The sequence below is a fragment of the Lynx canadensis genome, chromosome B1 (assembly GCF_007474595.2).
Source record: "Lynx canadensis isolate LIC74 chromosome B1, mLynCan4.pri.v2, whole genome shotgun sequence".
Lineage (NCBI taxonomy): Eukaryota > Metazoa > Chordata > Mammalia > Carnivora > Felidae > Lynx > Lynx canadensis.
Window position 1 is genome coordinate 25,611,499 of NC_044306.2, and position 144,179 is coordinate 25,755,677.

The 144,179-nt window shown below is 45.4% G+C and overlaps 1 protein-coding gene and 1 pseudogene across 3 annotated transcripts; both read right to left on the bottom strand.

Moving 5' to 3' along the window:
- Positions 1 to 29,894: 29,894 nt before the first annotated feature.
- Positions 29,895 to 81,539, bottom strand: PRAG1 (PEAK1 related, kinase-activating pseudokinase 1). Of its 3 annotated transcripts, XM_030312255.1 has the most exons (7): positions 81,347 to 81,538; positions 76,023 to 76,507; positions 73,880 to 74,032; positions 72,213 to 73,768; positions 50,790 to 50,947; positions 38,263 to 39,011; positions 29,895 to 31,212 (listed from the first exon to the last, which is right to left on the bottom strand). In XM_030312255.1, the coding sequence occupies exons 2-7, from the start codon at positions 76,350 to 76,352 to the stop codon at positions 30,076 to 30,078; spliced, it is 4,083 nt and encodes a 1,360-aa protein (XP_030168115.1). In that variant the 5' UTR covers positions 76,353 to 76,507; positions 81,347 to 81,538; the 3' UTR covers positions 29,895 to 30,075. The 3 variants fall into 3 exon arrangements, with proteins under 3 accessions (XP_030168115.1, XP_030168114.1, XP_030168117.1); XM_030312254.1 differs by having other exon boundaries at positions 72,213 to 74,032; positions 81,347 to 81,539; XM_030312257.1 differs by lacking the exon at positions 73,880 to 74,032 and having other exon boundaries at positions 81,347 to 81,537.
- Positions 81,540 to 113,985: 32,446 nt separating this feature from the next.
- Positions 113,986 to 114,847, bottom strand: LOC115512923 (annotated as a pseudogene).
- Between the last annotated feature and the right edge of the window lie 29,332 nt (positions 114,848 to 144,179).

A 144,179-nucleotide genomic window follows, 5' to 3' on the forward strand; every position in this document is an offset into this window, starting at 1 on the left:
CATTTCTGAGAGTCTGCTGAGAATGTTTCCCAGCCATCAGCAAACATTTTCTGTAAAAGGCCAGGTAGTGAATATATTAGGTTTCACAGGCCATACAGTCATGGCTACTCGATTCTGCCATGGAGAATATGTCAAAGAAAGTGTCTGGCTGTGTCCTAGTAAATATGTATTTCCGGAAACAGGCAGCCAGCCTTCTGGCCGTAGTTTGCCGGGCGCGGTCTCTCCAGCCTTGGGCAACTTCCATGTAGGGTCCCCTCACCCTGGGCAAATGGAATTTATTTTGTGGTTGCTCACTCCCTTCTCGAGCCTGTGGAAAGAGGAGAGCGCCTCTGCATCTCCTCTCCTGAAGGCTGGTGCTTTCCTAGGGGCCCCTTGAATAGGCTCAAAGACAAGCGTTCATTCCTTCTCTTCATTGGGGGTTCACCAGATGAGGTCAATGGGAAACGCTCAGGAATGCTTTGCCTACCCAAAAGGCTGAGCCGCCAGGCCCCAACCTGACAATCTCCTTCACTCTGCCATCAGAACAGATAGCCAGGTACTTCTGGACCTCACGTTCCTCAGCCATGGGTCAAATCCAAGTCCGCTCTGTCTAAGGCTGGGACACAAGTTTGCTAAGTGGGCTTTAGAGGCCCCCCTGCTGCTAGAGACAAGAGGCATGGGTAGAATTTGTAACACACCAGCAGCAATCTCCAAATAAATAATCTCCACCAATCCCTTCAATCTCCAACCACACAACCCTTTTGACCCTTAGCGTAGGTGAAATGTCTGACATGGTTTAAAATTTCCATGGGCTCGTACATCTCCCAGCTCACCTGGCACATAGCAGCTACTGCCTTCGTGCGTCAGACAAACCAAGAGAGGAAGTGCCCATTTTCACACCGTGTGAATAAAGCACCCATCCCAGGCCCGCCCTCGGTGATTGCCGGCTCCTGTGTTTCTCTTCCTTCCATCTGAATTCCACCTCCCCCAGCACGTCCCACCCTGGGGTCGTCTCTTTCCCTAACAAAAATTTTTATTTTTACTGTAATGAGGACCTAAAAGATGTGATGAACGCACACAAATTAACGCATGTGTGTTCACAATCTCCCGCTTTCCTCCGCTGCACATGTTCAGTGGCAGGGAGGGGTGGGCAGGAGGGAAGAGCACCGATTTGTGGGGCAAGAGGAGAAAGAGACAGTGAACAGCTGTGAGACGATTGTATGGAGGAGGGAGGAAGGACATGGTGGGGGTGACTGGGAGGCGGCCACCGTGCAGACTTTGGGGAGACTGAGGTGGGAGGAAGAATTTTTGGATGCTTCGCTATGTGTATAATCCACTCCTTGGAAGCACTGAACCCCCCTTTCAAGAATATCTGTAAGAAATATCTGTATTATTCTTTGAGGTTTCTGGAAGAGTCTGCATCCCCCACCCCTGCGTTATTGGTGGTGGTGGGGAGGGTTGGTGTCAGCGGGCAGAAGTAGGCTTCAAGATGGCTGAGCTCTCTTTAGGCTGCGTTCCAGGCTGTTTGAGAAATACGGGTACCGCCACTTGATTTTAGTGCCTGCGTATGTCTTACCAATCACCTTTAGGTAGGGTATCCTTGTGGCCCAATTTATCCAAACGGTCCCTGTTATCATTTCTTGTCCCAGCATAATGACTAACGACACCATCTTTCACTCTCAAGAGCGTCCTGGTTTAGGCGATACATTACACGGTCGCTCTTCCTTTCAGTGACAGCTTTTAACCTTACTCCACGGCTTCTCACTGCCCATCCTGCCGAAGATTCAAATGTGCTTTTTATTGTGAGAAAAATAGCAGTCATTAATTATTTCTATTGACCACAGCCATTTGTGACTTAACGCAACTGTTCGGAGAGTCAGTAACACGTGTGATCCTCACAGGCTGGGGAAACGAGGAGGAATGAAATTAGCCCCTGTTGCATAGGAAGGAGCTGTGGCTGCGCATAAATGTGGCCCAAATGTTGCTGTGGATGTCGCCAGCCTGGATACACTTCGGCGTCAGCAACGCAGGCAACCTGTTCTGCCCACACTTCTGCACCACAGGCTTCCTTCCTGCTTCCTCCCAACCAAAATACTTCTGGGACTTTCCCAATAACCAGCTTGTCCACAGCATACCCCCAGAGACATCTGCTACGTTCTTCTCTGTCTACTCTGCCTCGCCCTTTTCCACATGAGCTGCCTCCACGGGTACTTGCAGGAGCCACACGCTTGCTACAGCTGACTGAGTCGCATACGAGGCTCGATGTCTATGCGAAGGTGCCTCCCCCCTCCCCACCACTGCTCCCCAGGCTGTCCGTCCTTGGGGGGTGGGGGGGTTGCAGCAGAGCTGGGCTCCACGGAGAAGCGCAGTTGGTCGCTGGGTTCCACAGTAGCGTGCTTGTGCATGGAGCCCTTCTTCATTTTCTGGCCCTTACTCTTTATTCTTATTGGAGCGCCAACCAGGCCAAAGGGCTAGGTAGGAAACTCTGTGTAGTCTTTAGTTTCTTCTCTCCCCTATCCATCCCTCTTTTTGGTCAAAACAAAGCTCCCAAACCTATCGCTTCGTGCACATGGGTACTTGGTGAGAGACACGGAAACTTTCAAAAGTATCTAATCCCTAGCCAATCCTATCCCACAAGAGCTTTTCTAATAATCAGAACTATTCGAAAATAGAATGGCGTGCTAGGGGCGCCTGGGTGGCGCAGTCGGTTAAGCGTCCGACTTCAGCCAGGTCACGATCTCGCGGTCCGTGAGTTCGAGCCCCGCGTCAGGCTCTGGGCTGATGGCTCAGAGCCTGGAGCCTGTTTCCGATTCTGTGTCTCCCTCTCTCTCTGCCCCTCCCCAATTCATGCTCTGTCTCTCTCTGTCCCAAAAATAAATAAAAACATTGAAAAAAAAATTAAAAAAAAAAAAGAATGGCGTGCCTGGTTAGGTCATGATTTGTCCATAACCCTGGCAATTTTCAAGGACTAACTGGATCTGAGTCATTCCGCACAGTATTATAGAAGGAGTCCCTTCATTGGGTGAGAACTTCAATATCAAGGCCACCAGGTACCCGCAATTCTGGGTCTGCTATTCTAAACCTAAGTTACTTACTATCCATTGACATACTCAAAAATGTGAAAAAAAAATCTGTTTCAATCACAACACACTGATGAAATCATGTTATTTATAAACTGAAAAAAGAGAATAGACAAAAGGTGTATTTTCTAGGCAAAGCTACCATTTTGCTTGCACGATTATGCTTCTCCCCTCACTTTTAATTAATATTTTGGTTTGGGACAAGACATTCATTTTGGACTCTTTATACTCTTGACTTATCGACTGAGACACAAATGTCAAATCCTTTTATACCTATACTTTATAACAGAGCAAGGGCTGTCCACAGCGGTATGGGTGATGGATGAACCCAGCCCCCATGCTGTGGGATGTGGGGCAAGGTGCCTGGTATGCAATCACTCAGTGCTACACCTTCCTTTCAAGGAGATGGGGTTGAGAGGTCTTTTATCACTTCCTCGTTTCCCGTCACAGACTATTCACCAGGGCAGAATAATTGACAGGATGTATACTGAGTTATGAGTAATATTCTTTCCCTAGCAGCACCTAATCTTTTATTTGGTTGCTGTGGCCATATCATTAGCATTTCTTACCAGGCAGGGCAAGAGGTCTGCCCCGCAGAAGAGAGGACACATTTGTGAGGAAATTAAGTTGGAACAAAGATTACTCCTTCAATTCCCTTTGCAGAAAACTTAAGACTTTGGGGAATCAAAGAGCTCCAAGGCAGTCTAAATAGTTTTTAATGCTTAGTCACACCCTCACATTTAAAAATACAACTTGACGTAAGTTGTGCACATGCAAGCCATATGGGATAGCCATGCCAACTCACTCCTCTGTGCATGAGGAGCTGCAGCCCACCCCTGTGCTCTCCTCCCTCCACCCAGCAATCTGATATGCACTCAAGCGTTATGAATGCGGAAATAATTAATTCTAGAAAATGGAACCACATCAATCGCCATCATTTAAATGTGTTTGTGTATACAAATATTTGCACTTACCCTGCAGAGACAATACAGTCAAATATTAAAATAGATATCTCATCTGCAAATAGTCTAGGAGAGTGACTCTGCTGGAGCACGGTGACGTGAAAACATTTTTAACTGAGCCAGGTCTGGCCAAGTGGCGTGCTGCTGAGAGGTGCTCCCCTGCCTTCCTGAACCTTCCCTGTTACATTCTCCATTCCCAACCTCATTTCCAAAGCTCTTCTCCAGTCTGTAACTTCCTAGTGATACATTTTGGAAGTTTGCAGCTCCTTATGTGGTGCTATAATGTCTTTGGAGAAAAGCTGTTCCAAAGAGAGAGAGAGAGAGAGGGAGAGAAAAAGAGAGAGAAAAGAGGGACGGAGATTCCTTTTCATTCCTTTTATCTTTATTACCATCTTCTGCCTTCCCTGTTTCTCTCTCCTTGTTGTCTCTTTAAAACTATTCAAAGAATCTTAAGTCTAAATACATGAGAAAAGTGCATATTATGATTCACTACTTATGCAAAAACATTTATTTATTAGCCAGCTGGTGGGACTGACAGCTCCTATCTGCTCTGGCCGGCAAATTTCTATCACCATTTGGGTTACGGCGTAGGGTAGTGCAGGGGACCCCGGAACCAGCCTTAGAAGACCAAAGTCTGAATTCCTGTTGAGCTATTACCTCTCCATTTCATTTCTGCCTCGCTGATTTAAGCTGCATGCAAATACACACATATATGCACACATATGTAGATACACGCACATTTTCATGTGATTATATAGTCAGGATAAGCTTCATTCTCTTCTTCTGCTTTATTCAGTATAAAACGACAGATTCGTTTTGCCCCAAATTTCCCACAACGAATAGGGTGGATTTTTTGAGGGTATAGTAATACTCTTCTTCATTTGGTTTTCAAAGAAACAACCAACATTAGGAAATTGAGGTGTATCGTATGTGGAAGGCTGTGCTCTCAGAGCAGAAAGTGTCAGCTGCATGCTAACTGTTGTGTAAAGAGATCATCTAAATCCCTTGAGTGGCTGTTCAGCTAAAATTTAGAGTCTCTTAATCTTATATTTGATGCTAAACCAAATAGGCCCTCAGGGAAGAATTAAGAACAAGCCAGACAGTATAAAATTCTTATGTTGTTAAGGTTGAATAGTATTTGTTGCATTAGGTATAACCGGAGTGATCATTCTGGGGGTTAGTTGTGTATACTATCTACCCTTGAAAATAAAGTGCTCTAGGATCCAGACGGACTAAAGAGATTCAATACTTTCATCTTACTATTTGCCATTCAGAGTACTGCCCTTTCAGAAACCAGAATGTCATTCAGATGATAGATAAGGTCATGCCTCCAGGACCACAATGAATCAAAATTGGGGGGCGTGCGGGGGCAGGGAAGGGAGAGGGGAGTAGCAAATCTTGACCTAAATGCCGCGAACCTTCTTTTTGTACTCGAGTCTTGGATTTTGTCCACGGAAACACGAACATTAACCAAACAACAGAAAATGGAAAAGATTCATTGGTAATTAGCAAAGCTTTAAGGACACAAAAATGAACATGAATTTCTAAGAAACCATTTTTTTAAACACTAAGTCTCCTTTGAATAAATACTGTAATAACTTAAGATCTGTTTTCTGATCTCAGGAAAATTATTATTTGCGAGCATGTTTTTCTTTTTAGATGCAGACTTTGCCTAAGGTCTAAGTTGAAATGAAAGCAACCCAAATACTTCTCCATAAGGCTAGCTGAATTTTGCTTTTTTTGATTGGAGGTCACATGTATAGTTATCATTTGTATTTATCACTCTTGCCACAATTTCGCCCCCTGCGCCCCCCCCCCCCCCCGCCAGGGATTCTTTGGGGTTTGTTCCTACATTTATTTGGAAGATTCCTTCTCTTGTTTACATGTCTTCTGTTTGGACATAGCTCTGCCAGATGCTTCAGTAACTACCAGGTGACATCACTGCTTCCAGACAGCACAGCAGCTCTTACTGGGTACCAGAGTCCCGGTGGGGACTTGCCAACTTCATCCAGATACCACGCTGTGTGCACCCAGTGCTGGGTCACACCCCTGCTGGGAACTGCCAGGCTGTTGGTCGCTACAGTCTCTGCCCCCGTCCGCAGGCACCATTGCCCCCCCTGTTCACTTTCACCCAGACACCCTGGAGCCCACACAGAAGGAACTGAGATATGGAAACCTCAGGGCTCGGGGTTGGGGTGGGGGGGTGGGTTTGCACGGAGGTTGATTTCTGAGTTGTAGAACGTTCCTTCCTGGATCACTCCATCTCTAGTCTTATAAGAAGGAAGTCGGCCTGCCCCTCTCTCCTCTAGGACCCGTTTTGTGTGTGTGTAGGTTTTTTCTTTCCCAGGACTCACTTTGGCTTTCACGTCAAAAGACTGCTACTGACCCAGGCCATGTCTGAGTCCCAAACTCGGACTTGAGCAAGGTGGCATGCCAGTCCATCTAATGCAACCCTCTCCAGGGAGAACACGAAGAGCACAAGGCGAGAATTCTCGCAAACCCCTCAAATAAACTTATTCTTTGTGAACTTCTGTCGTGTGCACACTACTAATTCTTTTCCATTGCATACAGCCATTCTTTACTTCCCTTACTTCTCTGTGCCTCAGTCTCCCTGTCTATAAAGTGGGGATAATGGTTTTCAACTCACAGGGTTTCCGTGAGGTTCAAATGAGTTAATATGTGTTTTATGCTTAGAAAAGGGCTTACACAGGGACTGCGATTTAAGTGTTCGCTATGATTACTTCCCTAGCTTTTTCTAATTTACTTTGTCACATCCTGTATTTCATTAGCTAACTTAGTGGTTTTTCACAGGTGACCTAAGTTTGTTTGCTTTTCCCTTTCTCTTTTTTATTTTTGTCTCCCTACTTCCCTATGTGAAGATTTTCTTTTAACACAACCTTCCTGCTTTTGTCTAACATGTTTGCCAGGATTCCTGATGTGGTTGCTTTCTCCTTCATTTAGTTGCTGACCTCACTCAGCTTTTCCTCCCCACCCCAGGCAAAATGGGAAGGCCGGCAGCGCTTAAAAGTCAAAGCAAGGACAAGCCGGAAAGGGGACCTGCGGAGCCGGATCCAGGAGAGAGGGACGGGGATTAGTTAATTATCTCAGAGGAGGCAGTGGGGAGGTGGCTGAGGGGAAAGTGTGCTATGCTCCCCTAAACTCAGGGACTGGATGAGCCTTTCATGACCCGATGGAGGCCCCTCAGCTGTGCTCTTTCTCCAGATCAGCGTGCTTCTCAAAGCTCGGGCCTCCATGAGTTTTTCCCTTCTTCCCGGAATGAGTGCCACCTGTCTTTGGGGGAAACCACGGGCTACCTTTCAGGTCCCAACTCCTGGCCGAGAAGCCTCCCCGGCCCATCTCCCTTGGCAGTCTGCTGTTTCTTCTGCTGTCCTTTCCTCTTGCCACTATCACAAAATTGATCAGGGGTCCTCATGCTGCCGTGGGCTTATTTCCCTAATGCCAGTGCGAGCCCTTGGCAGGCTGGGACTTTGTGTCCCCAGGCCTGCTAAAGGGTCTGGCACGCAGTACCCGCCCAGTCTGGTGGCGATGTAGCACACTGAATAATGGAAGAGAGATAAGTTGGTAAGAGTGGAGATTGTCCACAAGGAAAGGACGCATGGCAATTGGAAGCAAAGCTCTCAGTCAACCCAGGATAGTAGGACATCTCCCCGTTGTAAGAAGCAAGTGAGAACAGTGGGCAGAGAACATCATCAGGAAGAAGTCAGGGCCCTCCCTCCTAGGAGCGAGGCCATTTGGTGGATCCCCCCCAAGAACCTACATCTACCTGACTGGTGCAGCTGGGGTTCCTCCACCTAACCCCCGTGGTTCGCTGGGGCTGAGGTCAAGTTCAGGCTCTCCATTCCCCCCTTCCAGACTAAGCAATCAGCGGCTCCCAGCAGGGGGAAGGACTCTGAGAACAGAGCAGGGCCCAGCCCATAAAGCATGTTCTGGGAGCCTCAAGGGCCAGCAAAACCAGCTGACGTCCCCACCTGCTGGGGGAGGTTTGCCATCTCTGGGCACCATCCTTCAGGCCCGTCCTGCTCCCAGCAGTGGCTTGTAGGGCCTCTCAGAACCTGAGGCACCACGCCCTTGAGCCCCAAGCAGCCTAATTACCCCAGCCCCAGGTTTGGAGTCCCTCAGCCTCACTCTGCCCCGGGGGCCTCAAGCCCAGGCGCTTGTCCCAACTCAGCAAGGCCTGTAGCAGCTCTGTGGAAACTGCTGTGAAAGAACAAAAATTCAGCCGGGTAAATCCGAAGATCTACTTTGCCTTATTTAAGAACCGACGCATCAACAGGCAGCATCCCACCTTGCAAGTCGAGGGGAGCCCTGAGGAGTTTTTTATAGGAAGGAGGTGGAGGAAGGACGTTATCAGCTTAAGAAAATAAAGGATTATGCCAGGCAAGGTCTCCTTTCCTTAGCGGGAAGGGCAGAGGGTCCTCTTAAATGGCTTACCTCATCTTCCTTTGGGAGATGGCGAGGGCCCGTGTGACAGATCACCTCCCTGGCGACCAGACATTTCCTGACCTTTCTGCGGGATGTTGAAATAGCAGTTTGGTTAGGTGATCCGCCCTGATTTGGCGGCTTGGCCTAAGTGATGCCATTTGGGGCCTGTGGTTTTCTTTTTAACACACCTTTTTTTTTTTTTTTTTTTTTTTTTGGCCACTGTAGGGGGCCCCCAGCTGCCGGATGTCATCTGTGAAAGTGCTGAGCCCCTCACTGCCATTTCTGGGCCCATGAGCTGTTCTGAGTTCCGGTCCATGCTGTTGAGAAAATGTGAGAGTTGAGGGGGAGTTCTATGGGAAGGGGTGCCAGTGCAGACACCCCATTTCTCAGCTCAGTGAGTCAGTATTTGCTGACTGCTTACCGGGTGCCAGGAGCGAGGCACCCCTGACCCCGTCCTACAGACTCTGCCTTCCTCACGGAGGATCGCTGGTGAAGGCGAGTGGCTTCCTCCTACTGGCTGGCAAGGAGTTCAGCGGCTTCTTCCTACTGGCTTGCAACCCTGAAGACCAAACCCACCCCGGGGGGCAAACGCAAGTCTCCCTGGAAACAGAGCCACGCAGACTCACCGGATGTGGGTGGAACCAGGGCAGAGCCCCGCCCGGGGCCCTAGAGCAGGGGACGGAGATTCACCCCCTGCCCCTGTCGTGGGGGAGGGGCCAGCCTGGCTGTCCCTCTCTTCTTGCTCTTGGGGCGCAGTTTGGCTCACAGCGAGGCTGGGCCGAGCTCTCAGCCTCTGACTCACTCTACCTACACGAGGGAGGGCGTGTCACCTAGAAGCAGTCCGTCCGCCTGACTTCGGTGGTCAGACCTGATCTCACCCCAGTCTGCAAGGGCGCTCGGGCCGCTAGTTCAGGACCACTGCCGCTTCCTGCCTCCCCTCACACCCACTCTCCGAGAGTAGGCAACCTTCCTGTGAATTTGGCAAGTGGCACCTTCTCAGACTTTAGCATGGAGGGAGACCCGGTGCAGAGCCGACCAGGAAGGGGGGCTCACCAGAGCAGCGCTTGGTGGGGGTGGGTTCTGTTCCACAGTTGGGGGTCACGTGTGGAACGAACCATAGGACATGTTCGTGGCCATAGGCACCTACCTGTGTGGGGAATGTGGCTGCTGAGGGACCGTCCCTTTCAACACCAGGAAGGCAAAATGGGGCGGGGCGGGGGGGGGGGTAAGACCTGGGGGAGGGGAATTCTTTCCCAACTCCGTGAGTCCATGTGGAGAATCTGGGCATAGGAACGAAAACAGAGCCCTGTGAGGGGCAATGGGAAAGGTTAGATTGGTTCAAATGACACAATAAGGTCTACTGACTCAGATGAAAAGTGTTGAAATAAAACTGACAAATTTAGGCCTCAGGTGGCCCCCGAGTCAGATGATGTGGTGACTTCGATGTCCTCCTGTTTCCTTCTTTATTTAAATGGAGTTAATGTCATCTCTTGCCATCATCCAAAAGGACACAGAAGGAACATAAACACTTAGACGGTGGTGGCATTATAGTAGAAAACCACTAGTGTTCAGTTATGCCAAAGGGGGACCTGCATTGACCTGGTAAGTGACCAGGAAAGAACAGGTGTGGTGCAGAAATGCCTCGGTGGGTTTTAGCTGCTGGGTTAGGATTTCAGGTCTGAAGCTCTGCCTAGAAAGATGGGCAGATTCAGAAAACAATGCACAGTGTCCCCTGAGGTCTGGCTATCTACACAGGGCAGATGGGTCAGCTGGAAAATTCCTATGGGTAGGGGAACGCTCAGGGCAGTATTTTCACAGGTAGAAATGTTTCCCCACTAATGGAAGGTGGAAATCAAGAGAAAGCCAAAGAGGGTGAGAGAGAAAGATAATGTAAGAAGAGGGAAAAAGAACAAAAGCAATGTCTGGTGTAGGGGGACCCACTGTCAGGAGAAAACTGATGTTAAAATTCCAGGCAGTCTCTCCTACGGTAAGCCATTCGGCCATCTTGAGAGGAAAGGTAGTGAGGAAGAAGAGGAGAGAAGCTCTTATCTTTAGGGGCCTTAATTGCTAACAGTGCCTATAGAGGATCTTAATCATCCAGACATTTAAATAACTTTAACCATAAGTTAAAAGAATGGTTGCATCCAGCTATTAACAGTTTGTCTTGTACCAGCCCCTATGCCCCAGGACAAGGCCCTCAGAACACCTATGACTGACTCTCAGGCCACCTGGGACCACCGGCCACATGGAGGGCTCCAGCCACAACAAAGGGGCAGATTCTAATTCTCATCAGTGTCCCTCTGATCGAGGTCCCCCTGTGGGCCAGGAAGGGCTCGCCCCTTGCACACGGCCCTCACGTGAGTCTGCTAGTGTTCAAAACGAACTGTCGTGTCTACTCCCTTTTTAGGTTGGAATGAGCCATTTGTCTAAGGAGACAAACCTCAAAATACTGCCAGGCTGTCCCTATGAAGAATCATAGTGGGTGAAAACTGGACAGGAAAGATAAATCCCTGAATTCTCAAACTAAATGTCAAGGCAAGGTGCGGGGGCTGCGTTAATGATAAAGTTCCCTAACATCTGTGAAAGGCAGACTTTGCTGAATGGACAGAAGCAATAGTCATTTGGTTTTGTTAAGGGGAAATAGCATCCAGAGAGCCACAGCACCGGAAAAGACATTACAGATTATCTTCTAATATTAACCCCAGGCTAAATATTTCCCCGAAATATTTTAGATGGACTGATCATAAAAAAATAAACATTGGAGCCCTGGATGGCTCAGTCAGTGAAGCATCCGGCTTTGGATTTCAGCTCGGGTTATGATTGCCCAGTTCCTGGGATTGAGCCCCGCGTCGGGCTCTGCGCTAACAGCACAGAGCCTGCTTGGGATTCTCTGTCTCTTTCTCTCTCTGTTCCTCCCCTGCTCACTCTCTCTCTCTCAAAATAAGTAAACATTAAAAAAAATAAATAAACACATTCATAAGTGATTACCAATAATGAGGTAGTGCTTGAGAGACAGAAAAATAAAAGCTGTAGTTGTAATCGGCTTTAAGGAACGCCAAGTGTTATAAATGGGCAAAAGATCATGGTACGGAAGTCAGCCCTGGAGGCCCATAACTATGCTTTCCTTTTCCCCCCATGATCTGTGTTTCTGGCTCTCTACCCCACCACATTCCTACTACCTGGTGTAGGAGAGTCCTTACCCATGTAGAGATTCCTGGAAAAGCAGGGCCACAGTGGAGGCCCTCGAAGACCCTTTACACATATTGGCCCCGTGGAAGGATAGTACGTGGGGCCTTTCAGTACAGGAATTCTCAAGGAGATGAAGGAGGGTTTTACAATGTGAAGGCCAATGAGATGAAGTCTTTGTTAGGAGGGTAAATGAATGAAGAATTTTATGGAAAACAATTTGCCATATGAAGCAAGAGATTTAAAAATTTTTTTTTTTTCAACGTTTATTTATTTTTGGGACAGAGAGAGACAGAGCATGAACGGGGGAGGGGCAGAGAGAGAGGGAGATACAGAATCGGAAACAGGCTCCAGGCTCCGAGCCATCAGCCCAGAGCCTGACGCGGGGCTCGAACTCACGGACCGCGAGATCGTGACCTGGCTGAAGTCGGACGCTTAACCGACTGCGCCACCCAGGCGCCCCTGAAGCAAGAGATTTAAAATCTTCGTATCGCCTCAGTGATTCTCTCCCAAGGGAGTCATCAGACATGCCCTCTCCCACCACATGTACAATTAAAGTGAAAAAGACCGGCCAGCCCACATCATGTGGAGGAACCAGACCTCTCATACGCTGCAGGTGAGTATGTAGGACGGTGTACCTACTTTGGAAAACTATCTGGCAGGGTCTCAAATGTTAAACTAACATCGACCCTATGACCCAGTCGTTCCACAACCAGGTATTTACCCAAGAGAAAAGAAAGGAACACTTGTACATGTGTGTTCTCAGCAGCAATGTGATAAAAGAAACAAACTCAAAATCCACCAAAAGTTGATGAATACCATGCGGTAAATCCTTACAATGGAAAGCTGCTCAACAATGAAGAGGAAGAAACTATGGATATACGTGACAACATAGGTGAATCTCAAAACGACGACCCCTGAATGAAAAGGGTACATGTTCTATGATTGCACGAACATACAATTCTAGAAAAACGTCAGTTAATTTTTCTAGAGGGAGAGAAAGCCTATCAGTGGCTACCTGGGGATGGGATGAGTGTGAGATGAGTGGAGCCAGGCAGGAGGGAGGGATTACATGGGCCACAAGGAACCTTTGGGGAGAGATGATTATGTTCAATATCTTGACTGTGGCAGGATTTCATGGGTGCATATACATGTCAAAACTTACCAAATCTGCAATATAAATATGTGTAGTTTAATTTGTATCAAATAAATACACCAAATAGCTGTTAAAAAAATCAGATGTCCTTTTCACCCTCTGTCTCACATTGTTTTAATTCTCCTTCAAAACTCACCTCCGTATGTCTTCCTCTGGGATCTTTCCCAGTTCCTTCCCTTCCCCACTCCAGAAGGCAAAATTAGCTTTTCCTCCCCTGTACTCTGCTTGTACCTTGGCTCACATCTCCGTGATAGTTCATATTTGTGTTTGTAGTTCACATGTATGTCACTCTAACAGTTTCTTTGTTGCGTCTTCTCTTTAGTTATACTGGGAACTATCCCTGTTGGCTGTCTAGTCAACGTAAGGATGCTTAGACGTGTTTATGATAAAAATAACATCCTGAAGATTACATGACCAGTGTCATGAGCTCTTAAGTGGAAAGTTACTACAGAAACCTAACAAATAAATCATAAATAAACGCATCAAGCTGTTGTTTAACTAAAGACAAGCAACGCCTCATTGACACAAAGTCATAATGCCTGTCAGAAGCAGAGGGCACAGTGCAATGTACTTAATGTAAAGGAAAGGAAAGGCTGGGGACAGAGAGCTTGTCTTGGGCATGCCTTCTGCATAATTAACTTTAAAAATGGCTCCCCTTCAGACTGCCTTTAATTGCTAATTCAACGTTTTCATTCACCGATTAGAAATTAAAAGTTATGAAAACACTTTATTTTGTAAATTTGAGCACAGTCTAAAAGCTAGAGACACAAGCTTTTCGCTAGGCTCCTAGTCGCTCCTTAGGACTGGGAGGAGTAAAATTGTAAATTCAAGATCACAGTTTTCTTTATTAAACTAAATCTTTTGAGGGCGCCTGGGTAGCTCATTTGGTTAGGCATCTGACTCTTAGTTTCGGCTCAGGTCACATCTTGCAGGTCTTGAACTGGAGCCCCATGTCAGTCTCTGTGCTGACATTGCAGAGCCTGCTTAGGATTCTCTCTCTCTCCTTCTCTCTCTGCTCCTCCCCTGCTCTCTCGCCCCCTCTCTCTCTCAAATTAAATAAACTTAAAAAAAAAAACTACATAAAACAAACAAAAAAACTAAATCTTTTGGGTGAACTTGGAAAAACCAAATAACCTACTCTTTTTTAATTATACCGTTTACCAACCTTCTGACCTCAAAGTCACAAGACAGAACTAGACAACTTTCCCCTTCCACAAGCAAGTCAACCTCTTGGACTTGTTTCCTCATCTTTTAAAGGAGAACAGCAGCTCGTGCACTCTCTGAATCACAACACGAAGACACTTTAATAACATGAGGTATGACCCGGCGATTCTACCCCTAGGTATATACTCCACACAAACACTTGTACGTGATGTTCACGGAAGTTTCTTCGTGATGGCCAAAGAGTGGAAACAATCCAAACGTCCATGCATAATGTCCATGAACAAATCCAATGTGGTATAGCCACACCACGGAATATTATTTACAAATAAAAAGAAATGAAGTGCTGATACGTGTTATGACATTGATGAACCCCGAAAATATGCTGAGTGCAAGAAGACAGTCACAAAAGAGCTCATATTGCATGGCTTCATTTGTGGGAAATCCAGAATAGGCAAAACTATCAAGACAGAAAGTAGATTAGGAGTTGGCCAGGCCTGGGGGAGATGGGAACTTGGGAGGCGGTGGCTAGCATGTGGGGGATATTTTGGAGAGTAACAGAAATGTTTTAAAATCAGGGTGATGGATGCAAAACTCTGAATTTACTAAAAGCCATTGAATTGTAAACTCTCAATGGGTGATTGTTTGGCATGTGAATAATATCTCAGTAAAGTTTTTTAAAAGGAAAGCATTTAGGGCACCTGGGTAGTTCAGTCGGTTAGGCAGCTGACTCTTAATTTCAGCTCAGGACATGATCTCATGGTTCATGAGTTCGAGCCCTGAGTCGGACCCTGTGCTGTCAGTGCAGAGCCTGCTTGGGATCCTCTGTCTCCCTCTCTCTGCCCCTCCTCAACTTGTGCTTGCTAGCTCTCTCTCAAAAATAAGTAAATGTTAAAAAAAATTTTTTTAAAGGAAAGCATTTATATGATATTTATCAGGCTTGAAGATTAGCGATCTAGAGTTATAAAAGGCACAGTAGTACTTCCCATATTTAATGTGCACACACATCACCTGGGGATCTTGTTAAAATGCAGATTCTGGTACAGTAGGTCCAGGGTGGGGCCTGAGATTTTGCATTTTTAGCAAGTTCCCAGGGAAGCAGAGGCCACTGCCTCATGGATCACATTTTAAATGACGTAAAAGAGTGGAGAATGGTTGTTGGTTTTTTTAAAAGACTTCGAACAAGAATCGGTGAAACAAGGCACACAGCAAATATTGATTAAAAAAGAGGCATTTGAAAGGTGTTTGTGTGCAAACTTTAAATGCTGTACAATTTTACAAGACTTGACCAAGTTCCGGTGGTTAGAACTCTCTAAGAAAGTGAACATCACTTTTTTTTTTTTTTTTTTTTTTTTTTTTTTTTTTTCAACGTTTATTTATTTTTGGGACAGAGAGAGACAGAGCACGAACGGGGGAGGGGCAGAGAGAGAGGGAGACACAGAATCGGAAACAGGCTCCAGGCTCTGAGCCATCAGCCCAGAGCCCGACGCGGGGCTCGAACTCACGGACCGCGAGATCGTGACCTGGCTGAAGTCGGACGCTTAACCGACTGCGCCACCCAGGCGCCCCGAACATCACTTTTTTCAAGCCCTGACTTAGTACTGACTAATTTTGGTCATTGTTTCCTGACTATCCCTATCTTAAGCCAATAATCTTTTCCTTGCTTCTATCAATCTCATGTATAAAAGTCACAGTAGGGGCACCTGGGTGGCTCAGTCAGCTGAGCATCTGACTTTGGCTCAGGTCATGATCACACGGTTCAAGAGTTTGGGCCCCGCATCGGGCTTTGTGCTGACAGCTCAGAGCCCAGGGCCTGCTTCAGATTCTGTGTCTCCCTCTCTCTGCCCCTTCCCCACTCACACTCTGTTTCTCTTTGCCTCTAAAAAATAAAGAAACGTAATAAAAAAATAAAAGTCACAGGACATGGTCATGCCTTTGATCTCCAGGTTTTCCCATAGGGCCATCCTGTTCCTTACTAAGGACGCTGGACAGGCAGTTGATCCTGTGTGTAAAAATGACTTAGGGAAACTTTTATCATAGCTCTTAGTCAGTAACATTGCTATACATTTCTATCAATCAACCAGTCAATGACTGAGGGAATTGCTTAGGGCCCAGGACATCAAACAGTGATCACATTACAGCTCAGTGATTGACAGAGAGAAACTTCTCACCCCGGGATCGTGGCATGTCACATGTTTCATTGGCTTTTGAGTACAAACAAATTTCTTGAGGATGTCTATGGATGCAAGAAGGAGTTCAATAGGAAGATTTACATATTTCTACCTCTTGCGTATTTTTTAAAAATCTAATTTTAGCATCTCAAGATCCCAGATTTTACCAAGAACTGAATATTACCAACTCAGAGCTTTAAAAGAGGATTTATGGCCTCTGTGGCACCCCCAGCAGCCTCTGCACACTGTGAAGATCTTCAGTCCTTGTCAGGACCCTCGTATTGTCTTAACTTCCTCTGACCTTTCTGGATGATGGGAACTGGGAGAAAGGCAAGGCACCTGCAAATCCACCCGGCTGCAGCCAGAAAGCGCCCACTGCAGTCAGCCCCTGGCTCCAGATGCAGAGAATATAGTTGTTCTCAGCCAAAGTAAACACTTCCCCATCTGGGAGGCCCACTGAGTGACAAGCAGCTTTGATGTAGACATCACTCCCCCAGAGAGCTATTTGTTGGGAGGCTGGGGCGGGAGAAGGAAGATGCCTGTCTGCTAAGATGTCCTGCTATCGTGTGTTTGCTTCCTGCAATGCAATCCTCATGAGTTTGGGTAGAAGCGATTACCCTGGCACTTTAAAAGGGAAGTTGCTTCTAAAACCAGATTCTTCTTGGCAGCGTCCTGACATGCCTTTATTGGGGCTGATGAAATAATCTGCTGAGGATTTAGCTCACTTTCACAGACCTTCCTGACCAGAAATGGAGAGAAACCAGACAGAGGTCTGAACTCCACCCGATGCAGCTGTCAGGGACACTGGCATAGGTTCATGAGGTTTGTGGGTCCCTTCATCCCAGGGTAAAGGACATTACTTTGGAAAATTGAATTCCTGCTGTGAAAACATAACGCTGAGAAGCAGCTCAAAAGCAAGGCACCCGTGGGCCATTGTCAAGAAATAAGAGTGTCTCTTAAAGCTCATCCAAATTTGGGGAAACCCAGAGTGCAAAACCCTGAATCATGGAATTTTTTGTTCCACAGCATTCCTTTAAAATCGCTGACAAACGTTTCAAATGATTTGTAAACTTGCGTGTGCTTATGGATTTAAGTGGTTCTCATAAAACTTCATCCTAAGTTTTGCCAAAGCATTGAAGACAAATGTGCTTCCTGTAGAGGGAGTCCCATGCATAGGGACTTCCTGGAGAGCGAGTTCCTACTGTAAGCAACTTAGTAAATGTGCTTCCTGTAGAGCTAAGATCACACTGCGTTCACCATGCCGTTCAGCACGGCGCCCTGCTATCCGGAGCCTCACTGAAGAGGTTCAGTTGCTGGGAACGTTGGGATAGCCTCATCATAAACCAGAGATGTCCCACCCAGCCCGGTATGTTACCAACACTCAGCCTTAAGAAAAAAAATCTCACAATACAGAGTGAAAAATCAGCAGGTTGGGAAATTTGAAGATTCTTGCTCCTTTTCTGCCCAGGTAGCCTCAGTGTGACGCAGAAAACGGAATTGGTGTTTTATAGCAGTCTGGCAAGAACCAAAAAACCAACAAACAAACCAACTGTGATGCTTCCCATGTCCAGCTGTCCTGCTTGAGGTTGGGCACCAGGCTGACAAGCCCAAGGGACAGAGACGCCTCAGAGGGTGACCATGGAGTCACAGCTATTTCAATGCAGGCACGCTGCCTCCAGGGCCAGAAGCAGAGTCTGGTGCAGGGCTCGGCAGGGGCTGAACTGGGCAGACACCTTGGACATCCCCATGTGTCCATCTGATAGGCCCCAGGAAGCCTCAGTGAGGTGGTGGCTGGCAATATGGCAGAGCTAATGGCCTGGGTAAGAGCGGATGACTGAAGAGAGAATGTGCTCCCTCAGGGGGTACTGCAGGGAGCACTGATACTTTGGGAGTGCATTCTAGGGTAATTCAATTGAAACTGGTTCTAATAAAACTTGTGCACATCTATTACTACCCACCTCAACACTACACATTTCAGAGAGATGGATAGTGTTTGCATGACATGCCTAAAAAATAAATAAATAAACAAAATGTTCCTTTGAATTTAACTTTTGAAATTAATAATGGAGAACTATGCAGTCACTGTTGCAGTGGAAGCTGCTCAATGTAGCAAAAACAGAGCAGCTTTGGTGTAAAAGACGGAGACCATGGGGGTCCCAGTGTGAAGGCAAGGGCACCATACTTCAGAAACAATGGGGTGGCTGTGTTGTGGGGGAAAGAATGCTGAATTTGAAAACAGATGATCTGGTTCCAGCCTGAGTCCCATTACTTGCCAGTCATCAGGACTCTCCGGCGAGTCACTTTAGTCTCTCTGAGGCTCTTTGTCATGCTCTGTGCTTGGGGACATTGTATGACTCTGGAGAGGTGGTGTGAGGTAAGCTGTGCGAAAGTGCTTTTTCAACCATAAAGCCCTGTGTGATTTGTGAGGCGTCATCTTTCCTCAGCAGTGGGCATAGTCATCAACTGTAAACCATGTCTAATCATAAATGGCATTGACATGTTATTAAGCATCTAATGTACAACAGAAAGAGACAGGGAACGGTGCAACAGAGTGGTTTCAGATACAGTCACCGCCCTCAAGGAGCTCATGGTCTACTTAGTGAGAAAGAATATACTACATTGCCACTCTCATTTTAATGATAAAACAACAACAACATTTCCCCGTCTCCTGAAAAGTGGTCAGTAGTGGGTCAAGAGTACTGGGTCATGAACGACCCAGGAGTGAGTGAATGCAGAGGAGAAAGGGACACTAGCTTTCATGGGCAGGGTAAGACTTGGGCTCAATACTGATGGACAGCCAGGATGTTGATGGCTGCCCAGTGGACACTGGACTGCAGACATGATACATGGTACTTGGAGGAGAATGGAAGGCATGCAACCTAGACACTAGTTCTGGGTGAACACTTCATTTATTAATTCCATCTTTCCAGACCTCAATTGTCTCTTTAAATGTAGGTCATCTATCTGGATTCCCACATATATCAGAGAAATATTGTAAGAAGGTAAAGTAATATTTCAAATAACAGGACTTTAAGTCTTTTGGAACAGAGAAGTCAGGCAAACAAAAAGACTATTCTTATGTCATTCATAGTTTTCTAATGTTTTCATTAGATGCCAAACCAGTAACTTCTGTTTGTGCAATCCGAGGGGTCTATGAATGAAAGGTTGCCCATTATGTCAAAAGAAATCCAGAGTAGCAATACTTATATCAGACAAGCTAACTTTGAAACCAAAGATGTGACAAGAGATGAAGAAGGGCGCTATATCACAATAAGGGGAACAATGCAACAAGATCTAACAATTGTAAACATTTATGCCCCCAACTTGAGACACCCAACTATATAAAACAATTAACAACAAACAAAAAGGAACACATTCATAATAAAACAATAATAGTAGGGGATTTTAGCAACCCACTTGCATCAATGGACAGATCATCTAAGAAGAAAATCAACAAGGAAACAATGACTTTGAATGACATGTTGGACCAGATGGACTTAACTGATATATTTGAAACATTCCTTCCTAAAGCAGCAGAGTACACATTTTTTTTCAAGTGCACATAAGATCACACACTAGGTCACAAACCAGGCCTCAACAAGTACAAAAAGACTGAGATCATACCATGCATCTTTTCTGACCACATGCTATAAAACTTGAAGTCAACCACAAGAAAAAATTTGGAAAGACCCCAAATAAATGGTGGCTAGAGAACATGCATGATACTAAAGAATGAATGAGTCAACCGGGAAATTAAAGAAGAAATTTAAAAAAATACATGGAAACAAATGAAAACTAAAATACGGCGATCTAAAATCTTTGGGATGCAGCAAAAGCAGTCCTAAGAGGGAAGTTTATAGCAATACAGGTCTACCTCATGAAGCCAGAAAAATCTCAAATAAGCCACCTAACCTTACACCTAAAGGAGCTAGAAAAAGAACACATGAAGCCTAAAGGCATCAGAAGAAGGGAAATATTAAAGATTAGAGCACAAGTAAATGATATAGAAACTAAAAAAAACAAAAACAAAACAGTAGAACAGATCAATGTAACCAGGAGCTGGTTCTTTGAAAAAAATTAATGAAATTGATAAACAAAGAAAAGAGGAAGGATCCAAATAAATAAAATCACAAATGAGAGAAGAGAAATAATAGTGAACACCACAGAAATACAAACAATTAGAATATTATGAAAAATTATATGCCAACAAATCTGACATTCTGGAAGAAATGGATAAATTTCTTCCTAGAAACATATAAGCTACCAAAACTAAAACAGGAAGAAATAGAAAATTTGAACAGACTGATAACCAGCAAAGAAATTGAATCAGTAATCAAAAATCTCCAATAAACAAAAGACAGATGGCTTCCCAGGGGTATTCTACCAAACATTTAAAGAAATGTTAATATGTATTCTTCTCAAACTATTCCAAAAAATAAAAATGGAAGGAAAACTTCCAAACTCATTCTATGAGGCCAGCATTACCCTGATTCCAAAACCAGATAAAGACTCCACTAAAAAAAAGAACTACAGACCAATATCCCTGATGAACATAGATGCAAGAATTCTCAACAAAGTACTAGCAAACTGAATCTAATAGCACATTAAAATAATCATTCATCACGATCAAGTGGGATTATTCCTGGGCTGCAAGAGTGGTTCAATATTCACAAATAAATCAGCATGATACACTACATTAATAAGAGAAAGGATAATAACCATATGATCTTCTTAATAGATGCATAAAAATCATCCAACAAAGTACAATATCCATTCATGACAAAAACCCTCAACAAAGTAGGGATAGAGGGAACATACCTCAACATTGTAAAGGCCATATGCAAAAGACCAACAGCTAATATAATCTTCAACAGGGAAATACTGAGAGCTTTTCCTCTGTGGTCAGGAACAAGACAGGGATGTCCACTCTCACCACGGGAAGTCCTAGCCTCAGCAATCAGACAATAAGAAGAAACAAATGGAATCCAAATCAGCAAGAAAAAAGGCAAACTTTCACTATTTGCAGATGACATGATAGTCTATATAGAAAACCCAAAAGACTCCACCAAAAAATTGCTAGAACTGGTACACCGAATAAAGTCACAGGATACAAAATCAACACACAGAAATCTGTTGCATTTCTATAACTCAAGAATGAAGCAGCAGAAAGAGAAACCAAGGAATTGATCCTATTTACAACTGCACCAAAAACTATAAGATAGCTAGGAATAAACCAAAGAGGTAAAAGAGTTGTATGCTGAAAACTATAAAACATTAATGAAAGAAATCAAAGATGACACAAAGAAATGGAAAAACATTCCATGTCCATGGATTGGAAGAACAAATATGGTTAGAATGTCGATACTACCCAAAGCAATCTACACATTTAATGCAATCCCTATCAAAATACCACCAGTATTTTTCACAGAACTAGAATAAACAATCCTAAAATTTGTATGGAACCACAAAGGGCTCCAAATAGCCGAAGCAATCTGGGGGCAGGGGTGGGAAGCAAAGCTGGAGGCATCACAATTCTGGACTTCAAGATATATTACAAAGCTGTAGTGATCCAGACAGTATGGTACTGGCAGAAAAACAGACACCTATGTGTCAATTTCCTGATCAATGGAACAGAATAGAAAATCCAGAAACGAATCCAGAACTATATGGTCAACTAATCTTCAACAAAGAAGGAAAGAACATATTTCCAATGGGGGAAAAAAAAGTCTTTTCAACAAATGGTGTTGGAAACATTGGACAGCTACTTGCAAAAGTATGAAACTGGACCACCTTTCTTATACCATCCACAAAAATAAATTCAAAATGGATGAAAGACCTAAATGTGAGAAAGGAAACCATCAAAATCTTAGAGGAGAACACAGGCGCTAACCTCTGACATCAGCCACAGCAACTTCTTTCTAGGTATGTCTCCCGAGGCAAGGGAAACAAAAGCAAAAATGAACTACTGGGCGGAAGACATGAATAGACATTTTTCCAAAGAAAACATCCAGATGCCTAACAGATACACGAAAAGATGCTCAATATCACTCATCATCAGGGAAATACAAATCAAAACCAGAATGAGATACCACCTCACACCTGTCCGAACAGTTCACATGAACAACTCAGGCAACAACAGATGTTGGCAATGATGCAGAGAAAAAGGATTTCTTTTGCGATGCTAGTGGGAACACAAACCAGTGCAGCCACTCTGGAAAACGGTATGGATGTTCCTCAAAAACCTGAAAATAGAACTACCCTATGATCCAGCAAATGCACTACTAGGTATTTACCCAAAGGATACAGGAGTGCTGATTTAAAGGGGCACATGCACCCCAATGTTTATAGCAGCTTTATCAACAAGAGGCAAATTATGGAAAGAGCCCAAGTGTCTATCAACTGATGAATGGATAGCAAAGATGTGGTTTATATATTTATATATTGGACTGTTACTCAGCCATAAAAAAGAATGAAATCTTGCCATTTGCAATGACGTGGATGGAGCTACACAGTATCATGCTAAGCGAAATCAGTCAGAGAAAGACAAATACCATTTGATTTCACTCATACATAGAATTTAAGAAACAAAACAGGTGAACACAGGGAAAAAAGAGGCAAGCCAGAAAACAGACTCTTACCTATAGAGAACAAACTGAGGGTTACCGGAAGGGAGGTAGGCAGGGGGATGGGCTAGATGGCTGATGGACACCAAGGAGGGAACTTGCTGTGATGAGCCCCGGGTGTCGTAGGTAAGTGATGAATCACTAAATTCTACTCCTGAAAGTAAAAAGAAAGAAAGAAAGAAAGAAAGAAAGAAAGAAAGAAAGAGAGTTTCCCATTAAGGCATTCCTTTCTTGGTGCTCAGAGCTCAGGGGTATGGGAGTCCAACTAGACAAAGGATGTGGATCACGTGGCCAGTTTCTGTCTGCTAAACATTGTGGTGTCCATTTACAGACACACAGCAAAGCCAAGCTGTGGTCATTCTTGGGGCCTGTGGTGTGCTCTTAATAACATCACCCCAGGAATATTAAGTGTCTCTCTCCTACCTCCTTTCTTTCCCTTCAGGGTAACTTTAGAGGTGCCACAAAGGAGAAACTCCAGACTTTTTTACAGGGCCTGCCCCTTGGAAGGTGATAATCCCAGCCCTCTGGCAAACTGACTGCTCCAGGAGAGCAGCTCCCAGACACCCTCGTGCACCCTCGTGAAAATCCTTTTCAGGAGCCTTCGTGGGGCTGGGCGCTGCTTAGAAATGGTTATCCTACCAGAACGGAAATCCCCAATGCCCTTGGTTTTCTTCGTTCCGGTGCTTTCTCCAGTGGGCCGTTGCCTTTCAGAGTTGAAATGAAGGGGGCTGTCCAGCGATGAGCCAGGGCCGGGCAGCTGACACAGGCCAGGGTTGTCTGCAGGAGGAGGGCAGCTGTCAAATGTGTGATTCATGGCTGGAGGAAGCTGCCAAGCCCAGCAACAGGGGTACAGCGAGCACTCGCCAAGAAGGCGCTCCCTGCCCGGCGCCCCTGGGTGCCTTCTGCACCAGAAGCACAGCTCCTACCCCCCCCCCCCCCCCACCAATGACCCTCCCCCAACCCCTGCCTTCCCAAGAAACCGGTCCATGGGACAAAATGCCCAGCAAGTTCCTTCATTCTATCCATCGTTAATCAGGTACTTGAAACAGCGCATGACTCATGTTGGGCTCTGCTAAGACCAACATCATCAGGCCTCTTTTGTGTAAGAGTTAAGTCTCAGTTCCACAAAGGACTTCAATGAGCGGAACCTCGTTGCTTCCATTGCAGCGCTCAGGACTCAGGGAAAGAGGTGAGCACCACACTGGAGCCACAGAAAAGCTGAGCCACAGAGAGTTGCACAATCTCTTTCTTCCCTAGACACTCTTTCTGGGAAGGATTTTCCTCGAAGACCTGGTCATAGTCTTCAGGTGGGGTTTGCTGCAAGGGATCAATAAGAAGTTTATCAAAGAAGTGTTAGGTTCCAAGGGCAAGGAAGAGCAGAGTCACTCCAGAGAGGAGGAAGCACCTGAGAACAAATCTCACCATTTAACTCGGGCATCTGCTGTCGACGCTGACTGCGGTTGGGGGTGAGTCTCACGGTTTCTGTGTAAGAGGAAAAGCAGTCCATAGTCCCCAGAGAAAATAATATGGGTTGTCCTAAGAACCAAGGGGCAATACCAGAGAGGGATCATTCAAAGTTTGGTGAATTAATGCTCCCCAAGCAGTGCAAATGACTCTTTCACCACCTCGGTGGAGGATGATGGACTGGGTTAATTCTCTGGATCAAGGGAGAGGTCCAGTCGCCTCCTTGCTTTAGAAAAGTTTTTGCTGACACACTGATAAGAGAGGAAAGCAAAGTGCTCTGGCAGTTCTGATATACTAACACGCGTGTAAAAGAGAAGAGTCTTATATCGGCTCATTTGGGCAAAAAAACCCACAAAGAAGATAAGAAATTAGCGAGCTTGGTTACTACGGTGGATTGGTGGAGAGAATGGAAAGACGGGGACAGGGTTGGGGGAGGGACACTTCTCTGAACAGATCTTGTCAAATAGTTTTAGCTTTCAGTGCCATGTCAAGTTTTGCATACTCAAAATAAATAAAGCCAGTAAGATTGAGGGGTAGGGGGAGAGGGAATTGGTTACTCCCTTAGGAAAATGGAAAATTGTCTCCATCATCATGGTTATGGGAATGGTCAGTAAAGAAAGGGCATATATAAAAGGCACAATTATTAAAGTCTTTCTGACTTGTTATGGAATCTGTTACAAACTCTGAAATTGAACTCTATACCACCTAGAATTCTATAAAAGTTCCACATCCCTGGAGATCTGTAAGAATAGAATAGACATACAAATGTCTGTATGATTCCAGGAAAGGGCTGGTAAGAGGGATACCTAGACTGAATGAGTTTGTTCCCCCCAAATTCATACATTGATGTCTAATTCTCAAGGTGATGGATTAGGTGGTGGGGTCTTTGGGAGGTGCTTATGTCATTAGTGTGGAAGCCTCACACAGTTGGACTAGTGCCCTTAATAAAGGGATCCCAAGAAGCTCCTTTGCCCTTTCCACCATGTGAGGACACAAGAACATGGCCATCTATGACTAGGAAGTGGATCCTCATCAGAATCAAATCCATTGGCACCTTGATCTCGTTCTTCCTAGCTTCCAGAACTATGAGAAATAAATTTCCATTATTTACAAGCTACCCAGTCTATGCCTTTTTTTTTTTTTTTTGTAGCAGCCTGAGCAGACTAAGATTCATGAATGCCCTTCTGGGGTTGTGGGAAGTTATTGGGGCTGGTTCCAGGCAGGTAGTAAAGCAGGTGATTTGTCTCTGAATCTTGCTTTCTCATTTCCTCTCTTCTCTGCCCTCCTTAGATCTCCATGCTTGGTTCTCTCAATCTATCTCCATGCCCGATTATCTCCGATGAGGCAGTAAGTCAGAAGTCTGAAGAATAACCTTTAGGAAGTCCTAATACAGAACACAAACTTTTCGTGGTCTCAGCACATCCAGTGTTCAGGACCGTGGTTTTTATTGTTTCTGTTGTTGTTTGTTTGTTTTTGAAATAGCTGTACTCACTTCTGGTAAAAGATCTATAAAGATTCGAACCCAGCATTTATAACATAGGATAAAAGTGTATGTTCAAATTCTCACTGGTATAGTTCAACACTAAGCTAGCTTGTTGGCATGCAGAAGACTCCTAAGTAAACTTGACTTTGCTTCCCCCATTCCAGGAATGGAGGTAGTCAAGCCCTAGGAGGAAAGATGTGGATCGGAGAAGACTGAGTATCCAGGGCTCAGTAAGGTTATAATTCATCATGGAAATTCTGGTTCAGCCCCAATTCTTTCCAAATAAATGATACCATTCCTGGGCTAATTTAGACTCCTTTCTTGGAGCCCTACAACCCCTCTGGCTACCTTCTAACTAACCTCCCAGGGCATAAGTCCTCCCAGGACATCTTTAAGTCTGGAGAAGGTCTCCTTGGCCGTCCCTTAACTCTGCATTAATTAGCATCGGAAAAGAGAAGCGTATTTTGTTAAGATATTCACCCCATGGAATTTGCCCCAGACATTTTATACTTGTCTTCTATTTTTAGCAATGACATCAGTTGGGCTACATTTTGGTTTCTAATGAATCATTCCATTCACACCACCCTCTATTAAATGCCAAGCAGATTTTATGTTACAAATCTCCTACTTTTAATGAGATTAATAAGCTTATCCTTAGATCTTCAAAGATTTATAGCTATTCAGCAAAGTGGGAAAGGCCTGCCTCATTTATTGGCTGTATATATTTAAAGAATGGATTTCAGAGAAGTCATTAAAGTGACATGTGTCTTCCCTCTTCAGAATCTTTATAATTGTTTGTGTGCATGTGCACATCACAAAAGAGCTTTCTCCAGCCCCAAGCTCTTGCAAACCAGGAAGTGTTACACAGAGTGGTAACCACAGCTCCCCAGGGCCCCGTCTTTTGAGATCTGAGCCATGTGTTATGATAAGTAAATAATCCCCTGAAGTATGTTGTCTTGCTTCTGGCAAGGATATGACAATTTAGATGTACGGCTCCATAACGCCTACAGGAAAGAGTTTAGGAGAAGAAAAGATTCCACGTCTTGGGATGAAAAAGGGAAAGGTCCCATTAATAACCAAGATTACCAATGCAAAAAGTATACGGGGGCGACCTGACTCAGAGCTGGAGAGAAAAAAGATCTGGAGATGTAAATACCAGTAATTGGGTCTAAAGCCAAGCAAAAAGATGAATCCACGGATGCCAGGAGTATTGAATAAACAAATGTTAGGAGCCTGGCATCCTACAAAAGCCCCGGTTTGTTTCTGAACCTCAGTCCAAACTATTGTTTCTGGACTTCATCTTTTTAGTGCTTGAGCTTTCTGTGAGATAAAGCTGTGCATTGCAGGTGTATTTTGAGGCAACAAACAAACAACTAGTTATATTGAGCCCTTGAATTTAGAGAGGCTAAAGCTGTTTGCCCAACCTACTATATGTAGTCATGGGCATTTACGGAATGGTATGTAGTCACTTACCATTGACGGAAAAGGCCAACAACCCATCGAGATGAATGGGTAGCAAATACCCTGTAAAACCACCCTGATGAAAATAGGCTTGAATGTTACCAATTGGATTTCACCCATGGTGAATGTAAGAAACTGCCCTGTCTAGGAAAATGTCTTAAAAAAAACAACAAAAAAAAAAAACAACAAAAAAACAATAACACCACCATTGGGGCCATTATCCAATATTTTTAAACAAGGAAATCCTTGACAAATTCCCTTCAGAACCATGCACTGGGAAAAGGCTTGTTCCTCATGATGAACTGAGCCATCCCCTAAGATTACACACAAAGAATTCTGCAACCCACTGTGTTCTACTTTTTCTAGGTTGCTGGACCGCTGAGAAGGAAGTTTCATGTTTATCATTCCTCTCCATTGGAATTTACTGCTGTAATTTCTTCTCACCTTTACTTTGGGGTTCATTTTGGTTTTAAAACCTTTTCTACAATCTCAATTTTTTTTTTCCTGAAAGTGGGTGGCATATATAAAAGGTGTCACTAATACACAGATTTAAAATGTGCCTCCAGAGACGTGTTTCCAAGTGGCACTGCATTCCCTTGGCAGAATGTCTGCTTCCTCCCTCCCCATTGCTTATTTACTTAAGTGAGAAAGAAAGCAAAAGACAGCAAATGGAGGGCGGAGGGTGTGCCTGGAAAATTCCCAGGAATAAACAACTGACAAGCTATTGCCCCCCAAAACAGATAGGTCCTAGGGAAGATGATGATTTCCATGTTCAAAGACTCTTTTTCTTGCACAAAGTTGGAAGCTGGTTTATTCTGTCCCTTCCTCGGTGCTCAAGTCACAGTTAACACGACAAACGCACTGCTCAGGCACTGTCTTCACAGCCGACGCATGGAGATGGGGATGTGTTCACCTGTAGTCCAAAAGCAGTGAAATTAATATGCAGAAGGGGACCTGAGAGATTTCCCCGTCCTGGTCACGAAGCACATTCCCAGATTTCTAGAACATCCATGAAGATCTCTGCATTTGTTTTACGACTGTCCAGAACTATTAACAAGGTTATAGAAGTTAGGTCACAAGTTGGGAGATCACGCTTTAGGTAGAAATACAAGGGTCTTGGGGCTGTCTCCTTTCGCATGAGTAATTAGTAACATTTGGTGTGTCTAGTTTGAGGAGGAAAGGTCTGGTGCTACCTAATTCTGTGCACTTGAAAGGTATGGTGACAAATATCGACCGCAGTGGGTACCAGGTGACAGCAAACATGTTAAATGAATGAGTTTTACAAACAGAAACTGGAAGGAGCTTAGGACGGCAGGGAGATTGCCGGTCTGGGAGCAGGAACACCCTTGTTTCCTCCTGCCGCTGCCGATCCCTAGCACAGTGGAGGCAGGTGACAGCAGGCCACCGGCCGCCACCTCCACCCTTCCCCATTCCCTGCCCCAGGAGGCTGAACCCATTAACTGCATCACCCAAGCCCCCCCCCCCCCCCCCCGTGGGCTCGGCCTGGGGATGGCAGGTGGGAAATGGAAGGTGGATGGTTAGTTCGCGCACCTCAGCTCCTGCTTTTGCCTCATCGTCCCTCCTGTTTTCTCTTGACCCTTTCCACCACCCCTAAGTGGGACCCTTACAGTTTCTTCGTCTGAACCATCTGGGGTGGATTCCATTTCAGCCAGGCCTCTGACGGACACAAATGGCAGCCAGCTTTAGCCACCTGGAAATGGATTTGGAGCAGTGGGGTTGAATTCTGAACCTCTGCTGGACTCGGAGTTGAGTCCGGATTTTTTTTTTTTTTTTTTTTTTTTTTAATTTTTAAAAAAAAATTTTTTTTTTCAACGTTTATTTATTTTTGGGACAGAGAGAGACAGAGCATGAACGGGGGAGGCGCAGAGAGAGAGGGAGATACAGAATCGGAAGCAGGCTCCAGGCTCTGAGCCATCAGCCCAGAGCCCGACGCGGGGCTCGAACTCACGGACCGCGAGATCGTGACCTGGCTGAAGTCGGACGCTCAACCGACTGCGCCACCCAGGCGCCCCAGAGTCCGGATTCTAAGACACTGCTGCGTGGGGAGGTTAAGTGATGCCCACAGGCCCCGGGGCCTAGTGGCTCGCTGCTCTAGCTCACCAGCAGTAAGGTCAAGGACACCTCAAGTGGTCTTGGAGCTACTGCTCAGAGGCTTATATTCAATTTAACCACCAAACATATTAACACATGTGAACACTTGGGGATAAAAGAGCTCAACCCCCATTTTTTTAAAAATGAAGGTCTGTTGGGGTACCTGGGTGGCTAGGTCGGCAAAGCCTCGACTCTTGGTTTCCCCTCAGGTCATGGTCTCACAGTTCCTGAGTTTAAGCCCCACATCTGCTCTGTGTTCACAGAGTGGAGTCTGCTTGAGATTCTCTCTCTCTCTCTCTCTCTCTCTCTCTCTCTCTCTCTCTCTCTTCCTCTCTGCCCCTCCCCCGCTCATGCTCTCTCTTTCAAAATAAACTTTAAAACCAAAAAATATTGAGTGAAGGTCTGCTGGATTTTTTTTAACAGCCATTTGACAAAGGGGTAAAGTGATCCCATGGTGACGTAGCGAAGTCGGAGTCCAGACTTCACTGCATCCGCAGAACTGTCCCCAGGCCGGGGCGCGGGGCCAGGAGTGTACCGACTGCAGGAAGAAACCTGGAGGACTTGAGGAGGACGGGGGGGCGGGGGGACGGCGTGGGCAATGACAGCCGCAGTCTTTCTTATTTAGATATTTTATATATATATTACATCCAAGTATGACAGTCGTTTGTACCATTTCCCAAGGGAGACAGATGTTCCCAAGGCCAGGCAGGGTGCAAGGGGCGGGTTGGGGTGGGGGGGGGGGGAGGCGCGGGCAGGGGAGCGGGCGGCTGAAGGGCGGGGCTGGGGGGCCGCGCTCACAGAAGCTGCAGGAGCTTCAGGGACTGGAGGAGCGCCCCCGGCTCAGCCGCCGCCAGATACTGGCAGCACAGCCAGTCCTCCAGCTCCACCCCGCGCCTGCGGTCCGCCGCCCGCTCGGCAAACTTCATCATCATCAGGGCGCGCTTCATGTCGATCCAGTTGTGCAGCGTGCCGCACAGCACCTCCTCCGACGTGCCCGGCTGCTCCACCAGCTCCCGCCGCGGCCCCCACAGCAGGCACTGCAGCACCCGCTTGGCCTCGCCGATGCGGATGCGCTTGATGGGGTCGGCCTCCAGCAGCAGGTGCGCGAGCTGCTGCAGGCCGGGCGAGTAGAGGGACAGCGCGGGCAGCGGGGGCAGGTCCTCCTGCCGGTAGTCCTGTTCCCGCAGCCGCGCCCGCACCTCGAACGGGTTGGGCTGGTGGAGCAGCTCATAAATGAGGATGCCCGTCTGGAACTCATCGAACTTGCGGTACTGCGAGGCAGACACGATCTCGGGGGCCAGCCGGGCCTGGCTCTTCTTCTGCTGCAGGTTGGTGGTGCCGCCTGGCTTCTGCTTGGCCTTCAGGAAGTTGCTGATGATGAGCCGCGGCAGGTACTTCTCACTGGGCACCCCCTGGCAGGCGGGGGAGGGGGCGGGGGCGGCGGCCGCGAGAGAGGCAGAGGGGCACGCTGCGGGAGCCCCAGCCGGGGAAGGGGATGGGGCGGCGGGGGAGGCGCCGGGGGAGGCCTGGGGGGAGCAGTGCACCAGCAGCAGGTTCTCCAGGCACAGGTCCCGGTGGATGATCCCGTGCTCCTTCAGATGCTCCAGCCCGTTGCAAAGCTGCAGGAGCAGGAAGCACACGCGCCGCTCGTAAACCTCAGGCTCGGACTGATGGCTGGAGGCGGAGTCCCGCACAAAGTCAGAGGCCGTCTGGTGGGGCACCTCGGGGGTGATGACCACCACGCAGTCCTGCTCCTGGGCAGGCGGGTGTGACGGGGGTGCAGGCTGAGGGTCCTTGGGTGCGTCAGGAGAGGTGAGCATGCTGGAGGGCACCGAGGCAACAAAGTGGCCGCAGTCCTGCTGGATGTTGAAGTGCACGGGCACAGAAGGGCTGCAGTAAGGGGCTGCTTTGGGCTCAGGGGTCTTGCAGATCTGCGGGCGAAAGGCAAAGTCAGGTCAACGGTGGAATCCATCATCCTCAACAAACGGTGTTGGGACATTGCGGATAGCCGCTTGCAAAAAGGAGAAGTAAACCCTTACACCAGACACACAAATTGCCTCAACGTGAATCACGCTTAGGTGTAAGAGCCCCGAATATACGTTTTAGAAGAAAACCCAGGACAGACTGTTTGAGACTTTGGGCTGGGCAAAGATTTCCAAAAGCACCAAAAGCATGGTCCATAAGGGGAAAAAAAAGTCGGTAATTATCAAAATTCCTAAGATACCATTAAGAAAAGGTAAAGACAAGTCATAGGCTGGAGAAAATATTTATAAAACACCTATCTGATGAATAATTTTTAAGTAAAATTTAACAAAAAACTCTTACAACGCAGTAAGAGAATGATAAACTACCCAATCAAAAGTGGACAAACTATATTAATAGGAATTTTACCAAAGAAATACGTAAATGGCCACAAGCACAGTAGTCACTGGGGAGGGGTGCCTGGGTGGCTCATTCAGTTGAGCGTCCGACTTCGGCTCTGGTCATGATCCAACAGTTTGTGAGTTCGAGCCCCGAGTCGGGCTCGCTGCTCTCAGCACAGAGCCCGCCTCAGATCCTCTGTACCCCCCCCACTCTCTGCCCCTCCCCTGCTTGTGCTTTCTTTCTCTCAAAACTAAATTTTTTTTTTTTTAAAGTAGTCACTGGGGAGATGCAAATCAAAGCCACAGTGAGGTATCGCTTGACTCCCACTCGAATGTCTATAACAAGAATGACAAACAGTAACAAGTGTCCATGAGGATGCAGAGAAATGGGAGCCCTCCTACATTGCTGGTGGCGTATAAAATGGTGCCATCACTTTGGAACACAGTTTGGCAATTTCTTTAAGAGTTAAACATAACATGACAACATGATCCAGCAGAAGTGGGGCTCCCGCAGGACAACGTGGCACCCTATCAGTAGGAACACATCTGTCTGCCCCTAGTGTGTGCTAGAGAAATTCTCAGGAAACCAGACAAGCGTTTACACAGGCAGTCAACCTTAATCCGCATTCCTTGCGCCCTACAGCGGCCACCTGACCGCGGACGTGTTTGGCCGCTAGGGCGCTTTGCTCCCTTCTTGGGGAATCCCAGGGACAGAAGCGGGTCCTTCTAGGCTGTGGCCAAACTCCCTGAGACTGCCCTAGTTTCCAGATCCAGGTAAAGGTGCAATGTTGGTTGCTGGCACAGAGGGCTCTCCAGGGTGAGGGATGCCAACCCACAGCACCCTCTGAACACCCTATTATTGTAGGAATAAACAAGCAGGTGAGTTGGAGCTCCTCTGGGGAATCCCCACGACCATCGCTCTCCGGCCTCTTCAACATCTTGTATTAAGACAGCACCAGCCACTGAGGATCTTTAGCCGTGGTAATCCTCTTCTGGCTGCCACGCAGCTGCTCAAGCCAGACGTAATAGCCCTCTGTCAGGCCTCATTTTCCCCGTAATTACAAGGAAAGGGACAGAAGATGGGCTGTGGTCTCCCCTCTCAAAAGGATACAGTGCATCCTCAGCCATGCGTTATAGGAAGGTGAGGATCGGTGTAGTAATCCTGCAAAGAAAGGCACCTCGCATCTGCCTAGAACATATCATCCCTCGAGCAATCCAAAATAACCCTTCAGGCTGCCGCGGTGCCACACGCGAGTGATTACAGCAGCATTTACAAAGCACCACATTGCTAACAGGTGACGTTTTCAGGAGTTCCGCTGCAAGCATCTTTTCACAGGCATTTATTTAGATTGCAGCTATACAAACCTTCTTCTCAGCCTGAAACCTGAAATAAGAGAGTCCAGCCTCTGAGGAAACTTTTAAAATGATAATTAGGGGGTGAAGGGAGGCAACACATTAGTAATCTCTCCATTACAGAGGTAAAACAGAAGAAAAACGTAAGTGCATTTTCCCCCAGACATTGCTTCCTAATACACTAACAAAAATGATTCTGGAACACGCATCTAAAGGGCATTGTTGTGGACTCCCCACTGTAGCCCACCCGACTGTATTTGTTTTTTACATGGCAGTCTTCTGAAACACTATTAAATGAAAGGGAATGTGTAGCCTTCAAAATGTAGTCTCGCGTATAGATGCCAGCCACTGTTTATGGCACTGTCTGCTCTGTGCCCTCTGTGGCTATGTGGGCCACGCATTGCTGAGGTCGGGGTCACTCCCTTCCCCGTGAGAGCTTCTCCACCACAACACGCACCTACCAAACTCTTGCACGTGTGAGGCACTGCCTACTAATCATTTTTCACACAGTGTCTCATTAAATCTCAGACAACCCGATGACACAGGATGAGGTAGATGCTTCTACAGAAGAGGAAACAGAGGCTTCGAGGGGTTAAATTATTTGCCCGAGACTGTACAAGGGAGAAGTCTCCAGGAGTCAAAAGTATGGGCTTGGAAGTGAAAAAGACCCTGGCTTAAATACGAACTCGGCAAACCCTGGCAAGTTACAATCGATTCTTGTTATTTGCAGTAGTTCTGTTAAGTAGCCACAAACACGGAATGAGCGAATACTGAACCACTGCTCCTAGGGGAAATATAGGGCGAAGTTCTTGCAAGCGTCTGTTCGTAACAATTTTTACCAACTGGCCAACACACAACCTCGCTTTGTGTGTGTTTCTGTTTAAAGACGCCTTATTAGTAGATACTGTGGATTCATGAACACAGAACTCCCGCAGATGGCACTGGAACTCACGCCTAAACGAAGCTCACCTAACACTCCCCCAAAGGCACATGACAGCCTTCTTGTGCTCACGACCACTAGGCAGGACTTCAGCGCTCAGCTCGGTCATTTCCAACAGTGAAATCATCAACACAAGGCACAAAAATGTGAAGAATGAGACAACGAAGAGACCACAAAAAGGACACCTGTTGACAGGGGAGAACCGAAACAAGAAGCCAGAGCCTTGCCTTGTTCTACCTTGGCTGGGAATTCGCATGTCTGGTGACCCAAGTCTCCCCCTACTCTGTGCATTTCCAGGGACCACAAAAGGGCCACAAATTATGATTTGGGGTTACAAACGAATGTTAACAAGTGAATTCAAAAATACAGAATCCACAAATAGCAAGGATCCACCTTATTTATCTCAGTCTATTTTCTCCTCTGCAGTCCGGGCAGCGATAGGTCCTTTCTCCCAGGGCCACTGTGAGCAGCCAGGGACACAACACAGGTGTGGCTCTCAACACAGTGACTAGCCCACAGTGAGCTGGAGAAGGTTGCTATGGTGACCGCTCTGCTGGTCTGGCTGTAGCCATGTGGTGAGGCAATCCAGAGCTGGCTTGCCAGTTACTGTACAAACCTGGGGGCTGCAGCTGTCCAGGGCCTGGGAAGGGTTTCCAAGGATTCCTTTTCTCAAGGGTGTCAAAGGCCTAGGCCCAGCAAATACCACTGACAGTTTGCACAGAGATGTAAATGAAGGAGCAGAATAAATGGGGACAGGGCTGGATGCATTTTAAAATCGGCGAGCTAGTCCTCTATCAGGACCCCCCTGCCCCCGATCTGAGAGTCAGTATAGTGCAAAGGTGGGAGTGCCCCCTGCGGTCGTTTCACAGTGCAGGATGGTGGGTGCGGGTAGAGGAAGTGGGGAGGACAGGGAGGCTTCTCCACCCTCACCCCCTCCATTTCATTTTCAGGGAGTCTGAGCTTGGGATCTGGTGCAAGACCACACAAACCTTTGGTTCAGCTCAAATTTCAAACGTTTTGCTGAGCCAAGTCTCACTTTCAACTTTGGAGCCACAGCCTCGTTCGTGGTTAAAAATCTGGGCTAAGTCACGTTCTTTAAATAAAGAAGGCCCAGCTGGCTTAACACAAGTCCCTAATTACTGAACTGGAGTCCTAGTTGACCGAGGAATAAAGCAGTTTCTAAAACTCACACACAGCTGATGATTTTTCCCCCCCACCACATAGTCACGGAGCAGGGCTACAAGAGCTGGCTTTAATCTCCTGGCTGCTGCAGGGCTCCGAGCCCATAAACGGAGGGCCCGGCATTTAGTGCGAGCAGGTGCGAGCCTGCTTTTGTTAATGGGGACTTGCGAGCAAGGCTCGCGCTTACCAGGCACAGATGACATGAGCTCAGCGCCGGAGCGGTGGCGTGGGCGGGGAGACCGCTCCGTCCCTCGGATTCCAGATGACTGTATTCCGTCTAGACTGCAGCGCTAATGAAGTACAACAGCTGCACGTGGGAAACGATGTTCCGAGAGCCCCCGCCCCACAATTACCGGGGCCAGGCACACTTGCGAATCGGTATTGTTGTTCCCCAGATTCTGAACACTGGATGCTGTTCTCCAGATTTCCTTTTCATATGTTACAGAGATGGTCCTTGGGCTGCCATGTCTCCGGCAGAGTCAAATAGGACACCCGGGACTCTCTTCCTTAGAGGGCTGGGGCCTCGTGTCCCCACTTCCTCATAGCTTACATTTCTAATGAAATGAGGAACAATGCTTGTTTTTAACCTCTGCCAGGAAAGCCAGATTTTCTGCATTGTTCTTCAGAGAATGTGGCTAATTCTTCACTGTTCCAGGAGGTCCTAGATCCAAGCTGCACATGACAATCACTTAAAAATATAAAAACCACGGGCGCCTGGGTGGCTCAGTCAGTTAGGTATCCACTCTTGGTTTGGGCTCAGGTCATGGTCTCACGGTTTGAGAGTTCGAGCCCCGCATTGGGCTCTGTGCTGACAGCAGAGAACTGTCTCTCCCTCTGCCCCTCCCCTGCTCTCTGTCTCTCGTGTGTGCTCTGTCACTCTCTCTCTCTCTCTCAAAATAAATAAATAAACTAAAAAATATATGTGAAAACCAGAACCCTTTACCCCAAGGTTCTGATCAGTGGCCACCTAGCTCCTTAGTTCCCAGAGCAGGATGACATCACTTTCCACCCCAAGGCAGGAGGGAGCAAGCTGCTTCCACCAGGTCCTTCCTTCCTCAAAATGGAGAGGCACTGAATGAACCCAGTTCCAGCCCCAGGAGCCAGGTGACAGTGGCTGATGCCCTTGACCTCAGGGAGGGCAAGGGAAGGCTGGCTCACTGATTACCTCCTCAGGTTCCCTGGGGCTAGCAAAAGCAAAGAACCTCCTGTAAGACACCTCCAGCCCTCAGGCTTCCAGGAGCTCACATTTCCATTCCTTTCATTGTTTGGGTCCACACCCTGGATCTGGGCCAACAAAGAAGACCAGAAAGCCTGGCTTCTCAAGTTCAGCTCACTGGAGAGTGCACTCACTTTCCCTCTACTGGATGGATACAGCACCATCCGAACAGGAAGGGGAACACTGGGATTGTTTCTTTTTTGTTTTTCACTGTGCTTGGGGAGTGGCAGAGCAGGATCACTTACTAAGATGGGTTTTGATAGAGACAGTGAAGTTCAAGAAATCGACAGACTCTCAGTTCAGCATGTTTGTATTTTCTTCCATCTGGTGCTTGCCATCTTAGCCACAACCCCTCCTAGTCTTTTGGGACCTTGATTCTGGATAATTGATTGTATTCTTATAGCCATACTGGCGTCTTCACCCCCAGTTTTTTCATCGTAAGGCATCAAATAATTATATATGGCCCCCTGAACCTATAAATCAGGGGTTACTAATCTATTTTTTATGGTGCTATCACCAAGTTGTTAAAAGAAAAATCTCAAAGTACAAAATTCATTGCAATTTTCCTTGGTTAATAGTCATAATATTAAAAACTTTTTTTTTAATTTTTATTTATTTTTGAGAGACAGAGAGACAGAGTGCGAGTGGGGGAGGGGCAGAGAGAGAGAGAGGGAGACACAGAACCCGAAGCAGGCTCCAGGCTCTGAGCCGTCAGCGCAGAGCCCGATGCGGGGCCCGAACTCACAAACCATGAGATCATGACCTGAGCTGAAGTCGGATGCTTAACCGACTGAGTCACCCAGGCGTCCCTAATTATCATAATATTTTTAAAAACTCCACTGGTAAGCAGGAAGCCACCCTGCCTCCCCAGGCCATTTCATGTTAGATCAGTATTTGCATTTTTTTCTGACTGGAAATAAAAGATCTTGGGACAGGTGATGGCAAAAAAAAAAAAAAAAAAAAAAGAGCTCATTGTTCCCCTCCTCACTACCCGCAAAAGCTTGCATTTATAGAAGAGCTACAGGACCGCCAGGTATTCAGGGGACACCAAAAGATGAGAAAAACGGCCACATGGAAGGAACGGAATGTGGGTGCAGACGGCTCGACCAGCTTGCAGGGAGCTGCACCTTGAGAGAGCGGTGGGGGATGGGAGCAACGGCCCCGAGCTGGTGGCAAAAATTAAAGAGCTGTGTTACTTGAACTAGTCACTTCACTTCCCTGAACTCCATTTCCCTTAAGGGACAGGATGGTAGCAGAGGTGTAGCAGGCAAGCCAAAGCAGCATTCTGATCCATCGCAGCCACCCGCCACCGCCAGCTGTGGGCAGCTCAATCATTTTGCGCCTCAGATTCCCCACCTGTAAAACCTAGCTGCCCTGTGAGGATGTGAGGTCATGTAGTTAACGCACCCGAGAGTCTTGTTGCATACTGAATGCTTCATCGATGCAGTTACTCTGTGTTCAAGATCACGCCTAGGTCCACCTCCCTCTCCAGCTGTCTAGCATTTGAAGAACAGTATCTTCATTGTCCGTCCCTCTGACTGGATCATAAGCTCCATAAGGAAGCTTATGTCCCGGGCCAGGCTGAGGGTGAAATCGGTGAGCACGGGTGCTCACAGTAAACTCAGGCACCAAGCCTGCGCCTGAAGCCCGGACAGGTGAAAGGACTTGCTCCAAAGGCTGTCCTGCCACAACCAGGACCAGCTGGTTGCACTGCAGACTAGGAGCAGGGGGTGGGGCGACACCTACGTTCACAGCAGGAGACGGGGCAATACCTACCTTCACAGCAGGGGGCGGGGCGGTTCCTACTTTCACAGCAGGGGGCGGGGCGATACCTACGTTCACAGTAGGAGGCGGGGCGATACCTACTTTCACAGCAGGGGGCGGGGCAGTACCTAGTTTCACAGCAAGGGGGCGGGGCGGTACCTACTTTCACCGCGTAGGTGCTGCCAGGGTCCTCGGAGCAGGTGGCGCAATAATAGATGGCGTCCCCCGAGTCACAACAGGGCCTGTTACAGGTCAGTTTGAAGAGTGACCAGTTATTCTCGTTGAAGTGCAGCTCCTTTTTCTGGCCGCCCATGAAGAGGTCCTCACACTTGGCTGCGAGGCGGACCAGGGACTGGGCATAGAGGCCCCCCAACTTGGCATAGGTGCCCTCCTTGCTGCTGATGCTGCCCAGGAGGCTGTGGAGCTGCAGCTGGGTGCTGCCGGTGGAGGCCTGGCTGGACACGCTCAGCTGGGAGGCCGAGGGGACCCCTTTGCACTGGAGGCTGGGGCTCCCGAAGCCGCTCTGGCCGCCCGCCAGCCCTGGTGCCGGCACCCAGTGGCCGTTGCCTTTGAAAGTTTTCTCCAGGGGCTCAGAAGAGAAGATATGATGGTGGCGGCTCCCGGGGCTCGAGGAGTAGCTGAAGTGGGACTCTTCGTGGATACAGACGTTGGTTTCCGAGTGGCTGAGGTTCAGCTTGGGACTTGCTGTTCTTGGCTTGGGGGAGCCTTGGGTCCAGAAGAAGCCATCGGGCGAAGAGGCCGCTCGGCTCACTAACTTCTTCTGGGGGAGAGGCGGGGGCTGTAGGGGGCCGCTGGGGGACACATCCTCAGTGGAGCCCAAAGGAAATGGAACAGGAGCAAAGAGTTTCTTCCCGCTGCTGGTGGGGGAGTGCGCTGGCTCAGAGGAAGGGCCTGAAATTGAGAAACAGCAACCATCAGGCTAAGAGGCCTATGCCACTCAGTTCCAGGGCCCTGCGGTCACAGAAATTGATTTTACTTGTTGTTTATTTCTAAGAGATGACATATGCACAATGAACACAATTCAAAATGCAAAAAAGGTATCCGGCGCCTTTGAAGTCAGCCTCTTACCTTAGCACCCAGTCCCCCTCATCAGAGGAAGCCACGCTGGCAATTTCCAGGGATCCTTCTGAAGATTTGCCAAACAACCCAGACAAATGCACATGCACACGTTTACACAAAGGAGATATTTTACATCAGATGTGCAGATCTATCTAATTCTTTTTAATAGCAATCATGTGCAAGTATCAGGATTTATTTAACCAGTCCCCTCCTGATGGACACTTAGCTTGTTTCCAATATTTTGCAAACAATGCCTGCAACAACAAACTTGAACACGTATTTTGAATGGATTTTTTAAAAGTCAGGTTTATAGAGAGTACAACTGACCCACAATAAAAACAATAAAAACACCCTGGTTGCCTTGGGGGGCTGGTATGTGATTTTATAAATGAAGAAACAGATCTTAAGGGAAAGCAAGTCTTTCCTAGACGCCAGTTCCCAGAGTGGGGCACGTGAATGCTGAACCTGATGGGGGTGAGGGACGGGGATGGCTTCAGCCCCCCACCCCAAACTGCACAGAACATGGGGACATTCAGAAATGTCATAGACGGCGAGCTGAGGGCCAGTCTAGACAGGGCAATGACTGGACTTCACTCTTTGTATCAACGTATGAAATGGAGGTTTCAAACCAATGAAACAAGAGTTTGGGTAAAAATATTCAGGGAAGAAGGCATGGCCCCTGGGGACAGAAAACAGCGAACTGAAATAGAACTCATTTCTTTCATTCTGAGAACTGACTGGAGGATGTCACCACTATTTTGATAAAAGCTTCTAGGGAAATAACAGGAGCGTTAACTGTCTTCACAGGTCCTAAAATGCATCCTAGTATCCCAAGGGTTAAAATGTGAGAGAACTACGGGTCTGACATTTGAGGACCTAGGCACTAATGACACCTGCTGCTCACTGAGTTCATCGAGCTATGTCATCCTAAGAGCAGGGCATGCAGTGTCCCTCTGTGCCTCTCCCCACCTCAGCAGCATGACTGGAACGCAAGAGCTACAACAAACACATAGGTCCCAGACAAAGAGCAAAAGGCCCCAAAGGAAAGCAAAGTGTTAGTTTTGTGTTGATGCACACGATCTTTCTGGCGCGGCTCCTGAATAGTGAACGATTTTCTTTGCCCACACAGAGTTGCCCTCTGCTTTCTCCAACCAAAGTGCGGACTTCCAGAATGGACCCCCAAGGAACAAACACGGGCACCAAGCCCCACAGATCAATACGGGGTCTCCTTACTTTGGGGTATCCCCTAGGGAGGAGGCTCCCTCTCGCGAGCAAGGTGACAGACCACGTCATCAGGGCTCACCTTGCCCACTGACATCCAGGCCCAGCCTCACTGATGAGAGCAGTGTCCGTGAGTGACCGCAGGGGCCTCCTGTCTAGTACACGGCAAGGCGGTCGGGCCCCACACCGACACCTCCCTCCCCTGGCTCCGCTATCGCTCTCATGGGACCCGGGAGAAAGCACAATGCTGCTCACGCTCCCACATCTGCAGGAGGTAAGCTCTCTTGCTTCCCAGTGGTTTTCCAAGATCCGCAGTTAAGTTTTCCCTCCCACCTCACCCCTGCATTGCTAATGACGGGCGGGGCGCCTGCCAGCAAGGCTGAATGAGGGATTTATACCCTTCCAGGCCAGACTGATTATAAACCAAGCAGCAGCGGCACAGTCGGGCCAGGCAACTTTACACACCCGTGTATTTTCCCCTCACGGTCTGAAAGGGGACCGGTGAGAGCCAGCCAGCCGGAGGACGGGAGACCCTGATCGCAGCAGGTTCTGGATTCCTGGGGTCTATGGGTTCCCCCCCATTCTCCCCAAGAGGCTTTTCTGCTCCCAAGGGTGCAGTCAGCAGGGGGGGCGGATGAAGGCTAGGGCTGCACAGTCACTTCGTCTCCATCCTCCCTTTAGCAGAGGCTGAGAGAACGGGGAGCACCGGTGACCAGCTGCTGGACTGCAAAATGGAGGAATAAGACCCCTTGTATACGGGGCTCTCAAAGGACACTAAGCCTCAGCCACCAAGTTCCCAGGGGATGAGCAAGAGGGTGACTGAGTGGAAACAGGTCCATTTCCCGACCTTTCTGCATTTTGGACGGCAAAAGTCTGCGACCATCAATCTGATTCTCCATTTGTTATCAACAGGCAGAAGATGGAAGACGAGAAGACGAGGGGAGGCAGGGGAGTGTGATCAGTCTCTGGTCAATGCTCCTTCTATTTCTAACTTTATTTATTTATTGCATGAGAGAGAGAGAGAGAGAGAGAGAGAGAGAGAGAGAGAGAGAGAGAACACGCAGGGGAGGGGCAGAGAGAGAGAGAAGGCTCCTGTCAGCACAGAGCCCGATGCAGGGCTTGAACTCATAAAATGTGAGATCATGAGCTGAGCCGAAACAAGAGTTGGACACTCAGGTGACTGAGCCACCCAGGCACCATTCTGGTCAATGCTTTAATCAGTGCCTCCAGTGACAGGGACAGCCTGCCTACAGTGAGGACTCCTTCCAGTCCCCAGTCCCCGGGTAGTTTCTGACAAATCAGTTTTTTGGCTAGTCGCCTCTTTAAGCCTTGCGCTTACTTCCCCATTCTTATTGGTTTGCCTTCCCTGTATGGCTCTCCATGACGCCTGCAACATGTCCTTTTCTGCCTCTACCTGTGACCTATGGGTGGACAGCGGGATGAACCCCTAACTAGCTGTTGCCCTCACCGGGCTGAGTTTCCTCATTTAAAAATTGACCAGATCGTACCAGTGAAGGTCCCTTCCAGCATGAATAGTCTACAATTTCAGCTACTCTCTCCATTTTCAACTTCTTCCAGCAGGCATTTTGTCTCAAAGCTGCCCCTCAAATAAAAATACCTCTAGGCAGATAGCTCTCCTGCTTCTCTCGCTCTAGCTCCCTCAGCTGCCCCTGGTTAACTTTCCAACCTATAAGGGTAGCAGAAATTAAAAAAAAAAAAAAAAAAAAAAAATCTGTAACACTTCTTATTCCCTAGATCACCAGAGGGAATCAGGAGGTTCTGCTCTCACACCAAAAATAACTTGTGTGTGTGTTCAGGCAGTTGGAAGGAAGTGATTTTCTCCTTTATCCAATGGGTGTTCTCTTGCTTTCCTGTGGGAACTGCGTTAGTCAGCGGCTTTGATCAGATCTATAGGTAAATCTGGCAAGGAGTTCTGGGTATTAGGTGGAGTGTGGTTCCTTCTTTATTTCTTAGTTGCTGTGTGTTTGGTCACCCAACAATCACTGCACAAAGCCCGTCCTAATTAGAGGACAGCAGGGCCTGAGAGGGCTCCCCCACCCCACCCGTCCCCAGCAGGAAGGGCTACAGTTACCCAAACCTCACCCAGGGAAGTGAGGCTCACCTCAAATGTGCACTTTACGCATATAATTGGGCCTTATGTACACATATTGTGATTCTGAGGTAAAAAAAAAAAAAAAAAAATGCCTAGTTCTGTAACGGGCACACCTCCTTCCGACCTGAGGCGTCCTTTTTAACTTAGTTTCTTAAAATGTTTCTTTCAATTCGGAACCACAGCTGGTGAGGAGACCATACTTCACTCTGATAGCCTCTGGGCACCTCAGGATCACGTAACAGCTCAGCCCGTCACATTCTTAGGGCTACCCTGAAAGGGGTCAACGTGTGGCCCTTGTCAATGAAACTATGATTTCTCCACCATGGGACAAGAGGTACCTCCTTTCTATGGGACCAGAGGGCACCCCTAAAGCCCCACTCTGATTCTACCGTTTTCTTTACTCTTACATGGAGCACTTCCTCCGAAACATGGCTGGAGGAACATAAGAAATAAATCTTCCTTATGATTTTCTTTTCTCTAGCTCACCTTGTGGTAAGAACGCAGTATATAATACACACAGAGTACAAAATCAGCCTATGTTATCAGGCTTCTGGTCAACTATTAGCAGTTACGTTTCTTTAATTTTTTTTTTAACCTTTATTTATTTTTGAGAGAGAGAGAGACAGAGCACGAATGGGGGAGGGTCAGAGAGAGGGAGACACAGAATCTGAAACATGCGGCTCTGAGCTGTCAGCACAGAGCCGAACGCGGGGCTCAAACTCACGGACCGCGAGATCACCACCTGAGCCGAAGTCGGACGCTTAACCGACTGAGCCACCCAGGCGCCCCATCAGTTACGTTTCTAATAGAAGCTACTAAAACCGTGGATTGTTGCCTGTGCGGAGGGGGCTGGTGACCCAACCCCTCTGTTTTTCCCAGGGTCAACTGTATTTGTAGCAGCCGCCACACTCTGCATTTAGAAGAAGAGCCAGAAAGAAGAGGGAAAAAATATGTCTTGACACCTAAAATAGTTGTAAAATCCACAGGCAAACCACTGGTTCAGAAAAATGTGCCTAAAGAAAATGCTGAAAAACTCTGGCCAACAGCCCATATTCTCAGGACTTAGATTCAACAGCAGTGAGAAGAATTCAAATATATCCTGGTTTTATGCTGGTGTTAGATCACCCTGTTTCCAAATTCTGGCTTACAATTAAGAGTGTAAAAAAGGGTGAGAATGGAAAATACTTTTCTGGGAAGTTTGCCTCCATCGTAGTTACATCATTGGTAGGTTTTTAAATGACTTTTCGTGCTAATAGGGCCAGAGAGCTCCAAACCCCAGTTCCTAAGTTTTTCTTCCAATTGCCAATTCTGCATATAAAGCCTGGAGCCCATCATACAGCAGAACACCTCTGTCTCTCTTCAGTGTGTGTTTCAGAGAAGGGAAAAAGCATTTCTGGTGGGGAAACTACACATCGCATATGGTACACTGGGTGGGATCTTAAAAAGACCGAGGAGAAAGTATACTAGTTTGCTGCCATTATATTTAGAAAGCAGAGAAGAAATCAGGATTTCAATGGTCAGGATAAACAGCCCAGGCAGAAACGCAGGCCAGAAGTTCAAATGTAGCACTGTGACGTTTTCTTTATTATAGAGTCCTCTCTTTTTGCTGGCTTTTAATAGGCACTTTCATTGTTCTCCATGGCCAAAATGAGAGGTAAGCTTATGGAGGAAGTGGTCAGTCCAGTTTTGAGCTGTGTGAATGAGGCTGTTTGGCTCCCTTAGTGCACGGCTCTGCTTTCTGACAGCAGCCGGCCAGAGCAAATGTGGCTTGGAGGGCAGAGTCACGGGGAGGGGAATACCCCACCGAGCTCCAAATTCTTAGCTTTTGGGTCTGGCTCTTCTCCCACTGTGGGTAAGGTAAAGCAAATGGAATTTTCTTGTTTGAAAAACATGGAGTGTTCTATGGATCTTTTTTTTTTTTTTTTAAATGAGGATATAGATTATTGGCTGGAAATGGCTGTACAGAGTTATCTATTCAGTCAGTCAATATTTCCTGAGCACCTACTAACTGCAAGGCATAGGGAATAAAGCAGATGGAAAAAACCTCTCCTACAGCCCGTGGCCTTGTTCAAAGAAAGCCATCTATGTGGACACCTTGTCACTGGTGCCCAGGAAGTGGCACCCTTTCAGGTTTCTGCCAAACCCCCTCTTCTTACCCCAGGAGACATGAGGTGGGTGGCAGAGGGGATGTTCTAGCCTCACATGTAGCTTTTTCCTCCAAAGAAAAACTGTGCAAACTCTTGTTTGATCACATAATCAGACAGGCTCAAGATTAAATGTTAAAAAAAAAAAAAAAAAAGGCAGCAAAGTATTCCTTCAGAAGGAACCCTGGCTCTCTCAAGAAGGTAAACGTGGCCTGAAAATGGAAACAGATTCTCAACATTCCACAACTGGAAGGAAAACGTGGCATTGGTGAGGAGCCTCTCCGGAACACTTGATCATCCCGAGAAACAATAATCAAGATGTGGGGGCGCCTGGGTGGCGCAGTCGGTTAAGCGTCCAACATCAGCCAGGTCACGATCTCGCGGTCCGTGAGTTCGAGCCCCGCGTCGGGCTCTGGGCTGATGGCTCGGAGCCTGGAGCCTGTTTCCGATTCTGTGTCTCCCTCTCTCTCTGCCCCTCCCCCGTTCATGCTCTGTCTCTCTCTGTCCCAAAAATAAATAAAAAACGTTGAAAAAAAATTAAAAAAAAAAAATAATCAAGATGTGAATGCGATTTACACGTAAAACAGGAGAAGCACTGTCTCTCAGCTTGGAAAACAGGCCCATGGAAAACATTCTGTGCCAACAGCCCAAGTGTGGCTCCAGAACCCTGCCTTCAGGTCTCCTGTGAGAACACAATCATTTGGGGTTGTCTTCCAAATTAACAGTAAAATTAGAAGTTAGTTCAAACCACTTTCACATGCTGTTGATAGAAGCGTAAATTGACATTTTACGGGATAATTTGGGAACATCTATTTAAAATGCATATAGGTTTTGACTTATCAGTTCCACTTCTTTTTTTTTTAAAGCTTATTTATTTATTTTGTGTGTGAGAGAGAGTGTGCGTGTGCATGCATGTGCAAGTGGGGGAGGGGCATAAAGACGGGGAGAGAGAGAATCCCAAGGAGACTCCACACTCAGCACCGAATCCAGTGTGGGACTCGATCCCATGACCCTGAGATCAGGACCTGAGCTGAAATCAAGAGTCAGACCCTTCACCAACTGAGCCACCCAGATGCCCCTTCTTCTTCTAAGAATTTATCTTTCAGATATGTTCACCAAATTATCTCACCAAAGTATGTTATGGGATCTTACTGGAGACTGGTAATGAAAATCACCTAAATATGCATTGTTAAGAGAGGGGCTTAACGAATTCACACAAGGACAAAATATACAGCATTTTTAAAAAATGAGGTAAATTTAGAGGTTCTGATTGGAAAGACTTCAAGATACATTAAGTATAACAATGTGTCAAATTGAAGTTTATGATATTTTAAAAATACGGATAAAAATTTCTGAGAGGACATAGAAAAATATGCTCAAAGCATGTCAAAGGTGGGAGCTGGGATAGGAGGCGTCTGATGACTTTGACTTTGCCTGTCATATCTTTCCCTGGCGTGTGAATTTTTATCATAGACACATACTGACTTTAGTGACAAAATAATATATATTTTAAAATTCAGTTTGGGGCACCTGGGTGGCTCAGTCAGTTAAGAGTCCGACTCTTAATTTTGCCTCAGGTCATGATCTCATGATTCACGGGATCAATGAGCTGACATTGCAGAGCCTGCTTGGGGTTCTCTCTCTCCCTCTCGCTCCCTCTCTCTCAGCCCCTCCTCTACTGGCTCTCTAGCTCTCTCTCAAAATAAATAAATAAGCACTAAAAAAAATTTTTTTTAATTCCGTTTACAAGAAATAGTTTAAACTAAAACAAAGCTTCACTTTCGTGAGATTGTATGGGCTCAGGCCACAGACAATCTTAAAAACGGAGGATCTTTTCCTTTGGGATAGCTTCTTCGTCCTTCACTAACAAATCTCCCTGAACAGAACCCGTGACTCAGTCTGTCTCCAGGGGCGTGGGGGATGAGGAGGGCCTACCCGTGTGAGGGCAAAACACCAAATGTAATATATCAGACCGAACCCACCAGTTTAGGATCCAGTGTTCTGGCAGCCAGAAACAATAATAGCCAGAAGACGCTATTTTCAGCTGGGGAGCTTTAGATGCCTTTTCAGGGCTGCTTTTTTCTTCTTACAGAGACTCAGGTAACAGCCTGAGTAGGGGAGCAAATGCTCGGTGAAGGTCAGGCTGTCACTCCTTCTGACTGATGTCTGATCTTTGTGGACTTACTGCCTCTCCTCCTGACAGATCCGCCCTCCCCTCCCCGCCCACTTCCCCGGCTTGATTTTTCCCCACAGCACTTCCTGCCATCTGACACGCCAGCTACTGTAGCCCTTTATCTTCCTCATTGTCCATCTCTCCCCACTGGAATGTGACAGAAAGAACTGGGCAGGTTTGGTGACTGCGGTATGTTCAACATCTAAAGCTGTGCCCAGCAGCACAAGCCTTGGATTTGACAAATATCTACCAAATCAAGGACGCGATTAATGGGTATATTTAAAAAATCCTCTTGCATCATTACTAAGAAAAACAAGCTGACTACTGTCAAGATTATAGTAAAACCTTGGTTTGCAAGCATAATTTGTTCGGAAAACGTGCTTACAATCCAAAGCACTCGGATATCAAAGCGGATCTCAAGAACCACTGGCTCCCTTGTGATCATGTGACGTTCGGCGTCCCGTACTACTTGTATTGCAAGACATCACTTGTCTATCAAGTTAAAAATTTTTCAAAATGTTTGCTCGTCTTGCAGAACACTCACAGAACAAGTTACCCACAATCCAAGGCTTTCCTGTATTTCGTTAACTTGGCTGTATCTCTGGTTTGCCAGTTATAAAAATACCAACACTGACCTGGCACATATCTTCATGTGAATTTACACCTATATTCGCTGTAGTTAGACCTCTTATCTATTGCTTGTGCCAACAGTTTCAATCCAAGAGAGCACTCTCTAATCTCCCGTACTGTGGGGACCTGGCCTCCGTGATGCCTCTTAAACTGTGCAACCGAATTATAATGTTATCCTAAATCAAAAAGTTAAATAATCTTAATGTGCCATTGGGTTTGTCTATTTAAAAGGGAGCATTTGGGGGCACCTGGGTGGCTCAGTCGGTTAAGCGTCCGACTTCAGCTCAGGTCATGATCTCACGGTTCAGGGGTTTGAGCCCTGCGTTGGGCTCTGTGCTGACAGCTCGGAGCCTGGAGCCTGCTTCAGATTCTGTGTCTCCCTCTCTCTCTGCCCCCCCCCCCCCCCCCCCCGATTTGTGCTCTGTCTGTCTCTCTCAAAACTAAATAAACATTAAAAAAAAATTCACAGGAATCATTTAAAGCCCAAGAGTCTTCCGATGACTGACTGACTTTCTTTCTTTTCTTTCTTTCTTTCTTTCTTTCTTTCTTTCTTTCTTTCTTTCTTTCTTTCTTTCTTTCTTTCTTTCACTTTCTGATGACCATTTGTGATGACTGTCTAGCTGAGCATTTTGCCTCCCATCTATTCACTACAGATGACCTCTTGGCAACATCCATGGATCTGTCCTGACACATGCAGTTTGTCCCTCCCAAACTGAGCATAAACCAAACAACTGCTTAGACGGATTTTTCCTGCCACTGAGTTGACTCACTGTTCAACTGAATTGCCCATATGGACAAATGGGATAACAGATGTGCTTTGAGGAGTATGAGATGCCTCAGAAGCACAAAGAGGTGAAATGAATCTTGATATAAAAATATACAATTTAGACAAACTGGTTTCCAAAATGCAACAAAGTTATAGATTCCAGCTATGTTTGCTCTTCTTATAAAATCTATTATCATTATTTGCCACAAAACCCAAATAGTCGAAAACTAACTTTAACCACTAACTCTGATAAGCTTCTGAGAAATTTACATAAACTGTTAGGATACGCTCTGGAATGACTTTGTCCTCAACTCACTTTACTGCAGATATAAATAGCCTGCGGAATGCATCTTTTTCATTAGCGAATTCTTCCTGACAAACCAAATAGTCTAATGATATCTTTTGACTTCATATATAATATTAGAGAAGTAGACACTACATTCTGGTCTCCAGGAACTTCAGCTTGAACGAACTCTACCTCTCTTGTTCAGCTCCCCTCTTTCAGCTGCAATATTAGTCACAAAAGGTGTGATGGGTAAATATTTCAATATTAGTTTTATAAGGTAAAAGTGAGTAAGAATTCATGGGACTGAAAGACGACTGTCCAGGAACAGATCTACAGCAAGCCGCCTTGGTTAATGAGGAGAAGCAGACTGAGAGCTTCTTACATTTCATGGCCAGAGAGACAGAGAGACACAGAAAGAAGAGAGAGAGAGAAAGAATAGAGAGAGAAGGTGTTGGTCTCTTGCCAGCTGCAAAGCATGGTCTGGGGTACAGAGCCATCCGCAGGAGCAGCAAATAGAAATGGTTCACTCTAAGGACCCAGAGTCTGGTAACAAGGTATATACTTTTCGTTGATCTAGGAATCCAAGTTTTGAAGTGCATTTCCATTGCAGAACAGGTTCGTGATAAAAGAAGAACCAAGAAAATACATTCATTTGGATTAGAAAATGCCCGAGTTAGGTGTCGCCACTGTATTCCTAATCCCCAATGGCTCCGTATTTCCCACGTCTTCCTTAACCTACAGAGCTCTTTCCTCCCTCTCCCTCGTCAGTTCTAATTGCACTTGAGACATGAGTTCAAGTGCCATCTTCTCCAAGCAACTTCCCTGAACGCTTCCTCAACCCTCACTGACTCCTTTCTCTTCTGGAAGCCTTGATAGCATTCATGTTCTGGGAAGCCCAATCTCCTAGCTTAGACAAGCCACCCATGTGTCATGTGTTTTAGTCTTGTCTCCCTAGCTAGACCTTCAGAGTCCTGAGAGCAAGAGTCATGATTTGCTGGTTCTGAGAAGCCACATACCCAGGTAGTTTGGGAGAGTTCACATCAAGGCGAGCTGGCTGATGGCCAGTGGGGGGCTCCAACGTACACTGCTCCCTCAGAATCACCCATCGTCCCCCAGAAAGCACGTCAGGGCACAGGGTCCAATGGTTCACGTGCCCTGCCCAGCCCTCTGTGGAATAATCCACCTCGTAGAATTTTTGCACAATGGGATGGGAAAAGGGAAAAGATGAAATCCCAGGAAAATCTGCAGAAAAAGGAAAGCCTCTTTTGCTATGTCCCACCTAATCAAGATTAAGATATTTCCTGTTTTTAAGTCTGAGCTTTCAGAAGTTTCCCATAAGAACACACCACAGGCTGACTTATGACACATGCTTCAGTGTTAGCAGTACTCATCTCTCAGACGCAAAATTGTTAGTGATCGTGAATTCATGACGGAAACCTTGACTCCAAAATTGCCTACTGGGAAGAAATGTGTCCACAGGAGTGAGAAAGGCCGTCGTGTTAGCACATGTCGAAACGTCACACGCTAAAGGGAGTTTAAGAGAAATGCAGCAGAGGAGACACACACACACACACACACACACACACACACACACAATGTCGAAATAATGAGAGGTTTTACTATTACCTGTCCCAACTACAGAAACACAAGACTTCCTTCTGAGGAATATGCCCAATCGGGACATACCCACATTACTATGCCTAAGAGCTTTATCCAGGGAGTGGGATGGACAGTAGACTAATGAAGCCTCCGTGCTTTAATACAACAAACATTTATGCAAGCACCTGCTGTGTCCAAGTAAGCGTGTGCATGTGTGTGTGCAATCATGCACGTAAAAGGGCAAACGAGCTGCGGGAGGGGGAGAAAGAAGGACAGAGAGAGAGAGAAGCACAGAGGGTGAAAACTTGTGGTTGGCATGTACCTAATCCCCTGAGAAGCAATCCCGAGGACAGAAATGGAGAGCAGAACTATATATAAATGGCTTATCACCCAAGGAATCAGGAGTCTTTCAATATGCTTTCACCTTGAGCTTCCTCCGCCTCGTTCCACAGGGACGCAATATATGTAAGTAGAAAGGGCAGCACGGGACGAGGCACCTTGTCCTGTATTCAAGAGAGAATTAATGCCCACTGCTCCTCGGTGGAGTCTACCTCGTGGGGAAAACAGGACCGAGACAGTGGGTCTAGTTCAGCCATTCCAAATCCTGGCAGCAAGCTGAGGGCTAGCCTTCCAGACTTGGGAGAATCTAAGCCTCCCCAGCAAGGTCGAGTCTGTTACCTCCATCGCTGCAGGTCCTGGAGTCTGAGGCCAGGCTGTCCGTGGAACCCGTGGTGAAGCCGACGTGGACGCCTCTGCAGGGAGGGCTGAGACTCTCTGCGGAGCCCTGGCTCCCTTTTTCCAAATCAGAGCTACTCTTGTTCATCTTTAAAAGATGCCTGGAAGAGGCAAGAACACACAGTAAAAGCAATTAGTTTGGTTTCCGTTCAAAAACCAGGCCGATGGATCATGAGCCTACTATGTTCCTGAAGCCTGATAATACCAGCAAGCTTTGAAAAAATGATTCTGGGAAGGGAGAACACGGACCCTTTTGGAACTTTATGTGCATGAATGGTAGGAGATTTCTCCAGTGTAGTTAGAGGAGTGAGTCTATGAAATTGAGACAAATGCCAAAATCATGATTTGGGAGGAACTGCCATCGTATTCTTGACCCCGTCTACCAAAACATTTATGTCACCTACTGTACGGTGTATAACATCTCTACAGAGAAAAAACCGAACACGATCACACAAATCAATGTCTGGAGATATACTGAGATTGGATAGTTTGTGCAAGATCACAGGATAAGCGAATTGCAAATTGGGATTAACGACGTGGGATTTCTTTCTGCCTGGTGCTCTCCTGACATAGCTTCAAAGGGTCTAGTTTGTTCCTTGGAATCAAGGAAAACTTTATATCAATGTAACCAGACCTCTAGTGCGATCCTCAGAAATATGTTAACATAACCTTTCTTCCTGAAGTACAGAATCTGCCCTTAGGCTTTCTATGAAATTTTTTGTTGCATCTCTAAAGACACCGTGACCAACAAATCAGGGACAGGAACACCAAGTCCAAGAAAAAAATTACTTGCCTCGGAGAAAACACTGCCATTATCAGATAGAGCGGTGTACCTTATTGATTTCTCCTTCCCCCTCTTCCAAGGACTACATGAATATTCACTCTGACCTGACATTTTCACCACAAAGTGAGGCAGGCCACAATCAATCCGGCTCTTTCCCTGTAGGTGGTAACCCAGATTTGTCTGAACTGGTATTTCCTGATGACATTCCTGTTCCCACTCCGGCAGATCTATATCTCTATATCTATATCTGCTGCAGGAAATATACAATGCAGTATTGATTTGGCATCAGAACTGCCTTATTTCATGCACATGACCTTACAGTCAAGAATTTATTGATTGTTCTTTGTGCTCAACATCTCCAGGCCCTGAATTAGTCTTCACAGTCACTGGGATCCCTTGCTTATTACCAGAAAGTTTAGGGAAAGTCTGTTAGCCACCATGAAAATACTCGCCAGGAACATGTCCTTCTCCACACCTCCAATTCTTAGAGCCACAGTAAAAACCTTTTTAAAGCTGTCAAGTGTAGTTGTTTTGCTTTTGTGGGTTTTTTTAGTGTTTATTTTTGAGATACAGAGAGACAGAGAAACAGAGCATGAGCTGGGGAGGAGAAGAGAGAGAGGGAGACCCAGAATCAGAAGCAGGCTCCAGGCTCCGAGCTGTCAGCACAGAGCCTGACGTGGGGCTCAAACCCACAAACCACAAGATCATGACCTGGGCCGAAGTCAGACGCTTAACCAACTGAGCCACCCAGGCACCCCTGTCAAGTGTAGCTGTGACAGTGATGGCAAAGGTTGCAACTAATAATATTGTTTACATTTTAATGTCACTGTAGGGATCTGGGAAATATCAGATCTTTAGGAAGTGCTGTGCCAGTAGATTATCTTTATTTTACCCTCTGGCAAAATAAAATCATAGAAAAGTTTTGTAAATTATTTCTATTCTCATCAAATCTCAATAATGACTTTTGCAGATGATGCCTAGATACAAAGTTGTGAGTAATGACAACTCCTCGGTCTAAGAGTGAAGCCAAGTAGGCGGCAACACAACTACCCTGCCCCCCTCCAAAATGGCCTCTGGAGTCCCTCGGTTCTCAGGCCCAGAGAATTGCCAAGGGAGAAATTCCAGCACCAGAGCTGCTGAGCTGGCAAAGCTCCCCATTCTACAAACTTAGAAAAACACTGAATGAAATGTATATAAAGAGATAAAACTAAAAAATACATAAATGTGTGAGTACACACACACACACACACACACACACACACACACACACAGTTATTTATAGCAAAGCACCGAGAGGAAGAAAAATGCTGGGGTGCCAGATCAAAGAGGGAACTCAATACCAGAACAGTGCAAGGGATACTTCAACAAAGTGCGTTTGCTGTAGGTTCTGGAAGATGTTCTTTATGAGGTTAAGGAAGTGTATTTCTCTTCCAAGTTATCTAAAGTTTTATATTCTAAATCATTTACAGTTATCAGATTTTAGCAAATGCTTTTTCTACATGTATAAAAAAGGCAAACTGTTTCCTCCTTTATTCTGTTAATGTGATGATTTACATTAACAGCTCTTCTTAAATGAACCCACGCTTGCACACTTTGTATAAACTTATTTTAGTACACATTGCTGGATTCTTTTTACAAATATTTCACTTAGGATTTTTACACTTACATTCAAATGTGAGGTTAGCTCATAATTTTTCTTTCCTATACTGTTCGTAACTAGTACAAAAGTATAAAGGTTAGCTTAGAATCATAAAATGAATTGGGTAACTGTTTCTTTTTCTCAATCACCTTGCTTAGTTTATAGAAGATAGGGATTGTGTGCTCCTTGAAAGATTACTGAAACTTGCCTGTAAAACCATCTAGACCTGGTTGCACTCTAAGTGGGTCAGTACATATGTGTTTCTGATAAACTTGCAATTATGTTTTGAGGACAGAGATCCAAGAAGCAGATCCATGTACAGGAACCTGCTGTGTGCAAATGTAGTGTTGTATCAGTGATTGAAGAACAAACATGTCAGTTCATGGTACTTACACACTAGCTATTTGTAACAGGCCAAAACCCACGATTTAAAATCTGTTAGAAGAAAAAGTTTATGACCTTGGGATAGGAAGGATCTGTTAAATGAAATTTTTTAAAAAGTAGAAACCATAAAGGAAAAGATAGATCAACTTGATTCTTTAAAATGTAAAGCTCCTGGGGCTCCTGGGTGGCTCAGTTGGTTAAGCCGCTGACTTCGGCTCAGGTCAAGATCTTGCACTGTGAGTTCAAGCCCCACGTCAGGCTCTGTGGTGACAGCTCGGAGCCTGGAGCCTGCTTCAGATTCTGTGTCTCCTTCTCTCTCTGCCCCTCTGCCTCTCACGCTCTCTCTCTGTCTCTCTCAAAAATAAATAAACATTAAAAAAAATTTTTTTTAAAGATTAAAAAAAAAAACGTACAGCTCCTGGGGAGCCTGGGTGGCTCAGTAGGGTAAGCGTCCTAATCTTGATTTTGGCTCAGGTCATAATCTCATAGTTGTGGGATCAAGCCCCAGATAGGGCTTTGTGCTGAGCATGGAGGCTGCTTGCGATTCTCTCTCCCTCTCTCGGCCCCTCTCCCCCTCTCTCAAGAGAAATAATTAATCCTCTCTGATAAAATAAAGACACCATAAAAGGAAAAAAGCCAAACCTGGGACTGGTACCCATTTGTAACCAAATGTACACACATTTGCAATCCATATAACTAATAAAGTATTGGTATTCAGAATGTTAAAAAAAAATCAACAGACAAATGATGCTATTAAAAAAAGGGCAATGGGTATGAACAGGTAATTCACAAAAGAAAAAATATGAAAGATCAATTGACATATGAAAAGATGATCAACTGTAATCAGATTATAAATACATAAAATGAGATTCTATTTCACATCTATCTGATCAGTCTGGCAATATCAGGTTTTGTCAAGGATGTGGGAAAATGAGAACTTTCTCGCACTGTGTGGGACTGTAGATTGGTGTGTACACACACACACACACACACACTTTGGATATATATCTTTGAACAATGTTATTTAAATCACTAGTAGTGAATGAATGGCTAAGTCAATTTAGTGAGTCACGGCACCTTACCAGCAGTTTATTTTAACGAAATATGCTATGTGACCAGAAAATATGAACATGTTATAGTAAGGATTTTTGAAATGTTTTGTGAAACTTTTGTTTCAGGTGTGTGCTTGTTGGATCATGATAAAGGCTAAAAACCATTGCTCTAGAAAAGGAGTCAACAAACATTTCCTTAAAGGGCCAGATGGTAGATATTTTAGGCTTATAGATCATACGATCTCTGTTACAACTACTCAACTCTGCTGTTGAAGCAGGAAAGCAGTCATAGACTTCGTGTAAGTAAATGGGTATGCTTTCCAATAAAATTTATTCACAGACACAGATGACCACACTACGGATGGTAGATTCCTAACTCCTGATCTAGACCAGTCTTGTCCAATGAAATTATAACGCAAGTCATATATATAATTTTAAACTTTTCAGTAGCCAAATTATAGGTGAAATTATCTTAACGATATATTTATTTAACAAGATATGTAAAAAATATTGTCATCTTAATATGCAATGAGGATAAAAATCATTAATGAGATATTTTACTCTTTTTTTTTCAGTCTAAGTCTTCAAAATCTGGTGTGTATTTTACACTTACAGCACAGTGCAATTTAGACTAGCTGCTTTTTAAGCTATTGGCTACTGTACTGTACATTGCTGATCTAGAGAAATTCTCACACACGGACAAGGTTATCCTCGGTGTTCCTAACAGCAAGAACAGAATCATAAACAGTCGGGTGTCCATCAATAAAGGAATGGATACATTGTGGTACAGTCTTAAGATGGAAGATGAGAAAGCATTCAAAAATAAATGAACTTGATTTTGAGGTACTGATATTGAAGTGATCCTTAAATGTTAATGTTAAAAGTAGCTTGCTGCAAAGCAAAACCACAATGAGATGGTCATCTCACACCAGTCAGAATGGCCAGCATCAAAAAGACAAGAAATAACAACTGTCAGCAAGGCTGTGTAGAGAAAGGAACCATCTTGCACTGTTGGTAGGAATGCTAACTGGTGTAGCCACTGTGGAAACCAGTATGGAGGTTCCTCAAAAAATTAAAAATAGGAAAACCATATGACCCAGCAATTTCTGGGTATTTACCTAAAAAAAGAATACTAATTTGAAAAGATACAAGCACCCCTATGTTTACTGCAGCATATTTACAATAGCCAACATATGGAAGCAATCCAAGCGTCCACCGATAGATGAGCAGATAAAGGAATAAGGAACAGGTGTATATACACACCATAGAATATTACTCTGTCATAAAAAAGAATGATAACTTGCCTTCTGTAACAACATGGATGTACCCAGGGGGGGTATTATGCTAAGTGAAATTAGACAGAGAAAGACAAATACCATATGAGTCCACTTATATGTGGGATCTAAAAAGCAACGTAAACAAACAAACAAAAGAAATAGACTCATAAATGCAGGGAACAAAAAAAGTGATTGCCAGAAGGGAAGGAAGTGGTGAGGGGGTTGGGGGGTAGACAGTTGAAAGAGGTGAAGGGGATCAAGAGGTTCAAACTTCCAGTTATAAAATAAATACGTCACAGGGATGAAAAGTACAGCATAGGGAATATGGTTGATCATATTGTAATAACTTTGTATGGTGACAGACGGTAACTACACATGGTGAGCATTTCATAATGTACGTAATTGTTGAATCGCTATGTTTATAAACCTAAAACTAATGTAATATTGTATGTCAATTATGCTTCAATGAAAGAAATTTCTGCAAAAAACAAAAAAACAAAAGTAGCTTGCAAAAGGCCTCGGGTACAACGTGATGCCATTTAAATACATTTTAAAAGTACATAATGATGCTATAATTTTTTTTAATCATATATAGAGAGTAAAATGTAGAGTTCAAGAAAGTGAACACTCTGGGTAACAACGGGAGACTGAAACAAAAACTGGATACAAAGTGATCTTCCGCTGTGCCTGTGATGTTTTATTTTTCTAAAATGGCAAAATGTTAATAATGCTTGAAAAATCTTTGGAGGACACATAGGAAAGTTCTTGTTTGAACTTCACTGTGTGCTTGAAATATTCGATAAACTGAAAATGAGCATTTCTAGGGGGAAAGGAAGTCCCTAGGACCTGCATGAGCCCAGGTCAGCTTTCTTGTTCACCTGTTGCTGACTGTCTGAAAAGGCAAGGAACAGGAAGGATGACCCAGCAGGCCCCACAGCGGGACAGGCAGATTCAGTGAAGGTTAGTTGTACCCCAGAATAGCCTTACAGGTGGAAAAAGTTACTTCTCAGACCGAACCATTCTTCTGAGACTTCAGAAATTAGTACTTCCAAATCTAGTCACAGTGAGGGGGAAGTCACAGTCTTGAACTCACCAAGTAAAGGCAGACGAAATAAGATTATTCTTTGGTTGCAGGGTAAACCTTCTGCAGTGTGCACGTGTGTGTGTGTGTGTGTGTGTGTGTGTGTGTGTGTGTGTGTAGAGAAGTGGGGAGCTTCCAAAAGTAGACCTCGGTAAATCTAAATATCTAAGCACAAGTGGAATTTTCAGGTTTCTGGGAATGGCTTCTGGGAATATTACTACTGTTTCTCTACTAAAAAGGCTTAAGAAGCACAGGCTCCCTCCAGGTCACAAAAACTCAGCAGGCATTTGAAATGCTCTGGTGTAAATGGGGAAGGAAAGGGGTAACCCTTTCTCTTACTAGCGAAATCTTGGGACTGATGACTCATTTCTATGAATTGCATCAAAACATCCTGGAAGCCTGTGTCATCTGCCTTCTTAAAAGAATTGCCACTTCAGTGAGGGAATAAGCAAAACTACATCAGATTTCAAAATGAAAGGGAGGCTTGCCATCAAAGCGGAGACTGGCAATCAAGTTGTTTCTGTGTGTCCTATGTATGCAACAGATTTCTCAAGGATCCCTGGAAAAGGCTTAATATTCTGAAGGTGACTATTCTGAGCCCTATTGGATTGGTCTATCAGACATAAGGCCAAATGACCACAGTCAACAACGCACAGCAAGACTCTACTGATTGTTTTTAAAGGCACTTTCCCCTCGTTAATGATAGTTTGTCTTTCAGAAAACGGGTGCAAACCACCTATAAGATGAAATCTGATGTCATGTGATTTAAGGAAGTGGCTTCAACGGGCCGAAACCACACACTCCAGTCTTTCCTCTCTGGGTGGTAAATAACATTCTTATCAGCTGCAGGGCGAGTGCGGTCCGCACAGATGTCTTTGCTCGCGCAGTGTGATAAACGATTTGTTCTTGCTCAGACTTCCTTTCCTGCCTCCCGTTGATTAGACACAGTCACAGGAGAGTCGGATGAAATACACGGCCAGTGGCACAGTGTCCTTAGAGAATGAGCCCTGCAGCTGCTGCCCGGTGTTTTCAGAATGGCTTTTCCCCCCATTGTCCTCAGAGAATCCAGCCCTGCCAGGGTTTTCTCCGTACCGTATTGGTAGAAAGCTGGAAAAAAAAAAAATCATCCGGGCGGAAGAGCCATCTGCCAGACTTCCTCATTCATAGGAACCAGTCTCATCTAAAAATACCCCCGAGCTTTTAGGACGTCCGAAATCCTTAACGGATGCCGGGCCCTTTACAACGTAGTAGAGACTGCATCCCCAACTCTGCATGGCCGCTAGGCTCCTCATAGGACAGCACAGTTCAAAGTGTGACTGCGGCAAAGGCTCGCTGTCACTGCCCTCACTTGTGTTCGGTTCACCTGCATTTGGGGGAAGAGTTCTCTGCCTCTGGGGCAGGAGCTGGGAAAACCCAAGTAACACCAGCGTGCAGTTTTAGACCGGGTCTCCAGACCCTGGTACACAAGCACCAAGTCCTCGGATGGGTCACATTCACTGCTAAGTCTGGTGATGACTCGGGGAAGACCCGTGAGCTAGCTCTGAAAGCACGAACAGGGTAGAAGATTCGATACACATTTTTTTTTAAATTGCCAAGAAGAAGTGAAAACAGACGAGTTTTAGATGCAAATAAGTCAAGTCATGCCCAGATAAAAGAATGAGAACCTCTTACCATCCCAGACTCTGGCCTGTGGTGCCGTCCTCATCGGCATGGCCTCCCAGAGCCCGGGGACAGGCTGGGCCAGTGACTGCGGGGTCCCATGGAGCAGCCCTGAGGAGGAGGGCCAGCTTCGGCAGCGGGTGGCAGAACGCCTCGTCAGCCTGCTGTGAATTCACCGCTCAGAGCTCTCCTTTCCCCTCAGTTCCTCTCTGACTTTTCTATAAAATGCACTTCCTGCTAAAGCACAGGAAAGTGGGGACGGCGCTGCCTCTGACCTGAGGCTTTCAATCTCCAATTGTCTTGTTGGGCTCCAAGTTTGAGGCAATTCAAATGCACTCTGAAACACGGCAAGCTTCACCCCACTTATTCTCTACTATTTAGCCACATCCTAAGGTCAAAATCATTGAATGATTCAAGCTGAAACACTGGGTTTGCTCAGTAAATAAGAGCACCTGAATTTACTTCTCTTATGCCTGTATCATCCGCAGGGTGCCCCCTGTCCTGTCTATCCTGAATACCATTCCCAAGGTTTTCAAGAAATAAATTTTGACTGCCTACTCATGGTGAGCACTGTGTTAGGTGTTAGAGATATATCAGTGAGTAGAGGTGATGCCATCCCTGCTTCAACAAACCTACAACCGGGAGATAAATATTTACCAAGCTCCTCTAAGACAGTATATAGGGGGTTCAATCCAAACCTTCAGAATAGATCTGCAGCCTTGGGGCTGAGCATCCTGACTCAAAATCTTTCTAAAATACTGCTCCCATAATGATGGCTGACCCTGATGAGCCCTACACAGAGCTCTTGTAAGTATTCGTAACCCGGGACACCCCATTAGATCTTGGGTCCTCTGTGGTAACTGAAACACACACCCCGGATATTCTTTGCCAATCTCAATTTCAAATATTCCCCCCCCCCCCCCCCCCCCCCCCCACACACACATACACACACACTGTTTATATATTAGAACATCTGACTGGACTCCTTGTTTGAAAAAAAAAATACCATTTTGATTAATATACTACTACTTTCCCTCCTAAATCCTTTGCTCTGATTGGGCTAGTCTCCCATTGTCCCCAAAGCACTCTACATTAACTGTCCCCTCCCCACCCTGGCTCTGGGGAAACCACTGTCTCTCCCTTTCAAACCTTTACATTCCTCAAGACCCAGCATCAGTATCACTTCCCTACAAATCCCTCCCAAACCACTGCAGTCTTTTCTGGCTCTTCTGCTTCTGCTGGACCTCACACCCAACTGAATCTGATTCACATCACTGGGCATCAGGTTATAATCCTGGTTAGATTATTCTAATTGTTTCATGTGAAATGGGCTTGTTACCACACCCAAATTATAAACTGTTTGAGGAGTTGTATCATAGTCAGAATATACTGGAACCCAGAAGAATTATTAAATAGTTCTTGATTAAGTTTATCTGCCTCTGTTTCAGTAACTCGGTAGCATCTGGGAGGAAAAAAGTTTCCTTTTAGAAAAGAATTACACTTGTCCAGCAAAACTTGCAAAAGGCAGGAACACTGTGCGAGCACCCCTCCATAAAGCTGGATTTGACAGCTGAAACTTTCTCATATTTACAAAATACAACAGTCCCCAAATATCCTGAATTTTCACAAATCTTGTGGTTAAAAAAATTTTTTTCTCCAAGCGATGGGATGAGAAAGGCAGATAAGTATGCCAGAAAGTTTGTATTGTTTTTATCATTGATTCTCTTTGATGAAGATGTGAAGGGGGTTATTTTCCAAGTATCTATGAGCCACCTGCAAGGGCTAATAAGTCCAGTCTCCTCTGGGGCATGTTTCCCCACAGATTTATTAGCGTGTATAAAGATAGGAAATCAGTTTCATTTTCGGTCAGGTGACCTCAATGTTCCCCATGGTGCAGGCCTGTTCATTTGCATCTACAGTTAATGCACTAGTGACTTCCCACAGTCCACAAGCTGAAACACCCTTTGGTTCAGTAAAAAACCATTTAAAAATAGGAATAAAGCCATATTTATTTTTAAAGATAGGGACGTATACACACAGGAACACACACATTTAGGTCAGTAGTTGGTTTTAGGGAAGGATAAAAATGCTTAAATTGGTCAAACGGTTATTTGCAGGCATTTGCCCTGACTATATGCAGACATACTTTGGCATTGAGAGATACAAATATTTTTAAAAGATGACCTTTCAGGTCTCAGGAAAAAAAAAATTTCCTTAATCTGCAGCCCCCGTCTGCGGGGTAATTTTTGTGTACTTTCCTAGAGAAGCTCTGGGCTGCCAGGTGAAGGAGTGAAGAAGGCAGAGGTTTGGAGGTACCTGGCGTGGGAAGCTGAGGCTAAGGGCAGAGGAGGAGCCGCTAAGGGGCAGACTAGGAGAGACCCCGTCACCAGTGCGCTACACTTTCATCTCCAATATGATCATCTAAGAACAGAGGCCTCACGTCCTGGCCTGGAAAGTCAAGCAGGACGGTCTTCCATCCGTTCACACAGGGGCAGAAAGGAAGAGAGGAAAAGATGAGTAACGAGTGGACCACCAAGCAGCTGCAATCCACTGAGGGGCACCGCCCGCTGCCCGCCCCACGTACAGGCCAGCGCAGCGTGGGAGGACCCTCAGGAGCCATTGGGAAGAGCAGCCACACAGGCATTTTGCATAACTTCCCCGATGGGTTTCAGAGTCACCTAGGAAGGCCTCCGATGTGGTGGTTAAGACCGTGAACACACGGGCTCTGCTGCCCGGTTTGGATCCCGGCTCCACTGCTTCCGGGCTGGGTGCCTTGGAAAGGGCATCTGATCTCTCTGTGCTTCAGCCTCTCATCTATCCCATCCATCCCAAAGGGGGTAACAATAATACTTATCTCATGGGGCTGTTAGGAAGTGTCAATGAGTTAATACTTACTAAGTGGTAAAAACAGCACCAGATACACAGAGGGTGTTACTTATACAGAAAGATGAATGGATGGGATGGGGAGACAGACAGAGACAGACACACAGGGAGACTCCGCCGTCTCCAGTAAACTGGGGGTTTCTAACTGGAGAGATGCGGAAAACAGAGATGGGTTGCGGACGTCACTCTCGTTACCTCTACTTTCGTTGTGGTTCCATCAGGATGAGGCTCCGAAGGCATGCATTATTCTAAAATAAGTAGGAAGAACTTCTCTTTCTATCAACCAGACCTCAGTTTGAATGTTCGTATTCAAGACCTTGGTAATTTGTAGTGTAGCCCCAGGCTCAGGGGCTGGCAAGGCCCACATCTGACCAGGTTGCTGAGCTCCATTATACACAAATTTAGCAATGCAAGAACCTCTTTTGTTACATTAGCCTGCCTCCCACCTGCAAAACAGAACCTCCCAGGATTCCTTCCTTGTTCACAGCCCCTCTCCACCCCCACTGGCGGACTCTGGTGGTTGAGTAAACCATAGTAGTAGCGAATTCTTACTCACCCACTTGGGAATTACTGTTCTACTCCTGACCTATTCCTGTTGGAATCCAGCCACCAATATGATCTGTGCCTTACCAGAATCTTCCTGTTTGTAGATGACTGGTTTTGGCAACCACGCTTTCAGAATTCTCTTTCCCTCTTTCTCTTGACTCAGCAAATGCTCCAGATCCACTTGGTCGACCCAGTTTCTGAGCCCAACTATTGGCTTAAGACCTCTGTGTGTATTTAAATTAGACTTTGGTCCTACCCTGCTGGCTTGGGAGAGTCAGACTATTTGCAACAAAGCCCCTACATGATCTGCTTCTCCACGCCCCACTCCAGCCCAGTCTGTTGCCCAAAAAGGATGAGGTTCCTTTCCCACTCACAGGTCACTTCTTCAGCCCCGTTAGCTGCTTCTCAACAGCTCCATCACCCTGGCCTCCGTCCTGGCTGTCACCTCCGCAACCTAAGTAAGGGTTGTGGTCACCCAATTCCACCATGGTGGTTGGGTTTCCCTACCCCACTGATTCTCACCAGGTAGGTGTCCTACCATTCAACTCAATTCTGACACGAGCTAACCCGGAGACAGCATCAGTTTCTGCAGGTTAAGGGCTCAGCCCCACTAAACCGCCCAGGAAAATCACAGGTTCATGACGCCACCTGTGCTCCTGACCAACAGGCTATAGATCGGAGGTTCCAACAATCTCTACCGTGGGTCCGATTCATTTGCTAGAGCAGATCACAGAACTCAGAGGAACATTTCACTAACAGAAAGTAACCCGGGAGCAGCCAGACAGAAGAGACGCATAGGATAAGGTATCGAAAACGGGCGCGGAGCCTCCGTGACCTCTGCCGGTGCACCGCTCTGCCCACATCTCCACAGGTTCACCAACCTTGTAACTCTCCAAACGCCATCCTTTCGGGGTCTAATGGAAGCCTCGTTACATTGGCACGGTGGATCAAATCACTGGCCACTGAAGACGGAGTCAACCTCCAGCCCCTCACGCCTCCCCAGGGGCTAGGGGGTGGGACTGAAAGTTCTAACCCTGTAATCACCCGGCTGATTTCCTGGCAACCAGCCCCCATCCTTAGGTGGGTCCAAAAGTCACCTCATTAACATAATAAAACACACCTTTATGGCTCCTAGGAAACTCGCGGAGTCCGGCGAGTTTTAGGAGCTCTGTACTAGAAACAGGAACGAAGACCAAAGACTTATTTCTTATTACAAATCAGTACATCACACTGGGTAACGACAATCATCCGCCATCTTCACTCCTGCACCAGTCGGTTGCTTCTCCAGGAAAGCGCATAACCGGGCAGCCTGGGGCCACAATTGATTCACGTTCCCTGCCTTCAGCTAGCTCTGGGGGCTTCCTGGGAATCCTTGCACTTGACCTCCCATTCTCCAAAGCAGCTATGACAAGCTCTTCCAAACATTCATTTTTCTTTATATTCTTTGTTGCCATCCTTATCTCTGGCAAATAAGTCCTCTCTCTCTCTCTCTCTCTCTCTCATGATTCAGTCTTTCTTTTTTTTTTTTTTTTAATTTTTTTTTTTAATGTTTATTTATTTTTGAGACAGAGAGAGACAGAGCATGAACAGGGGAGGGGCAGAGAGAGAGGGAGACACAGAATCGGAAACAGGCTCCAGGCTCTGAGCTGTCAGCACAGAGCCTGACGCGGGGCTCGAACTCACGGACCGTGAGATCATGACCTGAGCCAAAGTCGGACGCTTAACCGGCTGAGCCACCCAGGCGCCCCATGATTCAGTCTTTCTTATGTTCCTGTTTACTTCAAGTGTAGAGAGGTGAGATCATCGTATGCTTCGATTAATGAAACACCTTCACATTGATCTGTGTTATTTTAGTTTTTCCCTTCATCCCCATCTCTACACTAATTCTCCACTTTCCCAATTTCCCACTTCCAGGTACTCACTGGGTTTCCTTGGATATATACCCTTGGATTTATGTTTTAAAAAGATATGGGGTTACTTTACATGTTTTCAATTTATATTCATTACATTGTGTTACAGATCTTGTTCTGCCTCTCTGTTATTTCACTCGATACTAGTTCAAGGTTCATCCATGTTTCTGATTATACATCCAGCCCACAGCTTCTGACTGCTGTTAAGTATTTCATTTCACAATCATGACATTGTACTCTTCTGTTTTCCTAGAAAGGAATATGTGGGCTTGTACCAACCACCTGCCACTGTGAAGGATGTTGTAATGACCTTCATCATATACGTTCCCTTATTGACCTATGCGTTTCTCTGAGGCCTAACACTGAGGAATGAAGATTGTAGGGGCGGAATGTATAGTTAATTTGACTCAATAATTCATATTAGGTCCACCTATACCAAGTCCTCAATATTTAGTGACTAAATGACTGTCAAGACCAAGAAAACTTCAGACTCTGAACGGTGAGGAGTCTCTTTCATTACGTTTCTCTGCTTTTATAAGAAATTTGGACCAGCACTGAAAGTAGAAAAGAAGTAGGGTCAAGGGGCTGGATTTAGGATTCACCGGTAGAGGCGATTTCTGTTTCAGGTTTTGGAGAGGACGTGAATATACAAAAGACACTTTGAGAGATTTGATGGGAGGTCACCAAGTAAACGTAACAGATCAGTGAATATTCTTGTCCCCGTTCTCTTGTTTTCTTGTACTTCCTCCTCAAGAGACATGCTCTGTCCCCACATTGAACATCTCTATGAAACAGATAATCTAACTCATCACCAGCCAAGAAGACTCAGAAAATTATATGTTCTATGTGTATGAAAGCGATGGTTTTGTTTTTTATCTCCCAAATTTAAATTTATATTATAGCACTAAATTTTCATTTTCAAACTATCCCTCTAAAAGATTTGACATACTTCCTGCCCCTACTCCCTCACTCACCTGTTGAGGGCATAGAAAAGAAAACCATTGCTACAAACAAAAGAGGGTATGGCTAAGTGAACACACATTATTTAATGGGTAAAAGACATAACGCTAACTCTTATTTACTCAAATACAGATCCCCAAAAAGGTTAACATTCATGGAATATTCATAACCGCTCATCAAGAGACTACAAAACATTTTGACACTAACAGTCTGAACTTTGAGGCTGTAATCAAAGAGACAGCCACCGTCTGCCAAAGTCTGCTTAGGACAGCTTGGGTTGTACAGAACACAGATCGTCGCCCAGGTATGGAACTCTTAAATTAGTGTAGGGAGTAGTTATTGACCACCAATGATTTTACATTATAGATTTTAGATTCTCAATCTTAGATTCCAAACCTGGATTGATAAATATCCAGCACAGGCATCTACACCCCCACTGGCATCACCTGCAGACAGTACTAACTGATCAAGGGGAGCCTTCCCGCAGGTCACCCTGTTTTCCACGTGGAGCTCCCAGGCTGCTACTCCAATTGATTGGAACTGGTGTGGAGGATGCAACCTAATGGCCCTCATGGTTCAAAAACATTCCTTCGTAAAACCTTCCTTTTGATCTGCACATATTAATAAGAATTATCTTTAAGTGCATCCCCACTGTGACTCGTTTTAAAATTCCAAAGACTTCCTCCCTTTTGTCCAGATCTTCAAGGTCCTTTTGCTTACTGATATGTCAATTTATCCCAACTGTTCTTGCATTTAGCCAAGGCAGCTGTATTTTCTCATTCATTTTGACTGCCATTTGGAGCTCCCTGAAGAGCAAGACCCATTCTGAAGGGCTTTCTGCAACCCAGAAACATACATGGTAACAATGCCAATTAACCTCCTAGGTTGTAGACTTCAGATAAGTTTTTATAGCAGATGCATAAATGGGCATGAAGTGGCTGAAAAACAGCAAACAAGGAAGTCAGCGGATCATCTGACAGCGATGGACACCGGAGAGTAAGATGAGTAAAAAGGGAAGGAGTTTTCAAAGCACTCTAGAATCTGGAGGTTCCCCTTCTGCCCCCTGCCCCCATGGAGAACAGCTGTGTCTGTGAGTCAGCCTGTTCCAGAAGCACAGAGAATAAGCCATCCAAGGCATTAGACAACAGCTACGCAAAGCAGGCAGCTTTACAAAGTTGTATGGAAACAGCATGAGCACCTTAACAGCCAGCATCTTTAGGGATGTGTCCCAAAGTCAATATAAAGCAAGAATGAGCAATTCTAGTACAGAGGATGAAGCCTGATCTTAAACTCTGAAAGTTATCAGCTGCAGAAAGGGTCACTGAGTATTCTTTGCAGTTGGTTTATCAACCCTGATAAAAGGAAGTCCTTTCGTGAGCAGACCAACGATCTCAAAATAACAACAAATTACTCGCACCACAAATCGTGATCATTTCTCACCAACTGGTGAGTTCTACACCCAAAAAGTAGGCAGGCAAATTTACAAAAAAGTCCCTCTGATCACTTGATGGACAAAGGGGGCTCGATCATATGCCCCACACTTGTGTTTTCCAACCCACCTCAGAAAGCATAAAAAATATATTCCCAAGAGAAGTGAAGCCACACTTAGAATTTCTTGAGACTCACTGCTGGGGAAAAAAGTCCTTAGGTGATTACTACCTGAAAGGAATATTTTTGTGGAAAGAGGAGAGGGCTGGTTCCACACACCTGCTCAGCTTTAAAAAAAAAAAAAAAAAAAAAAAAAAAAAAAAAAAAAAAAAAAAAAAAAAAAAAAAAAAGGGCAGCAGAGTATGAGTCCAGTTGCAAAACTGAAATGTATAATCATTAGAGGGAAATTAATCCATGAAAGGATGCATTGTGCCTATATGGTGTTTGCCCACCTTGAAGCATTAATAATTATTAACTTCAGCTTCTTTTACTCAAGGTTACAATGTTCTACTGAGCAAGGCTAGGCACAGAATTCTAGTGGGCTGTCCAGTGAAAAATCGGGCTAAGATCTGTAGTTCGCTCTGGCGTTTTTCCCCCAATTTGATAATCCTTTATTGAATACCTACTATGTCCCAGGCACTATGCTACAAGGTAGCCTATGGGAAAGTCAAAGAAAAATGTATGAAACATGGTGCTTGCACTCCTAGGAGTTTACAATTTCTTGAGGAGATACAAATATGGATCCAATGTAATGCAGTGCAAGACAATACTGTGTTAATTACCAAAACAGAGGCATGAACAGAGTACTGGGGCAATCCAGAAACCTGGGTTTCAGAAAGATACTGATACAAGTGTTTAAAGCTACTTGCTTCTTTCTCAAGCACAGTGCTTTTGGAGAAACTGAAATAAACAGGGCACGGTCTCTGCCTCCAATTTAACCAGTATTTCTTGAGCATCTATTATGTGCCAGGCACCACACAGGATACTGTGTTATTACAGATGGCTAAGCATGCTCATGACCTTCAAGGAGCATCTTCCCCAACCCTGACTTTTCAAAAATAAGTGGTTGTCTATATACCTGTACTAAGCTTGGTCTTGGATCGAGTCAAAAGACACTTAAAGAAAGGACTATTCTTTCATTCCTCTTGGACGCCAAGCTGAGCTTACCTCTGTGTTACTCAACAGAATGAGAATGTGCTGAGAATCCAGTTGCTATGATGACCAGTCTCATCAAAGGAAACCAGAGAAGAGGGAGAACCCTTGGTGGTCATGTTACACACCTACTGATTCGATGTATACCAACTCAACCCTTAGGGGCCTTAAAGAGCAGAACACCAGTGACTGACTTTTAGCACCTTAGAACATAATAGAAAGTAGGCAGTTAGTAGATATCTGATGAATTAAAGAATCGCTAATCCCTAGCCTTAGCCATGAATGTATGCTTAAAACTGGAGAAAACCTCCAAAATATTTGATATAGACTACTGCTCAACTCAGTAATTTTTTTAGATTACAGAAGAGAAATCTAGGAATCAATGTTAATGGTCCCCGGTCCAGACAGCATCATTAGATATCCAGTGATTTTAGGTTCTATCCACAAACTCACGGGAAGAAGCCGACTATTAATTTGCCCCTGGTCGGGAGCAGAATCTAACCTTAACCTTGCATTGTGGATGTGCTTTGTTCTGTTTGCCAAACTTGGTGAGTATATGTGCAGGCAGTTTCTCTCCCTGAAGTATCCCCAGTATTCATTCTTCCCTGGTCCACATTGACCTCCAGCCGACTTATCTCAGCTTTGTCAAAAAGGCTAAACACAGAGAAGATTCTCAAGGCACATACAGTGTTTTCTAATACAAACTGTGATTTTCAAAATGCCACACAGAAAAGCCATCAGGACTATGGGATTTCCTAGTAAATAGTTGCCATCCCACCGTAATCCACTATAGCAGAAAGTATTGCAGGAATAAAGCATCTGGAGCTTTACGCAGATTGTAGATGGAGTCTGGAGATAAATACCAATCCGGCCATGGTACTCATATACTGAGAGTCCACGTTACCAAGAGACCACACAATGAAGTCATTTTGATCCCTCTGGTTAGCCAAGTGGCCACTTCTGTGGACAGAAAAGTGCTCCATCCATGACCCTGTCATCACCTGTCTGACGAGAAGAATGTGGGAGGGAGAGGGGGGAGTCAAGCGTGAGCAAAGGCCCGAGGACAGACTCCGTCTCTGCTCTCTGGAACCCACCCCCCCAGAGGAGGGGGAGAATGCAGTTAAGTAGTGGGTTAAAATTACAATCAGCATGAGTGATAACTTCAAAAGTAAACGTCTCTCACTTTTTCGGAGAAATTTTTTACTTTCAATTAGTCTCACCTAGGGCCAGACCTTTGGACACTAAAACCATATAAACCTTGTCTGAGTTCTTATTCCCTTGCTGGGCTCCAACTCCTCCTCTCAGTTCAGGCCTCTCATCCTAATTTGGGGTTTCTCCGTGAAATTCCCGTCTGCCCTAATCAGATGATCCTCCCTCAACTGACCTTGTCACTCAAAAGCCATTTGTCATTTAAAACCAGGTTTGCAACTGTGAAGAAATAAAAGGCAGAAATAAATTTGATTCTTCTGCATCTTAATTATTTCCCCCAGGCACTGCTATTCTCATTAAACTGCCTTAAGTCTTGAACATGACATTTAAACTAAGAAGTTTAATGAGAATAGCTGTAATGTCATGTAGGACAAAGGTTCTCAATGCCCATGTCCTATGCTGGGAGCCCTTTAGAGGTGTTGAAGTGCACCTAGTTTTCCTCCCAGTAGTTGAGGTACAGTCTGGGTCCGTAGGTACCTGCTGTTGCCAAGGCAACCACATGCACATCCAGGCTCACCTACTTAGACTGACAGACCTCACTGAGTCTCTGGAATGATTTAGTGCCCCAGTTTAGGGCAGAGTTCAAAGGTGAAGATTGACAGGTACTTCTGGTTAGGAGACAAACCTGTGGGAAATAAGTCCTACATGACATTACAGCAAGAGTTTTCTCCAGAACCCTAATGGGAGTTTACGGAGGACAATATCTCAGACAGACAGACAAGCTACGGCCAAACATCCAAAATAAGACCACAGGAAAGTCAGGTCATTCTCAACATCTTTTTTTTTTTTTTTTTTCCCCTCCAAGCCACAATTTTGTAAAACAGGACGACAGGCAAACCAGAAAATGATTGTGTTCTTCCAGAATAGTCCAAGAAAGCAGAAGGAACTAAGTAAACGTAAGTGAAAAGTAACACTGTCCTGCATGAAACAACCCCTTTCTCCAGAGGGTCGAATGTATTTAATACACCTCATGAGATTCGTTCTCTTTGCTTGAAAGTGAGGCTGATTCTTAGAAATAGGACCTATTAGCAAATGGCCCATGGAAAGAAAGTAAGTTAACCTTGAATGTCATTCAAAGACCTTCTAACATCTTCCATCTTGGAAACTGACATCAGCCTAACATAGTTACCACTGTGCTACTGGTATTGGTCCTGCATCAACTGTGGGCTGTATTCTCATTAATGGTCCAATTTGCCATCACCCTGACCTGCCAGATTTGAAGACTGGGGGTTTCTGGCACCCTCCTCAGAAGGATTCAGAAGTACTGAGTTCCAGAATTAAAAATCAGCTTATGGTCCCAAGCCTGTCCTCTTATCTCCTCACGAGGGAGACGTGATGACTCAAGACATGTCAGTAATGATTAAAAAATCTTCCCCAAATGAAAATATATACGAGTTTGTTTTATTTTAAATAGTACCAGATGCTCTTTTCTCTTTTCTGGGCTCCCTTAAGCCAAATTTATTTCCCAGACTTTTTTTTCCTAAAAGCCCTTAAACTAACAACTTTTTTTGTTTTTTTTTTTTTGTTTTTAAGAGCTGGAACCCAGGACCTCTGAGATTCCCACCTGGTTTGAGCTATGTATAATCCAATGGTTTTATCCTATAAACTGGGCCAAAAACCTCAGATCTCAACCCAGATGCTAATGCAAACCCTGAGTTATGTTGCTATGGTGACTGGATTCCTCCAAGCCCTTAATTCTTATATGAGAAAGGTTTACTTTCTTCTCTGAGGAATGAGGGGGTGTTCAGGTGGGTGCCTGGGATTGGGCCAGAAGTTTCCTATAGGGTGTGGGTGTCCCTGCCACAGTCAAGAGCTCCAGGTGGCTTTTGCCCACATAACTATACCCTCTACTGGATTCTGTTCATCTCATTTGAGTCTTTCAGCAACAGGGTGTTATAAAAGTATTGTTATTACCATCCAATTTTAGGGAGGCTCAGTCATGGCAAGTGGCTTGCTCAAGATCACTCAGCCCATAGATGAGACAGATGCATTATAAACTTGATTTTCTGATCAAGTTCAAAGCCCATGCTTCTCACTAACCAACCCAGGCCGGAGGCAGACAGATGTCTTGTTCACTTCCTACACCTGCTGAAGCGCCCTATGTATTTAGGAGCAGGTACAGCTGTGTAATTTTGGCAGGTGACTTCAGCTCCTTCTATCTCTGTTTTGTCATCTGTAAATTGGGGATGGTAATTCCTATCTCCTAGGGCTGTTCTGAGGATCAAATGAGTTAATATGTCTAATTCCCTTACATCCAGGCCTGGCCCATAGTAAGTACCATATAAACGGGAGCTATTCTTAGCTGCTGGATCCCTTATTCACTCAGGAAGTTAAAACTACAGCCAAAGAGAGTCTGCAATCACCTGAGGATGTCTACACCACTGGCAGGTGACCAGCGCAATACCAGAACAAAGTAGTGGTCATTGAAAAAGCCCATGTTGGAGAGCATCATAGCCTGAGACGCCTTGATGTTCAAAGTCAAGTATTCACAGCTGTATCTCTCTGTGGTCAGTTTCCCTGCTTCTGACATCAACCCGGAGGCACGTAAGCTGAAACAGAATCACTGGAAATGACACCGCTAGAGAAAGTCTGTTTGGAAAGGCTGTCATTTTTTAAAAAACAGCAGGCTTCTCCTTTCCCTGATAGGAATCAGTTTTGCTCGAAGAAGGACATTTTTTTTTTTCTTCCAGAATTTAAATTCCGTGCACAACTCAATACCTTTAAAAAGGCATTTATTTACCTTAGGCCTTTGAAAGGTACTTTAAACTGGCAGGAGACAGCAGCAAAGCGGTGGACAAAGCTGTGAGTTTCAGCACGCTAAAATGAAACTACTTTTTTCCCCCCATAAAAGCCCACATCTAAAGGTTACCAACCGCGCGCAGAGCCTCCTACTATTTGGCTCTTGGCTCCAAGGCCTGTTTCTGGAGCACACATTTGGCATTGCCCATGGGCCTCCCCATCTCTTTGCCTCTCCAAATTCTGCAGCATAGCCTCCTTTGGCATTCTTCTGCATGTTTAAACAAACGGAGAATCTCAGGGTTTTCCCTAGAAAAGTCTGCTAAAGACTCTCCAGAGAGATGGGGAGGAAAAGAGTACCAGCTTATAAAACTACAAGCATCAGAAAAGAGGGACAGCTTAGCGGTGCTTCTTGCAAAGATTTATTTCAAATAGCCAGTCCCAGGCAGGGTACAGCCTGTAGGTCTGTTTGCTGAGCACAAACATCAACTTAGAAATTTACATAAAGGCACAAGGCCTTTGGGCAGATACTTGGTGCCCAGAGTGCCAGACCCAGAGCTTGGGCCCAAGGGCTTCTGGTAGGGGGGCAACAGCACAGGTTTCTAGAAGAGCCCTCCCCCAGTCCTCTGGAACGAGCCCGACTTACACACAGACAGTCATACTCACCTCGACTTTGGAGGCGGTGGAGGAGGTGAGAACACTTCAATCCCACTTCTGTCCTTGGGGAACTCAAAGGCAAAAGAGGCCGATTTGCTCATCCCGGTCCCGACTTTGCTGCTCTGCCCAGAGGAGCCGTCTGTGGGGCGGAGACGGCGCCAGGCAGAGGAGTTTGAGGGGTCTGTGGCACCGTTTTCCATCTCTCGTCCCCAGCTTTGACTCAACAACTCCTGCTCCACCTCCTCCTCTTCCTCTATCCGGCACTGACGACTCCAGGCCCCAGTCTGGTACCGGGGCCGCCGCTGGTCCAAGGCTGAGGCAGTGGCGGCAGGTGGGTGGCACCAGACAGAGTCATTGGTGGCGACGCCATTGGCCCGGCAGGAGGAGGCAGAGTCAGTGGGGCCCCCGGCTAAAGCCTGGGGTCCAGGACCACCCCCAGCGCTCCCCTCGCTGAGGTCAGAGAGTGGGGAGGCAGATGGCGACACTGGGGACCCTCCGGGGCTACTCTTGGACAGCTTGGGGGGAATGGCAGGCTTCCCCTTGGGTGTGTTCTCACTCGCGTCGGGGCGGTGGCTTTCTCTGGAGCTCAGCCCCTGGCCAGCTGAAGTCTCCTCCTCACCTGCCTCTGAGTCCTGGCTCAGGGGCCCGCGTGGCCACTGCACCCCCACTGCAGAGTCGGGGCTGCTCAGGTAGATCGTCCGGCGGTCCTCTTCCGGATGGGCTGCCATCACCGTGATGGTGGCTGCCACCTGGGGAACCTTATCTGGGCCTTCCTTGTCCCGGCCCCAGCCAGATGGCGCTTTCGGAGCCCAGGCATTAGCTGTCCGTACCTGGCCCTGGCCCCGAGCAGCTGCTGCTGCATGTTCCGCTGTGGCCTGTGGCTTAGAAGGCGCTGGAACCGCCTTCTTCCTCTTGGTGCTCTCAGCATAGATGGGTTCAGGCTGTACAGCCTCCCTGGGGTGGGCTGGGGGCTGGGGCTCCCCAGTCAGTCCAAGGCACCTGTTCGAGCAGGCGTCCTGCTGCTTCCCTGGCACAGGTTCCTTCATGAGGGAGCAGTAATCACTCTCAAGATGGGGGGCGAAGGGGCTGCTGGCCCCGCTGCTGGGACTCCCACAGGAGAGGCCGTCTGAAGAACCGGCCGCCTCTGAGGGCAGGGACAGCTTCTTGGGACCCAGGCGGGGAGGGTTCTCCGCGGGGCCCTGGCTACAGCACTCCCTTGGGAAGCTCACAACCCGCTTCTGCTCCTCAGTGGACCCCGCACACACTGCCTGCCCCCAGCACACTGCTGGGCAGTCCCCTCCGCCAGGCCTGCACCGAGAACTCGCAGCCTGTGAGGTGGCCGTGGCCGTGGGGCTCCCGGGGCAACAATCCAGGATGGAGCAGTATTCCCCCCCCTCGCTGTCCCCTGAAGGCGAGCACCTTTGATCGCTGTCATCCTCCGAGGCCAGGGACTCCCGCAGCGGCTGTGGAGAGGGGCAGGGCCCGGCACCCTTGTGACAGCCAGATGTCATCCTGGCAAAGGCAGCCACTTTCTGGCGGAAGCTCTCCTGAGTGGAGGTCAGCTCCTGGTAGGGAAACACGGGTTTATCTTCTCGCCCCCCCTTCTCATTGGGGAAACTCACTGGGTGGAAGGCAGTGCTCCGCTCCCCCCGGGCCTCGAGGCTGTGCAGACCAACCATGGCATACGCAGGGGGGCAGCGAGAGTGGCCATCTGCGGAGACGGAGGGCCCGGCAGGCTTCTGGACGCCACGGAAGCTGCCCAGGTAAACTATCGGCACGTCGTCCTGCTTCGGGAGGGGGAGCTTGCCGGGGGCTCGTCTCCAGATGACCTACACAGCCCCAAGGTTAAAAGACTTACATTAGACCTTGTCAGAGAAAAAAGGAAGAGAGAAAAAGTGAGAGGGAAGTGCCATGACATTGTGAACGGTCTTCTGTGCTGCAGCGAGGAAGCTCTCCAGCACGCCTCCCCCTCTGATCGCCCCCCAGCCTCTCCTCCTTGTCACACCCACGAAGCCACTGGCCTTCCCAGACACCCAGCCGTGCTTCCCTCCCCGGGGGCTGTCATTCTTTTGGCTTAAGTCTGTGAGGTAGGGGAAGGAAAAACCCTGAAAAGGAACATTCTGCCTTCTCCTTCACAATTGCCTGATGAGGTAAGTTCTCCTAAGAGCTTTGAAAAGAGAGTTTTGAGTTTAATTTTCGCTCCGTGTTTGTTAGTTTTTTGATAACCATGCCACAGTACATTCCCGAAGAAACCGAAGTCTTAAGGCTTTTTAAAATACCTTGGCTGGGCGGTGGGGCAAGAGAGTGAGGGGTGGTTTCTGAGCTGGGTCCCAGCCCCCTCGCTGTTCTCTGGGCTCTGCCAGTGACCTCGGCCCAAGCCTACGTAAGTGGCCAGACTAGTTGAACTAGGAGACAGAGATGTGGACTGCTCATTCCCATCCCTGAAGTCACAGTCCCCTCGTCCTTCCCTTCTAAAGTCTCCCCCTGCCCCGGGGTGCCTGGGTGGCTCGGTCGGTTAAGGCTCAGGTCATGATCTCACGTTCGTGAGTTCAAGCCCCGCATCGGACTCTGTGCTGACAGTGTGGAGCCTGCTTGGGATCCTGTCTCCTTCTCTCTCTGCCCCTCCCCTGCTTGCTTTCTACCTGTTTCTCAAAAAATAAATAAATAAAAATAAACTTAAAAAAAAAAGTCTCCCCCTGCCCCCAAACTTTTAGAAGCAGCCTCAAAGTAGGGCTTGCATTTGCTTCCTTTCCCAGATGATTCTGAACTGAAAGAGTCCTTGGCTTACGTCTGTGAAGGCTGAAGGTAGTGAACGTAGCCTGGCGAGTGGGTGTGACTAGCTTACGACAAATAGAGCAGGGACATGGAGCTACGTGCAACCACAGGAAGTGCCTCTCTTCAGTTAAGCCACCTCCAATATAAAACTGACCTCTGATTTTACATAGGCTCGCGCACCCTTCCTGATCCACCCACCATGATGGTTTAGGAAAACTAGACTAGACAGAAAGGTCAAACAAGTCCCAAGCAGTTTGAGAATGTCCTAGACTGACTGACAGCATCTTAGACACGTCTAGAGGCAGCGGGCTCTGCATGGCCTCTAAATAACTACACCTTTGTAAGGGTGACCTGTGGGATGAGCAGAACAGTCTAATCTCTAGGGATGTGACCGTCTTTAGTTATCCCAGGTCAAAGTTGCTAAAATCCAATGTTCACAGCTGGAAATTTGAACGCCGGCTGGGAACTGGATATGAAGGAACTGCTGCTAATATTTTAAGGGCGATCTTGGTATTGCAGTTCTATTTTTTAAGAAGACTTTATCTTTTAAGACATGTACGGAAATGATGTGATATCTGGGATGTGCTTCAAAATCACAGGGAAGGCAGGGTGGAGGTGGGGGTGGAGAGGAAGCAAGACCAGACCGGGTCATGAGTTGGTCTGTTGACACTCATGGTGAAGGACAGTGGGATGCAGGGCGTTTGTTATACAATTACCGCTATTTGCGTATATATTTTTAATTATCAATTAAAACATTTTTTAACTTAAAAAAAAAAAAAGCTTCATTTTGGTGTGTCCCCAGATAAATAATTAACCCAGTCTGCATTTAAACTTGAGGGACTGGATTGATGGGTCTTGGCCTAAAGGGACAGCTGGAAAGGAGGGCAGCAGCCAGGACGGGGCAGTCATGGGGCGAGCTGACGGGAAGCCATCCTGTCCTGCAGAAGTCTTGCTCCAACAGCCCTCCCTGGCTGCCAGCCAGTCACCAAGCGTTACAACAAGAGCGGCCCCTGTAAAAATACCACACGGGTTCGTCAGCCTCACCTGCGAGACTTCGGCGCTCAGGTTCGCCTCTGTCCACACGTCAGAGGTGTCTGAGCTCATCATGGTGGGCTTCACGGCGATGGTGGGCTTGGAGTAGGGGGAGCTGTTCACAGCGTCATCTTCCTGGCGGCAGGTCTCCGCCCTGGGGGGCAGGCGAGGTGGAGGGGGCAGGCTGCCTGCTCGCGGCTGGGGATGGCCGGGTGCCAGCTGGTGGTCACTCCTCAGGCAGAAGCAGTTCTTGCAGGACCCGGGCTTCCAGATGTGCTCCACAAAGTCACTGCACGCAGACATTTTTGGGCTCGCGGGGCTCAGTCGGACGGTCTGGTGCATCTTGAGCAGACAGTGTGCTGGCTCATCTTGTGCCCAGCTCTCTGGCGTGGTCTTATGGGAGGCAGATGAGGGGCACAGAGCGGCTCCCGGGAATGGCAGGGATCTGCCTGATCAGAGATCCACGCGGCCAGAGGATGGCTGCATTACCCTAGAGTCTAATTATTTGAATGGGGAGTAGGAAGGGGAGGGAAGAGGAAAAAGGGAGAAGAAAAGGTCAAGATTAGCATTCCATTTCTTCTGAGACCCTCACCTATTTGTCCTAAGGCTCATAGTCACTCTGCAGTGGTGCGGCCTTATCAGAAGCTGTAAAAACTAAATGCAACTCTGATACAGGAGCACAGAGCATAGTGGACATTTCAGTCCCCTGACGTCCCGAGCGCTGAGGTTTGGGGACTGTGGCAGGAAGAAATCACATAGGGTTTTAGATGAGGAACTGCCCTGTCTTCCATGCATTCCCTGCTGCTGGGGTGTCTAGAGCTTGGGACAAGAACTACAAAGTAATTCTGCAAGTAAAAACGGTGGCTTCCGGAGGACAGGCCACAATCTGTCACCAAGGACTGAGCAAGCAGGCAGGCCTGCGCCCGGAGACCAGTGCTCTAATGGTGCTTCTGGGCAGGTGGAGACTAAATGCAGGAGAAAGGGGAGAGGTGTGGTGCCGGCCTGCCCCTCGGGGGAACTGTGTCAGGAGGTCTGGCATCTGGGGAATCTGCCCTCCTCTCCTTACTAAATATAAGTTATTCAACCCAGTGCTCAGTGAGGTCAACAGAGCAGGGGCTGCAGGTCAAGGGGGGGAAAACAGAAAAAGAAATGCCTGACCACCACAGCCCTGTGGTCTAAGGGTCGCTGGTAGAACAGAACAGAGGGAAGAGATTATCACATTTTTCCCTATGATAGCCCTAGGAGGTAAGGCAGTCAGCTTGTTGAGAGAGGTGTCTCTGACAGTCAAACTGAGCACAGAGAGTTTGCCCCTAGCACCTAGCAAATTCGCCCATTCAAGATGAGCTCAGAAGTTTGCAGATATTAACCAATTAGCTTGAATAACACCCCGCAGGTAGCTGTTATCCCTATTTACGGATAGAGGGGAGCCTGGCTGGCTCAGCCGGAAGAGCATTCGACTCCTGATCTCAGGGTCGTGAGTTCGAGCCCCACATTGGGTGTAGAGATTACTTAAATAAATAAGTAAAAAAAACCTCACAGATGGAAAAAAACAATGGCAATGGCATAAACTAAGACTCATCCATAGACATAGGGGGTTTGGTGGTTTCGGAAAGCGAGGCCAACTGTGTGGGCAACCCCTCACCTCATCATGTCCTTCATCAGACACAGTTGCTGGCCATTATCTGTTTGCTGCTCATTGCTCTTCTCTGCTCACTTAAATGAACTGAGCTCCTCATAAGGAGGGTGTTCATGAGAAAATAATCCTCATAAATCGAAGGTGAACAGATTCTCATCCAATAGGGAGTTTTACCCTAGGGTTTGCTCTCCATTGTCCTCCAGTGAGAACTTGCTTTGAGGCTGATACCTTCTAAACTACCAAGACAGGGGTGCCTGAGTGGCTCAGTCAGTTAGGTGTCCGACTTCGGCTCAGGTCATGATCCCGTGGTTTGTGGGTTCAAGCCCCGCGTCGGGCTCTGTGCTGACAGTTCAGAGCCTGGAGCCTGCTTCGGATTCTGTGTCTCCCTCTCTCTCTGCCCCTCCCCTGCTCACCCTCTGTCTCTCTTACTCAAAAATAAATAAACATTAAAAACAAAAAAAAAATTCTTTTTAATAAAAAAAGCTTTAGGGGCACCTGGGTGGCTCAGTTGATTAAGCATCCGACTCTTGATTTCGGCTCAGGTCATGATCTCATGCTTTGTGAGTCTGAGCCCTGCGTCAGGCTCTGGGCTGATGGCTCAGAGCCTAGAGCCTGCTTCAGATTCTGTTTCCCTCTCCCTCTGCCTCTCCCCTGCTTGTGTGCTCTCTCGCATGCTCTCTCTCTCTCTCAAAAATAAATAAATAAATAAATAAATAAACAAACAAACAAACAAACAAACAAACTTAAACTATCAACAGGACTAACCAGGTAGGCTGAGCCAGGAGCCCACTCCTGAATCGTTTTGGAAAGTGCTCTCTTTCTGTTGTCCCACACGCACTCACAGACAGGGGTGCTTATTCAGCAAGCACTGGCGCTAAATTCACCTCCTTTCCCTCCAAAGTTCCCCGCAAAGCCACTGCCTCACTAAGCTAAATGAACACTCTGAAATACACAAGTATTTGTCTTTCAGCAACTGTTGGTGGGTCCTATGCATCCCTCTCTTTAAGATGATTGTGGGTTAGGTTCTTCTCCTCCCCTAAATACACCCCAGTAGCAGGTTCATTCCTCACCAAGTTCCCCAGAAGAGGTCACTAAGCTTCAACAAGCAGAGGAGGATAGCAAGGATTTTTCTTCCTCCCATAATTTTGAGCCACTGAGAGCTTTAGGCTCAGCTGCTAAATCTTGCAAGGAGGAAAAAGGGGAGGAAGCACAGTGGTGTTCGGAGAGCAAGTCTCCAGATCCCTGCCCCAAGGTGAGGAGCTGGTCCTTTCTTAGGGAGCCGACAGGCTTCCTGGCCACAGAGAAAAACAGTCTCCCGTTTACTACAGTCAGAGGCTCCCGAGCCCCGCCCCCCCCCCCCCCCCACACACCCTGATGACAGTAGGGAAGAAAGCTTAAAGACCAGTTCTCTGTGGTCCCTTCTGCGTTCCTGCAGCTCCTTATAAGGCTGAGTTAACTGTGGAGGTGGGTGTCCAACCACTTCCTCAGGGCTACCACAGATTCACAAAGAGGCAGTCCGGGGAGGTCACATTTCATTTCCTCCCCAACAGGCAACTGCGAGCACAAACTTGTCATGTCTGCTTGGTGCCAGAGGTCCCCACTCCTTGTCGCCGATGGCCCACCACCGCCCTGGGACTTCGGGTAGGCTCTGGATTACTGATGAGTGGGAAGCTTCCTTCAGAACCCTGGCCACAGCCTGTGCACCCTCTCTTCGCTCCCAGGCCCAGCTCTGAAATTCTCTGATGTGGGCACAACTCTCACCGACACAACTGCTCAGAGATGCAAAGGTTTTTAGGGGCAGTCTTTGAAGAAGAGAACAGAATGAAGTGCTAGCCTTCCACCATCACTGACTCACTGCATCCTGTTACAACTGGTTTCTCAGTCATAGCAAACAGAATTTACCATCCAGTCAAGCCAGAAAAGATGCTTTCCCAGTTCTGTCTGGGGAGCTCCATGCCTGGAATTATCCCCTATTTGTTTTCTGTGAAAGATGGTGAAAAACTCAAGTGGCGCTCACAAACCAGGAACGTCGCTTCGCCTCCCAGTGCCAACTCTCCACAGCCTGGGAATGGTACCTTCCTGCCCACGTTCCTTACCTCCGAAGGGAGGCGGCCCCCAGAATTATGCAAATTCCCCCAGTTCAGTGGGAGGTAGCAGGGCAAGATTAGAAAAAGATCCCAGCATTCTTTCTGATCCAAGTCGTGATAAAACATCTTTGCCTCTGCAAACTTCTGCACTAGATTTGTGGCTGCAATTTGCAAGACTGAAGTTGCAGACACACTCCCATCCCATTTCCAAAAGAATCTGAAGAATGACGGCCAGATCTGTAAAATTAAACCTTTTGGCTCTAAATACCCCTTCATGCTTGCATCAAAGGCTGTTCATGCCTCACCCCGAAGTGACAGAATTCCAAAAAACACTCACCTGATAAATGTATACATACCGTTAAATTAATGCACCAGTGGAAAAGAAAAGTAGGTACGGAAAGTGTCTGGTTTTCAATACTCCACTGGCAAGGGTTGCCCAGGCAGAAAGAACAAAGTGACAATCTTAACACCCTCCTTCCCCCACCCCTCAGAGGGTAAGTCATGATATTCGCCCAACTTTTCATTTTATTTTTTCCGTCTCCAATGCTACGTACACAATCTCATCTCAGCAGTAGCAATGTGATTTTCATGGGTTAGACCTACTACAGTCTAAACCAGTAAGGAGGATGGCCGAATTCCACAGGACAACGGGATGGCAAAGTCACCGCACAATTCCCCAGGGCTTCCTGTCAAATGTCCCTCTCAAAACGGGAAAAGGTTGCTACCACGGATCAGGCCAGTGATCAGTAAGGTCCGTGGAACCTGACTCTGCACTGATGGCATTGCAAAATTCCTGGCCCCTAGACCTTTGGGCTTTCCTATCCAGTTCTGCAAAGCCATGTCCTTGCTGGCTGAGCTTTACCTGAGAAAAATAAACACAGTGGGCCCTGCCTCCATTCCCATTTACAGGACCTGAAAGCGGAGAGGTGGAGAGGTTCTATTTTCTCCTGGTGTGCTTGCGTGCGTGCGTGTGTGTGTGTGTGTGCGCGCGTGTCCGGCTGGGAACACGAGCAGCACACGCAAAGGTTAAGAACGTGCCCACGGTACGCCCTCTTTCAGAAGGCTCGGGAGAGAGGCATCATCTCGTTCCCTCCGGAGACTCGGAGGCTGGCATCTAACCCGGGGCAGCGCCAGCGGCCGCTACCCTGCGGCCCCAAACCATCACCCCCGGGATCCCTGAACGGCCTCTCCCTCTGCTCCTTTGACAATACGGCTGCCGCGGAAATGAAGTGTCCCCACTAGCAACTCGCAAAGCGCTCGGGTCCCCTGCCCCAGACTGAACAGCAAGACCAGCAAGACCAGCACAACAGTCGGTGTCCCCTCCCCGAACTCGAAGGAAAGTTTCCCCGTTTTAAAAAGCGCGATGCTCGAATGAATCGAAAACAGCCCTCCGGCTCCCGTGTGCTCCGGGCTCCGTGCCTGCACCTGGAGCACAAGCCCGGGCGCACGCGGTCCGGACGCTCCACCCTCCCCGAGCGGCCGCCTGTCACCCCGGGGGACGCCGACAGGGGATCGCCCTCTCGGCGACCGCAGCGCTCCCCCGGAGCTCCCCTCTGCGGCCACGTTTGCCAGACAAAAAGAGGCCGGATTTGGAGAAAGCGTCGCGGGCTCACCTCGGGGCCGCGCTCCCCCGGCCTCGCCGTCGGTCGCCGAGAAGCCAGCCGCCCGGCCGGGCGCCTCGGAGCATTGTTTGGAGAGTGAGCGCGCGCAGTGCGTGCCCGGCCGCGGGCGGGTGTCCTCTGCCTGGGCCCGGAGGCCGGGTGGCAGCTGCGAGCGCGGCTCCGCCCCCTCCGCCTCCGGTTACGCCGCCCGCCCAGGCTCCCGCCGCACCTCCGAAGTCCCCGCCGCCTCCCCGCGCCCCCACCCCCTACCCGGGCCCGCGCGCCTCCGGCTCCCCGCCGGCGGGCTGAGGCTCTCAGCCCCGAGTCGTCCAAACTCTCCCCGCCCCGCCCCTCCCGCCCGCCCGCTCCGGGCCGCGAGGCCCCGCCCCTGGCCCGGGACTGGGCGCCGTCCGACCCGCGAGCGGGGCCCCGGCTTGCCCCCTCCCCGGAGACCGCGGTGCGCGCCTCTGCCACGGCGACTCTCGGTGCCGGCAGCCTGGCTCTTACTACAATGTCTGTAGAGGTATCATAGGTGTCCGGCATCCCTTCATCCAGCCGGCTCTGCGAGACTCGGGGGGCGGGGAAGGCACGAGAGCCGGCGAGGGGGAGCCGAGAAAGCCAGGGGTCAGGAGGGGAATAATGAGTCGGGATCCCAGACCGGTCCCGAAAGCTGCGTGGGCACCGGGATTGTCCATCGCTGTAGCGGGCGGGAGGAGGGTGGGGCGCGAGGGAGCCGGGCTGGGAATCCCGACCTCGGATTCCAGATCCCCTCGGTCCCTGGACTGAGCCTCACTCAGGCCAATGGCTTAACCTCTAGGAACTTCGGTGTTCTGGATATAGAATGAACGGTTGAACTGGACAGAGCTGGTCTTCCACCTCCCTCGGACATCCAGGTCTTACGCAGGCCAATATTACACCTGTGTTTACAGTTTCCAGTAAGTGACTCACTCACTGAGATAGACCGAGTTCGAGATAGTCCTCCGGCTAAATAAATATCTTTTAACAAAGAGTACCACACAGCCCACACCTAGTCAGTCCCTTCCCCCACCTGCCTCTGACAGGCTCTGCACCTTGACCTGGGTGGTTCCTCAAGACGTTAGCGCCCGGGTCACCACCTTGAGAATGCCTGGGTGGGGGCAATGTGGTGAAATGGAATAGGGAGAAGACCCGAGAAAAACACCTGTGGGCTCCTCTCTCTGCCCCTCCTGCTCTCCAGAGAGGTAATAATGTATTGTAACTCCAGTTGGGTCCTCTGCCCTCAGCCCACAGGGATGAGCCTGTGAGCCTCCACCGGATGAGAGGAGGAAGACTGGTTCCCCTGGAAATTCCTGGGCTTTCTTGAGATCTAGCCCTGAGAGGGTGAGGAGGTTGGCAGAGAGGAGAGAGGGAGAAGACACGTTTGTGAGGCTTGGCTCGGGGGTGAGGAAAGGAGAAAGGTAGAGGGATATAGGGAACGCTTCCTCGTGCTCAAATGTCTGGATTTCTCCTGAGTGTGAATAGCATTTGGGGGAAGGTGTAGTGGGATGGAACCAACACTGGTTAAGTACCTACCCTGCACCATGCCACCCCAGGACGGGGACATCACCGCTATTTCATAGAGAAGAAAACCGACCCACGAAGTACCACATAACTTGCCCGGGCCCATTTGCTGAAAAGTGGTAATGCTGGGAGCCGAAGCAAAGGCTGTCTGGCCCCGCTGATGGACGATTCCATGCTGCCATGCTACCTCCTTGTCCCCAAGTACAGGTAGTCCAGCCCTATTTTTCTTTCTTCCCAAAGTGAGGGGAAACCACTGGAACAGACAGGGAAGGAAAACTCTGGTTAGCCTCCAGCAGCAGTCAACAAAACTGAAGGGTCCAGGCCTCTCTTGACTAAGACGTGGGCGGGGTGTTGATAAGCAGACAGGTACAAAGTGGTCTGCACTGGAGAAATACAAAAATAGCACAAGGCCGGCCAAGCAATTCAGTTACAGAGGGAGATGGCACACCCCTGGGGTTTGAGAAGCTTCTGGATCCCATGATTCAGGCTAGATATTTCCCTTCTTCCTCTGTAAGGCCTGGGTGGGGACACCCACCTCACAGGCTTGAGTGCACATAGAAGCCACTCACTTTCCCACTTTATTTTCTTCTGTTTACTTAATTTATCCTTAGTACATAAACAGGCAGAAGAACATAATGATAAGCAAACGCAACGGCATGAGACGGGATTGGCGGTTCTGTGGCATGGGACAGCAGTTGAAGGGTTAATTCAGTCTTTCTGCAAAATAAACTGTGTTCCAAAGTGTTTTTGCTGTGCTCACACAAAATGAATGCATTACACTGTAGTTGCTGACATATAATGTGCATCTTTTAATGCCAGCGACACGGCCTTAAAGATGGCTTCATCCTGCCTAATGAAAAGAATCAAAAAATACTTCAAAAGACTCACTTAGATCCACATAAAATTCCTATTCTCTGATGCAGTGCTCTACCAGTGACTGTTAAGTATGTTATCTCCTCGGTAAAGCTGCGGTAAGCTCATGCATTTTAATAAACAATTCTTGCTCGAACTTCCAAACTGCATCCTGCAATGCAGGGCCATTTGTGTATACACAGCATTCTGCTTCTGGCTACTTATCAGTCCATTTCATGACACTTTTAACTGCAGGGCTTGCTTGTGTGCCCTGAGACACATCAGACCTTGAAGAAGAGCAATTCCCTTCAAGGTTTTAGTCCAGGAGCACCGTTCTGTACAAGAGAGCAGTTAAATTTGGGGAAATGACAAAGGCGGGGACAGGTAGTGCTTTGGGGTAGGTAAGTGAAAGTCGCTTGGAATTAGAGAAGGAAAAAGGCAGAATGAGGAAGTGCACACCGTCAAATTATACTGAGAAGATGCTAGCTGGGGAATTTAAGGGGTGAGACAGTGTGAAGATTGGACCAAAGTAATCCTGTGCCTGATCTCTCTCCTGCCAGAGAATAGGCCCCACACAACAGAGAGGTGTCTCTCCCCTTAACGGGAGAAAGGTGTTCAGAAAGGTGTTCAACAAACCTTTATTGAGTGCCCTCTACTTAGCACCGGATGAGGTCCTATGAGGAAAATACAAGGTCTATGAGAGGGAGATAATGCAGGGGCAGTGGGGGCTCAAAGAAGGAAAAGACAGAAACAAAAAAAGTGGCTTCAGGGAAGAAGGGGGCTTAGGAGGATGAGCAGGATTTCCATGTGTGGCCAGTGGGGACTTCCCAGACTGAGAGAATAGTATCCACCAAGGAATGGTCATGGGAGAGGCGGGAGACTTTGCAGAGATCTCCTATCCAGTCTGGCTGGAGCACGGTTACGGTTATGGGAGACAAGGCTGGAAATGCAGGGTGGGGCCGGCAGGAAGGCTTGGCCTGCAAGCCAGCCAGGAGGAGAGCACTGACTTTTCTGAGGAACCAAATGATATCATCCAAGTTAGCTTTTCATTAGCTCTACCTGGATCTTCTATCCCAGATAAATTAGGAAGTGGGACTAGAGGCTGGAGATGAGGAGACTGGCTTGGAGTTTCCATCTCTGGTCCAGATGGGAGGTAAGGGGCCTGGATAAGGGAGGCAGCAGTGAGAATGGAAAGCAGGGATGTGGGGTGGACAGTTCTGAAAGACATGAAGAGGGAGATACAGGAGCGGGTTACTTATTGATTCACTGTGAATAATAAGATATTAACTGATAATAATAGCTTACGCTGTGGAGTACTCATTCTATGTCAGGCGCTGGGGTGCTAAATGGTTTACATGCCTTCTCTTGTGTAAACCTCACAGAAACTCCCAGGTAGGAGTTGCTATAAGGGAGAGGAAGGAATCAAAGATAAGCAGCAGAAGTGTAGCCTCCAGAGACTGGTAGACCAATGGTAGCACTAGGACAGCTAGGGAAGTCAGGACATTGAGTTTGCGGTCTCTTGACCCTGGCACGTGTGGCAGCCATCCAGTGAAAGAAGGTATCCTGCCAGCTGTGGTGTTTGCAGCCACAGGAAAATTGAAGGAGGTTGGAGGAATATGAAGAGATGATCTGAAAAGGTGAAGGGCTGGGGCGCCTGGGTGGCTCGGTCGGTTAAGCGTCTGACTTTGGCTCAGGTCACGATCCCTCAGTTGGTGAGTTCGAGCCCCACGTCAGGTTCTGTGCTGACAGCTCGGAGCCTGGCACCTGCTTCGGAATCTGTGTCTCCCTCTCTCTCTGCCCCTCCCCCTGCTCGTGCTCTGTCTCTGTCTCTCAAAAAATGAATAAATGTTAAAAAAAAAAAAGAAAAGAAAAGGTGAAGGGTGGGCAAACACAGTAATCTAGAAGAGGCTGTGGAGAAAAGGAGTAAGGACCCTCTCTTTGAGACTTTCTTAAACCCAGGGCAGTGTGAAGAGATGTCTCCTGGAGAGAACAGCCAGGGAGATGACGTGAAAGGAATTCAGGTTGTGGGAAATTGTGTGAGCTGGAGAGTGTCTGAGACCAGCTTAAACTCTTAGTCACTCTGTTCACAACAGCAGGAGTTTCCAGTGGACCCCATGGAAGGAGAAAATCAGGTGGGAGGAAAATGAGATGGGAAAGGTGGGCTTGAGAGGGCTGTTGACTAGGGAAAGGGCATTGGACTGGGAGGAAGAAGGTGGCCACAGATGAGGTAGGGTGGAATCCCTGGCAACCATGGGCACGTGCTGGGCCTGCCTCGGTGGCATCTGGGGTCCCAAAACCACCACGGAGGAGACTGGGAAGGTAAGGAGGCAAGGAAAAGGTCTTCTGGAAATTTGCTGTGAGGAGCTCATCTGAGTTCTCTCCATCCTACTGGAAAATGATATTCTCAGCAAGCCAGTCAAAGGTTGGTCTAGCAAGCATACACAACCCCACTCCACCCCTTGGTTCTCCCTGACTTACAATTAGCTCTTTGGGTTGCCATCCCAACTTAACCTCTTTCTTCTCTCAAGTGCGGAAATCCAAGTAATCTTATCAGTTAACCCCTGTCCTGTGATTATGGCATCACATCCTTGTGTCCCAGCTTTTTCAAAAAACCTTTTCCAACATCCCATTCTCCCCCGACTAATGTCCTAGGCAACTCTCCACAGGATAAAACATTCTAAATAATTTACAGTATCATATTCCAAGCACTGAATAGATTCCCCCCCCCCAAATTGAAAGCTATTATTTAAATAACTGCAGGATGTCAGAATCTCAAACCACATGGGACTGGGAGCCAAGGGTGCAAGAAGATTGTTATGATCTTCCTTTGTGCCCAAGTGCCACAGAGCTCAGATGTCAGGTGTTGAAGTAGGAAAACACTTTATTGTTTGCCTCTTTTAACATAAATACAGTTAGATGTGCATCCATTGACGGATACCTTATTGCAAGCCTCAGTTTTTCAAAATGTCACTTACAGATTGAACGGTGTTCCCCCACACCCCCAAAAAAGATGTACTGAAGTCCTAACCCCAGTTTCTCAGAATGTGACCTTATTTGGAAGTAGGGTCCGTAAAGAGGTAACCAAGTCAAAGTGAGGTCATTAGGGTGGTTCCCAACCCAAAGTAACCGATGTCCTTACAAAAAGGAGGAAAGAGACAGGCTCCCAAAAAAGGAAGATAGTGTGAAAACACAATGGGAGAAGAGACCATGTGACCACGTTGATGAATCTGGAAGCTGAGGGAGGCCAAGAACTGGCAGCATACAACAGAAGCTAAAAGAGACAAGGGAAGGTTTTTCCCCAGAGCCGTCAGAGAGAGACTGGCTCTTGCCTCCACCTTGATCTCAGACTTCTAGCCTCTAGGCAATAAACTTCCGTTGTTTTAAGCCTCCATGTTTTTGGTACTTTGTTACAACAGCCTGAGGAAAATAATACGGTTACCAAAATGAAAACGTTCCCCTGAACGAACGAGAGACACTACTGCTTCCAGAAGGAAGAGAAAGATTTTTCAAAAATCAGCTCCAGAGAGCATGACACACAGGAGACATGGTAATTAATGCCCGCTACATATGTAATGCCAGACAGTTCTCTGTATTAAGGTCAGTGTCCTTTCGTTCAACCTGCCCTGTGAAGAGAATGGTCATTCTTTCATTGATGGCTCCCTCTTTCTCCGGTTTCAGGTTCTATGGTTAGGAGAAAGTCCTGGTTCCTTACCCGAGCTGGCATTTGCATGGTTAAGAAACTCGTTACCTCTGCACCCAGGGAGTGTGAATGAAGATGTACCTCAAAGCCCATCAGGGGGGTGTTCTGGGTCCACATACACTTCCAGAGATGTCATTAATGGACAGGAGAGATAATCCATGTCTAATCCTTCAAGGATAAATAGAGGCACAGAGGTCCTAAATGACTAACATGACTTGCCCAAGGTCTCCTAAGACATTTCATAATACTGTTCTTCTGAGCTTTCAAGGTTGTTTGGTTTTAAGAATTTTTTTTTAACTTTTATTTATTTTTGAGACAGAGAGAGAGAGAGAGAGAGAACATGAACAGGAAGGGTCAGAGAAAGAGGGAGACACCGAATCCGAAACAGGCTCCAGGATCTGAGCTGTCAGCACAGAGCCCGACGTGGGGCTCGAACCCACAGACTGCGAGATCATGACCTGAGCCGAAGTCGGATGCTTAACCGACTGAGCCACCCAGGCGCCCCAGGGTTGTTTGGTTTTAATGTGGATTGTGCGTTAAGGGTGTGAAAACGAGAACTATTCGAGGAACTAATTCATAACTCCCACTGCTTGGCTTTCTGACTGAGCTGGAGCCAGGGTTAGAAAGAAGCACAATATTCTACATTAGGAAGGGTCACAAAGAAAAAAACAAGCCCATTTGAAAGATCTGCTTAGTTAAAACCTCCTAATGATACAGCTACTATGGAAAACAGGTTAACGGTTTCCTACAAAGTTAACCATAAATTTGTCACGTGGCCCAGGAATTCCACTCTTAGATATCTACCTCGAAGTAGAACTCAGTACACACGAAAACTGGTGCACAAATGTTCACACTGCATAACAGCTAAAGAGTAGAAACAACCCAGATGTCCATCAACTGGTGAATGAATAAATATGCAATCTGTCCATATGGTGAAATACTATTCAGTAATAAAAAAATTAAATGCTGATACATGTGGCAACACGGATGGACCTCAGAAAGGTTATGCTAACTGAAAGAAGCCAGACAAAAGATTACTTACTGTGTGATTCCATTTATATGAAATATCCAGAAGAAATAACTTGATAGAGACAGAAAGTAGACTAGCGGCTGCCTGGGGTGGGGGGTGGGAATGGGGTATGGGCGCGAGGGATCACTGTCAATGGGTATGGGGGGATCTTACTCCAATGACGGAAGTGTTCTGAAACTAAACTGTAAATCATGATTGCACAACTTGAAACACTGAGTAAAAATTGTTGAATTACATGCTTAAAACGGTTGAACTTTATGGTATGTAAACTATACCTCAATGAAGCTGTTCATGAGAAGAGAAATAATGGAATATCATTGAGCCTTAAAAGTGATGGAAAGTCTAACACCTGCTACACCACGGATGAACCTTCAGGACATTATGCCAAGTGGAATAAGCCAGTCACAAAAGGAAAATTGCTGGATTCCACTTTAGCTGAGGTCCCTAGAGTAGTCAAATCTACAGAGACAGCAAGCAGAATGGTGGTTGCTGAGGAGGGGAGTGGTGCGAGTGGGGAAGTATTGTTTAGAGGGTGCAGTTTCCCTTTGGGAAGATGAAAAAGTTCTGGAAATGGATGGTGTGATGGATTCATAATGTGAATGTGCTTAGTGCCAGGGAACTGCACATTTTAAAAAAGTTAAAATGGCACCTTTTATGTTGTGTATATTTTATACAATTGAGAGAGAGATTGAGAGAAATGCCTATGTCTCTGTAAGCAAACTGCCTGTTTCTGAAAGATGAAACAGGTCTGAAACATCTCATGTTATCTTTAAGTCAATGAGCCTTAGTCATTCAGAAGACCATCAGTTTTTAAACTCCTGTAGGAAAGAGATCGATTCATAATTCTATGAAGTCACAGAAACTCCAGGCCTATTGCTGCCTGATAAATCATAGATGAGAAAACATCACATGCTTTCCTGTTCAACCATCTCACCGTTGGACATCCTTCTCCCCTTGCCTTGCCCAAGGCAGCTTCGGGTTTGCCTTTTACTAGGTCAGTAGGCTTGTGAATGTCCTGACCTCTGCGTTGTTTTTGTGACATTACCTCTGGGACCCAGTAATCATTCTCCAAACCCAGCCATGTGAATGTCATTACACGGATCGTATCTTAGGGGCTGTCACTTGCAAAGGTAAGCCAGTGCTCTGAATCAAATTTGCCTGAGGAATGTATAATGGAAGGAAAAAAAAAAGGCTTCTATTTATCTAAAAAGGACGCGTCATTTCCCACCTGCTGTAAAGTTTTATAAGCATGTTGAAAAACAAAATGTTTCCTTTGCCTATTCCCCTTAAAGTAAAGTGGTCTTTTCTCTACCCCCCCCCTTTTTTTTATGGTTCTCATAGGAAACATACCCTAAGAGGATTGAAAGCCAATTTTTTTGACTCTTAAAGCATTTTACTAATAACCAGCATTGGCCCTTTCTAGGAGTAAAATCCCATTTGGATACAGCACAACTGTATAAGATGTAACTCTGAGGACATCTTATTTCTCTCCATGTTCTACCATGTGGTGAGACCAAAAATACTTTTACCCACTTCCTCCTTTCATGTTTCTGAGAGCATGAATTGAGTGACAGGACAGATGGTGTGTGATTTCTGTGCTGGGTGGGGTGGGACGGGATGACAAGGGGGAGCAAATAAACCTTCTCATCTAGGACCTGTAGATACGTGCCCCCTTCCTTCAATTTCAGGCCCGCGATATGTAATTGATGTGGATTATCTATAACTTAACTATCCAACCCCAGGGCGTCCTACAAACACTGGCTCTTATTAGCAAATTACTTCTCCCCAAGTCATAATGTCCTAGAATTAGCATTTTCACGTGGGGAAGACTTGCATAGTCAGAACAGTCAATAATCAAGTATAGAAGACTGGGGGTGGGGGGCAGGGAGTGGCTTATTTATTTTTCAGATGCCCTGTTTAGACTCCCAGACAGCATTGCCCACAATATCGCCCTTGCTGTACTTTGTGGAGTCAGGGTAACCTGCTTGTGGATTTACAGCCCTAACTGGTTTCTGACATCTAGAAATGGTGGCTGAGAGGCTCCCAGAAGGATGCTTGATAGAATGTCCTGTGGTCACAGAAGGTAGCAGAGTCACCAAGCTTTGCAGTGACCAATGAATGGGGGAAGGGGACCACCGACCACCCCGTGTCTAGAAAGGGGGAGGGGAGAAAACCTCCAACTAATTTACTGGAAAGCCCCAAGCCTTGTTAAGGAGGCTTTAGGATAATAGCTCTTTTGACTGTTCAGTTTTTTCCCCTTTTAGAAGTGGCAGTGGTGGCTGGCAGAGAGAGCCATGGAGAGAGCAGGGCAGGAAAGGGGTCAAAAGACACGTGATGGGGCTGATTAACAAGTAGGCTTTTTAAGCAGTGGCCAGGGGACACCTGCAGCTCTTCTAGACTTGCTTGCCCAGTAGGGGTTGTTTGAATGAGAAAACAGCTTCCAAAAAGATGTAACACAAGAGCATAAAAGGAAAAAGAAAAAATGTGCATTTGTGAGATGAGGGAATTGTAGAGTTTTATCTCTGATTCTTCTCTAAAGAAACCTTTTATTATCCAATATTCTCATCAGTAGGTCAAGGCTCACAAGATGAGGAGAAAGGGCTCATCACCAGGGCACTGTGCTGGTGTTTTCCTCAAAAAGGAATTTGCTTTCAAACAGACATGCATTCACTAATCTCTTTTCTTAAAAAAAAAAAAAAAAAAGAGAGAGAGAGAGAAAGAAAGACAAGAAAGAAAGAAAGAAAACCACAAACACAAAATCTCTTCCAACTCAGCTGACTGAGTCCGAGTGGGGATGACAGCAGCATTCACTTGCATGATCCCACAGAGCTAGTGTCCAGAATGAAAATAAATGTGACTTTTCAAATCAGGGCATAGTGTTGCTTTGTTTGTAATTCAATTAAAGAACAGGCATTACAATGTCATTGTATGACGGGAGATAATGAAGAGATCCACATCTTTTGGGCTGCAATAAAGCAACACCTGTGCTTGACAGATTGGCATCAGTATCTTAAGAAAGCCAGAAGGGGACAGTTCCTGATTTCCAAGGGGCTGTTCTGAGTGTGGTGGGGGTGGAGGAGCAAAGGGACAAAATCCCCATACCTTCCAGAGTCAACCAGCTTAGACTAGCTCTATACCAGATGGTTATGTTTCATATTTACTGATATTTCCTATAATTAATAAAGCCTTCCTTGATAAAAACCAATTGTGTGATTAGACAGACAGATAGATATGATCCATAGATCTATCTATCTGATATCTAACTCTCCCTATTGAGATACTAACTTGCCCAAGAAGGTCAGCCATTTAAATTTGGCTTTAGCCAGACTTGGAAGGAATTAAATGGAGTATCAGCATTGCCACCTTCGGAAAGTCATCATTGCCACCATGATTCTGGAAGCAGGGTTGGATGTTCCTACTTAGTGCTTTCACTGGCCTCAATTTCCTTGTCTGTAAAATACAGTTAGTGATACCTTCCTCAAGCGGTTGCTTTAAAAATTAAGCAAACTAAGTTATGTAAAATGCCTAGTTCAGAACCTGGTGTCTTCGGTCTTACTACATTTGGGCTATTATAACAGAGTGCCATAAACAACAGACATTTATTTCTCACAGTTCTGGAGGCTGGGAAGTCTATGATCAAGGCACCAGCAGACTCAGTGTCTGGTGAGAGCCCACTTCCTGGTGCACAGAAGACTGTCTTTTTGCTGTGTCTTCATATGGTGGAAGGAGTGAAGGAGCTCTCTGGGGTCTATTTTATAAAGACACTCATCCCATTCAGGAGTGTTCTACTCTTAGGACCTAATCAGCTTCCAAAGATCCCACCTCCTAATACCATCACCTTAGGGGTAGGTTTCAATATCTAAACTTTGGGGTGACCCAAACCATTAGTCTATAGTACCTGGAATACATTACACTCAATAAAGGATGGATGTTGTTAGAGCATTCATCAGAAAGTTAAATCTATTCATTCACTCATTCAGCACATTTTTATTGAGGACACACCCTGTGCCAAGCTCTAAGCAAGGCCTGGTGATACAGTGATGAGCTAAACAGATATGCTTCCTGACTTTCTGAACTGGGCAGGATAGCGGGAGTGGCTGGGAGGCAATGACACAGCCAAATAGAACCATGCATTTTTTTAATACTATATACCCTTCTTTAAAAAAAATTTTGTTTACTTACTTTCGAGAGAGAGAGAGAGAGAGAGAGAGCGAGCACGAGCGTGGGAGGGGCAGAGAGAGAAGGAGACACAGAATCTGAAGCATAGGCTCCAGGCTCTGAGCTGTCAGCACAGAGCCCAACATAGGGCTTGAACCCATAAACTGTGAGATCATGACCTGAGCCGAAGTCGGATGCTTAACCGACTGAATTACCCAGGCGCCCCTAAATTTTTTTTTTTTTATTCAAGTATAATTAACATACAGTATTTATTAGTTTCAGGTATAGGGACCATGCATTCTTTTTTTTTTTTTTAGTTTTATTTATTTATTTTGAGAAAGACAGAGACAGTATGAGCAGGGGAGGGGCAGAGACAGAGGAAGAGAGAAAGAAACCCAGGCAGGCTCTACACTGTCAATGCAGAGCCAGACGTGGGGCTCGGACTCATGAAACTGCAAGCTCATGACCTGAGCAGAAATCAAGAGTTGGATGCTTAACTGACTGAGCCACCGAGGCGCCCCTAGGGACCATGCGTTCTTGATGGCAAATTGTGACAGGTGTTCTGAAGGGCAATACTTTATCAGGTCACAGAGCGGGGGACTCCACTTCCCAGAGAGTTAACGAGGTCTTCCTGATGACTCATATTGTGGCTGAGGTTGCAAGGATGGCAGCTGACCACTTGGAGAGTGAAGCATGACACGGAAGCGGGATGTGGGAAAGGGTATCTGTTCTGTTGTGTTTCATTTCATGCTCTTGCAGGATCAGGATATTTATTGGTGTGAATTTGGAAGAACTAAATTCCAGCGCTTTTTCTGGCATCTGAGTTGTTACTCTCTGGCATCACAGGGGATGCAGACAATGCAAAGGGGGGAGATTAAGGGGTCTTCAGGAAAGACACCTGGGTGAGGATAATGGAGGCAAATAGGAAGGCACCAATAGGATCCTGGGGTAAAGCCATGAAACACTGAGCTGAGAGTCAGCAGAGCTGAATTCTGTTCCTGGCTAGGAGTTCTAGTTTACAGATGAGAAAACTGGGGTTTAAAAAGATTATGTATTCACCCAGGATATATGCCTAGTAGGTGGTGGAACTTAGACTACAATCCAGGCCTTTTTACCCCAGGTCTTTTGACTACAGCACAAATGGAAGGTTTGAGAAAATAGCTCATTAGTTTCTTTAATAAAGCTCAATGTTATGAAAGATCCGTATAGTGTTTCCTTAACAGCATAACAGAAGAAGAAGAAGATGAAGGAGAAGAAGGACAAGGAGGAGGAGGAGAGGAGGGAGAGGAAGAAGAAGAGGAAGGAGAAGAAGGAGAAAGAGAAGTGTAAAGTAAGGTAAGCAAGGAGAGGAAAGAGAGACAGAAAGAAAAAGAGAAAGAAAAGAGAAAAGAAAAGAAGGGGAAAAAATCTTAAATTCTATTTATGACTTTTCAACTTTGGAATTTGTCCAATTTAATTATTTATAGATGCATTAAAATCCACATCAGAGCGTTCACCAATCAAAGGTTTTGTCTCCATTTCACCGTAAGGGCAAACACTAGAAAGACATGGGACTTCTCCATCATATTATCATAATGGTTATTTCAGCCAATGCTTGGTTATTATCTGTGCCAAATGCAGGGCAAACTGTGGAGGCATGAACCCCACAGAGAGTTCCAAACCGTTCTGAGTCATTAGCTCCAATATCCTCGAAGCTCCGAAAGCAGCCAAGCTGGAGGTCTTTGCTAAGCTTCGTTCCCTTAACCTCTTTCCACGCTATTGTTTTAAGCCTATAGGTTAAGAAATCAAAGACAGCGCAAAGAAACAGTTTACTTTGCCCTCAGGGTAGACAGCAAGTTAAATCACCAAGTTGACATTAACATCTCAGTCTAGGCGATTCCTTGTCCTTTTGTAACTGGCACCAAACCTATTTTTTTAAATGTTTGTTTATTTTGAGAGAGAGAGAGAGAGAGAGAGAGAGAGAGAGTGAGTGGGGGGTGGGCAGAGGGAAAGGGAGAGACAGAATCCCAAGCAGGCTCCTCGCTGATAATGTGATGAGGAGGGGCTTGGTGCCACAAACTATAGATCATGACCAGAGCCAAAATCGAGGGTCGGACGCTTAGCCGACTGAACTGCTCAGGTGCCCCACTTGCAACAAACCTTCCTTTGGTTTCTCCAAGTGTGAGCCAAATATGCTTCTCCTTTGGCATTTCCTTATTCCCTAAACCACAGTGACTGAAGACACTGTTCTTCGTGCCCATGTCTGCTTCGGCTGCCCCGCCCCCACCCCCAACCCCTGCCGGCCACCAGACACACTGTTTTTCTCTTTACATTTTTGTAAGAAATCTAAATGTCTTGTCATTTAAACATAATATCAAAGTCTCCAATGTGTTTATTTCTGTTTCTCTATTAGAAGAAAGGAAGCATGATAAAAATCATGCGCTGTCGTTCTCATAGAATTTCAATATTTTAAAACTAAAATGTTGCTAAGAGGCGCATCTCTCCCGCTCACCAAAAAACCTTAATTTAATAAAAAAAAATGTTAAAAAAATTAGAATCTGGGGTGCCTGGTGGCTCAGTTGGTAGAGCGTGTGACTCTTGTTCTTGGAGTTGTCATTTTTTTTAATGTCTATTTTTGAGAGAGAGAGACACACACACAGAGCACAAGTGGGTGAGGGGCAGAGAGAGAGGGAGACACAGAATCTGAAGCAGGTTCCAGGATCTGAGCTGTCAGCACAGAGCCCGATGTGGGGCTCGAACTCACAGACTGCAAGATCATGACCTGAGCCGAAGTCGGACTCTTTACTGACTGAGCCACTCAGGCGCCTGTTGAGGCCCATATTAAATGAGCTTTAAAAAAATAAAAAAGCAGAATCTCCCTTTTTTTTTTTTTGCGGAATAAAGACTCAGGACTGACTTTGGAACTTGTTATTAGTATTATGTAGCAATAGCTCTTGGGCTCTTTATGGAATAGAAAGAGAAAGTGACTAGAATTGAGATACTCTGAGGTGATTGATACACATACAAAAATAAACATCTATGAAAACAGCATGTTAATAGTAGACTTATTTTTATCCAATGTTATAGTAAAACAGAAAGATCTTCTCAACACTGGCCCCAAATTCCATTATTTAAGACTTTTCAAGAGGCGTATCTAGGAATGTACAGACCAGAAAGTGCAGTGGCTTTCCAAGACCATAGAGAAAGAAAATAAGGGCAGTTCCTGTTAGCATACAAACTATTTCAAAGAAAACCAGATCCTTTTTAAAGCAGGAAATGACCCTATTTGGGGGATGAGGCCATTAGAAAACGTTTGCGTTCAGAAATGTATGTCATCTGCGTGTCATGAGATCCCCAGTCTAAGATATAACTCAAGACTGGCTACATTGGGTCCTATCATGGGAGAGTGATCTCATTTACTTAAGAAAAGAAAAGATATTGTTGCCTTTTGGGATGCTAATACTAGATCAGCATACAGACACTTCCCTCATTTCTCTTAACAACTTATCAAGTGTGTATAAACTATGAGGTTATATAAAGTCTATATAGTTCTATAAGGTTTCCAACTACCTTGCAAAGTAATACTTAATTTACTTCTTCCAAATTCTGTCATTTTTCTACCTTTAAAGGATAATTCGACTTCCTCTTTGGGCTCCGGGGAAGCAGTTCATACTCTCTCACCACTCTGATTTCCTCAAATCTCTCTGGGTCTTTCCCTAAGCTTCCATAGACCAGTGCACTGTAGACATGCCTCCTTAAATCTGTCCTCAGTTGACAGATGCATTCACCCTACGGATGAGTTTTTCCTTCCATATTTTTTATTTTAATCAGTTCCACCTATAAAGCTCTTTACTCACCCCGCCGCCCCCATCTAAATTCTATTCATCTTGCAAAGTTCATTTTGAGGTCATTGCCCCCACACCTCGTTCTTCTTGTTCTCCACCTGTGACCTCCTATATCATTTATATTGGTCCCCCTTCATTACTTCCACACCTTGTTTCATTGTTCTTCCCCATTTTACAGTTTTCTTTCTTGCTCTTGCCTTGTCAGTCAGCCCAAAGGTCAGAAACCCCGATTTACACTCATTTTACATCCCTCTTAACCTGTAGGAGTGAGCTTTCCATGTAAGAGGAGCCATACGTGTGTTTTAGAGTCTTTGATGGTTTCCCTGCCAATCTTTGCCAAGAATATATTCAGTCTAAGTCTGTCCTCTTGAGTTTATTCTCTACCTGGATTGTTCTGTTGCTGTCTATGCACACAGGATGCCTGAGAGAACAGCAGAAGCTTGTGATTTTAATATAAAGAAGCAGAAAAGGGATTCAATGGATTAGCATGCTGGTAGATGAATACTGTGCGGTGGACAGATTTCATGGAGACATCTAAGAATTCCATGATATCTTTGTGTGAAAGAAGGAAAAATAAATTGTGTTGAATCCAAGTCATTTCTGGGTCCTGAAACAATTATTACTCGTTCTAAGTTAATCCACTGGCCTTCTGGATTTTATATACTGTATCAGTCTCATAGGCTTGTCCTGCCACAGGCACCATGGCCTATGTTCAGGGTGCTGACAACAGCCCAGGTTCTCTGCCCTGGCCAAGCCCACCACACACACCTGGTTCACATCACCACTTTTCTGAGCCAGGGGCCTCATCTGTCCCTTATGCAGTCTCTAACATTACAAGCTCAGTGCTAAGCCGACAGCAAACTGATGGGTTGCCAAAAAAAGTCGGTACAATCTTAGCACCATTGCAGTGTTGGGTGATGGGCTACTGGGCAGAGCTAAGGCCTAGCAGAGCCAAAGAGTCTGGACACTGCTGATGAGAAACAGTAAGAGCCTGGAAGCTATATCACCCAGAAAAGAGGGTTTCATGGAAAGGGGGGAGCAGCAGGATTATATTCCTCCTATATGTGATAGAGGATAATATGGAAGTAGGCCTTTGTGTAGACGAAAGCTAGGACTCGTGAGGGTAAATTATAAGGAGGCTCAGTAAGTTTATGGATGCGGACAGCAAGCTCCCAACACTGGTAAAATGTATGGACTTGAGTTCAGATAATTAATCAAGATTTTATGGAAGAGGGACACCTGGGTGGCTCAGTTGGTTGGGCGTCCGACTTCGGCTCAGGTCATGATCTCACGGCCCGTGAGTTCGAGCCCTGCGTCGGGCTCTGTGCTGACTGCTCGGAGCCTGGAGCCTGCTTCAGAGTCAGTGTCTCCCTCTCTCTCTGACCCTCCCTCGTTCATGCTCTCTCTCTCTCTGTCTCAAAAATAAATAAATGTTTAAAAAGAAAAAGATTTTATGGAAGAGCTTCCTGCATTGCATGGGGCTAAAAAGTAGGCACTTCCTAATGCTGTATACAAATTACTCTAACTCTGAGATCCTTTGAGTGTTATTACAATTTTCAATTAACTTATGTCTTTTCATGGGATGTAGTCACTGTAAACAAATAAGATTCCAGCTTCTGATACGAAGATAAATCAAGATTTCATGCAAGGGCAGGACTTAGAAGGTAGGGGTGGTGCATGGGAAGGTTTGCTCAATATCGGTCTTGATATCTTCCTTGGAGTAGTTTTTCTTGAGAACATGGTGGTTATGCAGAAGGCAATACTGACTTTGTTCCCTCCTTCCCAGTATACCACTCGATACATTAACCAGATTTAAGGTATTTGAAAACCTCTAAAAGTTTGAAAAACACCGATCAGTTGCTTTAAATGTGTCCAGCCTTCTCTTCATGTCAACTTACAACAGATAGGAGTGGCAAATAATTACACTTTTGGGGGGAATTGTTCTTTGCAGAAAAAGTGCCATTTGCTATTTTTATACATACTATCACATTTATTCTCTAAATTAATTCCATCAGAGAAGCATCAGTATTCCAATTTTACAGTGGACAGAGTTGGGGAAAGCAAGATGCTTACACAAGTTCACACACCCATCAAGTTGTGGAGCTTGTCTCTGAATCTAGGCCAGCGCCAGCCATATATCCTGCATATTCTGGGAAGACAGAAGGCAACGTTTAGAGATGCCCCTTACTTCTGAAAGGAATGGCTTGGCTTTAGAAGGATAGAGCAGTATTTGCTTAGCAGACAAGAACTCCCGCTTTGGCACTGGTGTGAGGTTGACTATCACCTCTAGTCTCTAGAGTGCCCTTCAGCAAGTTCATTCATTTCTCTAGGTCTCTGTATCCTTGTTTGACAAATGGGAGTGCTGATAGTACCTTCCTTGTGGGATGTGATTAATAGTAAATGAAAGAACACATAGAAAGCACCTAGCATAGCATGAACATAGAAAGTTAAGTTCCAGACATTATGAAGAATATATATTCTTTTTCACCTTATAGTTCTCTACTCGGAAGGTTGCTGGTGGGGGTCAGAAGACATTAGTGTACAGCTAGGTTATAGGGAAACAGCAGAGGAGAGAGAGACAGGACAAGCAGATTGTGCCTTGGAAGTTAGGTTTATCTGGTAACAGTAGCACTCTTACTGGCTGTAATGGATTCCCCTGTAAAAGGAATCCTCTCCCTACCTCTCCCTCAGTGCCTCACACAGTGCTCACACGCTCACTGTCCCATTCACTCAGGTAGCTGGTCTCATTTGGAGGAAGAAAAGAGCACACCGCTTAGAAAAGGCAGTAATTTACCACTTACACAAAGTACAGACTGGGGTGATAAACAGCTTGGTGATCATGATGAATGGTATTGTTCCCAGGACCTCAAAGCAAAGTACAGACTACACTCACGATGAAGGCAACAGTAGGTCAGAGCTGCTCGAATGACTTAGACACATTCCCCGGTGGGAAGACCCCATTTTGCAGAGAAAAAAGCAGATGCAAAACTCCGAGCCAATGAGGGGCATGCTTGGCACCGGGAAAGGAAATGTTTAAATTATATTCCGGAGGTAATTCAGTAGCTCGAGCTACCGGTGATGCAATTTGAGGTGTTCCCTTCCATCGGAAAGACCTAGATGCTCTTATATTTCTTTCGACGCCCCCTTCCCACCGGTCAAACCTCTTATTTCACTTCCCTTCACCTTCTTACAGTAACTGGGATTTAACCATACTGTTTCTGCTAACAGTGCCTGCCTTGTAATCCAATTGTAACTTGGGCTGGCACTTAAAGTGACACATCGCTGTCCCCGAAGCTCCTTTGCTAACTTAGGAGCAGCGCCCCTGACTTTTGTAGCTTTTCAAGGCAAATGAGAAACATGCCTTATTTATTCATTCATTCATTCATTCATTTTATTTAATTTATTGTTTGCCTCTCCACTCTACCTTCTTGGGTTGCAGTCCAGGCATAGAAAGAGGGCAACCAAACTCACTCGGTTGACGTGCTTTTAGTGCCCTTCTGAAGCCAGAATGAGAATGAGGCTCCTCTTCCTGGGGGACCATGCCTGGAGCATCTTCGTGCAGCAAGGTTAACACTGACTTGATGTTTTCAACCTTCAAATAGATAGGGAGAGGGTTTGATAAATAAACCCAGGCACTGGCAAACTTGGCAGAAGTATTGAGAATTGGGTGGAGAACAGGGCTTGCCCTCTGCTGCTTCCCTTCCTTCTCCTTTCTGCTCACCTGAGGTCTGGGAGAGCATGCAGGGTCAGTAAGGCTTTCAGAATTGCCCTTCTTCATTTTCCAGGAATCGTGGTCTTTCTCTCTCTCCGGACACTTGCACGATCATACACCTCTTTCTCGGAAGTCACATTTAGTGAGGCGTAATTTCTATATAGTAAATTCACCCTTTTTAGGTATTGCAGATCTATGAATCTTGGCAAACACCTGCAGTCTTGTGACCACCACCACAATCAGCATACAGAATACTTTCATCACCCCAAAAAGTTTCCTCATACCCCTTTGGAGTCAACCCCTTCCTGCCATCTCTAGCCCCTGGCAATCGCTCATCTGTCCCTCTAGTTTTGCCTTCTCTGGAATATCATATTAGGAGAATCATACACCACGTAGCATTTTGTGTCCGGCTTCTTTCACTTAGTGTAAGGCTTTTGAGATATATCCGTGTAGCTCCATGTAGTAGTAATTTGTTTGTTTTTTTTTTTTTTTTTTACTTCTAAGTAGTATTCCATGACATGGATATTCGAAAATTTGTTTACCCATCCACCAGGAGATGGATATTTGATTAGTTTGTGCATTTTGGTGATTTTGAATGGAAATTGATTTCAAAAGGTGTTTTTTTTTTTTTTTTTTGCAAGTTAGGTCAATATTGTTTTTTAGTAACTTACCATAACTTACTCATGTAACAATTAGCAACTTTACTTTCGGTTTGATTTGATACTAAGAAACTATCTTTTAGGGTGCCTGGGTGGCTCAGTTGGTTAAGCAGCTAACTTCAGCTCAGGTCATGCATGATCTCATGGTTTGTGAGTTCTACCCAACGGCAGGCTCTGTCCTGACAGCTGGAGCCTGGAGTCTGCCTCGGATTCTGTGTCTCCCTCTCTCTCTGCCCCTCTGCTGCTCATGCTCTGTCTCTCTCTCTCTCTCTCCCTCTCTCTCAAAAATTAAACATTAAAAGAAAAATTTTTAAAAAAGAAATTATCTTTTGCCTTTTCAGCTGAAGCATTTGTTCCATAATATGATCATAACCAGGGCAGGCTGGCCATGGGAACTTGTCACAGATGTTTCAACAGGCAGCCTTCTTTCTGTACTTGCCATTCAAGGCCTATGACTTTCCACTTGGAGAGCAGAGCACTACCTCTTATCCCTATCTGAACAGGCAAATGTACTGCTGGCCAAAGGGACTGAGAAGGCGGCCATTATAGCTGCCCAAGGTCCAGCAGTCCCTTTTGCAATAAGGCCATGATGTCAATAATTGTATGTGAACGGATTGTCAAGTTCCTCCATAGGAAACTAGGGGCTCAACTTTAATTCTTCAAACTCTGTTACATATTGAAAATTTCATACCTGAGAAGGAAGAAGAGCAGTACCTATAAAGACATCAAATTGCCAAGATGTGTTAAATGCTGATTTATCATATAGCGAATGCACTTAAAATGGAATTTGTGTTTTAGATTCATTCGCCTCAGGCATCATAGTGTTACAACATGCCGTGGTATTGTGGTATCGTGTTGCAAAACTATCCCTGTAGAAACTTCCCTCTCTCTCTAACCTCCTTCTTTTCCCAGAAAGGGGGGGGGGGAGGAGAGAAAAAGGGGTTAGGGAGTGGAGAAGAAGGAAGTAGAAAACTTAGGTCTTAATACAGCACTTTTTATCTTAGAATCTCAAAAGTTGTTTTCAGAATCAACCCGCTTGCCAGAATCAACCTGATTGCCAGGACAGGGGAAACTAGGGAGGAAGTAGAAAGAATTTTTGTGGAGAACCACAATGTGGTGGTTAATTTCATGTGTCAACTTGGCTGGGCCATGGGTTACCCAGATATTCGGTCAAACATTATTCGGGATGTTTCTGCTGAAAATATTTTTTGAATGAGATTAACATTTAAATTTGTGGACTGTGAGTAGAGTGTATTACTTCCATAATGCCGGTGGGCCCCGTCCAGTCAGTTGAGGCCTGAACAGAACACAGTCTTGACCTCAGGAACAAGAAGAAATTCTGCCAGCCGACTGCCTCTGGATTTGAACTGCAACTTTGCCCCTGAGTCTCCAGCCTGCCATGCAGATTTTCGATTTATCATACTTCCACAATTACAGGGGCCAATTCCTTAAAATCTCTCTCTCTCCCAGCCCCTTCTCTTTCCACACACACACACACACACACACACACACACACACCCTGTTGGTTCTGTTTCTCTGGAGAACCTTGACTAACACACGCCACAAGTCAGTGGCAGATTGAGTGCAGTGGTTGATGACAGAGGCTCTGGAGCCAATTATCTGACCTCAAATGAGGGCTCTGTCAATCATCAGCTGGGTTCAGTTTCCTCATCTGGGAAGCAAGTCTACCCCCCTTGTGGAAATGTGAAGGCACAAGGGCTCTGGGAACCCAGCTGCAATCATCATTATAATTAATATCTGAGTCCGAGTGGCACTTCTTTAAAAATTGGCCCAGGTTTGCAAAGAAATGTACTGTTTCTAGAAGCCTTGAATATGGCAGTGTTCACAAGTTTTGGGATGACCGAACAGTTATTTCTAGGTGAGCCTTTCTATCAAGATTTATCTACTTGTTATCAAGTACTTACAATGCAGAGTTTTACCTAAATTCAATCCACCAAACAAACACACAGTGAACATTATTATCCCAATTTTATAGGTAAAGAAACAGGCAGAGAGGTGAAGAATGTCACCTGAGGTCACACAATAAGGCAATAGCACAGACCTTGGGGGACTTGTCACCACAACATCAAACTGAAAGCAAGACACACATGCCCATATACACGCACACATGTGCACACATGCACAAAAACTCCCAAAGAATCACAAAACTTCCACAGTTGGGAAAATATTAGACAATTTATTCCAACCCTCTCTCAAGCCGTTAATCTCTTCCCTAGCATCCGCTTAAATGAGCACTGAGCCTCAGCTAAATATTTTCTGTCCAGGAACCCAACGGCTACTGAAGCAGCTATTTCTATTTTTGGATAGCTCTAAATGCATCACTTTGTTGTTTTGTTTGCTTCTTATACAAGCCCAGTCTATTTACAAATGTCTCCTCCCCTTCGGTGACAATCCTGTACCTGGGAGCCAGGCAGGCTATTTGCACACGGGTATGTGCTCCCCTTGTCCAATTCATCTTAATTTGAACGATCTATGTGGCAGAGTAATTTTGAAATATCAAGTAGTTTTGTTGGTGCGTTTACACATTTCTATGTACCTGCCTTGTCCTTCCTTCATAAATCACCTAAGGACATTTCTGTCTACTGCCTCAAAGAAGGGAAAACAGTGGAAGACTGAGGACGCAGCCAATTCTGGGACAGAGCAGAAGGAGCATTGCATTGGAAGGAACTTTTCAGGTACCAGTGAGGACACCGGTGTGCCTGATGACGAGGGCCTCTCCGGGATGCCGGCCCAGATGGGCAATGTCCAAGGACTAGATGAATCCCAGACTCCACAGTGTCCTAGACACAACAATGGGGCATGAAACAAAATTTCAGTTGGGTGATAGAAGAATCTAGTTATAGTCCTCGCTCAACTGAGTGTACCGAATGAGATCTACATCGGCTTTAATTCCTCAATGAAAAGAAACTAGAGAAAATGATTCTCTGTCTTGGGAATAGTCTTATCCCTGGAAGGATCTGGATAGAAGGGCGGGAAATCATGGTCCCAAGAAAATACCCTGAGAGTCATGGGCATATATGTTTATCTTATATTGGTTCCTCAGCTCATTCCATCCAGCTGTCAATATTTCTTCAAAAAAAATTTTAGTAAGGGCTTGGTGCATGCCAGCAATGTGCCGATCACTGGAAAATCAAAGACAAGGGAGCTTGTTACCAGGAGGAGAACTAAAATGTGAGCAAGCACGTGGGAATGACAAAATTAAATTGGTTTAAAAACATGTAAGATGGTCTCAGTTTCCTTTCCTCTTAAAGGATCTGCTTAAAGGAAGTTACCTGAATTTTTATTTTTAAAAGTGATTATTATTAAGTAGCCAAGGTGCTATTGAATCTATCTCTGGAACCTCGTGAGACCCTGAAAGAGACCGTCAGGGAGTAGAAATTCTAGAGAGCTGAACTTTACAATCGTTGGGATCACCCTGTGGAGTGCAACTCCACTCATAGTTCACAGGCAGGCAGGCTAGGCAGTGTTTGGCTTTCTTGCTGGTGATTGTGGCCTTTTGTAGGACAATGTAAAGGCATGAACTAGATAACATTATTGAGCAGTGGTGCTCTGTGCTTGACACGTATTATTTTATTTCATCCTAGCAACAACCAATGAAATAAGTACCATTGTTAACTTGTATTACTGATAAGGAAATAAAAGCTTAGAAGGTAAAGTAACATACACAGGTAGTTAGGGGTAGCGCAAAAATGCAAGTCCAAGTCTGATCCAGAACAAAATCATTTACCTGCTATATATTATTGCTCCCCAAAAAAATGCAGAACAGGCATTTTAAAACCCAAAGAGTTATACATCAGTCCTTCTGCACTAGTATCCTTCTGGATCTATTATGAATGCCAGTATCATGAGTAACAGACTTCTCAAGGATCTCATTTTTTACTAGTTTGGGAATTAGTCATATGGCCCAACCACCTTTAAGAGAAGGACACAAATAATTACTTTAAAACTTGAGACAGTTTAACTGAATTACTCAGGAAAAGGGCAATCCGGTTTTAAACAAAGACAAGCTGAAACTCTGCAAAATGTTCTTATGTTAGCTACTTGACTATTAAGATTCTCTTAATAAAGTTTTAAACTGTCATAAAAAAAAACTTGGAACATTATCTGGGTTTGGGAACTACGAAGTCAGTGATTCTTCTGGGATTATCTCTTTTGAATTAGCGCAAGTCATGGCATGCCAAGAAAATTACTCTCCAAAGCACAAGAAACACGTCTAGTGTGGCTGGTACCCTTGTTTACATAACCGTGTTTATGCTGTATGCATAGATACACATCCACACACTGTATACACACACATTTCAGGCACACCAGTTGAGAGGTTTTTGTGGTTTGCCATTCTTCCATTGCTTCCAAGAGACCAGAGTTAGCCCTGTCTTCATTCTATGACTCTTCTGTTCCAATCTGAGACTATATTTGCCTTGGCCTTTTCCTTTTGTGCAGAATCCACACTGATGATCTCACAGCAGGTTGCATTCAGTATTGCACCTCCTTCTCCTCTCCAACAATTTCCCATCACCCCTCATTATCACTGTTTTCATGTGCTCTGTAGATTTGTTTCCTGGACAAATGTCCAGGCAGTGATGAGGTTAGTCACGTACCACTAGAGTAATGACACCATAAAGAAGGTGTGGGGGGGTGCCCAAGGGTGGTGCCTGCTGTAAGACGTCATAGGAACGGGGAGGGGGATGGGAAGAGCTAGCTATTACGGCACAAGGGATATTTCCCAGCAGAGATGGTATCTGATCAGGATCTCATAGAATGAGTAATAGCTGTTCCCAAGAAAGTGAAACCACATGGAAGGGCAGGGAAGAGTCTGGACCGAAGGATGCACCACCTCATTTGTTTTGGAGACCCTTACCTTTGAGCGAGCTCCTGCTTCACCCCACTGCCTGCTGCCACAGTGTGGACGCTACCAGGGGAAGATCGAGGAAGCCATCTTTGAAATTGACAAAATGCCTTCTGACCTCTGACCTCAGTTAAGCTCTAACTTCTCTGTCTGTGCCTTCCGGAAACAGTGCCTTGTGGTAGAAAACACATAGGCAGCTTTTTTCCTCCACATGCCTTGCAGGGTAGGCTCGCCCTGGGTGGTGCCGGTTGTAGCTATCACCACGGAATCCCCTCCCCCGCCCCATTTTTTAAAGTTTATTTATTAATTTTTAAGAGAGAGATTGATAAAGAGCATGTGAGCCCACGCAATAGTTCAGAGCCTGATGCAGGGCTCCAACCCAAGAGTCAAACGCTTAACGGACTGAGCCACCCAGGCGCCCCGGAATTCCCTTTATCTGGACTAGATGAGACGTAAGATCTACCAGTGGTGCATTTAATCAAAGAACTGCCCTTAGGACTTTCCTTATTTAGCGAAACTATTGTTGACAAATCAAAACTACACGCACGCTCACACCCACGATTTATTCAAGGTATGATACTAAGTATAAGTAACAGCTTCTTTCCAGAAATCTTTGGCTCCAGAAAAGAGAGTTCAGATGTCTGGTGGTTTCATAAACATCTTCGATTAAAATTCATGTTAGCACAGTTTCTGCGGGATCTGATTTCACATGAGACAGCGCCCAGTGGGGCATGTATAATTTCCATGTATATAATTTTTCCCTCTAATGTGCACACACTTAGAAATGTCTTTTTCCTGCATTAAATAAGAAATACAAATTTTAATAAAACACTTCCTGAATAAAAACTTTAGAAAGTTTGCTGCTAAGTTTGATGTTTGGAAGATTAATAATTTCAGAGCTCACATGTCAGTGTTAAGATTTGCTGGTAGCCCTCATCAGGTCTACATAATACAGTTTTGTGTAGTGACATGGGCACTGCCTTACACAGTGTTGTGACATGAGTCCATGATATTCAGCACATTTTGGAGCAAAAGCATGACACTAAGACCCTTTCCGACAGGCTCCCATTTTGCCCCTTGCCATATTACAATGGGGACATTGTTTTTCCAAGTCTGTCATGAGACCAGCACTATTAGATTATGGCTTGATAGCTATTTATCACTTTGGGTTGATGTAAAAACCAGGCATTTCTAATCACTTACAGCTTAGGAAGACCACAATGTTATCAGAGAAGAAAGTTTTAAAGAAATATTAAAAAAAAATTTTCACAAACATTTTAAGTAAACTCTTGAAGAAATCTGGCTTCCCACTCAAATATTTGGCTAAATAATACACTAAGCAGTTAAATTTGATCACTTTTCTAAACACCTTCTGTTTTATATATTTAATGTGGAGAGGGCCAGAGGCCACAAAGAATTTCACTGTTCCTTCCAGGATTTATCACAAATACCTTGTGTTTTACTTCTAGGAGGTATTACAAAGAAAAGCTGGGACAAGATAAGAAAGAGGGCTTAGCTGATTCTATTACATCTGATGCATTAGTCAATTGATTGAAATGATCAGATAGCAGATGTACCTCAGCGCAAAGGAAGTAATCCCCTGAAAGCTAGAGACAAGTGTTGGGTGAGAGAGGGGATCACACCATGAGGACTTTGCCCGCCCTCTGAGTAACAGCCTTCTGTCCTGCGTGGCCATCATAAGCATCCTTTGAACACCTCAAACCTAATGTTCATACAATGAGGGTTAATTATCTTTCCATTGTCTGCTTCTCCTACCAGACCGTGAGCTCCCTGATGCCAACCATATATTATTTAAAATGTTTTCGCAAATCCTGGCCAGACTAGATGCTCAATAAGCATTTTGGAGGAAGGAACGAAGGGAGGAAGGGAGGGAGGGAGGGAGGAAGAAGGAAAGAAGGGAGGGATGAAGGGATGGAGGCAGGGAGGGAGTGAAGAAGAGAGAGGCAAAAGTTCACATATAATGTTTAAAAAGGTATTGGTCGGGGCGCCTGGGTGGCGCAGTCGGTTAAGCGTCCGACTTCAGCCAGGTCACGATCTCGCAGTCCGGGAGTTCGAGCCCCGCGTCAGGCTCTGGGCTGATGGCTCGGAGCCTGGAGCCTGTTTCCGATTCTGTGTCTCCCTCTCTCTCTGCCCCTCCCCCGTTCATGCTCTGTCTCTCTCTGTCCCAAAAATAAAAATAAAAACGTTGGAAAAAAAAAAATTTAAAAAGGTATTGGTCAAGGTAAAACATGTATTTAGTTTGAGGAGCCATTTTATTAAGAACCAAGTATGATTTACTCAGAATTAAAACACAAGTTATAGGGGTGCCTGGGTGGCTCAGTCAGTTAAGCATCTAACTTTGGCTTGGGTCATGATCTTGCAGTGTGTGAGCTCAAGCCCAGCTTTGGGCTCTGTGCCTGGAGCCTCCTTTGGATTCTGTGTCTCCCTCTCTCTATGCTCTCACCCTGCTCATGCTGTACCTCTCTCTCTCAAAAATAAACATTAAAAAAATAAATTTAAACACAAATTATAATTTAACAGGTACTATGGGCCTTTTGTAATGAAAAATAAACACAATACCTTTTAAAAGGCTTTCAAGTACTAAATATAAACTAAACTGATGAGATTTTTCAATCTCAAGAATTACCCAGGGTAGGAGCTTTGTGAAGAGTTAACAGGCAAAAAGAGAGAGATTGCTTACAGGAGGCCAAGTGGATTATTTGCATAAATATTAGTCACTACAAACTTCCAAAGGGTTTTAAAAGTGAACAAAGAAAACAGCCTTAAGGGAAACAAAAGCAAAAATGAACTATTGGGACCTCATCAAAATAAAAAGCTTCTGCACAGCAAAGGAAACAGTCAGCAAAACTAAAAGGTAACCGATGGAATGGAAGAAGATATATGCAAACTACATATCAGATAAAGGGTTAGTATCCAAAATCTATAAAGAACTTATCAGACTCAACACCCAAAAATTAAACAATCCAGTGAAGAAATGGGCAAAAGACATGAACAGACACTTTTCCAAAGAAGACATCCAGATGGCCAACTGACACACGAAAAGATGCTCAACATCACTCATCATCAGGGAAATACAAATCAAAACCACAATGAGATACCACCTCACACTGGTCAGAATGGCTAACATTAACAACTCAGGCAACAAAAGATGTTGGCGAGGATGCAGAGAAAGAGGATCTCTTTTGCACTGCTAGTGGGAATCCAAACTGGTGCAGCCACTCTGGAAAACAGTATGGAGGTTCCTAAAAATATTAAAAATAGAACTGCCCTATGACCCAGCAATTGCACTACTAGGTATTTATCCAAGGGATACAGGTATGCTGTTTCAAAGGGGCACATGTACCCCAATGTTTATAGCAGCACTATCAACAATAGCCAAAGTATGGAAAGAGCCCAAATGTCCATCGATGGATGAATGGATAAAGAAGATGTGGTGTATATATACAATGGAGCATTACTCAGCAATCAAAAAGAATGAAATTTTGCCATTTGCAACTATGTGGATGGAACTGGAGGGTATTATGCTAAGTAAAATTAGTCAGTCAGAGAAAGACAAATATCATATGACTTCACTCATATGAGGACTTTAAGACCCAGAACAGAGGAACATAAGGGAAGGGAAGCAAAAATAATATAAAAACAAGGGGGGGGACAAAACATAAGGGACTCCTAAATATGGAGAACAAACAGGGAGTTACTAGAGGGGTTGTGGGAGGGGGGATGGGCTAAGGGGGAAGAGGGGATGGGTAAGGGGCATTAAGGAATCTGCTCCTGAAATCATTGTTGCACTATATGCTAACTAACTTGGATATAAATTTAAAAAAGAAACTAAAAAAAAATCAGCCTTATGTATTATACTTATATATTATGAAAACAAACTATTGTAGTAAGTCTTACTGATGAGTGGTTGATTGAATTCTTTGTCAATGGAGTTTTTTCTTTTCTTTTTTAACATGGATAATGTACATATGTTGGTTAATCATTAGAGGACTCCCAGTCTTCGTCTTTGTTCTACTCCTTAAACAAGAAGTTGTAAATCCTTGGGGTTTCCTTGGAGTTATCTTAGGTAAAGTCCAAAGTTTAAGGTAGTGTTCTATACACCATAAACCTTGCTACCATGGTACCCCTAACGGAGGCAAAGATTCAAAGGAAAGGACCTGATGTTCTGGCATAGTCTTTACTCTGCCTGACTTCAACCTATTTCTTTAAAGATCCCTCATACTTGGCTTTTTACCCTATGACCTATTTAGACTTTTTTTTTTTTAATATATTTGTTTTATTTGAGAACAGTTTTAGATGAGAAAACTTGCAACAACAGTACAGAGAGTTCCCATACACCCTGTACCCAATTTCCATTATTATTAGCATTACATTAGCAAGTTCATTTGTTATAATTAATGAACCAATATGGATACATTATTGTTAACTAATAATAATGTAGTTTACTCAGATTTCCTTACTTTTTACCTAATATCCATTTCTGTTCCGGGATTCTGTCCAGGATACCCTGTGATATTTAGTTGTCAAATTTTCTTAGGCTCTTGTGGACTTTAACAGTTCCTCAGACCTTCCTTTGATCATTTTGAGGACTGGTGGTCAGATATTTAATAGAACTTCCCTCAGTTGGGGTCTGTCTGATGTTTTCCTCATGGTTAGACTGGGGTTATGGGTTTCTGGTAGGAAGACCACAGATAAAGGGCACACCTTTATACATCACATCATATCCAGAGAACATACTAATCAATATTATCATTGTTGCTGTTGACCTTGCTCTCCAGGCTGAGGTGCTGTTTATCAGTTTTCCCCACCGCAAAGTTACACTTCTCCACTCTTTTCCATACTATACCCTCTGGAAGGAAGTCACTTAAGCACAACCCATATTTGAGAAGTGGACACTCAAGCTCCACCTCCGTGAAGGCAGAGTACAGAAATTATTTGGGGAGTGCCTGGGTGGGTCAGCGGGTTAAGCATCCAACCCCAGCTCAGGTCACAATCTCATGGTTCATGGGTTCAAGCCCCGCATCAGACTCTGCGCTGATAGCTCAGAGCCTGGAGCCTGCTTCAGATTCTGTGTCTCCCTCTCTCTCTGCCCCTCCCCTGCTCATGCTCTGACTCTCTCTCTCTCAAAAGTAAATAAACATTAAAAAAGTATTTTTGAATAAAAAAAAGAAAAAAGAAAAAAAGAAATTATTTGGAATTATTGAGATTTGTCTTTTTCCAATTTATTTATTCAATCATTTATTTATAGTAGCATAAACTTATGGATATGTTGTTTCTTTTTACTTTAGATTATAATCCAATTCTACTTTATTTTGTTGCTCAAATTGTTCTAATTTTGGCTTCAATTAGGAGTTCTTTCAGTTGGTTCCTGTGTCCCTTTGACATACCCCTATCATTGTGGGGTTTTGTTTGGGGGTTTCTTTTTTCTCTAGATTTTTTTTTGTTTTTTGGGGTTTTTTTGAACTTTCTGGCACTATAAAATACTCCAGGTTCATCTTGTGTGTTTCCTGCCATGGTTCTAGAATCAGCCATTTCTCCAAGGAGTCCTGGTTCCCTTTATTGGAGAATACTATAAGAAACCAAGATTTGAGTTCTAGGTGTGCTGGCTTCTAGGTCCTCTCAGCTGACAGAGCAAGGAAATATATGTGCATGTTCTAACTACTATCTGTACACATGTCTATAAATATTTGCACATACATATGTACCAGAAGTACATCCAGATACATCTATACCTATATTCAGCTAAACATAAGTTCATACAGTGTTTCCATGTGAATGTGAATGTGAATCCACTAACACAGGGATCATTCTAGCCTTCTCCCTTTGCTTATCTGTCAACTCTCCTTCCGACAGTGAGAAAGCTGATTCCCATCATTGGTTATCCATTCACTTACTTGTTCATTTCCACTATGTTTAGCAGTAACTCTTGGTAATCTGCACTCCTATGGAAAACAACTTTATCAACTAAAGCACAAAGCTTACGTACAGATTCCTTTGTGTTTGGTCTTACAGATGCCACTCATTTCCAAAGTTACTAAGGTCAGTGCCACCCCCCATCGTCCCTGCCCCACCCCCAGCACACATACCCTCAGTGAATTTGTCACACATTTACTTTCTGCATCCCATCCCTGGGATCCCTCACTGCCCAGATGATTTTTTAAAATCTGCCTACATTCATGTTCATGCTTGGTACAAATTTATTTTAATATTAAAATAATGTTTTAAATTACTTAACAACCAGCAAAACTGATAAACCACAGAGATTTATTAATCCAACAAGTATTTTCCCAGTGCCTCCCTTGTGTTAGGACTTATAACTGTCACTTTTTATCTTGGAGTTCCCTTGGGGCATCCCTGGTGTCTCCCTGCATAACCGAGGCATATGCGTGTCAGCTTAGGAAGCAGGAACCAAGGAAATTGGATTGTGATATTTATGGCCACATCTCTAAAATTCTAGGATTCTTTAGATTGGTGTAACCACATCTCCCTCAGCAGTTCCAGAGTCTGCAAAAAGAGTCTATTTGGAGAACTGCATTTACATAAGGTGAGAATTTTTTTTTTTTTCTTACTGCTCTTTTGCTCCTAGAGAGAAAGTAATTTAAACTGCAGGGGAGGATAATAACCACCAAAGTCAACTACTAGCTTTCGTCTAACACATATGCCATCAGTACAACTTAAATTATAATCCCCTTTGTCATTCTGGGTTTGCTGAAAACAACAATTAAGTTGCTCTACACTTTCAAGGGATCTACTATATTGTTGTTTTATGGGCTTTATTTTTTGCACCCACCGCATTATCCAAACAGCTAATGAAGTTGCATGTGTAAAATTATGCCCATAAAGGATGAAAAGGCAATGGTTGGTTGTTGCTCTTATCTTTGGGGATGGTGATGGGAAAGAGGACTTGCTGGCATTAGCAAATTCACAAATGGATTCGCTTCCTTAAGGGCATTAATGCTTTGTAACCCTTTCCGACTTAATCTTGCCTGACTCTTTGGATGACCGTCTACCCCATGGTTGTCTAAGTTTGTCCCCAGTGGGGGATGCTTATTTCTAACACTGCCACAAAACGTCGAGGACTTTGTAGGAGAATGCTCTAGAGTTGTGTGATTGAGTAAAAAAGTTGAAAAGATGAAAATCTTAACACTAAGACACTGGGCTCCATCTTTTGATGTGCAAAACGGTCACTTTGAGGAATGGAAGCTCTCTTTGGGGTGGAGTCTCCCCTGTGGTGGGAGGACTGTTCAGTAGGACCTTTCAACATGTTAGTTATAAAACAAATGACTGCCCTTGTCAAAGGGACACTGGACTCTAGAGAAGGAATCCAGGGACTGATGCTTCAGGTGATGCTATTAGGTGCTTGGCAATGGTGAGCAGATATTCAATGGGGAATAGATGTATCTATTATAAAAAGATAGAAAACGGTGTCCCCCAAAACTTTCCAGAATATTACTTTTGTTCATTGGAGGTATGTTAACTTTGTTGTCTAAACATTTGCTTTTAAAAAATTAGGAGCAAGAACCAGCTTCATCAGGAAAAACAAGCTTACCTGAACCTCTGTTCATTTGGGGCTGGAAGGAATAAGAAAAGGAATGGCCGGGCCTGGGGTCCCTGCAGCCTAGCCTGTGTTGTCGCCTGGATGAGCTGTTATTTAAGGTGACCTGTGCTGGCCCCCAGGAGAGTGCCCATGGCTCCGGTGATTGCCTTGCCATGCTCTGGAAGAAGGGGTGGGTGTTCCTCCAAAGAGGAGAAACAATGTTCACTCTTCCTGGGACAGGAAAAGGGTGGGTTTGGGACTGGCAAGGTGAGGTTGTTCTTTTTTTCTGGGAACTGAGCTGGTCCTGGGCTCTGAGGTATGGGAAGGTGTATGGCACCCAAGCCAAGGTGTGGAGGTTGGGTCTGAGCCTAAAATGCCAATAGTGTAAAATTCTACAAGCTGTTGTGAGTTTCACTTAGCTTGTGACCAAGTCCTCTGTTAAGCCTTACTAAAAGCCTGACCTCCAGTGAACTAGATACCATGTATAGATGTACTATAGGGAATTAAGGAGAACCATCTTCCTGTAGCCTACAGACAGAGATGGTTGGCCTAGAAGAGCTGTATTTTTTTTTTTTTTTTTTTTTGTCACAGGGGAACTTTATTAGGGGGAAACATGGTCACATGCAACAGGCATGCTTTCCCTCACATTCTCATTCTTGGACACACACACACACACACACACACACACACACTCATCTCCAGCCTCTCCCACACACATAGTCCAGTTCTCAGCCACAGGGGTGGGACACTCCTCAATTCCTAAGATCTGGAAGCAACAGGGGCAGGAGAGAGTCAAGGAGGTGAGCAGTGAAGTGGTTCACAGGTGGGGTCTCCCACCCCATCCGGGTCCCCTCTGTGGGAGGGAGCAGGGGCAGCTCAACGTGGGGCTCCTCAAGAGCCTCATCCCCACTTCCCTGATGTTGTCGGCCACCCCCAGCATCAGCTTGTCTTGCAGCCACTGCATGATGAAGGTGCTGTCTTTGTAGGAGTCCTTGGTGAGGATGTGTAGGTCAACCACGGCCTCATCCAAGGTGCTCTTGGCCAGTGAGACCGTCTCCTCTGGGCTGTTGGAGATCTCATAGAGGAAGACAGAACAGTTCAGGGCCAGGCTCGGGTGGATGGGGTTGGTGTGCAGTATCTCCTTGCTGATGTCTATGGCCTCCCGGGAGGCCCACAGAGCAGAGATGCTGAAATGTTTTTAGTTGTCACTGGTGGCCACCTCTGCCAGATAGTGGGGCAGTCACCCTTCATTTTTGGGTGGAAGAGCCTGCTTTCAGTGTCACCAGTGTCCTTGATGAGGTGGTGTCCAGCAGGTCCTCCACGATGTCACACACCTCCTGGAGCTCGGTCTCCACCTTCTCCCAGGACACTTGGACCTCCCTGCCCTTCTCTTGTTAGCCCGCTTCATCGCTTTTCTGCTCAGCACTGGGCAGATCCCTCCGGGCATCGCTCTGATCACCCACCATGCCCTTGCAGGCCACTGAGAGCCGGTTTCAGTCTTCACCGGATAGCTCCTCCCCTTTTCCATGGCGCTCTTCATGAAGGCTGCCATGTTGTCATGGCCCTGGCCTGCTCTGCCAACTTGGCCTTCTGGATCACAGTGGCTCCCTCCATGGCTCTGGGGACAGACAGACAGGCAGCAGGCTAACTGGCTTCCTCGAGACCAGTGCCAGACCCGGGGCAGCAGCAGTAAAGGCCACAGGCCAAGAAATAAGAAATAAGCAAAACCAGACTTGTCCCTGGGAACATACGTTTTGCACCTTGAGACACCTCACACTGGCTGGGAGGCATGGGATGAGGATGTATGTGGGTGCTGGGGAGGAGGGGACCATATTCCAGTAACTAAACCTGGGGGAGGGGCTTGTGCATTAATGTCTTGGGTGTATGAAGACAGTAACTTGTTTCAGTTCAAGGTCATAGTTTGGAATGCCAGGACACAGAGGCTACACTTAGTTTTCATCAGCTTCTTAACACTTTTCTATAAAATTTCTACCATGAAAGGTATGCTATTGCTCATCGGAAGCAACTTCCATACTTAATTGGAAAAAAAAAAAAACCCTAGCATTTCAAAATAGAACAATATTTTAAATATTTTAAGATAACAACAGTCTGTGGGAGCCTCACGACCCCTTTCTCTTCTCAGCCCTTAGTGTATGTGTGTTCACGTGCACACACATTCACTGTTCCCTCTCAAACATCCTCAGTGCAGGTGGAGGACTTATGTTCTTACAATCTTAAAACCTTCGATTATAACTCACGCTAAAATAACAAAGGTAATAAAATGTGTAGGTGGAAGCTTGCCAAACATTTGTAGAGTACCGTACCGTTCATAAAGCGCTTTAAAAATATTTGACTTCATTTGAATAATGCTTTTCTGCCAGTGTTCTGGTAGAAGTTTCTTTCTTATTTTATTTGTTCGCTGAGGTATATAAAACAGCTCATTTTAAAAGACTAGGCAGACGTCAGCTCCGACTAGCCTCAAAGGGTTAGCACAGGAGAACTGTGTTCAATTTCCATTCTTGGTATCACAGGCCTTGATCTCTAAACAAATACATGAAGTGGGTCTCTAAATTCTGAGTGGAAGTAAGCTAATCATTGACATTCGAGACACTCTGCTACTTGACACACTTAAACAATAAATGCCCAGCCGCTCTACAAACTAAGTTTGTACTGTGGTGAAGAATTATCCCCTTAAGGGGCCCACACAGTTCTGTTGCAGTGTTTGTCAGACTGCAACCTGTCTGCTCCCTTTTCGGTATCACTCCGAGTGGCCAGCTCAGAGATTGGCACAAAGGGAGTGGCTACTGTGTCTTTGTTGAACAGGGAAAAATAAGGTAATTGCCACCAAAGGAGAACTCTGTCAGTCGCAGGTGCTTGCTAACAAGTGCCAGATTGAATCCTCTTATCTACTATGTGGTGTATTAATCATAATCCTATTCCCAGGCAGAGAAACAGAGGCTGTGATATAGTAAGACATACATATTTGGTATTTGTCCTCAGTTCCTGGCACCGTGCCCTAAAACACTTGTAATTTCCTGAGCCACAGGGGTGATAAAGGCATCTTTTGTTACAGTATTTGGTCTTAGTCCCTGACTCCCGACATAAAGAGTTTTAAGCTGCTGGGATCCCTGGAGTGATAAGAATGTGTTTTGTATGCTAACGAGATGATGGTGGTTGGGGACCCCTACATAGTTCCAGGATGGGGGCTGGTCACCAGAAAGACCAAGACATGATCACAGGGTTAGAACTTTCACCCCCCACTCTCTGATTTCAGGGGAGGGGAGTAGGGGAGAGGCTGGAGACTGAGGTAATCACCAGGGGCCATGCTTTAATCAATCATGCCTATTTAATGAAACTTCCATAAAGATCCTGAAACTATGTTGGGGGAGAGGGTGGTCAGAGAGCCTCCTGGTTGGTGAGCACATCAAGGTGCTGGGAGGGTGGTGCACCTGGAAAGGGCATGGAAGCTCCAGGCCCCTTCCCATATACCTTGGCCTGTGCATCTCTTCAATGTGCCTGTTCCTGACTTGTATTCTTTATAAGCCAGTAATGGTAAGTAATGTGCCTTCCTGAGTTCCATGAGCCATTCTAGCAAATTACAGAACCCAAGAAGAGGGGTATGGAAATCCTCAATTTTGTAGCTAGTCAATCAGTTAGAAGTATGGGAGGCTGCCACAACTTGTACTTTCATCTAAAGTAGGGGACAGGTCTGTGGGACTGAACCCTTAATCTCTGGGTAGCTAGTGTCATAATTGAGTTAAATTGTAGGACACCCACTTGGTGTCTGGAAAGTTGGAGAATTGCTTAATCTGGAAACCCCACATTTGGGGCCATAGTGTTGAGCAAAAATGGTTTATAGAGGTTCAGAGAGGCTAACTTGTTCAACTTCTACAACATGAGAGTGGGAGAGCTGGGATCTGAACCAAATACCATGTTGTCTTCTGTTTTACCTGTTTAATTTCTGGACCATTCATATTAATTCCAGTATTGACAAAAAATGTGTTTCACGAGAAACCCACAGTAGCACCTCAAAATGAACAGTTTTGTAACCTTTACCAGAGGAAAAATGAGCCTAGATACACCAGTGAATGTCACATTGCATTTATATGGCTGGAGCACTATATCTGGAAATGAAGACCTGGTCCCAGGTTCCCTATGGACTAACAGTATTATTTCTCATAAGATACATGGTCTCTCACTTTGGCTTATTTTCTTCTCTTCTTTCAAAACATAAGTAACTCATTAACTGTGTTTTTGCTTATGAAATGACAGGAAGCTTCAGGAAATCACATTGTGTGCTTCAGAGGAACAGGTTGGGAGAAAGGTATGAGAAATAGTTGGGGGATCACTCCCACTAACAAAAATGCCGCTCCCACAACCACCATCAGCATCCGGTTTCCTTAGGCTGAGACGGATGTGGTAGTTTTTTTCGTCCTTAAGCGAATATCACATCTACGATTTTCCTTTCACTAAAAAGTTATATCCCATCATTACCCATGCCTGTTCAAACCGCAAATATTTTAAACATGACTCTGACAGGACACAGATTTTTAGTAAATAAAAGCAAATATCCAAGCTGCATTAATGGCAAAGGTAGTTTGCAAACTTCTCTCTTTGATCAAATTCTTCTCATTGTTTATTTGGAAGTGGTCAGCTTCCAAAGTGTCTTTGAAGTAAGTTTGAATATATCTTTTTCCTCTTCCTCTACCTCTCAAAACACACACACACAAACCACTTGTTTCTATAGTAATATTTAGTTCTTGGTTATGGATTTATGTTATACATATATGAATGTTTCAGTGCCTGGTTTTTGAGGTCTGCAATCAATACACTGTATGTCTAATAAACTGGTGATCAGACTGGCTGTACATCATAGCTTCTAATCCATAATGACTTGTATTATAAAACAATCCCTATGTTTAAAAACTGTAATTAGTAGGGGTGCCTGGGTGGCTCAGTTGGTTAAGTGTCTGACTTCGGCTCAGGTCATGATCTCACGGTTCCGAGCCTGCTTGGGACTCTTTGTGTCTACCTCTCTCTCTCTCTCTGCCCCTTCCCCCACTTGCACTCTCTCTCTCTCTCAAAATAAATAAGTAAAATTAAAAAAATTCTTTACAAAAACTGTAATCAGTATATAATGACTGTTAAGATTAACTTCTTAACCTATTAGATTTTGAGCACACAAACAGGTATTCTCTTTGTCTGAGTATCAACATGAAAAGTCTCTACAAATCCATCTGAAATTGCCCTCAAAGTCTGTGACATCTCTTATTTTAGGGTGGCAAACTCTCCCTATTCAAAATGGATTTGAGTTTTGAAAAAGGCCTCATTCAGAGGCAGGCTGTTGAGTAAAAGGAATAATCAAACTGAGTATTAAGCTGCTTTTTTGGTTAGAAATAAGTTTTTACTAAAATATAATGCAGTGATTCTCCGTGGGCAATAAAAATGCTGGGGATGGCGTGTTGGTGATGTATTTTGAAAATGCATTCACGGATGGGAAACAGGAAAAGAAAATCTTGATTTCACCAAATAAGCAACAAAAAATAAACTTTAAATTTAAACTTTCTTGGGTGATATGATCAGTGATATGGGCTGTAGGATAGAGAATAGCTGGTGATCTTTTTTTTTTTACACATTTCAAAAAATGTGTACTTTTAAAAGGTTAAGAAATATTCTTGTAATAAGACTTTTTTTCTTGTGTGGCTCCTAACCTGATTTAAGGGCAATTCACAAAATAGGAGTCCAGAAATATTTTGAGAAATGGCAGCTTCATTAAAATATAGGTATGGTCTTCTAGAGTAACTATTATGAAGGTTAATGCTCATTGTAATATTACAGTTCTAGTATTCTCACTTAAAAATTAGATTACTACTTGATAATCATCTTTTCTTTTCATGCTTGTTTATTTTTGAGAACGAGAGAAAGGGAGTGAGAGACAGAGTGCGAGCTGAGGAGGAGCAGAGAGAGAGGGAGACACAGAATCCGAAGCAGGCTCCAGGCTCTGAGCTGCCAGTGCACAGCATGACTTGGGGCTCAAACTCACGAACTGCGAGATCATGACCTGAGTCCAAGATGGATGCTTAACTGACTGAGCCACGTAGGCACCCCACCTTGCCTTTAAAAAAATTCTTGTTGGGGCGCCTGGGTGGCGCAGTCGGTTAAGCGTCCGACTTCAGCCAGGTCACGATCTCGCGGTCCGTGAGTTCGAGACCCGCGTCGGGCTCTGGGCTGATGGCTCAGAGCCTGGAGCCTGCTTCCGATTCTGTGTCTCCCTCTCTCTCTGCCCCTCCCCCGTTCATGCTCTGTCTCTCTCTGTCCCAAAAATAAATAAACGTTGAAAAAAAAATTAAAAAAAAAATTCTTGTTATGTTTATTTATTTATTTCTTGAGAGAGAGAGAACAAGCCAGGGAGGGACAGAAAGAGAGGGAGAGAGAATCCCCAGCAAGCTCCACAACTTTCAGCACAGAGCCCAACTCGGGGCTCGAACTCACAAACTGTGAGATCACGACCTGAGCCAAAACTGAGAGTCAGACGCTTAACTAACTGAGCCACTCAGGCACCCTGATAATCATCTTTCTTATCTAGATGTTTCCTCCAATAATTGAAGCACTTTGCAGAATAAACAATCCTTATGAAAAAAGAGCAAATTATACAGTATCTTGTTAAATGGGTTCTCAGGTTCTCAGGAAATTTCAGGTCCTAGAGAAATACCGATGGTAATTTCCCACAGTTTAATTGTTTTTTGTTGGTGTTTTGGGCCGAACCTAGTCCCAGGTGTTATGTTTGTAAAACTGAGATCCTGCAACTTCTGTCGACATATCTAAGTGAGCTCTTGATTTCTTCTGAAGGAAAATGGATCTCGCACATCTTAGCTAGCACCCCCAGGCTTTTTCCTGCCCAGACAGAATCACCTGGTATTATCAAGCACTGTAAAGAAAATGCTGTGAGAGAATCTAGATAAAGACACATATGCTGGCTCCTGCCCTGTAATTTCTCTACTGTCTAATCTGAGAGGCAGCGTGGGCACCAAGTGTGATGCATTACCACCTCCAAAAGGGAAACAGAAACATGTTTCTTGCCCTGTACAACTCCCCTTTCCTGGATATACAGATTTTGCCAGTGTCCAATGTCTTAGACAAGAAAGTAGCCGGTCTAGTGCAGGGTCTCCAATGACCACAGTTTCTAGAGTCTAAGACCCTTTGTTTCAGCACCGAGTGGCAGTGTCACATCGCCCAGACAGCTGCGCATTCAAGACAATCCATTGAAGTCAAATGTTGGGGAGGAATTCCTTGGTTGGGCTCGGAACAAGATTCAGCTATTTTGGGGGCTTCAGCTGCTGTCCTTACCAGTTCTGCTCGATCTAGAAGTTGCTCTCCTGCCTTCTATTGCGATAATTTGGGAAAGGGCATGAGATGGAATTTTAGCCTCTGCATCTATCATTGTTGCTGCTTTAAAATCAACAAATTCTTGGAATTCTTTCTACCAGCTTGATAAAGTCTAGATGCCGCTTCAGGTTTGTGGGGCTTAGGAAATCGTGGGAAAATCAACCAAAGTGATCAAGAATCTTGTGCTTGTTATCACTTGATGAGTAAATCAAAGAGTGAGACTCACTTTGGATCCCCTTGCAGGGTAGTTTTCACCCTGGGCTCTGCTGAGCATGGTCATATGACTGTGGCCACATGACTGTGAGGCGTGGCGGGGCACAGCCTCTCCATCCCCTGGGGTGCTTGTTGGGATTTAGACTCTCAGACGTACCCAGATGTTCTGACCAGCCCATGTTTTATCCACTGCCAGATGATTCTCTCACACACTAAATAAAGCTTGAGGAACACTGCTGGCTAGGAGCCCCTAGATCTAGGAGTTGGAAATTAGGGTCCTGGGCTGTCCCTACCCCCCATTTCCAACTCACCCATTTTACACACTGGAATCGCCCCTATGCTTTCATTTGAAGAAACGCTTCTATGACCAAAACCAAAACCAAAACCCTGAAACACTTGAGAAACAATCACTCCAGCATAAATATCTGAAAGGGGCCTTCTCATGCTTGTCTTCACTGATGATGTCTTTCTGTTTAAAATGCAAATGAATGCATAGGGACACCTGGGTGGCTCAGTCAGTTAAGCGTCCAACTTCGACCCAGGTCATGATCTCACGGTTTATGCGTTCGAGTCCCACCTGGGGCTCTGTGCCGCCAGCCCGGAGCCTGGAGCCTGCTTCGGATTCTGTGTGTCTCTCTCTGTCTGACCCTCCCCTGCTCACGCTCTCTCTCTCCTCAAAAATAAATAAGCATGAAAAAAAATTTTTTTTTAAATTCAAATGAATGCCTAAGAAAGTGATTTTGTCCAGATAACTTCAGGACACAGAAAGCCACTCATCTCATGTACTGCAAGGACACGGTTCTGTACCTCCAGCTGCAACTGATTTGTACAAATCGGGAGTTCCTGAAGATCCCCATGAGTGCTGGCTTTGGTGTCTGGGATTAATGCTTTCCCCTCCGTGGCACAGCCAGCACCATACCCAGCCCCCTCTAGTCCTCAAATGTGGCCTTCAGCCCAAGAGTTCCTCATTTGAGACAAAGTTTAAGAACGTGATATATACAAACATGATCGCGGAATGCATTCCACATGCTGGCTTTTAGGTCACACAGAATGAAGACATAAGAACACGTTAATATGGCTGCTTATAAAACAATTTTGTAGTGTGGTGTTTGCTTTCCTAAATGCCTGAAGTAAGTCTTTCCTATTGTGTCAAATTGAGCAAGCAATCTAGACAATGAAAGAAACAAGTGGACTTTCAAATTTTAAAGCCATTCAAAATTCATATAACATCCCATTGAGTTTCATATGTTATAAAAACTCATTAACATGATTCAGATCAGTTTGGTAGCATAAACACTTCAAATCCATAAAATATGATACACAGTACCTCACATATTTATTTATTATACTACTATATATAAAGCTTATACTAAAAATATTTCAAGAACTACAAAGGAAATAATATACTTGAGTCAGGCCTTCAAAAAGTATACAAACAGGATGTAAGAGTGAAAGAGTAAATGCTCATACTATACTCTGTAGCAAATGAAAGACTTAATTTTTTTTAATGTTTATTTATTTTTGAGAGAGAGAAAGACACAGAGAGTGAGAGAGTGTGAGCGGGAAAGGGGCAAAGGGAGAGGGAGGAATCTGAAGCAGGCTCCAGACTCGGAGATGTCAGCACAGAGCCCGATGCAGGGCTCGAACCCACGGACTGCAAGATCATGACCTGAGCTGAAGTCGATGACTAACCTACTGAGCCACCCAGGTGCCCCTAAGTTTCGTTTTTTTTTAATGTTTATTTTTTTGAGAGAGAGAAAGCAGAAAAGGGGCAGAGAGAGACACACCCACAGAATTCAAAGCAGACTTCAGACTCTGAGCTGTCAGCACAGTGCCTGATGCGGGGCTTGAACCCATGTACCAAGAGATCATGACCTGAGCTGAAGTCAGATGCTTAACTGACTGAGCCTTCCAGGCATCCCAGCAAATGTAAGGATTAGAACTCTATCATTATATATGAGAAAAGAGAAAGTCTGAGTGCTTTTTTAGATGTTTTACTCCTTTGCTGTTTAAAGACAGTGTATTTTGCCACGGGTTCCTTGCTGTATTTGGGTATGAGTGTGTATGTATGTGTGTATGAGGGTTCTGTGTATGGTTTTTCTATTGCTTTTATAAGTTTTTAAGAGAAATCTTCCTTTTGAATATGCACTAGAAAACTTAAAAGCTAACCCAGAGGCAATTACTGTTGTGAATTTCCTATGTATCTTACAGAGATATCCTATGAAAAGTACAAGCACAATGTATGCACATATTTTTGTCCCTTCTTTAAAAAAAAACCCTATACAGTATACATGATACACACCATTTTTGTTTTTACCTTAGAGATTATTCCAAAGAAATAGATACATAGCAACTGCATTTTTTACTATTTAAAAAAAAATTAATTCTTATTTATTTTTGAGAGAGAGAGACAGAGACATAGAATCTGAAGCAGGCTCCAGGCTCTGAGCTGTCAGCACAGAGCCCTATGCGGGGCTCGAACTCACCCTCACCGACCATGAGATCAAGACCTGAGCTGAAGTTGGACGTTTAACCGACTGAGCCACCCAGGCACCCCATAGCAATTGCATTTTTTAAAAGGCTACATAGCATTCAATTATCTGAATTCTATTCATAGTATTTTACTACCCATGATTATTTTAACCAATTCTCTACTGATAGCCAGTTATGTTTCCAATTTGTTGCTATTCCTGTCAATTCCTAAAAGTAGAATTGTTGAATATATGCATTATTCTCCTTTAATGGTTACCTTGCAAATTTTTAATATGAATGTAGACTTAAAGTTTAAAATCAGTCAGCATCTTTACCATCCACACAAACTATTTGCTCTGTAAACACTTCAACTCCAATAATCTCCTCCTTACTTCTACACCATTACCGTATTTTAGTTTTTTTTTAACTCTGAAAGACTATATTATAATCATTGTTTTCCACCTTACATGTTTATGTATACCCACAATTTTACTAATTTCTTTACTTAGCGTTTTTTTCTTTCATCTTAAGCCTTTTGTCTAGGATTAGTTTCTTTCTATACAAAATGCTTATTCGTAAGTTCTTGTAGCAAGAGTCTGTTTCTTCGAAACCCTATTAGTTTTTCTTTGTCTCAAAATATCTTTATTTCAGCCTCATTTTTGACCATAAATAGTGGATATAAAATTTTGGTTTTTGAGTTAACTTTTTCTCAGCATACTGAAAATATTCCACCGTCTTCTGATTTTCATTGTTGCTGTTAAGAAATCAGGTGACAGAGTCGTTGCTGGGTGACACTTCTTTGCAGATGATCTTTTGTTTCTGGCTGCTCCAAGATTGTCTCATCACTCCCCTCCTGCAGTTTGATTATCATATGTATAGTTGTAGATTTTTAAAAACTTAATTTTCTTCGAAAATTTCTTTCTTTTTAAAATTTTCTTTTTTTAATTGAAGTATAATTTACATACAGTGTTATATTAGTTTCAGGTGTGCAATATAATGATTCAACAATTCTATACATTACTCATCAAGGTAAGTGTACTCTTGATGTCTTTTCTCTTTTCACCACTCCACCTCCCCCCCGCCACCCACATCACCTCTGACAATGACTAGTTTGTTCTCTGTATTTAGGAACCTGGTTTTTGTTTGTTTGTTTCTCTTTTTTCCCTTTGTTTGTTTGTTTTGTTTCTTAAATCCCACATATGAGTGAGATCATATGGTATTTGTCTTTGTCTGGCTGACTTATTTCACTTAGCATAATACCCTCTAAGTCCATCCATGTTGTTGCAAATGGCAGGATCTCATTCTTTTTTAATGCCTGGGTAACATTCCATTGTGTATATACATGTGCTCATCTTTTTAGTTCGAGTATTGAAATCTTTCAACAGTAGCAGAAAATAATGAGCCATTTTCAATTTGAATATTGTCTTTTCTCTATTCTCTTTATTATGTCCCTCCAAAATTTTGACTGATTTTGTAATTCTACAACTCATTCTATATTAGAAGGTTCTTAATCACTCTTTAATTTTTTCACCTCATTTCTTTCTATGCTGCATTCTGGGTAATTTCTGCTACATTATTTTCCATTTCACAATTAGTCTTAAAATGTGTCTATGCTGTGTAACCTGAATATCAGGCTCTGACTTTCAATTGCTCTATTTTTGTTTTTAGACATTCTTTTGGAGCCTTTTGAATCCTCTTGATTGATTTTATAATCCATCATTCCTGATGCCTTTCATTTATGTGTTTGCTGTGATATGGACTTATGTTCCCTGGAATTTTACCCATAGTAATTTTTGAGGCTTTGGTTGAAGGTAAGTTCCTTCAAAAACAGTACACATTTAATTCTACCTACTACCAATAAGGCATTCTCAACCAAGGGCTACTTTAAAATCAATTCTAGACTTGAAGTACTGTGAATCTGGGCTGAAAATTCCCATGAAAAACTGGATTATAGTTATGAATTCTCAGGAGAAAGATTTTCTCTTTCAACCTAGCTTCAAGGCTGAGGGAAACAAGTACTTTTTAGTAGACCTTTCTGTGGTTTCTTATTTATCTTATGTCTCTACATGGCTTATGTGTTTTCCTTTCAGACCTTTGTCTTCAGTTGGCCCAAGGATTTGTCTCATTTCTTACACATTACATAGTTGTTAAAAAGAGGAGTTCAAAGTCATCAGAGTTTCATACCCTACCCCAGAGCAAACACCAGACTCCGTGTTTGGTTACCTATATGTATTTCTCCTTTTAATTAACTTTTACCTTCAACTGATTTTTCCTTTCTAACTTGCTCACGAGTGCATTTAGCAAGAGGTTCATCTTTAAAAAAATAAACAAAAATAACATCTATCTTTGCTGTTTTCAGTGGAAAAGTAGATTATACCGTCTCTTCAAAATTATGTCAAGAAACAGCAGTCCATAAAATTCTCAAGAAGTGAGCTTCAGTTTTTAATTAATTCCCACAGACACTTCAGTTCTTGCCTGTCTGAAGCACATACTAAAACCATGATAATGCGGGCGGTCGCAACACAGTGCACTGGCGAAGCTGGTGCATATCTGATGGAAAAGGGAGGGTCTACACTGAGACTACAGCACCAGGATTTCACTGGCTCTGCATTTCTCCACTTGCCCAAGTTAGGGGGATGTTGTGTGAGTTTCCCATACCACCATATTTCTGACACTCCTGAAGTTTGTTACCTAATACTAATTTTATGACCAGCTTTGAAGAAACTATTAACTTATGTTGAATGACTATATACGTGTGAGTGTGTGTGTGTGTGCGCGCGCGCGTGTGTGTGTGTGTGTGTGCGCGCGCGCGTTTATAGGCTTCAGGGCACAGGAACAATCTGGTATGCTTTCTCAGAGTGTCTTAGTCAGCTTGGGCTGCCATAACAGAATACCACAGACTGGGTGGCTTGAGCAGAAACTTACTTTCTCACAGTTCTGGAGGCTGAAAGTGCAAGATCAAGGTCTGATAGGGTTGGTTTCTGGTGAGTACTCTTTCTGGCTTACAGATGGCTACCATCTTGCTTGTGCTCATATGGTCTTTCCTTAGCATGAGCACAAACACACACACAGAGGGAGAGAGGGAGGGAGTGATCTCTCTTGTGTTTCTTCTAATAAGGACACAAAACCTATCTAATCCAGAGTTGGATCAGAGCACTACCTTAATTTAACATTAATTTCTTCCTTAGAGACCCCGTCTCCAAATACATCCACACTGGGGGTTAGGGTTTGAACATATGAATTTGGGAGGACACAAACATTCTATTTACAATAGAGTCTCTTACGAATTCACTTATATGAATAGAGGGTGTTACGGGAGTATTACAAGTTACAATTTGAGGCAGTGCCATCCAACCTAAAACCTTCTGGAGGATTTTGTTCTGTTTAATTGCTTTGATACACTATGTCTGCGTTTCCCAAAGGGCAATGGGCAATCTGTTAGGAGAGGGAATAAAATGTTATTGCTCTTTTATAATTATTTCATCTCATCCTTTCGTAATTCATTTTTGTTGTATATTATAATATATGGAACGTATTAGTACAGTTTTCCTTGCATGAAATTTATATAATCACAAACATGCTTATAACAAGGAACATGTCTAGAATAGTTACTGATGGGTATGCATCACAAAGGCTCAGAGAAACAAAAATGGCCTTTTTCATGGTATGCGCATCCACGAACACAACTTGATAGCAAGAATAGGTCATAAGAAAAAAATCATCAAAGAAATAGAGAAGGTTGATAGGAAGGAATGAAAAGGATACATCATGCCACCCCAAACTAGAGGAAAGGCAATGGGAAATGAGAATGAAGAAAATACTCTTTTCATGTCCTAGTATCTTTTAGCTGTCTGCTTTGTTTGCCCTCCTTATTCTTTTTTTAATTCTTTTTTTATTTAATGTTTATTTCTGAGAGAGAGAGAGAGAGAGAGAGAGAGAGAGACTGACCATGAGTGGGGGAGGGGCTGAGAGAGAGAGAGGGAAACACAGAATCCGAAGCAGGCTCCAGGCTCTGAGCTGTCAGCACAGAGCCCGATGTGGAACTCAAACTCATGAACTGCGAGATCATGACCTGAGATGAAGTCGGACACTTAACCAACTGAGCCACCCAGGCGCCCCATACTTGCCCTCCTTATTTTTAAAAAAAATTTTTTTTTCAACATTTATTTATTTTTGGGACAGAGAGAGACAGAGCATGAACGGGGGAGGGGCAGAGAGAGAGGGAGACACAGAATCGGAAACAGGCTCCAGGCTCCGAGCCATCAGCCCAGAGCCCGACGCGGGGCTCGAACTCACGGACCGCGAGATCGTGACCTGGCTGAAGTCGGACGCTTAACCGACTGCGCCACCCAGGCGCCCCTTGCCCTCCTTATTTTTAATAGTCACCCTGGTGGCATGAGACCAATGAAGCACAAATGATAATCACGTAAGTGTTTGCACATGTAGGGTACAATTATTTCTTGCAGAGGGCCCTGTGCTGCTCACAGAGTTAATCCTGAACCATCTACATGTTTCCCTCCATGAAAGAATAATGTTTGGCCTTGACTCAAACACTCTTTCCGTTGCTTGATTAGAGAATTGAGAAGCTGAGTTAACTGCACTTCCATGATACTCTTGAGGTACTGGAAAACCCATTAATGGTTTTCTTTGAGAAGGTATTTTAAAACTTGATGTGTTGAATTCCCTCCTGAAAAGGGAAAGACCAGTTGGGGGACTGGCTACCCTGCAGTAATGGGCTGGGAAAGAGTCCTCTATGGGTTGTGAAGAGACCAAGAGGCTTGGTCCTTCCCTAACTGGCCCCCATGGGGCATGTAGAGTTTTATGTGTGGCCTCCAAATTGTCCAAAAATCAGAGTGGCCACTTCTAATCAGTTCCTGCCAACAGCCAGTGCTTTTCCTTAGGAGGCAAATGCACAGGCGTACAATGCAGAAGGACAAAGTCCTCATTAGCACCAAGCATTTGCAGAGAATCTGGGGTGCACTGAAGGGAGGGGAAGAGAGGCCCCTGGCTGGCTCAGTTGGTTTAGTGTCTGACTTCGGCTCAGGTCATGATCTCACGGTCCATGGGTTCCAGCCCCGCGTCAGGATCTGTGCAGACAGCTCAGAGCCAGAGCCTGTTTCAGATTCTGTATCTCCCTCTCTCTCTACCTCTCCCCTGCCCATGCTCTGTCTCTCTCTGTTTCTTAATAATAAATGAACATTAAAAATTTTTTTAAATAAAAAAAAAAGGAAGGGGAAGATTTTCTGTCTCTTATGGTACCACAGGGAGACATTATGGATGTGGGGGCGGGGGGACTGGAATGGGAGCAGGATGGGCCTAACTCTATTAGTTTATTCTCTGCTAGGTGTTTAAGGTACAGAACTTCCCTTCCAGTAAGATTCACACACAGTATGGGCCTCAGTAATTTCCCCGTGGTTTTCTGATAAATTATATATACATTTGGCTCTATGCACTTGGTTTTCGTGGGGAGATATTTCTTACTTGCAAATAAGTCTGTGATCCTCAAAAATGTTACAAATGTTTGTTCCAGAGGAATTAGAGGCCCACAGGTGCTTTTCCTTGGGTATCTTTTCATATTTTCATCTTAGATAGAATGGTCAGGGGCATGCAGAGTGCAATATAAGGAACTGGCACATGTTTTCAGAGGTCGAGCCCTCTAACTCTTACCCCACGGCTGAGGGTGTGATGAAATGCTTCCAGGCACATGAAGGCAGTGGTATTGGGAGATTCTATTTTTAAAGACTTTTAGGCTTTTTTCCCTTTTTGACATCCACTCGGATGACTGATAGATGTCTCGTGAAAATCAAAATTTGTTAAATCCCAGCAAAAGCACTTTGAATAGAGAGAGAAGGCTCCATCATAATATTTAAAACTTTTCTTTTTCCTACACATCTTCAAGGAAGACAGCTCTATGCTAAGAATAAGATGTGTGGCAGGGTACTGATGTGTGCGAGTTTGGCTCTACACTGACAGTGGAGCCAAACTGCCTGGGTTCAAGTCTCAGCTCCTATGATCTGTCGCCACTTCACCTCCGTTTCCTCATCTATATAATGGGAATGACAACACTATCTGCCTCATAGGGCTGCCGTGACTTAATAAGGTAATGTCTGGAAAGTACTTAGAACAGTGCCTGATTCGTTGTAAATGCTACATTCATGTTTGCTAACATTCTTTTTTTTTTTTTTAATGTTTATTTATGAAAGATAGAGCAAGCATGAGTGGGGGAGGGGCAGAGTGGGGGACCGAGGACCCGAAGTGGGTTCTACGCTGACAGCAGAGAGCCCAATGTGGGGCTCGAACACACGAACCATGAGATCATGACCTAAGCTGAAGTTGGATGCTTAACCGATGAGCCACCCAGGCGCCATGTCCCCGCCAGCACTCTTAATGATACTTCTCCCACCAGTTCCCTCTTAGATCTTACCCCTTCTCTCCATTCAGTAACTAGACTGTAGCAGGTGATCACTGACACAGGGAAGGAATGTGACAGGAAAGATCAGAGAGGAAAAAAGTCTCTGTGGCCTATGAGTTTCAAAAGAATTGACCGTGAGGAAATGGAAACAGGACAGAGGTAAATCAGGACAGAGGTAAATGAGAGGAGTAGCAGGGAGGTATCCCTCCCTTCTCCCCTACATACACACTGGCTAGGAGAAGGTGTCACAGTCTGGGATGAGATTGAGTTGGACCGGGAAAGTAAGGGAAGCGTAGATACTGGTAGGTCTCTGAGGAAGGAGGCCACGAGCCCTGGTTCCCATGTCAAATGTTAGAGATGCTGGAACCGAAAACCAACCAAACAAAAACAAAAACCAACCGACCAACCCTCACACTGACTTGGCAGATGTGGCCTCGGTCAGCCTACGGAGTTCCCTGGGCTCTGTCACGGCCCTAAGAGCAGCACAGGAGATGCCAACGAGGCCGCCTCAGGATCCATGTGGGTGGGCAGTAATGTTAGAGGGACAGGCTTTCCCAGCAGGAAGCAGAAGGAATAGATGAAACTGAGGATGAGGACCGGGTATGCCTTCACTCAGGCACCACATAAACCCTCGGTGCTTAGATGCCGTGTTAGGGAAAAGGGAGAGGAAGAAAAACTGACTCTGCCACCCTCAGAAAAAACAAAATGAGACTTGAAATAGAAACTCAATTGAATTATAAAAAAATCAAGATACTTTTTTTTTTTTTTTTTTGCACATTCAGATTTGCAGACAGAGATTCATACCTGCTCTACCTGTTTCTTCTGTGACTCAGACATCAGGAAAATGAAGTAAGCTTTGGCTTGGAAGATTTAACTCACCACTGGCAACAGATGAGTCACCCGGGCATGTCTCCACTGCCTGTTAAGGCCCTACAAAGATGAGAAGAGCCTGGGAACTTGGGAGCCGCTGACACCATGAGATCACAGTGGTAGCACATGAGGATGGGGAGGGGGGGAATTGGAAGCACGTGCTGGGGAACTCTCTCCATCACGAGGGGTGAGAAAGAAGAGTATTGCTCAGACCTCTGCACCTCTATTCTAAGCAGAAACTAGGGAATATCCATGCCTGTCAGATTGGAGCACGGTTATCCTACATTCCAACTCTTTTCCAGCTGGCATTCTCCAGACAAATATCAATCAATGTCTACTGTATTCCAGGCATTGTCTTGGATGTTAGGAACATTCCTGGGTGAACAGGACAAGGTTCCTGACCCCAGAGGGTCCATTCTAGTCTCACAAAGAGATCCCTCAATGTCAAGTGGGCAGTAGGCATGATGGGAACGTGAGGGGAGGAGAGTTTGTCCGATTCCAGGGCTCTGGAAGAAAAGTGGGCTCCTAAGCGTGTTCATACAGCAGACAGAGATGGGTGGAGAGAAATTTCTGCAGAGGACACAGCCTGGGCAAAGGCATGCAGGAGAGGAACAGCGGAGAGTACACAGAGAAAGCATCCAGCATCTCTGGTCTGTCAGGTCAAGTCACTGGCTGGAAAGTGGGGTTAGAGACGGAAGCTTGGGCCAAGTCACAGACGCCCTGAATGCTAGGATTAGGAATTTAGCCTCTGTTCTGGAGCTGACAGGCTACGGACAGTTTCTGGCAACAGAGTAGGATAGCCAGGTTTATAATTTACAACAACATGTCTGGCTACATTTGGGGGACAGATGGGAGGGGATGTAAGGGACAGCAAGAAAGCCACTTAGGATTGTCCTGCAGGCCTCTTGCCTACTAGCCAGCTCTGGCAAGTCCCCAGGTTGGACCTCGGGCATCACAGACCCACCTACCAAGTATTGCTTGTAAAAGGAGGTTTCTGACTAAACGGGAATCCCTATTCCGACTAAATAGGACCAGGCACACCTGAGCGGAGGACTGGGCCTTAGGTTGGCTTATAATGGCTGAGAAGAACAACAGACAAATCTCCTGGGTTTCCCAATCTCCAGCCGGTCTCCCCTCTGGCAACCTCAAGATCTTTATTCCCCCACTTCCCTGCTTCCTGGTCTGGCTCCTATGTGGAGTTTCAATTCCATCCCCTCTAGGGGCACCTGGGTGACTCAGTTGGTTAAGTGTCAGACTCTTGACTTCAGCTCAGGTCACGATCTCACTGTTTGTGAGATCGAGCCCTGTGTCAGGCTCTACACTGACAGTGCACAGAACCTGCTTAGGATTCTCTCTCCCCCCGCCGCCAAAATAAACAAATAAATTAAAAAAAAATTCCATCCCCTCTCCCTGTCCAGCTGCATCCTGTCTGGTGTGACAGTGCTATTCTTGGAATGAGCAAGCTGGCCACTAGATGGTCATTGCACTGGCTAGCCAGCGCAATAGAGTTGAGTAAGCATCTCCGCACCTTCGAGAACTCCCAGCTTTAGCCCCAAACAGAGTATGAAGATTTAGCCTGCTTTTGGACAATTGCAGATTCTTACTCAGAACTGCATTCTCATAATTAACAGTGTGTCTGAAGCTTTTGGGGTTTGCAGTAACATGATATCACTTCTTGCTAAGTCACTTGGCTGCATTTCTGAAATGCTGTTCTCAGTTCTGACTGACTTCAGTCTGGCTCTCCCAATTCATTATTCATGCCTGTGTCTCAGATTTTCACATCGTCACAGCCATCAGTGGCCCAGCAATATTGGCTGGAAATAAAGGAGCGGGAAGAAGTGGGAAAAATGGGACCTTACAAAGGAAAATCGTGTCTTGGGTGTGGGGGGCACATGGCAGTGGGGCAGATCTGTGGATGAGGGGATGTGGGGATGGATAGATTAAGAAGGAATAAGAGGGGAAAAGGGATCTGAGAGATAAGATAACTGGGCAGAGAGAGGTGTGGCGCTGCCCTGGGAAAGGGAATTATGTGACATGATTGCAAGATCAAAATGCAGCTCCCGTCCTTGATTAAATTAGTTTATCTCTGCAGCACAGCGCTGCGCTGCACAAGAGAAGTCAGAGCTGGTTATGAAGAGGCACATGAGCTTGCCGTGCAGGGTTCCAAGAGAAACGAGAGTGGGCTTTGCAGCTGGTCTGCAGTTTTCCTAGGAGCCATGATGATTCCCTTTTAACAATAGATCCTGCCCTCCCCTCTGTCAAACTCCTCATTCTTCAGGTTGGGTATTCTGGTTAATTACATTGACTGCTTCTGCAGATCCTGTCGGAGCTGTGGCCCTACCAAGCTATGCACTTGGAAGGGTGGGCTGGGCAGGACGTATAGCTGAGGACACTTAGCTGACTAGGGGGCCCTGAGGTGACAGCAGCAGGCCCCAGAGGTGCTAGCACTAGAGAGACCTTGGAGCTCCCTTTACCCAGCAGTTCTGCACCCTGGCTGCACGGAGACTCACCTGGGAACTTTGAGAAAAAAATACCCATGTCTGGGTTCCACCCCCAGAGGTTTAATTTAACTGGCCTGGGGTGAGACCTTTGCATCACTGTTAGAAAATCAGGTGAGTCTACCATGCAGCCAAATGGCAGGCAACCCCTGATTTAGTCCAGACTTTTCACTTTACAGATAAGAAAACTGAGGCTCCCAAAGATACTGTCATGTGCCCCTATTTTTACAGTTAAGAAAGGCAAGGATCTCCTGACCTCCCCCCACCACAGGTCAATGCTCACTCTGCTAAGCTATATGCCTCTCAGCACGAGAGCCTTCATGGCATGACTTCTGACCCTTCCTATGGAGAGGTGACCGAGTGGTCACTCCCTGACCTGGCCATTTGGAGCTTCACGCCCTCCTGGGAGGTTAATGCCAGCTTGTGGAACAGTTTGCAATAGCCTGAAGAGAGTCAGACATGTAAATAACTCCCACCCGGCAACACACACACTGAGTGTCTCCCAGCCCAATGCGCACGCACGTACACACAAAGACTCAGCAATCCTTGTATTTGATAGCAGGTGGCTTTGTTTCTGAAAGGTATTCACTGCTGACAATAAAAAATGTGGAGTGAGAAAAAGCGAACCAGGGGAGCCGTGCTACTGATATCCCATTCCAGAAGCATTCCCTTTGATCCCGGCTGGGGCAGGGCATTTCTTAGAAAGCTTCAGACTTCACACACATTTAACTGAACGAGGGGAACTGGGCATATAGTAAAAGCGAACACTGAAATGGAGAAATCAGGAAAAGGATGTATGTCTCTCTTTACAGGGAAAATCCAGATTATTGACAGCGTGTGGAATTTCAAATGTAGAACACACTGTATAGCTTTCTCTTTTTAACATCAAACTTCAAGTGGCTTTTCCTTTCCTTTAAAAAAATGTCTACAAAATAAATAGAATAGTGTTGCAGCCTAATAATACTCAGGACAAGTATTCTGTGATAAATCACAAATAAGAGATTAAGTTGATTTCATACAAGGCTGCATTCCATTTTGTTGGAAGGTCTTTGGGTCACATTTAAAGGCAACAAGAAGATAACGGATGACATAGCTTAACATGGAAACCAAACATTCTTGAACATTTGTTTTCATCCATTCTTAAGTCCAACTGAGCTGGGCGTGGAGGAATGCTTCTCACAACAGCGATGTGGGGCACCCCTACCCCCTAGGATGTTTCCAGGTACATCCTGAACCTTAGACAATGGAAGATGAAAATAGCATCTCATCACACACCTGTTGGGTGGCAATGTTCACTCTTGGGAGAAAGACCTCCCCAAAATATTACAGCGGGAGGCTTAATTCATACCATGGAATTCATATTCATGTGCGCCCCTTTTAGGCTTCATTATGTTTACAAATCTGGTGAACGAGAAGTCAATAATCAGAGGAACTATAGAGGCAGAAACAGATGAAAAATGGAGGGAATACCAACCATGACAAGAAATGGCAGTCCATATGTGCGGTATCATGGAGGCCCAGACAACAACCAGCATCAAGTTAACTTGTGTAGTTATCTACAGGTGAAATTGGCAACTATTTACCTTATTTAAAAAGGACACTGGAGGGGTGTCTGGGTGGCTCAGTTGGTTAAGCACCTGACTTCGGCTCATGATCATGATCATGATCTCACAGTCCATGGGTTTGAGCCTCATGTCGGGCTCTGTATGGACAGCTCAGAGCCTGGAACCTGCTTCAGATTCTGTGTCTCCCTCTCTTTCTGCCCTTCCTCCCACTCGCGTTCTTCCTCTCTCAAAAAGAAATAAACATTAAAAAAAAAGGGACACCGGAAAGTTAGATTGTTTAAAAACAGACATCACATGGGAGCATTATTGAGATTTTTATCAGTAATATCAATTTCAATACCTCCTTCCAAAGCTTATGACCACAGGCCTCCATGGGCCCTCAGGCTCAGTCCAAGAGATGAAACCTGCCTGTAGGCTGAATAGGTGATGTTGTACAAAGGCATGCCATCCCGTCTCATCATCACTGTGCGATTTATCATTATAATCACTATTATGTAGAAGTTTAAAACTTTTTTTAATTTCAAAAGGTATTCTATACTTGTAGGAGCTAGGAACTATTGGCATAAAATTTGGGGCTTTGGGGACACATTTATTTGGATTTTAGTATATTCCAAAAACTGTGTTCTGAGGAACATTTTGGTTCTCTTCTGCATGGGTTTTTTTGTTTTTTGTTTTCCCTTGGTGGATGGAACATCTATTCGGATACCGTTCCTTGTTGGCCCCTTAATTTTTGTAAGATAATGTGAAGCCCTGCGGACCTTAATAAGCACTGTCGAGTTTTTACATTTCAGTTTCTTGCCCCCAAATCTAGCCCTGCATGTTTTCGACCTGCTGTGGTTCATTGGACTCTTCCGACTCGAAATACCCAAGCTCACCAGTGTGTAGTCAGTTGTCCACGTCTGGCGGTTACTCCACTGGTTCTTGACCCAGCAATTGCTCTGGTGGTGGGGACATGACTTACATCGGCCCACTGTAGACTCTGTCTATGGAGTCTCTAAATTTGCAGTGGAGAATGTTTTTTTCTCTTTCTTCTCGACTTGCAGGCTTTGAAGTGCCCAGGATGGTGCCTGGCACATATAAATGGTCTCTTCCCATTCTTGTTAACAGGGTGTGCCTTCAGAGCTGCTGCTGACCATGGCCCCCTTCACATGAAGAAACCTGGAAGAATGAGAAAAACACAAACAAAAGCTGAGATCGGAGGTAAGGAAAGAAATCTGGTACCATTCACGTGAAACTACCCTTTCTGTGGTCTGGTTCCACAAGCCAGAACATCCTGTTTTCTTATTGAACCTGAGTTCAGATTCTGCCATTTGCAACAAAAAGTTCCAAAAATAAAAGTAACATAATGTTATTTGCCAAATGCCTGGCAATGAGGAATTGAAAAGGTCAAGAATAACATACGAGTCTTTAGTGGAGTGGATGCAGGAAGTAAGACAGAAAACCCAGGGAGACAGGTTTTAGACATGATGGTAATGAACTTGATTTTTAGCATACTGAGTCTGAGGATCTTGGAATTTTTCCATGTGGAGCAGTCTTTTAGGTGTTTGGAAATATGGATAGAAAATGCGGAGGAGAGTTGAGAGGGGGGGTGTATGTGGGGGTCAAGAGAATAGAGCTGGAGCAGCAGCCCATGGAACTGGATGAGGTCAAGAGTAAGACTGGGAGGAGGCAGGAATTATGGAAGAGAGAGAAGAAAAAGAAGAGTCAGGATACGGAACGTGAGAGAGGCCGAAACTAACAATACTCTCAAATGATGCCAAGGGGCTGGGCTGGGTGAGAGCCTAGAAGAGGCACCACATTTTACAAGTTGTTTATTGGTATGCCCTGGGAGAAAAGTTCGGTTTAGCAGGAGCCAGTCCCAGGCTGCACGAGGTTGAGAAATTAATGGGAGCAGTAGATGAGAAAGACAAGGGCAGAGGGTGGTGGAAAGAGGGAAAGGTATGCAAATTCCATAGTGTCGGTGGAAATCAGATCACCTCTTTTAAAAAAAAAACTTCTTGGGGCACTTGGGTGTCTCAGTTGATTAAATGTCTGACTCTTGGTTTCGGTTCAGGTCATGGTCTCACGGTTTGAGGAGTTCAAGCCCCACGTCAGGCTCTGCATTGGCAGCATGGAGCCTGCTTGGGATTCTTTCTCTTTTCTTGTCTCTCTTCCCCTCTGCCTATGCTGCCTCTGTCTCTTTCAAAATAAATAAACTTAGGGGCACCTGGGTGGCGCAGTCGGTTAAGCGTCCGACTTCAGCCAGGTCACGATCTCGCGGTCCGTGAGTTCGAGCCCCGCGTCGGGCTCTGGGCTGATGGCTCGGAGCCTGGAGCCTGCTTCCGATTCTGTGTCTCCCTCTCTCTCTGCCCCTCCCCCGTTCATGCTCTGTCTCTCTCTGTCCCAAAAATAAATAAACGTTGAAAAAAAAAATAAATAAACTTAAAAAACGTTTTCTTAAGAGTAATTGTGATATAAGCACATTTGCACGCTGAAGAGTAGTCAAAGGGCAGGACAAAAACACATCAGATGGGGAATGATTGAAGAAGCAAGTTAAAGACATGATAGAGGGTGAAGGAAGGAGCCTCAGAGGGGAGAAAATATATTTTCTTATTTAAGGCAACAGGGTGAGAGAAAATGGTCACGATGAGCACGGGAAAACTTAATGTAGGAAAGCGAATGTTAGCTGGAACCCCACCAAACAGCGTTGATCTCACGTAGACAGACGACAAAGCCCCGTGCTGCATGATGGATGAGGGAAGGAGCTTCCGTGTGGACAGATTTTGGAATCGCTATGAGAAATTAATTGAATTTATTATAATAATTCTGGAGCAGCACTGAGATTAGAAAGAACAAATTGGCAATGGATTCAGTCAATTGCTGCTAGCAGCCCGAGATAAGGGACGGCAAAAACCTAAGCTGTGTGTGCCCACTCCAGTGGAAAATCAAGGAACGAGGAAATGTAGGATGCCAGTGAGTCTTATTGAGTGAAGGGGACACATTTGTCTCATTTATTAGTTTGCTATTGGGGACTCGTCTTATTGTGAGTGCAGTGTAGCACGGTATCTGGCACTTTAGGGATAAGCAATAAAGATTTATCTCATTGAACAAAACGGCACTCTAACTTTTATGATGTAGTCTTTCATCTAGTTTCAGCTCTGAAACAACGGGAATCACTCTCCTTTCTCCTCTACATTTGTTCTGGCAGTCTGATTAAAAAGAACAAGATGTTTTTGGAATCATCCTGTGGAGAGATAGGGTGGTGATGGCAGTGGGGAAAACATGATGTAGAATTCAAGCAAAATAAAAGAATGTATTTGCAATAGCATTGCGAGGAGGAAACCGGGGGTGTTTAGCGCGTGCGTGTGTGTGTGTGTGTGTGTGTGTGTGTGTGTGGTCTAAGCACCAAGTGATAATGGTTTGAGATAAAGCAGTGCATGAGTCAAACAGAGGGGAAGATTTATAAAGATGCAGATGTTCAACAAGCATCTCTGGGCATACGTGAGGTGACCAGTTATCCCAGTTTGCTCAGAATGGAAAGTGGACATGGGACTTTCAGTGCTAATACAGGAAAGTTGCAGAGAGATCAGGGTGACGGTTTATTCTGATGTGTGCAGAGAAACATGTACAAGTATATTTACTCTCCATTTCTCCCTAAATAGAATTTAGGGAGCTTCAGAACTCCTAGAGACATTGTGAAAGTTGCTACCCTAGGAAATCTTCTGAGAAGGAACATGTGATTTGTATCAGTAGACTAAAAATTGTTAACTCCACAAACTGTAAACATTTCTATGTTGAGCTACTTAGAAGATGGCTAAAACTTCCAAGTAATTGGTCTGAATCTAAAACCAGAAGGCTAGCCTTTATGATGACATCTTAGATATACTATCCTATTGGCCCCATCTTTAAACATAGTATTTTTATTAGAACCTGAAAGTGTTGGTCCCGTGGCTATTTACCACCTTTCTTGAAACCCAGTCTACAGAGTACTGGGGGAATCAACAGATTCTCTTTTCCTGTCCACCACCGCACCCCTTCCCACCCCGCCCGGCAGAGAAGACTGGCCAGGCCCACCTACCATCTCCACTGTTAAATCTTCTTCCAGGTGAAACACTTGCATGTTTCATAAGGCCAAACAAAACCTAAACCAGCTAGGATTTTATGAGCCTACTTTGGTGCTGATCTGAACCGAAAGCTGAATAAAATACATAAACCTAACAAGAACACTACAGACGAAACCTACACATAAGAGACACATATATGATGGAAACTAAAAAATAATTGCCTTTAATTTGGAAATTCACTGGTGAATTCCAAGAGAACAAATAGAGCTTCCTCTTGGATCTTAACACTAGCCAGTGAATTCAATAACGATAATTCAATAGTAGTCGAGGTGGGTGAATGGGTAGGAGGAACAAATGTATTCAGAACTTCTCTTGGGGATCCAGAACCTGCAGTGGACAGTTGAGGAAGTAGTAGTGGGAAAAACAAACACGAAGACTGAGCAACAGAAACGGTGGTGCCCCCCCCACCCCCACCCCCTCGCATTCTGAATTGATTGATACTCAGGCACTATTGCATTCACACAAATGGTATGAATGACTTAACTGCTTCATTCAAATTCTTGCTCCAAATCAGTGGGTCTCAAGCTTGGCTGCACATTGAAATTACCTGAGAAGTCTTAAAAAAGCTGGTGCCTGGGTCCGATCCCAGAGATTCTGATTTAACTGCCATGAGTTGTAGACTCGGCAGCGGGCGGCTTCTGTGCAGCCAAGATTGATAGCCACTGGGCGATCAACCAGGAAATCAGGAGAAATGGCTTAGGTCAGTGGTGCTCAAATTGTAGATGTCTAAGAATCACCTGGAGGGTTTGGTAAATAGTTTGCTGGAGCCCATCCTCAGAGTTTTCTGATCCAGTAGGTTCAAGATGGGGCCCGAAGAGTCTGCATCTAACAAGCTCCCAGGTACTGCTGGTTGGAGAACCATACTTAGAGGACCACTGGCCTGGGTGGATCCTATGTTATTATGTCCTGAGACAGCTAAGCCATTAGCATTCTTTGCGTGTCCCCCCAGAGCCAAGAAATAAAGCCCCGTGGACCCTCCTCTACATGTGCTTGGACGGCACCTCCCACACTAATCTGCCTGCTCCCTCAAGCCTACTCATGGGGAGCAGCCTCTCTTTTTCCAACCTGGAAGCGTAAGGGCTTTATTTTTGCCGCCCTTATTGAATTTTGTGGAAGTCATCTAATTAATTACCATTAGATATATGGAATCTAATTACCATTAGGTGTCAGGAACATGGTATCCGGGACATGTCAGCCAGCTGCACAGAGTCCCTCAGACCTGCTGGCACCCCAGCTGGCCGGGGCAGCCTTCCTTCCATGCACTCCTCCATTCCAAATTGGAGCCCTCGCTCTTGGCTCTGGACGTGCCCCAGTCCAACAAGCAGGACCCACGGTGCATTTGGAATCCTGCCCTGGAGGACGCCCATTACGCTCAGAAAGCCGTGGTGGCCCAAGGGCTTTAGTTCCCCCTTCCCAGTCGGCGGTTTCGCTTTCCAGGTCTCCGTTACCCGCCGGCCACCGCGGGCCAGAGGCAAATTCCCCTCCTTCTGACGCTGCAGCGTCAGCGTCAGCGTCAGCGTCATAACGTCAAAACGCCATAACGCCATAACGCCTAACGCCATAACGTCATAACGTCGGGAGCCGCCCACCTAGTGTTACGACGCCGAAGTCGTTCTCCTCGCTTCTTCTCCTCACGTGGGCGTGTCATCCTCGGGAGGCCTCGCAAGAAGGAGGGTGAGTGCAGTGCAATAATTTGTACAATTTTATGATTAGTTATTGTTGTTCTTCTTTTACTGTGTCTAGTTTATAAATGAAGCTTTATCATAGGTATGTATGTATGTGAAAAAGAGTATATAGAGGGTTTGGTATTATCCCTGGTTTCAGCCATCCGCTGGGGGTGTTGGGACATATCCCCCATGGATGGGGGGCAGTTGTAAGGGAATAAATACTAGCTACTACCATCGAGGGGCACGTACTGTGCCAGAAGCTGGTGGCACTTCACTCACATCGTTTGATTTAACCCTCGTGTCCATCTTTAAAGATGGGAATGAGTGTGCCCATTTTACAGTGGAGACTGAGGCACAAGGAAGGTGACTTGGCCAAACCTTACAGTTGAGGGAGAGAGGGGAGGGATGTGTGGCTGGCCTGGCTCCAAAGCTTGTACACACCTTTCTGCCTCCCTCACCACGGGTGGAATAGTGTGGCGGGAAGAGCGCTGGATCCCAGCTGGTAAAAATGCTCGCCTTCCACTCCCAGACAGAGCTGACTGGCCAGCAGCCTTGGACAGGTCGCTGAGTGCACCCTACCTGCCTCAGTCCTCAGATCCTTATCTATGAAATGAGGGGGGTTGGACTGGGTCGCTAAGGACCCTTCCCACTCTTCTAAAAGTCTCTCTGCTACTAGTGCAGCTGTGTTTCATCTCCCAGGATGGGCCCTGCCTGGTGATCACACTCTGTGTGCAGCAGACCTGTTTCCAGAGAGAGCTCTTTCGAAAGGTGCAGGTTCAGTTACTGTGGCCCAACTCAGCCAAGGTATCTAAGGTTAAGTCAGCCTCTCCTAAAGCCCCTTGATGACTTTATAACGCAGATGTAAAATGTCCATTTTCTGGTGAGATCTGGTGTTCAGTTATCTGCGATGGTACTGGATTAAAAGCTGGTCACCTAAAACCCAAGGGACAGGTGGCCAGAAATCAGACTCACCCCAGCATGTGGCCCCTTGGGCCTGTCACCCCTAGAACAGCAGCCTTGGGGGTGTGCTGGTGGAGGAGGCCAGTGTGATGGCAGGGTGTCTCAGCATGCTGGGCACAGCTCCCTGTCACCCTTCCCAAGGCCAGCAAGATTGGTGTGATGAAGGAGGTTGCAGATTTGTACCGTGATCGTTACTAGTAGTAGGGGGTGTTGCTACTGATGATACACAGAGTGATGTCCCACTTTCTTCCAGAAAAACAAATTTGGACCCGAAATTAGGAACCTTAAATTGTAGTTGACGGTTTCGTTCAGATGAGCCTCATTCCTCATCTGTAATGAGGGAGGGAGGGGTGAGGAGGGCCACCCATCTGCAGCCTTTCCAGCTTTAGCCCTCTCTCAACCTCGGTGAGGTTTTGACAACAGATCAGAGGGCAAGGAGACGCAAATAGGCAAAACATGGGGTGCCTAGGGGCTGGATGCCAGGAAACCTGCTTTCTAAACAGTCAGATAGTATAAAGGTTTTTTGTTTTTGTTGTGGACTCTTTGTTTGCATATTAATTTTTTGAATTGTAGGGAAATGCCCATAACATAAAATTTACCATCGAAACCTCTGTGAACAGTGCAGTGGACTAAGTACGTTCACCATTGCTGTGTGACCATTACCACCATCCCTCCACAGGACTCCTTTTATCTCTAAAGATATGTTAACAGTGTTTGCAGAGCACTAAGAATAACATCTTGAAAAGCAATAGTGTTTTGAGTTTATAAACCTCCTTTGTAGGAATTCAGGGCAATTCACAAACATTATCATGTCTGTCCTCACAATGACCTTATATAGAAGCAGAAAGAATAGGAGAGTGGGCAGATCAGAGAGAGAACGAAAAAGAGGGGGAAATGTAATTTTGGTCAGTTTCACGATGATCCAAAGAGGCTCTGAGTCACCCAGGATCACGGTTTTCAGGTAGCTGACAATCTTAGCACTCAGATCAAATATCAGTTCAATTATCAGTTTCCTGAGACCGTGATTGTAGCATCGACCAGAGAGGGGAAAATGTATTTTTTGAAGTTAGAGGACAGCGTGGGATTGCCATGCCTTGTGAGAGAATTTTTCTTCATAGCACATTACTGGGATGGGCGTGTCAGTCTGGGAGTGGAAACTAGGGACAGGCACGCTTGGGCAGAGCCCCTCAGGGGTGCATTACTGTTTCAGGTTCTGTTGGTCTCTGAGCAGCTGCCAGTAGTGAGCTTTGGGTAGTAAGGGCTGACTTGGTTGTAAGGCTAAGAGAGGAGGGAGCACTCACATGTGCAAAAGTTTTCATGGCTTAGGAATTAAAGCTACAGGGCTTCAGGTATGTGTGTGTGTATGTGTATGTTGTGTGTGAGAGAGAGAAGGAGGGAGGGAGAGACATACAGAATGTAAACGAGCACCAAATGCAAAAGATATATGAAAAAAATACATGATTTGTCCTGGCTGTGGATGAGGAATCCGATGGAGAAGTTAGTCATCAAAATTAGTAAATTGCATTTGTTTGCTTTTTTCAATTTGCTGCACCTTTTATAAAAAAATAATATTCCCTGTTGGAGAAGAAAAAGAAGAAAACCGTATTCATGTAAAGTTGTGGTTCAGGGGCACCTGGGTGGCTCAGTCAGTTAAGCGTCCAGCTTCGGGTCAGGTCATGATCTTGTGGTTCATGGGTTTAAGCCCTGCATTGGGCTCTGTGCTGACAGCTCAGAACCTGGAGCCTGGTTTGGATTCTGTGTCTCCCTCTCTCTCTCTCTGCCCCTCCCCAGCTCACGCTCTGTCTCTCTCTTTCTCTCAAAAATAAATAAATGTTAAAAAAAAATTTTTTTTAATAAATAAAGTTGTGTTTCAGCTAGATTCAGCCTTTTGAGAACTGAAAAGTTTCCAGTAAATTTCCAGGAACAAGAGATGTCACTGTTCCTGGTGCAAAATTTAAATCCACAAAGTCCAGGAATAATCGTGTATACACTGTGATTAAAAGATAGAAAAGAACCCAAGAAATAACGTGGCCATTACAACCAAACAAGTAGGATACTGTCATTTAGTCTGGAACATGCTTTGTCAAGGTATGTAGGAAAAAGGAGTTTGCTTCTTAGTTAACAGAGTGTATAATTGGTCTGGCAGTCTCCACTCCACCACTTACATATTTAATTGGTTTCTCACTGAAAGCAAATGAAAGCATACAATAAATATTAGCTTTGTTATTGTTACTTTTGCAGTTGGCCACATTCTAGGGGGTTAATGGGGAGGCCAAGAGTAGTTGACTTCAGATATCCTTCCTTCCTTCACTGCATTTATTAGGAATCTGATTTGCACCAGGCACTGTGCTAGGAGCTATGGGTAGCGTTTCAGCCTTGGCCTTGGACGAGTTTACAAACCAGCAAGTGAGATGGACATGTAAATATACTGGTGCAACCAAGGGTCATTGGTGCTGTGAATGAAGAGTGTGCAGAAGGGGTCAAAAGGCACAGGCTTCCAGTTGGGAAACAAGTCCTGGGGATGCAATGTACAGCATGGTGACTACAGTTAATAATATGTATTGTGTGTTTGAAAGTTGCTAAGAGAGTAGCTCTCAAAAGGGCTCATCAGAAAGAAAATTTTCTGACTTTGTATGGTGATGGATGTCAACTAAATGTATTATGGTGATCATTGTGCAATACATACAAATATGAAATCTCATCTCTATACCTGGAACTAAAACAATGTTATATATCAGTTATATGTTAATAAAAAATAAAGTATTTGTAGAAAGTGCAAGGAAGGGATTGATTAGCTTGT

Coding starts and splice junctions, on each gene's coding strand:
- PRAG1 (XM_030312254.1), bottom strand. CDS start 76,352: ATGCACCAGACCGTCCGACTGAGCCCCGCGAGCCCAAAAATGTCTGCG. Junction 50,948..72,212: donor CCACCGCCTCCAAAGTCGAG/GTGAGTATGACT, acceptor TGCCTCTTCCAG/GCATCTTTTAAAGATGAACA. Junction 31,213..38,262: donor GCAGCACCTACGCGGTGAAA/GTAGGTACCGCC, acceptor TTTCGCCCGCAG/ATCTGCAAGACCCCTGAGCC.